Genomic DNA, 144,179 nt, shown 5'->3' with positions numbered 1-144,179 from the left:
CATCTCTTTCTTTAAATTGGGAAAATTTTCTTTTATGATTTTCTTTTTTATTTAACTTTTATTAATTGTGCTTTATTCATTTTGTATCCCCCATAAACCTCTCCCTCCTCCCCTCCCAATACCACCCTCCCTCCCCTTTCTGCATGCATGCCCTTCCCCAAGACCACTGAGAGGGGTGGTTCTCCTCTCCTTCTTTCTGATCTTAGTCTATCAGTTCTCATCAGAAGTGGCTGCATTGTCATCTTTTGTGGCCTGGTAAAGCTGCTCCCCCCTCAGAGGGAGGTGGTCAAAGAGCAGGCCAATCAGATTATGTCAGAGGCAGTCCCTCTTCCCATTAATATGAAACTCACTTGGACACTGAACTGCCAAGGGCTACATCTGTGCAGGAGTTCTAGGTTATCTCCATGAATAGTCCTCGGTTGGAATATGAGTCTCTGGGAAGTTCCCTGTGTTCAAATTTTCTTGTTCTGTTGTTCTCCTTGTGAAATTCCTGTCCTCTCCAGCTCTTACTATTTCCCACTTCTTACATAAATGATTTTCTTGAAAATATTTTCTGGACCTTGGAGCCTGGTGTCTTCTATTTCATCAATCCCTATTATTCTTAGAGTTTGTTTTTTCATGGTGTCCTTGATTTCTTGGATATTTTGTGTTTGGGACTTTTCTGATTTTACTTTTTCTTTGAGATAAATATCAATTTCTATGAGTGCATCTTCAGGTCCAGAGATTCTCTCTTCCATATCTTGTATTCTGTTGGTGATGCTTACGTAACTTTGTGGTTCCTGATCTTTTCTCCAAGTTCTCCAGCTGCAGGGTTTTCTCAGTTTGTGTTTTCTTTATTGAATCTAATTCTGTTTTCATGCCTTGCACCATTTCCTTCATCTGTTTGAATGTGGATTCCTGTCTCTCTATGATAGTCTCTATTTTTTTGTTCATTTCCTTTCTATATGCCACTCATTTTATCTCTACTTGTGCCTCTATTTGTTCGGCTATGTTTGCCTGTGTTTCTTTAAGAATTTTGTCTATTTCTTCTTTCTTTACCTCCAATTGACTGGCCAAGTCTTTGAAAGATTTGTTCATTTCATCTTTAGCTGACTGAATTTGCATGGTTATTGTTCTGAGAGATTTGTTTGTTTACTCTTTATGAGCCTCAAATAGTTGGGTAAGCATAGCTTTAAAGTCATTTTCCTGTGCTTCTGTTGGAGTGGAGTATCTGTCAATTTGGGGGGTTGCTGGTGAAGTCATGATGTCTTGATTTATGTTGGATGTGTTCTTTCACCTACCCCTGGCCATTGGCTTATCTGAAACCTTCCCTGTTTGTTTTTGGGTTCTGCAGTTCAGACTGATACTGTCTCTCTTTGGTGTCTTTAGAGTTCTTCAGGAAGGTAAAAGAGGTCCCGTGTCCTCAGTGTGTGCTGAAGACTAGCTATACAGTGTGGGAGAAAAGTATGCAGGCACAAACTGGGCAAATGCAGGCATGCACGTGTATGTGTGTTTCTCTACATTTGTGTGTGTGTGTGTGTGTGTGTGTGTGTGTATAAGTGTGCATGGAAGTGTGTCTCGGGGGACAGAGTGATAGATAATGTTGAACCCTTGAGTGTGTGGGATGGACTCTACACTGTATATGTAGCAGGCGCTAGTGATGGTCACGGCACAATTTCTGGTATTAACTGCCTTAACTCCTCAATTGGACCCACAGAGCAGGGGCTTCAATGTCCCAAGTGACCCTCTGTTTCCCAAAGTGTGTATGTGGGTGGGAGGGGTTCGATGCCTGACTTCTGTTTTAGAAGGCCCCGGATCTGGGGCTCTGCAGATTCTCAAGGGTGTACTCAGTCTTGGGCACGTCACTTGGCAGGGATCAGGGTATCCAAGCTCTCTGCTCTCTGGTTTGTCCCTGCTTGTTTGGTGTGCTCTGCCAGCTCAGTGCTGCTGCCACTGCCAGGTTAGGAGGTCCCGCTGCAGCTGGGGATCTCAAGGTGGTCACATCAGCAGAGATCAGGGTAACCAGGCTCTCTGTTCTCTGGTTTGGCCCTGATTGATCTTAAGCTGGAGGGTTGATGTGCCCCTCCAACTCAGTACTGCTCCGCTGCCAGGTTAGGAAGTCCCACTGTAGCCTCAGACTCGGTTGCCAGTCCAGATACTTTCTGGGAAGTCCTGGGGGCTCTCCACTGTGCTCTCCAAGCTTGGAAGGCCCAGCGCCTGTTGTGCCTAGTTTGTATGATGTTTATGCCTGGTTTTGGTGAGTATATAGTGTATTCTCTGTCACTGTGGGGTTGGAAGAGCCTTACCGTCAGTGATAGCTATCCTGTGGAGCCAGTATGGCGGCTAGCCAACCTGGGCCCTGGGAGGATAGTGCTGCCCTGCAAGTCTGGGACTTCAAGACTGGTACCGCTGGCAGTTGTCACTAAAGGGCTAGGAGCTCAGCCTCAGCCACTGCAGACCCCAGGCAGTTAGGTCTGTGCTGAGAATCGCGATGAGTCCACTGTGCAAAGGAAGAGGGAGGTCTGGGAAAGGGGAGTGCCAGGAGATCAAAGGATTGTTTCTCTCCTTCCCCAATCAAGTTCCTGGGTGACACGAGACCAAAGTATTCACTTCATATTATGTTCCCTGTTGTTTAGAAAGCCTCACCATTGTTTTCCTGGGTTCAGAGATCCTTCCACTCACCAACTCAGACGTTCAGCTCTTCCACAGTTCAGAAGCTGTGTGCTAGTCGCCATCTTGCTATTATTAATATTATTATTATTATTTTAATTTTAATTTCTCTAATTCCCTTAATAACTGAACTTGTTCCCTTTCTAATTAAACTTTCTCTAAGAGAACAGTAATATCTTCCTGCAGTAGTCCAGTTTCTCCTGCACAGGTGGGAGAGAAAGCCATGGGGCAAAGGACATAGGCAGCTAGTCTGAATTATGAGACTTGGCAGTTTCTTCCTCTGACTCTGTTTCATCCTCACTATCTAGCTCTTAAATTATTTTCTGCTCTCAAATTACACAAATCTGTTTGAACTCCTTTATGAACATTTAAAATAAACTTAGAAGTAATTTTATTTATTAATTACAGTTTATTCACATTGTATCCCCCCATAAGCCCCTCCCTCCTTGCCTTCCTGGTCCCACCCTCCCTCCACCTTCTTCACGCATGCCCCTCCCCAAGTCCACTGATAGGGGAGGTACTCCTCTCCTTCCTTCTGATCTTAATCTCTCAGATCACATCAGGAATGGGGGCATTGTCATCTTCTGTGGCCTGGTAAGGCTGCTCTCCCCTCAGGGGGAGGTGATCAAAGAACAGGCCTATCAGATTATGTCAGAGGCAGTCACTCTTCCCATTACTATGTAACCCACTTGGACACTACACTGCCATGGACTACATCAGTGCAGGGGTTCTAGGTTATCTCCATGCATGGTACTTGGTTGGAGTATGAGTTTCTGGGAAGACTGCTGTGTTCAAATTTTTCTGGTTCTGTTGCTCTCCTTGTGGGGATCCTGTCCTCTCCAGATCTTCCTATTTCCAACTTCTTACATAAGATTCCCTGCACTTTGCCCAACAGTTGACCATAAGTCACAGTGTCTACTTAGATAGTCTGCAGGGCAGAGCCTTTCAGAAGCCCTCTGTGGCAGGTTCCTAGCTTGTTTCCTGTTTTCTTCTTCTGATGTCTATCCTCTTTGCCTTTCTGGATGGCGATTGAGCGTTTTAGTCAGGGTCCTCCCTCTTGATTAGTTTCTTTACATGTGCAGGTTTTAGTAGGATTATCCTATGTTATATGTCTCTATGAGTGAGTATATACCCTGTGTGTCTTCCAGCTTCTGGGACAGCTCACTCAGGATGATCCTTTCCAGGTCCCACCATTTACCTGCAAATTTCATGATTTCCTTATTTTTCATTGCAGAGTAATACTCCATTGTATAGAGGTACCACAATTTCTGCATCAATTCTTCACTTGAGAGGCATCTGGGCTGTTTCCAGCTTCTGGCTATTACAAATAAAGCTGCTACAAACATGGTTGAGCAAATGTCTTTATTGTGTACTTGAGCCCCTTTTGGATATTTACATAGGAGTGCTATGGCTGGATCTTGAGGAAGCATTATTCCTAGTTGTCTGAGAAAGCACCAGATTGATTTCCAGAGTGGTTGTACAAGTTAACATTGCCACCAGCAGTGGAGGAGGGTTCCCCTTTCTCCACAACTCTCCAGAATGTGTTGTCACTTGAGATTTTTATCTTGGCCATTCTGATGGGTGTAAGGTGAAATCTCAGAGTAGTTTTGATTTGCATTTCCCTAATTGCTAATGGCGCTGAGTATTTCTTTAAGTGTTTCTCTGCATTCAATATTCCTCTACAGAGACTTCTCTGTTTAACTCTGTTCCCCATTTTTTCAATTGGATTACTTGGTTTGCTGTTTTTCAGCTTCTTTAGTTCTTTATATATAGTGGATATTAGCCCTCTGTCAGATAAAGGGTTGGTGAAGATTCTTTCCCAGTCTGTAGGCAGTGGTTTTGTTTTGATGATGGTGCTTTTTGCTTTACAAAAGATTTTCAATTTCATGAGGTCCCATTTATTGATTGTTGTTCTTAGAGCCTGTGATGTTGGTGTTCTGTTCAGGAAGTTGTCTCCTGTGCCAATGAGTTCAAGTTTATTCACCACTTTTTTTTTCTAACCAATTTAATGTGTCGGTTTTATGTTGAGGTCTTTGATCCACTTGGAATTCAGTTAAGTGCAGGGAGATATGTATGGATCTATTTTTATTTTTTTACATATAGACATTCAGTTAGACCAGCACCATTTGTTGAAGATGCTATCTTTCTTCCATTGCATGATTTTGGCATCTTTGTCAAAGATCAGTTGTCCATAAGTGTGTGGGTTTATTTCTAGGTACTCTGTTTGTTTCCATTAATTGACCATTTTGTTTCTATGCCAGTACCATGCAGTTTTTGTAACTGTTGTTCTATAGTACAGCTTAAGATCAGGGATGGAAATGCCTACAGAAGATCCTTTATTGTAGAGGATTTTTTAGCAATTCTGGGTTTCTTGTTATTTCATACAAAGTTGAGAATTTTTCTTTCTAGGTCTGTAAAGAATTGTGTTGGTAATTTGATGGGAATTGCATTGAATCTGTAGATTGCTTTTGGTAAGATGGCCATTGTTACTATATTAATCCTGCCAAGCCATGAGCATGGGAGATCTTTCCATCTTCTGATATCTTCTTCTATTTCTTTCTTCAGAGACTTAATTTTTTTTTTCATACAAGTCTTTGACTTGCTTGGTTAAGATTACTCCAAGGTAGTTTATGTCATTTGTGGCTATTGTGAAGGGTGTTGTTTCCCTGATTTCATTCGCAGCCCTTTTGTCTTTTGTATACAGGAGGGCTACTGATTTCTTTTATTTAATTTTATATCTGGCCACTTTGCTGAAGGTGTTTATCAGCTGTAGGTGTTCCCTGGTAGAGTTTTTGGGGTCACTCAGGTATACTATCATTTCTTCTGCAAATAGTGATACTTTGACTTATTCCTTTCCAATTTGTATCCCTTTGACCTCCTTCAACTGTCTTATTGCTCTAGCAAGGACTTCCTGAACTATCTTGAATAGATATAGAGTGAGTGGACAGCCTTGTTTTGTCCCTGATTTCAGTGTGATTGCTTTATGTTTCTCTCCGTTCATTTGATGTTGGCTATAGGTTTGCTATATATCACCTTTAGATATGTGCCTTGTATACCTGATCTCGCCAATATTTTAAACATGAATGGATATTGGATTTTGTCAAATGCTTTTTCAGCATCTAGGGAGATTATCATGTGTTTTTTTTTTTCTTTCAGGTTGTTAATATGGTGGATGACATTGATGGATTTCTCTATATTGAACCACAACCTGCATACCTGGGATGAAGCCTACTTGGTCATAGTGGATGATATCTTTGATGTGTTCTTGTATTTAGTTTGCAACTATTTTGTTGAGTATTTTTGCATCAATGTTCATAAGGGAGATTGGCCTGAAATTCTCTTTCTCTGTAGGGTCATTGTGAGGTTTAGGTACCAAGGTGACTGTGGCTCCATAAATTGAGTTTGGTAGTGTTCCTTCTGTTTCTATTTTGTGGAATATTTTGAAGAGAACTGGAGTAAGCCCTTCTTTGAAGGTCTGGTAGAATTCTGCGCTGAAACAATCTGGTCCTGGACTTTTATTGAATGGGAGACTTTAGATGACTGCTTCTCTTTCATTGGGGGATATAGGGCTATTTAATTGATTACCTGTTCCTGACTCAGCTTTGGTGGGTTAAGTCGATCAAGATAATTGTCCATTTCATTTAGATTTTCAAATTTTATGGCATATAGACTTTTGAATTCATTCCTAATGATTATTTGGATTTCCTCTGTATCTGTGGTTATGTCCCCTATTTCATTTCTGATTTTGTTGATTTGGATGGTGTCTCTCTGCCTTTTAGTTAGCTTGGCCAAGGGTTTGTCTATCTTGTTGATTTTCTCAAAGAACCAGCTCTTGGTTTCATTGATTTTTTGAATTGTTTTGTTTGTTTCTAATTTATTGATTTCAGCCCTGTGTTTGATTATTTCCAGCCATCTACTCCTTTTTGGTGTGTCTGCTTCTTCTTTTTCTAAGGTTTTTAAGTGAGCCATTAATTTGTTTGAATGAGCTGTCTCGATTTTCTTCTTGAAGGCACTTAGTGTTATGAACTTTCCTCTTAGCACTGCTTTCATTGTGTCCCACAAGTTTGGGTATGTTGTGTCTTCATTTTCATTGTGTTCTAGAAAGAATTTAATTTCTTTCTTTATTTCTTCCCTGACCCAGCTGTCATTTAGTAGCAAGTTGTTCAGTTTCCATGTGTGTGTATGCTTTTTGCTATTTCTGTTGTTGAGGTCCAGCTTTATTCCATGGTGATCAGACAGGATACAAGGGATTATTTCAATCTTGTTGTATCTCTTGAGGCTTGTTTTGTGACCAACTATGTGTTCTATTCTGGAGAAGGTTCCATGAGGTGCTGAGAAGAGGTTAAAATTTTTTGTGTTTGGGTGTAATGTTCTATAAATGTCTGTTAGGTCCATTTGATTCCTGACCTCTGTCAGACACATTGTTTCTTTGTTTAATTTCTGTTTTGTTGATCTGTCCTTTGTTGAGAGTGGGGTGTTGAAGTCTCCCACTATTAATGTGTGGGGATCTACATGTGGTTTAAGTTTTATTAATGTTTCTTTTACAAATGTGGGTGCCCTTGTATTTGGGGAATAGATGTTCAAGATTGTGATGTCTTCTTGGTGGAATTTTTCCTTGATGTGTATGAAGTGTCCTTCCCCATCTCTTTTTATTAATTTTGGTTGAAAGTCTATTTTATCAGATATTAGAATGGCTACTCCTGCTTGCTTCTTGGGTCCATTTTCTTCGAAAGTCGTCTTCCAACCCTTTATCCTGAGGTGAATGTCTCTCCTTGTGACTTAGGTATGTTTCTTCTATGCAACAGGATTGCTGGGTTTTGTTTATGCATCCATTCTGTTAGTCTGTGTCTTTTTATTGGAGAGTTGAGTCCATTGATATTGAGAGAGATTAATGACCAGTGGCTGTTAGATCCTTTGATTTTGATATTGGGTGCTGTCATAAGGTTGTATGCTTGGTTGCTTTTTGTTTTACTGTAGAGAAGTTAATTATTTCCTGTGTTTCCTTGAAAGTAGCTAGTTTTCTTGGGTTGTATTTTCCCTTCTAGTGTCTTCTGTAACGATGGATTTGTGTGCAGGTATTGTTGAAATTTGTTTTTGTTATTGAATATCTTATTTTCTCCGTCTATGAGGACTGAGAATTTTGCTGGGTATAGTAACCTGGGCTGACATCTGTGTTCTCTTAGGGTGTGCATGATATCAGTCCAGGCCCTTCTGGCTTTCATAGTCTCTGTTGAGAAGTCAGGTGTGATTCTAGTGGGTTTGCCATTATATGTTACTTGGCCTTTTTCCCTTGCAGCTTTTAGTATCTTTTGTTTGTTCTGTATATTTACTGTTTTGATTATTATGTGGAGGGAGGATTTTCCTTTCTGGTCTAATTTATTGAGTGTTCTGTAGACCTCTTGTATTCTTATTGGCCTCTCCATTAAGTTGGGGGAATTTTCTGCAATGATTTCGTCTTTTTTTTTTTTCCACAGCTGAGGACCGAACCCATGGCTTTGCGCTTGCTAGGCAAGCGCTCTACCACTGAGCTAAATCCCCAACCCCCAATGATTTTGTTGAAGATATTTTCTGGGCCTTGGAGCAGGGAATCTTCTTTTTCTTCTATTCCTATTATTATTATGTTTTGCCTTTTTATGATGTCTTGAATTTCTTGGACGGTCTGTGTCAGGAATTTTTTAGATTTAACATTTTCTTTGACAGATACATCTATTTCTTCCATTGTATCTTCCACACCTGTGATTCTTTCTTCCATCTCTTATAGTCTATTGGTTATGCTAACCTCTGCTGTTCCTGTTTTCTTCCCTAAATTCTTTCACCAAGCAATTTCCTCCATTTGTGTTTTCTTTAATTTTTCCAATTCTATTTTTAGATCTTGAGCCATTTTGTTGATTTCCTTCACCTGTCTGACTCTGTTGTCCTGTTTTTCCATCAAACCTTTCAGCTGTTTGTTTGAACAAACCTTTTTTTCTTTTATTTCATTCAGTGATTTAAGCATTTCCTTTCTAAATGCCATATACTGTTTGGCTGTAACTTCCTCTATTTCTTTACAGATGGCCATATTCTTTTTGAGTTTATCTTCCTCTAGGTCTTTACGTATTTTATTTGTTTCCTGTGTTAGCATCTTCATGAGGATAGTTGTTAGGTCATCTTCTTAGATTTCAGTTATGCTGGGGTGTCCAGGGCTACTTGCCCCTGGATAACTGGGTTCTGGAGATGCCATATTACTCTGTCTTTTGTTGGTTGAGTTTTTATGCTGGCCTCTACCCATTGGGCTATCTTATATGTTTGGGGTTAGTTTCTGGTGGTTCCTGGGGATCTTGTGGTGGAGAGAATCCCCTTGGCAGAAAGCTGATTTTTCTTGAAGGAAGTCTTCTCAGCTTTTTGGTGATAGTCACTGGATGGCTGGCATTTTTCAGGAGTTTCTGCTGTTCTCCTCAGGGATAGAGACCTGAGTGGTAACTGTGGTATTTGTTAGTCAAGAGGGTTCTCCTCTCACCCAGGGAAATTCTGAAGACAGCTGCCCTGCTTCTGGGTTTCTTGCTGTAAATTTAATGATGTGCTGCTGTGACCTGTGTGTCCTGTGGTTTGGTCAGTTTTGTTAGGGATAATTAGTTGTCCCTTGGAGCCATGTCTGGGATTTGATCTCAGGGATTCCGGGCTTTTGTAGGTCTGAGGTTGGGGCTCTGTGTCCCAGTTCCAAGTGGTAATCTGTAGTATGGGGGTACCACTTTCCTGGTAACAGCTGGCTATCTGGTGCACAGCAGGTCCCTGGGTTGGGCCAGTCTGTGGGACCTATTCCAGGGATATACTGGGTGGCCTAAGTTTGTCCTCTTTGCTTAGCTACCTGTGAGGATTTCTCCTGACATTGACTCCCAGTCTCTGTTGCCCTGGGGCACACAGTTGGAGAGCCGGCGCGTAGCAACTGTTTGTGCCTGCTGCTGGAGCCCAGTTCAGTGATGGCGGCTCAGACCAGCTGGTCTGTGAGACTTTTTCCAGGGCAGGACTGGATGATTTAAGTCAGTACAGTTTCCTTCTCTGTGGATTCTCTCGCGACAGGGGCTCTCAGTCTCTTTTTTGCCCTGGGGCACACAGCTCAGTCTGTGCCAGATAGCTGGAGCACAGAAACTGTGCCTGTGTCTGGAGCAAAGCTCAGTGATGGTGGCTCCCACCTGCTGGTCTTTGAGAGTTTTTCCAGGGATAGACTGGGTAACCTAAGTCAGAACCTTTTCCTCCCTTCCTTGTGGATTCTCTCGCTACAGGGACTCCCGGTCTGTGGTGTTTTTCTGTGCCCACCAATCAACCTGGGAAGGTGATCAGGACACGCAGGCATGTGGCTCTGGTCTGGGGACCTAGTGCCTATGCGACCCGGGATCTCTTCCGGGTTCTGGCTGGGTGACCTGAGAGTGGTCCCAACTGATTCCCACACCGTGGGGGTTTCCTCTCACTTGGGAAACACGATCACCATTGTTTTAGGGCCCAGAGTTCAGTCTCTTGGTCGGTGTACAGGAAATGTTGTCCTGCTCCTCAGACTCCCTGTTCTCCTGGCTCCACCATCTTGTTGTCCTCGAAGTACTTTTTTTTCTCCCTGTTTGGCTGTTCTAATTTTTCCAAGCAACAATTTAGCTTGTGAGATAAAATTTTTCATTTTATCACCCTCATGCCTAGGATCCAGCACATCTCTAATTAGAGTCCACAGAGAAAAAGTTATAACAGGTACTTTTTCAGGACCATTAGTAGCATATTATTCTTGCAATCTTTTCCCTACCCTCTCCCAAGTTTCTAGATTTAAGTAACTTCAACTGTGAAGACAAACTTCATTTAGAAACTAAAGGGGATAAGAATGTTTCTCCCAATTCCTCTTGTTTAGTAGCATTGACTTTAAAGTCCTCATAAATAACTCCCTGCTACTGCTCTGCCCCATGAATGCGCTGCCTGCCCACCTTGTCTTTCTCTGTGCAATGGGCGGTTGTCACAAAGCTCTTTTTTTTTACTTAGGCATCTGTAGCTCCAAAAACCAGTGTTTCTCACTTTTGCCCCTCGATTTCAAGGTCCCTGTTCGGGCGCCAACTGGCCCGTCCTGCGGGCTAGTTGAACAGGGTCCACCTGAAAGAGGGAGTGGAAATTGGGGGACAGAGACTCAAAGAATGGAGACAAGACAGATTCCTGATCAAGACTCTGTTTCCTGAATGTGCAAACAACACTTAAAAAGCAAAGGGTACAAGCAATTTTTTTTTTCACAGTAGCAAAACATCTATGCCACCTGGCAAGGCATGCAGGAATTCACTCAAGGTTACACAAAGCTTGCTGTTTGGTTCCCAAGGTTGCAGGGAGCTTGCTATCTACTTCTCAGGCTCAGAGCACCCTGCCAGGAGAGACCGCCAGGGACAGCCTCTGAAAAGTAGAACTATGGATAAGACCCTCATCTGCCAAGTCCAGGAGACAAAATTCCAATTACAAGACCCCTTCATTACCTCTGAGAAGAACCCATTATTCAGAAATGTTTGCTTTCTACGTGAACAAATTGCTACATTACCTTTTATTTCCAAGAGAAACTCAGTGAAACATCTCAAGAAAGCCTGTCTAGAAAACTACAAACTTACTTCACTAAGATATAAGGTATATCAGGAAATAATAGGAGTTAGCTAGTAAGTGAAGTAATGAGTCTGATGAAAACTTCAGTATGAGAGTGATTTCTGCATGTTTTCACAAAGGTTGTCAGGATATGAGTCTAGAGAGTAAGAAACTGACATGACAAATCCCACCATGACGAGAAAGGTTATTACTGTGTTTCTATTGTTTGCACCTAGAAAACAAAGGGATAAGTCTCGATTCTCTATACCTCAGACTCTGATTTTATTTAGAAATAGAGTCCCTACAGAGATAATAATGCTAAAACAGTCCTTAGAGTGAACCCCTGTATAAAGGGAAATTAAGGAACAGAGATAGACACATATGAAGGAATGCCATATAAAATGACAGACTTAAGTGGTATTTTATGAACCAAAGAACTTGCACATATGCCAACAAACTCCCAGGCTCTAGGAGGAACATGGCAGATTCATTTCAGAGTCCTGATCAGGAACCTGCCCCACTGGTAGTGTAATCTCAAACTTTGGTCCTCAAAACTGTGAGAAAAAATTTCTATTCAGTATGCCACTGAGTTGGTGGTACTTAAAGGGCTATACTAGAATACTCACTGGAAAAATTCCTCTGAGATCCTGAGGAAAATGGCACTTGCTATCACATAGAGGAGAATGGTCATAATATTTTTATATTCTGGCTGTAAGAAAGTAATAGCAATTTGGTAAAGTAAAACAACATGGATTTATTATGTCAGATTCACATAGTCTTGATGAAACATTTTAGCAGAGACCAAGTTCTAGTTTTATTTGTTGTGATTTGCACAGCCTGTTCAAATTCCTTCCATGTACCTCTTTGGAAACATTAAAAACCATACCGTTCATTAAATAAAAATGCATACATTAAGTACAACTTACTTGTAAAACCCAAACACAAATTCATATTGCAACTGGTGTTTAAAATCATAACTTTTACTCTTGCAAACATATAATTGAAATAATTTCCTAAAAACCAAGGAAAATTAACCATAATTTCATTCAATAATATGTCTGTTAAAGACACAATCAACTAAGGAGTGCTGGGAGTGGTAGAAATAGTCTTATTCAAAGAAGAGTATTATCAACTGGTTACCCAATACCAAATGGTCACCCTTGGATACATAAGTGCAATTTACTTTATACAGAGTAGATTATATTTATGTATTTAGGAATATATATGTATATATTTATATCATATATATATATATATATATATATATATATATATGTATAAACACACACACAATGCATTTTACCATAACTAATGAAAAAAAGGGCCATGAATTTGTAGGAGAACAAAAGTGGTATATGGGAGAATTTAGAGAGAAGAAATGGAAAGGGGGTGGTGTAATTATAATCTCAAACAACAAGAGAAATAATTAAAAGAAAACAATACCATTAAATAAAAGGAAATAAAAATCTCAAATGAAAAAATTACATGATATTAAAACATTAGATATTATTAGCCTGATGAGAAACCTGGGAGCATGTTTTGACACTATAGGAGATGCATCTTATGAGGTATTTGAAATAGATGCATCTAAGTTGATCCCATTTATAATGAGAAAAAGACAAAATTGGTTTTTATTAATATATTACAATCCTTTATAGTTAGAAAAACTATCAATATATAAAAACGTGTAAAGATTTATTTTCTGTGTAGACCGTGGTAAATATTTTAGAGGGTTTTGCCCTTAACATATATCCTGTAGTACAGTGTGTTCCGAATATAAACAATTTAAAAATTTTTTTTAAAGTACACCTGAAAATTGAAACACAATTAGCTAAAATCACATGAGTTTATTTTTGATAGATTGCTTCAGGAATATCCTTAAGAATTCTCTGTGGGATTGCACCCAAGTCCGCCAGAGCCCGTAAACTTTCCTCTGCTTAACTCCAGCTTCTCCAGAAGATTTGACCTCTGCTGGTCTGGTCTTGAACATTTATTGACACAGAGAAGGAAGGAAGGCAACAAACCCAGATGCATATGACATTTTTCATATGAATTTGACATGCCTCTCATTCTCATTCTTAGTCCTCACAGAGTAAGTTATAAAGATAATATTTATTTTAACTACAATTTCATAGCAATATATAGAGCATAGTGATTATTTTACTTCATATTTTACCTATTGAAATATTTACTTGTTATTTTGTTTTAAAGTATATATTTTTATTAATTACATTTTATTCACATTTTATCTCCCCTGGAGCTCTCTCCTTCTTTCCCTCCCAATTACATCCTCTCACACCCTTCTCCACCCATGCCCCTCCCCTAATCCACTGATAGGGGAAGTCTTCCTCTCCTTCCTTCTGATCTTAGGCTATCATATCTCATCAGGAGTGGCTGCAATGTCTTCCTCTATAGCCTGGTATAGCTGTTACCCTCTCACGGGGAGGTGATCAAAGAGCCGGCCAATCAGTTCATGTCAGCGAGAGTCTCTCTTCCCATTCCTATGGAACCCAGTTGAACACTGAGGTGCCATGGGCTACATCTGGGCAGGGGTTCTAGGTTATCTCCATGAATGTTTGATGGTTGGAGTATCAGTCTCAGAAAAGATCCCTGTGCCCAGAATGTTTGGTTCTGTTGCTCTTCTTGTGGAGCTCCTGTTCTCTTCAAGACTTATTATCTCCCCCTTCTTTCATAAGAATCCCTGTACTCTGTTAGTCTGTGTCTTTTTATTGGAGAGTTGAGTCCATTGATGCTGAGAGAAATTAATGACCAGCGGCTGTTAGATGCTTTCATTTTGCTGTTGGTTGTGTTTCTGTGATTGGTTACTTTTAGTTTTTCTGTATTGAGTTTAGTTATTTCCTGTGTTTTCCTGAATGTAGTTAGCTTTCTTGGGTTGTATTTTCCTTCTGATATTTTCTGTAATGCTAGATTTATGTGAAGGTACTGTTTAAGGTTTTTTGTTGTTGTTGTTGTTGTTTGTTTGTTTTTTACACTGAATGTCTTTTTTTCTCCATCTACGATGACTGAGAGTTTTGTCTGGGCTGACATCTGTGTTCTCTTAGGGTCTGCATGATATCTGTCCAGGTCCTTCTGGTTTTAATAGTCTCTGTTGAGAAGTCAGGTGTGATTCTGATGGGTTTGACATTATATGTTATTTGACCTTTTTCCCTTGCAGCTTTTAGTATTTTTTTCTTTCTTCTGTACACTTACTGTTTTGATTATTATGTGGCAGGATGGTTTTCTTTTCTGGCCTAATTTATTAGATGTTCTGTAGGTCTCTTGTATGCTTATTGGCCTCTCCTTTAAATTGGGGAATTTATTTTCTCTGATTTTGTTGAAAATATTTTCTAGGCATTGGAGAAAGAAATATTTTCTACTATTCCTATTATTCTTAGGTTTTGTCTTTTCATGTTTTCTTGGATCTCTTCAACATTCCACTCTCACCAAGGGACAAACCAGCTACACAGAAATTAAATAGGGAATAATAACCCTTGCAGAAGTTCTAAACCAAATGGGCCTAATAGATGGCTACAAAACTTTTCACCCAAACCCAAAAGAATATACCTTCTTCTGAGGACCTCATGGAACCTTCTCCAAAATAGACAATATAGTTGATTACAAAGCCAGCCTCAAAAGACACAAGATTGAAATAATCCCTTGTATCTTATCTGATTACCAGGGACTATAGCTGTATCACAACAACAGCAGAGTAATCAAAAGCCTACACACACATGGAAACTGAACAACTCACTACTCAATGGCAGCTGGGGTAGGGAAGAAATCAAAGACTACCTAGAATTCAATGAAAATGAAGGCACAACATACCCAAACATATGGTACACAATGGAAGCAGTGTTAATATGAAAGTTGATAGCACTAAGGGCCTTTAAGAGGAAATCCGAAATATCTCATTCAAGCAACTTAGTGGCTCACCAGAAAGCCCAAGGGGAAAAAAAGAATCAGAGCCTCCCAAGAGGAGTAGACGACTGGAAATAATCAAACTCAAGGCTGAAATCAATAAATTAGAAAGAAATGAAACAATTCAAAGAATCAATGAAACCAAGAGCTGGTTCTTTGAGAAACTTAACAAGATAGACAAACACTTAGCCAAACTAACTAAAAGGCAGAGACACTATCCAAATCAACAAAATCAGAAATGAAAAGGGGGACATAACAACAGACTGAGGAAATCCAAAAAAAATCATTATCTCTTACTTTAAAACCCTATATGCCACAAAATTTGAAAATCAAACTTAAATAGACAATTTTCTTGATCGAGAATATTTAACAAAGCTGAATCAAGACCAGGTAAGTAAATTAAATAACCCTCTATCTCCTAAGGAAATAGAAGCTGTCATCAAATCTCCCATTCATTAAACGTCCAGGGCCTGATGGTTTCAATGCAGAATTCTATGAGACCTTCAAAGAAGAGCTAACACCAATACTCTTCAAATTATTCCACAAAATAGAAACAGAAGGAACATTACCAAACTCATTCTATAAGGCCACAGTCACTTTGAAACCTAAACCTCACAAATGTCCAACAAAGAATGAGGATTTCAGTCCAACCTCCCTTATGAACATTGATGTAAGAATACTAAGCAAAATACTTGCAAACCGAGTCAAAGAATACATCAATGATATCATCCATTGTGACCAAGTTGGCTTCATCTCAGTTATGCAGGGGTGGTTAAGTATATGGAAAACCATCAATGTAATCCACCATATAAACAAACTGAAAAAAAAAAAACATATTATCATCTCCTTAGATGCTGAAAAAAGCATTTGATAAAATTCAACATTCATTTATGTTTAAAGTCCTGGAGAGATCAAGCATACAAGGCACTTACCTAAACATAGTAAACACAATATACAGCAAGCCTATAGCCAACATCAAACTAAATGGAGAGAAATTCATATCAATCTCACTGAAATCAGGGACAAGGCATGACTGTCCATTCTCTCCATATCTCTTCAAGATAGTTCTTGAAGTCCTTGCTAGGGCAATGAGACAATTAAAGGAGACCAAGGGGATTCAGTTTGGAAAGGAAAATTCTAGGTAATATTGACTTTAAAAATGATATTTTGTTACTAAAAATAAAATTACTTTGAATAGTGCTTTATGTTTTACTTAGTAATTGACAAGAATAAAATACCTTGGAAAGTTGGTTGAATTTTCTACTTGTTCTTAAAATGGCCTTTTATTTTTTTATATTTTATTTTTATTAATTACAGTTTATTCACTTTATATCCCACATGTGCCCCCCCTCTTTCCCGTCATAATTCTACCCTCCTTCTCTCTTTTCCATCCATGCTGATCCCCCAGTCCACCGATAGGGGAGGTCTGCTACCCTTCCATTTGACCCTAGTCTATTGGATCTCATCAGGAGTGGCTGCATCGTCTTCCTCTATGGACTGGTAAGGTTGCACCACCCAGAGGGGTTGGTGATCAAATAGCTAGCCACTGAGTTCATGTCAGAGACAGTGCCTGTTCCTGAAACTAGGAACACACTTGGACACTGAGCTGCCATAGGCTGCATTTGCACAGTGGTTCTAGGTTATCTCCATGAATGGTTCTTGGTTGGAGTATCAGTCTCAGAAAACACCCTTATGTCCAGATTTTTTGGTTCTGTTGCTCTTCTTGTAGAGTTCCTATCCCTTCCAGGATTTCTATCTCTGGCTTCTTTCATAAGATTCCCTACACTCTGCCCAAAGTTTGGCTATGAGTCTCAACATTTCCTTCAGTACCTGGCTGGGTAAAGTCTTTCAGTAGCCCTCTGTGGTGGGCTCCTGTCCTATTACCTGTTTTATCGCTCTTCCAATCTATATTACCTTTGCCTTCCTGCATGAGGATTGATCATCTTAGCCAGGGTCCTCCTCCTTAACTGGCTTCTTTGAGTGTATAGATTTTAGTATGTCAATCCTATATTACATGTCTAATATCCACTTATGAGTGAGTATATACATTGTGTGTCTTTCTCTTTCTGGAGTACCTCACTCAGGATGATCTTTTTAGATCCCACCATTTGTCTACAAATTTCGTGATTTCCTTGTTTATAATTGCTGAGTAGTATTCCATTGTGTAAATGTATCACAATTTCTGTACCCATTCCTTAGCTTATGGGCATAAAATGGTCTTTTAAATCCAGTGCAAAATTCAGCTGAAAAAATCCTCATTTAGGTCCTTTCAGAATCTATTTGGAATTGTGCATTCCCTAATTTGTGTTTTATATTTTAAAATGCTAGATCCACTGCAGTTAGAATAACAGTTTTGAATATTTTTCTTAAATTGGTAATGAGGACATCAAGTGAGTTCCAGCTACCAGGTGCTCAGTGATTGCATTCACAATATTTTTGTACTGTGAAATTAATTTTTCAGTATATAATAACCTTTTCAATAAGGGTCATACTCAAAACTATGCAACACAGAAAATTATTTGAGATTTTTTTTTAATTATTCTGGGATAATTCATAACCAATGCTGTCAAAACACAAAACAAATTAACTTTTTTTCATTAATGTCAAGACATTAGAGCCTAACTTTCTTTAGTAACTCCTGTTCAAATGCTACACTCCCGGGAAATACTCTTTTCCATAGGCCATTTTAACCCCAGCTGTGCTGATTTCCAGTTCATTTTTGCTTTACTAGCCTTTCGGCTTTATAAACTCACACTTGCAGTTTGCAGGACGATTTCTAGTGCCTCCTCAGAAAATCACTTCTCATTACTCATTTCACCTGCATTTACGTACTAAGTGTGTCTCCTTCAAGAACATGGACTGTTCTTTCTTGTTCCCCAATACTGTCTCCAACATCAAACATATTTTAAAAAAAGCATCTTGTTGAATTACATATTAGACAGAAGTTTTATTTTAGGGGAGTGGAGCCAAGATGGTGACTAGCACCCACAGTTCTGAGTTGCAGAAGAGCTGAGTGCCTAAGTTGGTGAGTGGAAGGATTTCTGAAGCCAGAAAAATGACGGTGAGGCTTTCTAAAAGACAGGGAACATCACACAAGGTGAGAACTTTGGTCTCTGGTCACTTGTGGACTTGTTTGGGGAAGGAGAGAAATGATCCTTTGATCTCCGACTCTCCCCTTTCTTAGACAATCCTCCTCCTTGGCACAGCCGGCTCAGTGAGATTCTCAGCTCAGAGCTCACTGCCTGGGGTCTGCAGCAGCTGAGGTGGGGTTCCTAGCACCGTAGCTGCAACTGCCAGCTGTACCTGTTTTGGAGTCCCATATCTGTGGCACCATCCTCCCAAGGTCCCAGATCTACTAGCCACCACACTGGCTCTGCAGGGTCTCTCAGCCACTGACTTTATGGACCTTTGTGACAGATAATATGCTATAGACCCACCAAAGCCCACAGACCTGCCATACGAGCTAGGCACACCCAGGTGCTCTGCCTCCCAGACCTGGAGAGCACAGTGGAGGGCCCCCAGGACCTCCCAGAAGGCCTCTGGACCAGTATCCCAGTCTCCACCTATAGCTGTACTTCTTAATCTGGAGGCAGAAACAGCAGCACTGAGCTGGCGGAGTGCCTCAGTCCTCCTGAATAAGACCAAGCAGGGCCAAACCAGAGAATATATAGTCCAGATACCCCGATCCTTGCCGATGTGACCTGCTTGAGAGTGAGTGCACCCTTGAGTGTCTGCAGAGCCCCAGATCCAGGGTCCTTCTAAACTAGAAGCCAGGCATCAGACCCTTCCCACCCACATACCCACTGTGGGAAACAGAGGGTCATTTGGGACATTGAAGCCCCTGCTCTGTGGGTCCAAATGAGGAGTTAAGGCAGATAACACCAGAAATTATGCCATGACCATCACCTGTGCCTGCTACATGTACAGTGCATGCACAAGTAACCCCATAGTAGCCTTCAAGGCAGAGGCCTTCCCACACAGTCAAAGGTTCAACATTCTCTATCACTATGTCCCTCAAGGCACAATTCCATGGACACACACACACACACACACACACACACACACACACCTGCATTTGCCCTTTTGTGCCCTCAGACTTTCCTCCCACAGGCACAGATAATGCACCAACAAACAGGCTGAGGCCATGAGACCTCTCTTACCTTCCTGAAGAACTCTCCAGAGAAAGACAGTACCAGTCTGAATTGCAGAATCCAAAAACAAACAGGGAAGATTTCAGGTAAGCCAATGGCCTGGGGTAGGCAAAAAAACACATCCAACATAAATCAGGACATCATGTCTTCACCAGCAATTCCCAAAATTGATGGATACTCCAATTCATCGGAAGCATAGGAAAATGACTTTAAAGATATGTTTACCCAATTATTTGAGGCTCATAAAGAGGAAACAAACAAATTTCTCAGAGCAATAGCCATGTAAATTCAGACAGTTAAAGAGGAAATGAACAAATCTATCAAATATTTGGCCAGTCAATTGGAGGCAAAGGAAAAGGAAATTCTTAAAGAAACACAGGCAAATATGTCAAACAAATAGAGGCACAAGCAGAGATACAATTAGTGGCATATAGAGAGGAAATAAACAAAACATAGAGAACATCGTACAGAGACAGGAATCCACATTTAAACAGATGAACGAAATGGTGCAAAGCATGAAAACAAAATGAGAGTCAATAAAAAAAAAAAAAACCACAAACTGAGAAAACCTGGAGCTGGAGAACTTAGAGAAAAGATTAAGAACCACAAAGGTAAGCATCACCAACAGAATACAAGAGAAGGAAGAAAGAATATCTGGTGCTGAAGATACACTCACAGAAATTGATATTTCTGGCAAAGGAAAAGTAAAATCAGAAAAGTCCCAAACACAAAATATCCAAGAAATAAAGGATGCCATGAAAAGATGAAATATAAGAATAATAGCAATCGATGAAAAAAAAATACTCTAGGCTCTATGGTCCAGAAAATATTTTCAAGAAAGTCATAGAAGAGCCAAACTAACTAAAATGCAGAGAGAAACTATCCAAATCAGCAAAATTAGAAATGAAAAGGAGGACATAACTACAGACAATGAGGAAATACAAGCAATCATTAGGTCATACTACAAAAGCCTATATGCCAAAAAGTTCAAAAATCTAAAACAAATGAACAATTTCCTTGACAGATTCCATCTACCAAAATTAAGTCAAAACCAGGTAGAAAGACTGAACAGCCCTATATCCAACAAGTAAATTGAAGCAGCCATCAACAGCCTCCCTTCCAAAAAAAGCCAAGGGCCAGATGGTTTGAGTGAAGAATTCTACCAGACCTTCAAAGAAGTGCTAACTCCAATCCTCTCCAAATTATTCCACAAAATAGAAACAGAAGGAACATTACCAAACTCATTCTGTGAAGCCACAGTCACCTTGATACCTAAACCACACAAAGACCCAACAGAAAAAGAGAACTTCAGACCTATCTCTCTTATGAACATTGATGCAAAAATACTCAATAAAATACTTGCAAACTGAGTGCAAGAACACATCAAAGATATCATCAACCATGACGAAATAGGTTTCATCCCAGCATGCAGGGGTGGTTCAATATATGGAAATCCATCAATGTAATCCATCATATAAAGAAACTGAAGGAGAAAAATCACATGGTCATTTCCCTAGATGTCAAAAAAGCATTTGACAAAGTCCAACACCCATTCATGTTTAAAGTCTTGGAGAGATCAGGGATACAAGGAACATACCTAAACAAAGTAAAGGCAATATACAACAAGCCTATAGCTAACATCAAACTCAATGGAGAGAAACTTAAATCAATCCCACTGAAATCAGGGACAAGGCAAGACTGCCCATTGTCTCCATATCTCTTCAACATAGTACTTGAAGTCGTAGCTAGAGCAATAAGACAAGTAAGGGAGATCAAGGGAATATAAATCGAAAAGGAAGTCAAAGTTTCACTATTTACATATGATATGATAGTATTCCTGAGTCACCCCAAATACTCAACCAAAGAATTCCTTCAGCTGATCAACACCCTGAACAAAGTGGCTGGATTCAAAATCAAGTACAAAAAATCAGAAGCCTTCCTGTCTAGCCAAGACAAAAGGGCTAAGAAAGAAACCAGGGAAACAACACCCTTCACAATAGTCACTAATAACATAAAATACTTTGGGGTGAGTCTAACCAAGCAGGTGAAAGATATGTTTGAAAAAAAAAAAAAACTTCAAGTCTCTGAAGAAAGAAATTGAAGAAGACATCAGAAAATGGAAAGATCCCCCATGCTCATGGATCAATAGGATTAACATAGTGAAAATGGCCATCCTGCCAAAGGCAATCTACAGATTTAATGGAATTCCCATCAAAATACCAACACAATTCTTTACAGACCTTGAAAGAAAGATTCTCAACTTCATATGGAGAAACAAAAACCCAGAATCTGCAAAGCGATTCTGTACAACAACAGGTCATTTGGAGGTGTCTCCATCCCCAAACTCAAGCTGTACTACAGAGCAATAGTAATAAAAACTGCATGGTACTGGCATAGAAACAGGAATGAAGATCAATGGACCCGAAAAGAAGACCCAGAAATAAATCCACACAGCTATGAATACTTGATTTTCGATGAAGAATCCAAAACCATTCAATGGAAAAAAAGACAGCATCTTCAACAAATGGTGCTGGTCCAACTGGATGTCTACATGCAGAAAAATGAAAATAAATCCTTGTCTATCACCCTGCACAAAACTAAAGTCCAAGTGAATCAAAGACCTCGACATAAAACCAGATACTCTAAATCGGTTATAAAAAAAATGGGGGACAGCCTAAAACTCATTGGTATAGGAGACAACTTCCTGAACAGACACCAACAGCACAGGCTCTAAGAGCAACAATCAATAAACGGGACCTCATGAATTTTAAAAGTTTCTGTAAAGCCAAAGACACTGTCGTCAGAACAAAACTACAGCCTACAGACTGGGAAAAAATCTTCACCAAACCTATATCTGACAAAGGGCTGATATCCAGCATATACAAAGAACTAAAGAAGTTAAAAACAATAAATCAAGGAATCCAATTAAAAATGGGGTACAGAGCTAAACAGAAAATTCTTTGTAGAGGAATATAGAATGGCAGAGAAACACTTAAAGATATGCTCAACATCCTTAGGCATCAGGGAGATGCAAACCGAAATGACCATATGATTTCAACCTTACACCCATCAAAATGGCTAAGATCAATACCTCTAGTGACAACACATGCTGGAGAGGGTGTAGAGAAAGGAGAACCCTCTTCCATTGCTGGTGGGAATATAAACTGGTACAACCACTTTGGAAGTCAATCTGGCGCTTTCTCAGACAATTAGGAATAGTGCTTCATCAAGACTCAGCTATACCACTTCTAGGCATATACACAAAATTTCCTCAAGTACACAACAATTTGCTCAACCATGTTTGTAGCAGATTTATTTGTAATAGCCAGAACCTGGAAACAACCCAGATGTCCATCAACAGAGGAATGGATACAGAAATTGTGGTGTTTTTGCACAATGGAATACTATCAGCAATCAAAAAAGAAGAAATCAAGAAATTTGCAGGCAAATGGTAGGATCCAGAAAGGATCATTCTGAGTGAGCTCTTCCAGAAGGAGCAAGATACACATGGTATATACTCACTCATATAGTCCTATAAAATATGATAAACATAATGAAATCTATACACCTAAATAAGATAAACAAGAAAGAGGACCCAGGGTAAGATGATCAATCCTCACTTAGAAAGACAAATGGGAGGTACATTGGACATAAGAGACAACAAGTAACAGGACAGGAGCCTACCGCAGAGGGTCCCTGAGAGACTCAACCTAGCAGTGTATCAAAGCAGATACTAAGACTCATAAACAAACCTTCGGCAGGGTACAGGGAATCATAGGAAAGAAGGGGGAGTTTGTATGACATGGAAAGGATTGGAGATCCACAAGGACTAAATATATCTGGGCACAGGGGTCTTTTCTGAAACTGACACTCCACCAAGGACCATGTATTGATATAACCTAGAACCTCTGTGCGGATGATACCTGTGGTAGCTCAGTAACCAACTGGTTTACCATGGGAAGGGGAACAGAGACTATTTCTGACAGGAACTCAATGGCAGGCTCTTTGACCTCCCCACCACCCAAGGGAGGAGCAGTCCTGCTAGGCCACAGAGAAGGACTATGTAGCCAGTTCTGAAGATACCTGATAAAACAGGATCAGATGAAAGGGGAGGAGGCCCTCCCCAATCAGTGGACTTGGAAAGGGCCAGGGAGGAGATGAGTCAGGGAGGGGGGGGTTGGGGAAAGAATGAGGAAGCAGATACAGCTGCGATACAGAGTTAAAAAAATGTAACTAATAATAAAAAAAATAAAATAAATAGCCTTGAAAAAAAAATAAAACTGCCATTTTTGTATTTTAAAGGTCTAGCTATCTTGTCACTATGGTAATGTGGAAAATCAAGTCACTCCTTTCCCTTATGTTGCTATTATAAGATTGGCTCAAGTGTTCTCTTTCTTGACACTTGAATAAAAAATAATCACTGCTGATTTCCTTATGGAGTCTTCCCCAGTCCATTCCCATACCAAATCAGTATGAAAAAGCATTTCATCTATCACTAGAGGAACATAAACAGTTGATTTAACCAAATTATATCCCTCAATAAATTCAACATGGTGCTTATAACATACACCTGCTGTGATAAGCTCAGACTAAAGGCTGACATCACATGACACAGAAATATCTAAAACAGATTTTTTTGAGAATCTTCTGCTTTCTGTGTTTCCTGAACGTTGGTTATTTCCAGGAGTCATTCAAATTGTAAATTGCTATGAATTCATGCACAGGGTGGAATAAGTAAGTAAATAACTAGATACATAAATTTTCTTTCCATTTTCTCTTAAATTACTACAATTTAAGCAAGGACAAATTTCAAATCTCCCTAGTAAACATTTGAAAAGTGTGAGTTGCCAGATAAGAACTGGTATGCAAAATAACATGAACACTTCATTTCTGACCCTTTCTGATGTACTGCTAGTGACAGAGATGACTTATTCAATAAAAAGGAGAATGCAGAATCTTTTTTATCAAAATCATTTTGGGCTTTTTACTGATATCGTTTTATCTCTCACTTTCCATCAGAAACCACCATGAATCTCTTCCAGGCTTTCTTCAGGGCATTTTTCATATCCTTATTTCTACAAGTGCAAATAATAAAATTAAACAAGGGTGTTAGAATGTTGTAAAATATCGCCACCATTTTATCAGAGGAGAAAGCAGAGGGCTAGGTGTGCATATACAAATAAGCATGGGACAAAGAACAAAATCACAACTGCAATGTGGAACCCACAGGTAGAGACAGTTTTCCATTGCCCTTCACAACTGTAGGCTTTCAGAGAGCACAGGATGACACCTTAGGATACAAGCAAAATAGAAAAGATTATTATGCAGATAGACCCACTCTCGGCAACCACCAAAAGGCTGAAGCTATGTGTATTAGTTCAGGCAAGTTTCAGTAATGGGAATAAATCACAAATGAAGTGATCAATGACATTGAGTCCATAGAAGTGTAACTTGCAAAGCAAAAATAATTTGCATGATAAAATGAAGAATCCTCCTGTCTATTCTATCTCCATCTGTGTGTCACAGACTTTCCCGTTCATGATGGAAAGATACTACAAGGGCTTACAAGTTGCTACATAGTGGCCATAGGCCATGGCTGTCAATACAATCATTTCTACTGCTGCAAGGGAGTGTTCAGCAAAGAGCTGCATCATGCATCCTTCAAAGGAGATAGGTTTCTTCTCATATAGGGAGTACACAAGCTTTGGTATGGTGACTGAAGAGAAGAATGCATCCACTAGGGACAAGAATGCCAAGAAGGAGTACATGGAACAATCTATAAGTCCTGGGCTACAGACAGTGGTCACCACAATTATCATGTTGCCCCCAACAGTTGCAATGTAGACAAACAAAAATACAATAAAAAGTATTTTCTAGACTTTAGAAAATATATTTCTAGACTGTGAAAGTCCAAGGAATATGAACTCTGTTAGAAAACTCTGGTTTTGCATAATTTTAAGGAGAATGTACAAGCAACTGTGCTTATGTATTCAGGATTATTAGAGAAAATGTTTTAAATAAGTAAATATTATCATCAAAAAGCTGGGGTAGTAAACAAAATTTTCTTGGGTGGAACTGAAAAAAACAAATGCATTTTTCTCAAGACATGTTTATACAATGAACACTAATTGAATTTTGTGTTTGTGTACATGTATATGTACAATTATAGAAAGACAAATATGTAGACAGATAGATGATAGGCATATACATAGGCAGATAGATAGATAGATAGATAGATAGATAGATAGATAGACAGATAAATAGTTTTACTAATAAGTAGAGTTCATAAATTATAAAGAGTATCACAGTATGAGTTGGAAGGGAGAGGGATGTAAGGAAGAGAATTAATGTAAACATAGTGTTCATGTAAAATTTTTTAACAAAAAAAATCGTTTTCTATCACCAGTATTCAAAAATCATGCATAATTAAAATGCTGGCTATTTTTACTCCACAAAGCATCCGCATGTGTTTTGACAGTGAATTGCTGACTTGTTTTCTCTAGTGGCGTCCTGAAGCAGAAAAACCCAAAAAGCATTGTGAAACCATTTACATACTACACATGCAGAGAAAACACTTTGTGTTAACCATTTTTCTAATCTTCTTGGAACAAAGTACAGATAAATAGTTTTCAATGTCTGATCAGAACACTTACCTACCAACAGAAAAAAGACAAAATGTACTGTAGAATGCAATTGAAAACGCTCTTCATATTTCAGATTTCAAATTGTCTTGACCATCGTGAAGTTAATTGGAATGTCAGATGAGTTAATTTATCATTAAAAATTATAAAGACCTACTGGAAAAATTCTAATATGTATGTTCCAGTTGTTGAGATTTCCTTTTAATTCATCAATTTAAATTCTGACCAGAACACAATATAAAGCCTGTTGTCATGGAAAGCGAAAGAATACAAGTTAAGCAGCTGCTTAGAACTTAGGTAACGAGGAGCTGTTTCTGTAGTATATTATATCTATTTTCTTGGTGAAAATCTTAGTAAGTGGCATTAAATTTAAACTAACAAAAGATGCTTAACCCGCTATTTTAACACAGACTCTCTGGTTCTAAAGTACAAGAGCTTTTCTTCGGGATGAGCAGAGAAGGAAAGTAATTCATCTTTTCAGACAAGAAGTGCAGAGTAGTGGTGGTCTTTCCACACCCTGCTTCCAGATATAAAAGTCAAATCATTTTATTACTTTGCTGATTTGTGACTGAGCTATGTTGAACAAGCTAACAGAAGAAATGGTTGAGAATTAGAAGTCAGTGCTCCAATCAGCCTCAGGTACAAATTAACCACCACAGTCACATAAAGAAGTGTAACTCTAAGTTGAAAAAGAAGTGTAACAGTAAGTTGAAAATGATTTAGTGTCTTGAAACATTATAAGTATCAAAGATTTATTCATTGTTTCCCATGTTGATACAAGCCAAATTCCTCAAGATATATGATTTGAAATTCATAAGACTTTCTTATAACAATGATGCTTATAAATAGCTTACCTGCTCAAAGGCAAGGTTTGTAAAAAACATCAAATGCGAATACTACCTACACTAAAATGTCCTTAACGATTCTAGTTATAATTCATCCCTTTAAAATAACAGATAGTTTTTCCATAAGAGCACCAGATAAGTATTTCAGCTCTTGAATTCATTTTCTACAAGCAGATACTACACTAACTGTTTCTGAGTCCTCTCTTGTGTGGACAACTGAAATACATTGGCAGCTGCCATCTCTTCTCTTGCCTTCTCCCAGAGCCTCTGTGCTTAAAGGCCCTGTACCCTGGGGTGACAGAGACATCTTCTATAGTGTGTGCATGCTTATTTTCTTTCACGCCTGCAGCTGCAGGGGTCGGTGGGGGAACTAGGTGGCAGAGATGTATGTGAACAGTCAGCCTCCTGGGTGGATTAGTACTTACTAGTTTCCACAGAGAATTGACTACTTGGTGAGAACTTTTTCTATGACACTGTGGTTGCCATGACAACGAGGACAAGCCATTCTTTCCTGGTTACAGATGCATTTGTGAAGGATACTCACAGACTGGAGAGGTGAGATCAGTAGACAACCACAGGAATCATGTAGGTAGGTGCCTTCAGCCAACCTGAGTGACTCTGTGAGCTGAACCTCTGGGTGTGCCTTGGGAGCCTGTGTGCTTGTTCATGGGACAGGAGTTGTTGTCACTACTACTGTTTGAAGTGAAGCCCAAAGGACCCTGCCTTGTCTCTTTGTCCTCAGGTGACAACCCTTTGGTGCCAGCTTTATCACTTCAGGCCTTGAAAGCAGAGTTCCCCAACACATGTAAATTGATACCTTTTCTCTCTTTGGCGATGATTGTCACTTGTGTGCTTGACAGAATGACTGCATCTGTGTGGCAGCACCTTAATGCCTAGATAGTTGTGGTGTTTGTTGTCTTAGAGAGAAGTTGGAAGGCATTTAAGGCAGAGGTGTATCTGGGCCTCCCTTTGGGGCTGGGGTGGAGGCTTATGAGTGGGAGGTGGGTGCTGACCTGCAGTTTCATTGGAAGATTGTTTATAGGAAGTGGTGAGAACCTGGGCCTGGATATCTGCCACTGGAAGTAAGAAGGGCCTACAAAAGATAGCTGCCTCTAATACTGGCTACTAATGGCATTTGGGCAGACTGAGGTAAAACATCAGGTGTCATGAATACCCGAGGAGAGGCCAGACTTTGTTCCCACAACAGGCATTAGTATGTGTCTGTGTCTGAGACTTTACAGTGCTCTGAGTTGGGTTAAAGGAAGGAGAAGAGGACCTCCCTATCAGTGGACTTGGGGAAGGGCATGCATGAGGAAGGGGGAGGGAGGGTGGGATCAGGAGGGGAGGAGGGAGGGGCTTATGGGGGAATACAAAATGAATAAAGTGTAATTAATAGTAAAAAAATAAAATAAAATAAAAAAGAACCAGCTGGGAATTACAGAGTGTTCAGTCATGGTTTCCCCATGACCCACCAGCACATCAGGATCCCTCTGTGTATCTCTGGTCCTGTGTGTGACCAATATACACAGTACCCTTCTTGCACCCTCTCATCAGACTTCCTTTAACCCATGTGTCTGTCTTGCCACAGGAAGGGAAGCCATTGTTCCCATTTGGAGAAAATGTGAATAGACTTCACATACAGCAATTATGTGCAAGTTCTTGATAAAAGGCCTTTGGTCCCAGGGCTGAAGCATGTGCTGAGACAGGGATTTCAGTATTCTACCTCTTCTCTTTGTGCCTCTGGAAAAGAGTAGCACTGTTTTTGCCAGAAAGGTAACTATCACAGAAATTTCAGCAAACCATTGGTTGAAAGTAGTGGTCTGGAGGCAGGTGATGCCTGAAACAGTGGAGGCAGGTGGCAATAGTGATAACATTTAAGCAGTCTGTAGGAAGGGCAAGGACTTTTATATGCCCTGGAGCAACAGACATACAAAGACAGATTACACATTGGGGGTGTGGGTGCGGGAGTGTGGACTGATATGAGTGCATGCACATCTCTCTATGTCTGGGTTACAGATGATGCCTGAATAGCATGGTTTGTGGGCTTGAACACACACTTTGTATTTCCAGATATGATTTCTAACTGAAGTATGTGAGTCTGAGAATGTACTGCCTGAGGGAAGCTGAACATTGTGCAGGCCTGTGCAGTGTAAAAAGGGTGCATTTTGTAAGTATAACTCACATATCTGAGGTTTCTAAGGGCACACTATGAGTCATGGTGCCTGGATGGTGGGGACGTGTTTGGACCTGATGGTGCTCAGTCAACCTGGCCAGAGGGCCAGTTCAAGGAAGATCCAGCAGAAGACAGCCTAAGGTACCTGAGGGAGTTATATTTTCCTCTGTGTTCTCAGGAGACATCTGTGTCCCAGGGTCTAGGATTCCAAAGGAGCTGAATCAGAGGAAGCCTGCTAACCATGTTAGATGACACAGCCTCATCAGAGGAAGGGTACCTGTTGGTGATCTCTAAATTGAACTCCATACTTCCACATTTATTATTGCATCATCCAGCAGGTGTGGCCTGAGAAACATCTAGCCTCTTTTATGTAGATAGCCACTTTATGCACTGTGAGATCTGATTTGAATTCAGTAAGGCTTGGAAGGGAATGCAAGAGGAGAGATACTACACATTTACATTGTGAAAGTGGGCTAGTGTGTACCACCGCATTTCATGGATACAGGGGTAGGAAGGAAAGGACTGAGGAATTGAGGAGAATGTCATTGCTCTCCACCCCCTACTTCTGTAAGCTAAGGAATTCCTAGTATAAGATCTGGGGTCCCTATGCTCTGTATGGCCACACTCACAGAGGGAACCTGTTGTAATGTGAGTTCCCAAGAACATCTGTGTCACAGGAGCCCTAAGTTCACAGTGTTCTGCCTCACTTTGTCTCATGGTGCCCTGGTAATGTCACGAATCAAATTTGCATCCTAGAATGAGCAGTGAACATGGTTGGCATGTGAGCCCTTCACAGTTCTTCCTCTGTGTTGTAGTTCTTCTGAGCAAGCACAGCCTCTTGAGGATCAGGCATGGGTGACATGCACACTGCTGATAGGAAACTGGCTGACTCAAGGAAGAAGCTGTCAAGAGCAGATTAGCTACCACCATGAACACACACACAGAGAGGCAGAGGGATCGACAAAAATGGACAGAGAGGAGAAAAAAGGATTGAGATTACACTGAGAAGCCTAAGGGGAAAGGGCTATTGAGAGGCTCAATATGGAGGAACATGAAGAGGAGAGCTACAATACAGATGAGATTGAATATCAGGAGACCTAGGGATGGACATGTGACCATCCATATCATCAAGTACCTACTTTAATTTCCTGTCTAAGACTTTATGGATTAACATTAGGGCACAGAGATTGGAGACAGGAGAGGTCATTGGTCGTACTCTCTTGGATGAATAGTGCTCATCACAGGCAGATATGGGTGTGCAGGGTCTACCATAGGCTTGACATTGCAGCAGGAGGGTGCACAGTTCCAACAGAGACACTTGTCTCCCTGTCATGTCATATAACCCTGTTGCTTGCCATCTGAAATCACTGAGTCTTCCAATTAATTAGTAAGCATGTCTGTTTAGTGAAGAAGTACCTTCTCTTTGGGGATCTCGCCAAGTGTGCCCTGTAGACACTTGATGCCATAGTGAGGTCCACAATGGAAACAGAACTAAGCTGAAAGATTGGTGGTGGGCTGGTGGGGTAGCCAGAAGCTATGAAAACAGCCATTTTCTCTTACCATGTTATGCGAATCACCATGAAGAGTTCCCCACCGACTTGCTGTTCAACTTAGAATCACACAAGAATGGAACACTCATGCACTAGGTTGTCCATAGCCATCCTGGGGTTGGCAGAGCAGGACTAGCTCCATAGCAAAGAGAACAATGAGGCTTCCTTGGCAAAAGAATCCCAGGGTGGGCAAGAAAATGCACAGCCCTTGTAATGACATCCACCTCTCTGGGACAAAGTTAAACACTCCAGATTTGGGGTGGGGAACAACATTATTACAACTGTTTCCCATCTGCTCTGGACCTTTTGCATATCTTCTCCCACATCTGTAGAACAGGCTTTGTGAGCTCCCTTGATTACCCTTGCCTCACCTGACCACGTTGATGTGTCCATGCTGGCTAAAGCCTATTTATTTCCTTCCTAATGCAACTCTGCTTCCTTCTCCCACCATGCAGGGGAAGCCCACATAACCCTGAGGGAAGTCAGCTCCAGCTCCTCCACCAGAATCTGGAAGGAGGCCAGTAGCACAGGCAAGAGAGCCTGGCCAGAGACAACTGCCAGGCAGTCACTGTGCCCACCATAACCAAGGTGCTCATCCTGTAGTGATCAGCACAGACCCACAGTACTGTCATCATGAACTCTGCAGAGTATGTGCTGTGTGGCTGGAAGGGTCAGCTGTGGCCTGCAAGGGTGTTGTCCAGACCCAGGACATCAGCCCATAGTAAGAGGAGAGGGGCACCTTTCCTGGAGGTGCAAATCTTGCCTATGGGGGAGAAGACAAGAGTGAGGAGCACCAAAGCAAGGCCACTAACCAAGTCTGAAATTGTGAACCTTGCCTCCATGGCAGGGCAGGAGTCACAGGGCAATGGCTCACCAAAGCAGACCAGAGCATACAGAAGAGCCCTCAAGGTGGCTCTCGATATCCTGGGGGAGGGAGGCTGTTTGCAAGGTGGAAGGAAAGGTGGCCAAAGAACCAGCACAAGAACAGCTCCTCAAAAGGTTCCAAAAGAGCAGGCCAACTCCAAACGACGTCCTCGCTTTCGGCTGCGTGTGCGCCTGTGCTTCCAAAAGCAAAACCAGAAAGGCCAAGAGCTCTCCCAGAGGAGTCCTGGAAAGCAGCGACAATCCCTGTGTCCTGCGTTGCCAATGGGCTCACAGAAAGTGCCCACAGTGAAAGGTGGAAAAGCCCAGGCACACACTGCTGTTGGGCCTCCACACTTTGAGATGAAACAGAATGTCCTAAGAGGCCTCAGAGTACGACTACGTCACCCAACGCCTGAAGGAAATTCTGGTGGTAATGCATGGAGGAAAAAGCTGAAGACCTCCAAGCCCACATCTTTGACTGCCCCGGCCTCCACACAGAGTGTCCAGGCTAAGAAAGAGCAGCAGGTTGCCTCTGGGTCACTGAGGTGCATCTGGTCCTCGCCCAAAGCCCTCAAGCAACAAGCACGTTTTGCTGACATACACACCCAGGCTACTGGAGTCCAAAGGAAGACTGCCATCCCTGAGAACAAGGAGGACCATGGCCCGGGCACCCTGAAACCAGCTGCAAACTGGGCATCGGCAGCTTGCATGCCTCCAGTCCAGAGGTTGCGAAGATCTTTCCGCATTGCTAGCAGGAAAAGGAAGATCCATGTGCTGAGTCCACATTGTAGGGTGCCAGAACAGGAACCTTGTGCTCACTCAAAGGTGACTAAGACCAGGTTCAAGAACCGGGGTTCCAATATTCAAGAAGCAGGCCAAGCTGCCAAGGTGGCTTCTGCCCAGCAACAGAATACCATTGAACGAGGAATGTTGGTCTGGTTCAAATTTCAAGACCTTCCTTTCTGGCCAGCAGTGGTAAAGAGTGTCAGCCAAAATGACAAGATGGCGAGGGTGCTGTTGATGGAAGCTAACATGCAGTTTGAGCACAAGGGTGTCTGTGTCCCTCTCCAGAAGTTGAAACATCTGGACTGTGGAGAAAAAATATCACTCATAAGAAGAGCCAGCAGAGTGTACAGCCAGGGCATCAGCTGGTGCCTCACAGTGATCGACCACTACAGAGAGGGCCTGGCCAGTGGCGCCTACCTGGGCTCCTTTATGGACTATTATACCGCCCAAGTCAGTTACCCGCTAAGGAGGGCCGTCCAGCAAGGAGACCTGCACATTGATTTCCCTAAGGTGAGCTATGTAGACCTGGAAGATTGGGAAGAGGAGACTGCCCCGGGTGGGAAAGGGCCCCTCAAGAAACTTCTGCCTGACCGTATGAGGGCTGCTTGGGACAGAGCCAACCAGAAGCTCGTGGACTTCATAGTGAAGAGAAAGGGGGCCGACCAGCACCTGCGGGAGATTGTGCAGGGCAGAAAACCGTCCAGGTGGGTGGACAATCTTTGGAAATCAAGGGGGGAAGTCGTCTGTATTGAGACCTACCTGGAGGATGATGACCAGTTGCATCTTGTGGCCAGGCATTTGCAAGAAATATGCAAGGAAGCAGATGAGGCTCTGCTCTCCCTGACTAGAGGAGATAAAGTGCGGTTTACCATGGAGGTTCTTCTTCCAGAAGCAATCATCTGCTCCATCGCTGCCCTGGATGAGCTCAGCTACAAAGAAGCAGAAGAGAAGTACCTGCATGGCCCACCAGTGCACTACCGTGAGAAAGAGCTCTTTGAAAAGAACCTCTTAAAGGCAGCCCGGAAGAGGTCAGCAGCCAGTACTTGGGCTGCCAGGGCCCCTCATGCACCCATTCCTTAGAAGGGTGCTCACTGCTATGAGCCATCACCCCTGCAACTCCCAAGAGAGGAGACCGGAAGCAACTCCAAAGAGGAACATCTGGGAGACTGTGGGGTGTACTTTGGGCACTGAGACAACAGCTCGCTGAGTGTTTCTTTCCCCACCTTGAAATAAATATTTTCTTTACTGCTTGACAGTGCAGATGTCTAGATGGGCTGTACAGACAGACAGATTCTGTTAGCTTCAGGCCAGGCCAGCCCTCTTTGGCCTGTGCCTAGGTGTGCCCATGTCCTGTGGTTGCACCTCCCTAGAACCTTTCCAGCGCTGAGTGGAGCATTGGCTAGCTAGACATAGCCTTGCCCTCTCTGCAGTTTCCCCACGTACCCAGCCAGCACATCATGTTCCTGACGACACCCTGTCTCTGACTTCCCCACAATTCCTGTCCTTGTTTCTCTAGGGTGCTATGGATGGGGCCACCTTAGCTTCCACTAATTTCTCCATTGCTCCCTTCTTCACTCACTCACAATGAAGAAAAGGAACAGACATGTGTACTGAGGCAGTTGGTTTAAGTCAGAGAAAGGAAGTGAATGTGATCCTGGAGATATTCTGATTTTGAAGAACATAGTGTATTGCACCTTACAGCTTCTCTCTCCCTCTTTCTCTCTCTCTCCCTCCCTCTCTCTATTCTTCCCTCTCTACTCTTTCTCTCTCTCATCTTTCTGCAACCTCCTTCTTCCCTTTCTCTCTCTTTCCCTCCCTGCCTTCCTCCCTCTCTTTCTGTATGTGTGCACAAGTGTGTAGATGTCATAGGTCAAAACCTGGTGTCTCTTCACTTATTCTCTCTGCTTTTTGAGACAGGATCTCTGATTGAACCTGTTGCTCACTGATTGTGCTAGAAGGGGTATCCAGGCAGCTCTTTCTATCCTCCTGTTTCTGTCACCCCAGTGCACAGATTAAACAGGCCTGTCCATATATTTTCTTTTAAATGAGTACTGGATGGTGAACTCATGTTTTCACCCCATGCAGGATACACTTTATATTCTCAGCCATTCTCCAGTCCCACAGAGACTACTTTCTCTTAATGAGAAAGGTCTGCCAATCTCATGGGCTGACTGTCTGCAGCAGCAGACACTACTATCTCTGCTTTTCTCACATTCCTGAGATCAAAGACTTCTGGTGTTGGCCAGAAAGGGGAGAGCGGCCTTTCATTCCTTGGAGTCACTGACAAGTTGGGTGCATTGATGAGAAGCAGGCTTGCCATACCTCCCAGACTGTCCTGTTTCCCCCTCTTGGATCATAGTCCTTGATGTGTATTCTAGGTACACATGAATCAGTCCCTCTTTAGACCACGAAGTACAACTGTATAAGTACCTGAGTGCACTGTCTCCTAGTTTTCTGCCAAATCCCTGTAAATGTCCATTTGTCCTCCAGCCTATGTCCCTGAATACATGATACCTGTTCCCTTCCTGTTGCACTGGAGAATGGTGAACATTAGGCCTTGATACTAATTAGTGCCATTCCTTTGTGCATCCAGTGGGCTGTTCCCTGTGCAAAAGTGCAAGAATGACACAGATGCTTGTATTCCCAGTAGTGGGGGGACAAAGACAAGAACACTGAGGCTTGCCAACCAGCCAGTATAGCTGCATTGGCAAGCTTCTTGTTCTGTGAGAGATCTTGTAGAAACAATAATAAAACAACATAAAAAAACCTTAACGTGGACAGAAAATGAGGAAGATTTCTAATGTATTCTGGCTTCACGTTCAGGTGCAAATAAAAATGACAATGTACACACACCAAAAATATCTTAAGTGAAGAAGACTTTTAAATGACATCACATTTTTTTCTTTGCTATGAGCCATCTCTCTATGAAATCCTCCAAGACTGTATAATTCAATCCTCCTTGCTTTTTAAAAGTATATAAATCATTGACACCTCCTTATTCCTGCTTCTGACTCCATCTAGGATAGGAATTAATAACTCCTATCTGTTAATCGCTTTTCCAGGAGAAGCCAATGTCTACGCTCTTTTTCTTCTATATACCCAAGCACCATGCCATTGCAGTTCTCAAAGGCTTCATGTCAGACATAGTCTCTCCTGCATTGTCAGCCTCTTCTAGGACTTTAAATGCCACTACCCCTTTTGTATTATGTTCTGACAACAAAACCCTCTGTCCTCACCTTCTACCATTTCTGTGCCCTAAAAGTACTATTTCCCCTGCCTGCAGCATCCTCTTTCAAAGCTAAAAGTCGTTTCTTCCTTCTCAACTTACAAGTTAATTTTGTGCCACTTCTAATGTTTATTTTGAGCACTGACATGGAACAAGAGAACACACAATTCTCCTAGCTGCTATAATCTGCTCACTTTCCTGTTATCTCCTTATCTCCTGTTTCTCATCTTTCCTACCAGTATTTCTGTCTTGGTTTCTTGAGACACTGGAGTCCTCATAATTCCTTATTCAATTGGGAGTATACCAGAATTTTTGATCTTTTCTTTGCTTAACTCCTGAAGGTTTTTTGTTTTGTTTTGTTTTTGTGTTTGTTTGTTATCAGCACTAAAACCTCTGCCACCCACTCTCATGGTCACATTTCCACTACCTATTATCCATAACTGATGTTAAGGATCATGATCTCTCTCTCAGTTTGTGTTTTATTGCTGTGAAGAGACACCTTGACCACAGCACTCTGATAAAGAGACACATTTAATTTGTTTTGGTTTACAGTTTCAGAGGTTTAGTCCATGCTTGTCTTATTGGGAAGCATGTCAGCATGCAGGTAGACATGGTGTTGGAAATGGAGATAAGAGGTCTACATCTTGATTCATAGGCAGCAGAACGAAAATGTCCCCATGAGGCCCATCCTGAGTGTTTGAGACCTCAGTGCCCACCCCCTCAATGACACAGTTTCTCCATCAAGATCACACCTACTCCAACAAGGCCACACCTCCCAATAATACCACTTTCTATGGGCCAACCATTCAAACACATGAGTCTATTAGGAGTTATTTTTAAAGCACCACTCTCTCTGACCAACTCTTCTCTCCTTTGTTCATATGCTTGATCTCTCAGTACCTTCTTAATTCCAGCAAATTTCCTCTTAGCCCTTTCCTATGTCCTGATACCATTATAATCACTCCTTATATCATATACTGAGAGATTCCAACAAAACCATGTGACTAGGTGTCTTTTCTATATGTTACCACTTATTTCAAATCACTTGTTTTTTGAAACAGATGATCAGTCCCACACCCTTATTCTGGTGCATTTATCCCTTCATAGTCTCCTCACTTCAAACCTTTCATACTCATCTCAGCTGATGATTCTACCTCCAGAGAGCAGGACTCTTTTTGACTCCCTTTTCCTACTCATCACTCACTCTATTGCTCTTGAATACAAAGGCTTCTTGGAAGATATTTTTAAACCCATTGTATTAAAAGTTCCATCTCTACTCACCACTTCATTGGTCGTTTCCCAAATCACCACTGTCTCATCTCTCATTAAATTCAATATTAGTTCCCATGTCTCATCCTTCATATTCTTTATCTAACAGTCCAATGAATCATTCTGGCATTTCTTAAACTGCCATCACCTGGACTCAGAAACAATCCCTCCTCTTGTTTTTCTAAGTCAAACCACTCATTTTCATGCTCCTAATGTTCAGATCTGAACCTAATCATCTTTCAGACCCAGCTGTTTGGAACCTGGAGCCTCAATATTTTCCAGAAACTCTGTGGAAAAATAAATCTTGACTTTTTGAAAAAAAAAAAGAATAAAGAAAAACTCTTAGAGAAGACCAGTGAACAGAATTTTCACAATCATTTTTGTCATTCATACAGACAATCAAATTTGAGAACTGCTGTGCTAGAGCATCTCAGTCAATCTCCTGTCTTGTGATGACCTTCTCTCTTATTGACCAGTATTTGCTGCTTTTCCTTCTGTGCCATCAGAAGTGCTGGGAGGATTTTGGTATTGTCCTTTCTATGACTCATAACAGGTTTTGTATTGTAAATGATTGTCCTTCTTCACCTACCTAAGGGCAACCCACAAGAGATGGATAAGGAATTGTCTTGTCCCTGATAGTTTAAGACTGGAAAGTGGCTTTTTGTATAATAAAGAGCTAAGAGCTAAGAGCTGGAGCTGAGGCTAAAAGAAAAGGAGTGGTTCTTCTGGGCAGGCAGGAGCACAGGAGATGTCAGATACAGTTTGATGGAGAAGGAACATAGAAAGGAGATGGAACAGAGCAGGGAGGTAAACAATGAAAACCAAATAGAGAGATAGATTCATGAGAAGTTGGGTTCAGTTAGTAGCTAGCTGAGAGACTGCCTTACAATAGCTTTAAACTATCTATATATCTCCATGTCTTAATTAAATCTCAAGTTAGGTCCTCAAAAACCTCCAATATTCTTGGCTTTAGATACTATCACTTGGAATTCTACTTGGCTGCCAGAAACAACAAACTCATCAAGAAGGCTTCTTAATCCCACGTAATGATACCCCCCCCGCCCAGCTCTTCAATGACTCATCAAATCATCCAATTCTGTTCTTGTCAGGGCATTTAACACAAATGCAATTAGAGTTTATATGGATTCCATGTTTATTTCTTGTGTACATTTCGTCATCAGAACAGAGGCTTTTATACTTACATCTTCATGTTGGAGACCTAGAAAATTCAAAGTCAATACAGTATGGCCTAATGGAATGTCTGAGTTAATACAAAGGAAATACAAGTATTATGCATCTCCATTGTCTTTTAAAAGTACCAACTTTCCCTTGCGTAATGGTAGACCAATCAAAAATATGGATATCTTTTCCTTATAGCAATTTGAGCCTTTTAGCATTCATCTCTCTCACAGTAGTTCAACATGCCAGGAATGTTCCTATACCAATCATCACATGGTTTTAACATCTCCCCCATGATACTGTGACCCTGTCTCTCTTCTGTCTGTCCTCGGTTTCTCTAAACCACACTCCTAAATGATGCCCCTGCATACCAGGAGGCAATATGGAAGCATGTTATACCTCAATGTAATTTTCAAGTGAGTTTGACCAGGTTAAAGGAAATCTTCACACTAGATCTAAACGTCAAGGCAATTGTCCCACATCTGATAGGAAGTTATTAGCCTTCACTTCACTGGCATCACTCAGCCAGTGAATTGTTCTTGGAGAGAAATATAGTAACCATATTCCAGCTTGGACCTTTGCTCAGTGGCACTGCTAGAATTAAATGTTACACTCGTGGCAAAAGATGCCAACTCTTCTTATTCTTTACAAATGCTAACAGATACTCACTAATTGGAAGGCCTATACTCTACTGGAGATGCATCTAATTAGCTACCTTAACTTGATGTTTGCTTCTTTGTTTCTCTACTTCTTTATCTATGAATCAGGAAGTGTTGCCTCCACATTTCACATATTTGAAATAAAGGGATCAATGTAAGGTAAAAAGAAAAAAAGAATACTATATGTAAATAATCCACAAGAGTGCAGAAAAAATAACCCTGTAGCTTGAGAAGGTAAAGAAAATGAACTAATGGCTCTTAGTCTTATCAGCTGTATCCAGAGGCTTCCCACAGGGCAGAGGGTAGAATTGTGACACAAAGAGAAGACAAATTAGTGGTACTTGGAAATTTTTTAATTGAGCCTAAGATTCCTTTAGATGTTCATTCCAGCTTAGTGAAAATTAGATTGCTGACCCGTAGGCTAAAGAAGGTGAGGATGTGGCCTGAGTACAGTGGCCTGGTACCCTTCACCTAACTGGAGACAAGAATGTTACACTGACATAATAAAACAAATAATACATAAGAAAAGCCAGGAAGTACAATGGATATTCTGACAACCAGCAGTTTCCAGTCAAGTGGTGGTCCCCAAACTACGGCCACACCACAAAGAATTGGAACCTGAATTTAAAAGGAAAGAATATGTTTGTCCTTGCCCAGGGGCAGCAAAATTAATGCAGAAACTAAAATAAAACACATTTGGAAACCTAAAGAATCAGTTGCTAGACACCACAAATCTGTTTTCTAATGAAAATGGATTAGAAAATCTGATTTCTGTGTGTTAATCTCCAGTGGCAAGCCTGGGAGCAGACAAGAGGAAGAACCCAAGGATCATAAGAAATAGAAGATGTCCATGGAACCCTCAAAGACTCAGACACACCTCCAAGACTCAGCTATGAACATCTCACAGTCTAAATAATTTAGGGGTTTTTCAACACACAGTAAATCTAATAGGGCTGGGAAGAACTTAGCTCAATGGATTATAAAACTTTCAGAAGGAATGCTGGTGATTTCACTGAGGAGAAATGCACGGGATAGATTAAAGCTGCAGAGAGTTGAGAATAGTTAGCATAACTGGCAAGTAACTGGATTGTGACTGCCTTCTAATCAGTGGCATGCCAGAGGCCATGCTTTGAACCACCAGGGCTTCCATTTTCCCCAGTACTCCAGCCTCTGCTTCCCCACCTTTGGAAGTCAGAATCTTCAGAAGGGTAGCTCCATCCTCTACCAGGATGAGCAATCCCCCAAATATCACACTGTTCTGACTGTATTACCTGTTCCCCAAACCTCATTCTCATTTCTAGATTAAAGGCCAGTCAGCCATAATCATGAGTCCATAGTGGCATGAGGACTTTCCCTCATCTCCTATGGGAATGGTATGGTCTGAATTCCAACCACTGAGAGCTAAGTCTCCACTTGTTCTGCCACAGCCACACTGACCTCTCCCATGATGCATCACTGATCACTGTGTCAGAAGGCTATGTAGGTCCTCCTGCTCCTGAGTGTCTTCTCATGATGGTTCATGAAGTACTCCTTCTCAGGATAAAATCCATTACCTTTTCCTACACTCTCCAAGCAGTGGCTGCTTAGCCCCCGACTCCAACCCCATGCTGACTCCTAACACATCACTAACATTGTCATTTCTCTGTTGTGGACATTTTTGTTTCAGATAGGTAAACATGCTTTTGTTATAATCCCAAGTGGCGGGTTTTGGTTTGTTCACAAATGTTAATTGTCTCATGTAGAGTGTGGTCTTGACAGATGGAATTAGCTGAATTCTGATGACTTTGAAGGATATAAATATGACAGCCTAGAGGGAAAAGGCATGGTGGCTTGGGGGAGATGGTGGAGGACAGCCTGCTGTATTTGCTGGTTTGCTGGTTACCTCGATATCTTGATTTCCTGACAACAGATATTGGTATTGCTTCCTAAAGTATCCAATGACCCCACCCAGCAGGAAGAAGTAAAGTGTAAAGTCCCCTTTTCCCTATAACCTTCTTTATCCCCTACCTGGTAATGGGGTGTTGGAACAGAGGTAAAAGCTTTGAAGAAATGCCAAATGAAGTAGCATTTGAAAAACTAGCAACCACACTGGTATGTCAGGGAAATGCCACAGCCCCCCTACAAGGTTAGGTTATCTTAGCTTTAACTTTTTAGGTGGTGGCACCTCATTTTAGAGGGAGGGACAAGGAGCTCATGTTTAATGGGTAGGGGTGGTAGAATCACCTTGTGAATTGTGAATTGTGAAGGGATTGGTTCTCCATAGCACCACTGAGTTGCACTGCCCCCCCCCCTTAGTCTTATTCTCTAGAAGGCCCGCTCTGCAGCCCAAGGTTTCAAAGGGAGCATAGTGCTCCTCCTATCAAGGGATATGCAAGGACCCTCAAACACACAGACACACACACACACACACACACACACACAAACACACACACACACACAGACAATCTGTGAAAGTGGGCCTGGGCTCTGACTACTAGGGTTTGCTAGGGTACTATGCATCCAGGTGCATTTGGGAATGGACTTTGGGCATATATGCCCAGAGTCCAACAGGTCAGCACAGCTCAGCCATTTTGAGCCAAGCCAGCCTGTGAGCACAGCATGAACAGGACCAGACTGAGAAACCATTGAGGGTCCTCATCTCCTTGCTTCTGCACCTCAAGAGCTGAGCTGACCTACTCTGTAAACCTTGTGGAGTTCCATCTTAGGGAAAATGGACATGGCAGACTTTTTCCCTCTCACCCTGAATCAAGCAGTAACAAACATTTATATTATTTTTCTTTTTTTTTTTTTTTTAGTATATTACAGTACAGTTTTTATAATTTTTAATTTATCTTTTTAATTCTTTACTAATTACACTTTATTCACTTTGTATTCCCCCTGTGGTTCCTTCCCTCCTCCAGTCCCAATCCCTCCCTTCCAGCACCCTCTGCATGCATGCCCCTCCCCAAGTCCACAGATAGGGGAAGTCTTCTTTTCCTTCCTTCTGATCCTAGTCAATTAGGTGTCATCAGGAGTGGCTGCATTGTCTTCTTCTGTGGCCTGATAATGCTGTTTCCCCATCAGGGGGAGGTAATTAAAGAGCAGGTCAATCATTACATGTCAGAGACTGTCCATGTTCCTACTACAATGGAACCTAATTGGATACTGAACTGCCATGGGCTACATCTGTGCAGGGGTTTTAGTCAGGAGCCTGACACAGAGGACCTTTGAAAGGCTCTGCGCTGCAGACTATCAATGCAGATGCTTAAACTTATGGGCAACCTTTGGACAGAGTGCAGGGACTCTTAAAAAAGAAGTGGGAAACAGTAAAATCTGGAGAGGACAGGAACTCCACAAGGAGAGCAACAGAACCAAAAAATCTGAGCACATGGGTCTTTCCTGAGACTGATACTCCAACCAGGGACTATGCATTGTGATAACCAAACATTTATTTTCTACCAAGAGATTTGATACAATAAAGGACCTCACCTCAAAATCAATGTACTCAATAAAAGATGCATTCATGGGTTTTATAAGAAGGACTTAGCAAAAGAAAAGTGATATATAATTGTGGAAAAGGTGTATGATTATAAAATTAGAGTAACATTAGGTCAAGTTTCAGAACAGGTTTTGTTTGTGTGTGAAGAATTAAAAGCAGAAAGTCTTTTGCACCAGATGTGAGAATCTTTGCCTTTGAATAGAGAAGCAAAGTGTTGCTTGAGTTTCTCAAGCCAATAATAAGTTAATCAAAAGTTTAACTACTTTATTGATGGATGGAAGATAAGCCTGAAACTTAGCAATACAATGTGCTTCATCCTCATCTCTTTCTAAATGAATTGGTTGAAAGGAAAATATGTTTGTGTGCATTGCTATTATATTGCTTGGTCCCATGAGCCAAAGCTATCTACGGAAGCCAAAGCCAAAGCTATCTAGTGAAGACAAATGTATCTATGGAAGCCAAAGTCAATTAGTGAGCCAAGGCTATCTATGGAAGCCAAAGTCAAAGCTATCTAGTGGAGACAAAAGGTGTTTGTTAGGCCAAAGCCAAATAGTGAGCAAAGGTCATTTAGTGGAGACCTAAAGCTATTTAGTGAAAGTTATCTAGGACCCTAACTCTTGGGTGAGAGACTGTGAGGACATCCCTTTGTTAGAGCATCCATGAGAAAACATCCCTATGGTATCTTGCAGGCACCCTTTTTAACACATGAAAGCACTCTTCCTGTCTCCTGCAACAGCTAATTACCTTCCCCCTTTCCTGCCTTCTCCCTATATAAGTTGGGTAAAAATTTCTAATAAATGAAGCCTTGATTAGACAAACAGACTTGGCTTTCTTTCTTGTGTTTCTTGTTCTCCTCCCCAATTCCTTCCACTCTCCTCCCTTAGGAATCCACGTTCAAGCCCCGCTGGTCAGGGCCATAGCTTGGGTTTTGTCTTTTTTATTTTTGGTCTAATTTGTTGAAAAGATTTCGGTTGCTTTACGTAAGCTATTCACTTTCATGAGGCCCCTTTTACTGATTGTTGCTCTTAGAGCCTGCACTGTTGGCGTTCTGTTCTGGAAGTTATCTACTATGCCAGTGAGTTCAAGGCTTTCCCCAATTTTTCTGCTAAGAGACTTAGTATGTCTGGTTTTATGTTGAGGTCTTTGATCCACTTGGAGTGTTGTTTTGTGCAGGGTGAGAAAAATTAATCTGTTTGCTTTTTTCTACATGGAGACATCCAGTTGGACCAGCACCATTTGTTGATGATGCTGTCTTTTTTTCCATTGTATGGTTTTGGATTCTTTGTCAAAAATCAAGCATCCTCAGATGTGTGGTTTATTTCTGTGTCTTCTATTTAATTCCATATATCAGCCATTCTGTTTGTATGCCAGTACCATGCAGTTTTTATTAATATTGCTCTGTAGTATAGCTTGAAATCAGGGATGGAGATACTTCCAGATGACCAGTTGTTATACAAGAAGATATTTTTTAAATAATTTTTTATTTTTTATATTACTCACAGGTTATTTATTTTGTATCCCAGCTGTAGCCCCCTTCCTCATTCCCTCCGAATCCCATTCTCCTTCCATCATCTCTTCCGGCCCCTTTCCAAGTTCATTGATAGGGGAGGACATGCTCCCCTTCCATATTGACTCTAGCTTATCAGGACTGGCTGCAATGTCCTATTCTGTGGCCTGGCAAGTCTGCTTCTTCCTCGGCGGGGGGAGGGGGGAAGTCAAAGAGTCAGCCATTCAGTTCATGTCAGAAATATGCCCTGTTCCCCTTACTAGCGAACCCTTGTAGACACTGAGAAGCCCTCCTGTATACCCAAGACAAAAGTACTGAGAAAGAAATGAGGGAAACAACACCCTTCACAATAGCCACTAATAACATCAAATACAGTATGGTGACTCTAACCAAACAGGTGAAAGCCCTGATTGAAAAAAATCTTCAAGTCTCTGAAGAAAGAAATATAAGGAGATATCAGAAAATGGAAAAATCTCTTGTGCTCATGAATCAGTAGGATTAACATAATGAAAATGGCCATTCTGCCAAAAGCAATCTACAGATTCAATGCAATTCCATCAAAATACCAACACAATTCTTTACAGACCGTGAAAGAAAAATTCTCAACTTCCTATGGAAAAACAACAACAACAACAACAACAACAACAACAAAAAAAAAACCAGAATTTCCAAAATGGTCTTGTACAACAACAGATTATCTGGAGGTATCTCCATGCCTGATCTCAAGCTATGTAACAGAGCAATAGTAATAAAAACTGCATGAGAATGGCATAGAAGCAGACAGGTGGATAAATGGAACCAAACAGAAGACCCAGAAATAAACCCACACACCTATGAATACTTGATTTTTGACAAAGAACCCGAAACCATTCAATGGAAAAAAGATAGCATCTTCAATAAATGGTGCTGGTCCAACTGGACGTCTACATGGAGAAAAAGGAAAACATAGATCCATATTTATCACCCTGGACAAAACTAAAGTCCAAGTAGATCAAAGACATCAACACTCAATATAAAACCAGATACACTAAATTAGTTAGAAGAAAACGTGGGGAAGACCCTAGAACTCACTGGCACAGGAGACAACTTCCTGAACAGAACACCATCAGTACAGGCTCTAAGAGCAACAATCAGTAAATGGGACCTCATGAAAAGAGGTCTGTAAAAGAAAGGACACTGTCATCAGAACAAAAGGACAGCATACAGGAAGTTTTAGCAATTCTGTGTATTTTTGTTTTTCCATATGGAATTGAGAACTGTTCTTTCATGTTCTGTATTATGTTGGTATTTTGAAGAAAATTGCATTGAATCTGTAGATTGCTCTTGGCAGGATGGCCTTTTTCACCATGTGAATCCTACCAATCCATGAGAATGGGAGATCTTTCCATCTTCTGGTATCTTCTTCAATTTATTTATTCAGAGACTTGAAGATTTTTTTCAAACAGGTCTTTCACTTGTTTGGTTATAGTCACACCAAAGTACTTTATTTTTTGAGTGGCTATTGTGAAGGATGTAGTTTCCCTAATTTTTTTCTCAGCCCTTTTGTCTTTCAATCAATAAATTGTACCTCATGAAACAGAAAAGCTTATGTAAATCAAAGAAAAAAACGACATTGTCATTGAACAAAACAAAAGCCTACTGACTGGAAAAAATGATCAAAACTTTAAAACGGACCAACAGCACAATGCTATTGTAGTCTCAGTAGGACCTTTTATTAATTACCTTGGGACAGGAACATAAAAGAGTATTCCATTGTTTCTCACCATGGTATTGTTTTAAACCTGAAGACAGGAAGGTTGTACAATTTCTTTTTTATTATGACCCTATTCAGGTTTGACCCTATTTGATTCAGTTACGGTTATATTTGTTTTGATTATGAGTAAATGTTGGAAAACAATTATTATTACTATTCTTTTTATAATGGCTAATATTTAATATAAAACAACACTGACAAAATATAAAAATAAAACCTCCATTCAAATTACAATTGGAGAATACATATTTATAAATTGACAACAAATCCAATCTGTATGAATAGTAGTAATACTGCCATTGTGAAGCCTGGAAATGATAATAACCTTGGCAGTTCTGTTGAAGCACAGAGGTTTAAAAAAAAATAACAGTCACGTAGGCATTACAATTTCACTTCTCAAATGTCAAAGTCCGTACTGATAGTTGGCTAAGGCTAAGTAAGATTCAGAATATCTCTATTTAAAGAACTTGGCAGAGTACAGGGAATCATAAGAAAGAAGGGGAGTTAGTCTGATGGGGAAAGGATAGGAGCTCCACAAGGACCAAATATATCTGGGCACAGGGTCTTTTCTGAGACTGACATTCAACCAAGGACCATGTATGGATATAACCTAGAACCTCCACTCAGATGTAGCCTGTGGTAGCTCAGTAACCAATTGGTTTCCCAAAGTGAGGGGAACAGGGACTATTTCTAACAGGAACTCGATGACTGGCTCTTTGGTCTCCCCACCCCCGAAGGGAGGAGCAGTCCTGTTAGGCCACAGAGGAGGGCTTTGCAGCCAGTCCTGAAGATACCTGATAAAACAGGATCAGATGAATGGGGAGGAGGTCCCCCCCATCAGTGGACTTGGAAAGGGGCACGGTGGAGATGAGGGAGGGAGGGAGGGAGGGACTGGGAGGGAATGAGGGATCGGGACACGGCTGGGATACAGAGTTAATAAAATGTAACTGATAAAAAAAATAAAATAAAAATAAAATAAAAAAAGGAAAAAAAAAGAACTTCAATAATAAATCAGCTTAAAAAAACAGTGTGTACAAATCACAGCATGTTCATAGATGCCTTGAATATAAATGTAAGAACTTCCTAGTAATACATAGATTTTGAATGAGGTGGAGATGTGGTACATTCTGAAAGATAGGAGGGGAAAAGAGTCATCTCAGGAAGCTGTAATTGCAAAAAAATAAAAACAATAGATTTGGCAATGATTTATGAACAGTAAGGAAAGAGGTAAAGTGAATTAATGACAGAACTTGACCAGACAGGAGAATGAAGACAAAAACACCATCAAAGACTGACAAAATAATGAGCTTAGAGAATATTTTATTATATTTAGGAAATTGAGCCCTGTTTGCAGGAGTCATTTTCAGTAGCCCAATTCTGAAGCTTCTAGTCAAAATCAATTGGCTACAAGAAGTCATCATTGGGGCGTTGATAAACATCAATGTCTGGTGGTATACAAATGGTTTTGGCAGCAATTGATCCAAACAAATAAAGCATTGCCTCAGCCTTGGAGACCAAGGGGCCATGTTGGAAGAAGATATTGGCCACAGTGTGCCATGCATTTCTGGGGGAGCTCCATACCTTTGCTGCTGCACACACGCAGAGAAGAAGCTCACACTCTAAGGTTTCCATGCTTAGGATTGATTTGAAGAATGCATCAAAATGAGCACTACCTGAATATAGTTTATAAGCTAGATAAATAATACCATTGAGAAATAACTGGCATATACCTCTTCATCTGTGATTGTCTGTAAATTACTGATTTTTAAATTATGATATACATTGAAAATAATTTCTATTAGGGACTCCTAATACAACCTTTAAAAACTTCTCTTCAAACTGAAGGCCTTTTCAGGCAGAGTCTGACATTAACAGGAGCAACTTTATTAAAGAGTGGTTAGGAAGACCCATCTGTTTAATGATCCCAGGGGACATCATAGGAAAAAAAATTATAATGCTTAAAAAGTTTCATTTTATGCCTCTAGTAGCCTTGGCAACTCATCTGTACTTAATGTATGTTTTTAAGAGTATATGAAAATTTTCTTTTTTCTTTTTCTTTTTTCAAATTAATGACCGGGACAAATTGACATTTAAAATTCTTATGGTTGTGCTCTTCATAGTAACCAAATGTTTTCTGGCAGGACAATAGAATTTCTTTGAAATAATCAAAATATAAATTAAAATATAAACTCAAGATTGTTATGGGCTCTTAATTCATCTGTTTACCTCTTTATAACAACAAAAATGCAATATGTCACTCATTTCCTCATGCTACACAAATTACCCAGTTGGTTTACAAATACCTCAGCCCTTTTTCTTTCTGACACACAGAGAAAATTTTCTTGACTACATGTAGCATGTATGATGTCACCTCAGGTAACTGCCTGTTGCCATGTATTGCTGTCTGTAAATTGTATTCATAAGAGACATATTTTAAAATGATTACGTTGTGTTTTTCATAGTAATCATAGTAACGTTTCATAGTAATGTTTTCTAACAGGATAATAGACTTGTTTTGAAATAATCAAAATATAATAAATAAATAATCAAAATATTATAAATAGTAAAAAGAATCTGAAATTGTTTCAGTTATTCAAACTGAAGTGATGTGCTGTTAAGTGTGAAGATTTAGACTCATTGAGACAGTTCTTATCACCAGTTCTTATCCTTAAATAGTCTTAACATAGGCAAAAGAGTGTGTAAACGCTATGTAGAAAATAAAACCGTCCTTTCCAGGTCATATTAACTCCTCCTTCCTTATTATGATTCCCTGCACTCTGCTGAAGGTTTGTTTATGAGTCTTAGTATCTGCTCTGATACACTGCTAGGTAGAGTGTTTCAGAGGCCCTCTGTGGTAATGTTCCTGTCCTGTTACTTTTTTTCTCCTACATCCACTGTCCATCCCATTTGTCTTTTTTAAGTGAGGATTGATTATCTTGCCCAGGGTCCTCTTTCTTGTTTATCGTCTTTAGGTGTATAGATTTCATTATGTTTCTCCTATGTTATAGGTCTATATAAGTGAGTATATACCATGTGTGTCTTTCTGCTTTTGGGATACCTCACTCAGGATGATGGTTTCTAGGTCCCACCATTTGCCTGTAAATTTCATGATTTCCTCATTTTTAATTGCTGAGTAGTTTTTCATTGTGTAAAAGTACTACAATTTCTGTATCCATTCCTCAACTGAGGGACACCTGGGTTGTTTCCAGGTTCTGGCTATTACAAATAAAGCTGCTACAAACATGATTGAGCAAATGTCCTTGTTGTGTACTTGAGCATCTTTTGGATATATGCCTAGGAGTGTTATAGCTGGATCTTGAGGAAGCACTATTCTTAATGGTCTGAGAAAGCGGCAGATTGAGTTCCAAAGTGTTTGTACAAGTTTGCATTCCCACCAGTAATGGAGGAGGGTTCCCTTTCTCCACAACCTCTCCAGCAAGTGTTGTCACTTGAGTTTTTGATCTTAGTCATTCTTATGGGTGTAAGGTGAAATCTCAGGGTCTTTTTGATTTGCATCTCTCTGATGGCTAAGGACATTGAACAGTTCTTTAAATTTTCTCTGCCATTCTGTCTTCCTCTACTGAGAATTCTCTGTTTAGCTCTGCACCCCATTTTTTAAATGGATTGCTAGATTTGTTGCTATATAACTTCTTTAGTTCTTTATATATTCTGGATATCAGCCCTCTGTCTGACATACGGTTGGTGAAGATCATTTCCCAGTCTGTAGACTGTTGTTTTGAGAGGACAGGAGCTCCACAAGGACCAAATATATCTGGGAACAGGGGTCTTTTATGAGGGTGTTTCTCCAACCAAGGACCATATATGGATATAACCTAGAATCTCTGCTGGGATGTAGCCCATAGTAGCTCCGTTTTCAAGTAGATACCCTATTAAGGGGAAGAGGGACTATTTCTGTCAAGAACTCAATGGCAGGCTCTTTGACCTCCCCAACCCCCAAGGGTGGAGCAGTCCTGTTCGAACACAGAGGAGGACTTTGCAGCCAGCCCTGAAGATACCTGATAAACAGGGTCAGATAAAAGGGTAGGAGGTCCTCCCCTATCAGTGGACTTGGAAAGGGGCAGGGAGGAGATGAGGGAGGGAAGGTGGCATTGGGAGGGAATGAGGGAAGGTGATACAGCAGGGATACAAAGTTAATAAACTGTAACTAATATTAAAACATAAATTGTAATAAAAAAATTAAAAAGAAAAGAAAACCGTACAAATTTCTCCAAAGTTCTAACTGAGTACATTTTCTTTATGGATACTGCAATCCACAGTACAACATGAGGAATTCACCATATACATTATCATATCCTTGTATGGATATGATAACGTAAACAGGGAACAGACTCTACTTTCATTGTATTACGTTGTTTTTCCTGATTTAGATTTTAAAGGAAGAAATACCGCTGTAATAGTGGCCCGTATATTATTGGAGTAATCTACCACATTTTTTTAAAAAATGACAAATTAGATTTATGTCACATTCCATGAAATGAGTCCATATTTGACACTGGTAAAATGATAAGAACCTGAAGTCATTGGCCATGGGGAAAACCTCATGTGTGACATGGACCCATTACTGGGCTTAGCATGTACTGACACTTCCTTAATTGGCCTCACTGTAGTTGCCAGTAATAGAGTACTTCACATGATTGTGTTTATCCTTCTCCTAGTCTCCTTTGGAATCATTCTAAACTCCCTTAAGACTTATAATAAGGAAGGGAGGCACAAAACCCTGTCCAGCTGCAGCTCCCACATCATAGTGGTTGTCCTCTCTTTCGTTCTCTGTATTTTCATGCACATTAGACCTGTCTCCAACTTACTATTGATAAGTTTTTGACTTTAGTTTATACAGTTTTTACTTCTATGTTGAATCCTTTAATATATACCCTGAAAAAATTCATAGATAAAAATTTGTATGAAAAAACTGATGTAAAACATTAACTATTGAAAAATTGAGAATGTTTTATTACTGAACACATACATACTAATTCCAAAGCTACAAATAGGCAATAAAGTAAGAAAGAATGATGCAATATCCCCAGGGAATTCTTTAGGTGGGCTTTACTTTATGCAAATCCACTGAAGAGCAGAATTAATTTTAGTCTGAGATTAGAATTAATCTAGTAGAAAATTGCTGAATATAAATAATCAAAGACAAAGATTTTTGCATATGAAATAGAATGAGACAACTAAGCTAATTTTGTAAAAATTTTAATTAATTTTACATAGGGTATAGAAAATCAGTTTATTCTTTCCTAAGTAGTCAACTAATTGGTATTTCAAAATTCATGATCATCTAAATCCATGAGAAATTAATGAGAACAATAGCTTGGTATATTTTTGGGGAATATGAGGTTTTCTAATATAATTATTTGTTATTTTATCTGCATGGCCGATTATTTTTTCTGTTCATCATCATTATTATTATTTACATTTTTTTTCACTTTGTATCCTGGAAGGAGCCACCACCCTCATCTCCTCCAGATCCCACCCTCCTCACACTTCCTTCCCTCTCCCTCTCCCCTAGTTCACTTATAGAGGAAGTCTTCTTTTCTTGCTGTCTGGTGTTAGCCTATCAGGTCCCATAAGGACTTCATGGATCCTCTTCCTTTATGGATGGGTAGGTCTTTGATCCACTTGGACTTTAGTTTTGTGCAGGGTGATAAATGTGGATCTCTTTACATTTTTCTGCATGTAGACGTCCAGTTGGAACAGCACCATTTGTTGAAGATGTTGTCTTTTTTCCATTGAGTGGTTTTGGCTTCTTTGTCAAAAATCAAGTATTCGGGGGCAAGATGGCGGCGCTGGGAGGACTCTCATTCTGACCATCAGCACAGCAGGATCAGCACAGTGACAGCAATCAGAACTCGAGGCCATAAAACACAGTAATTGTGTTTCCCAGGTGAGAGGATACCCCACCGAGGATTCAATCAGCTTTTAACTCACCCAGCTAAACCGTGGAAGAGATCCCGGTTCCACCAGACGCTTGGCTGCCGGCCACCAGCCCCAGCCCCAGCCCAGAGCCACAAGCCAGTGTCTCTGGTCACGGTCCCAGACTGAACCATGTGCACCACACTATCAGAGACTGGAATTTTCAGTCGAGAGATAACCCAGGCTGCAGGAAACGATTGGGACCGACCTTAGGTCACCCAGACATCCCCTGGAAAAGACTCGGGTTCCACAGGCGCCCCAGGAGCCAGCCCGGAGCCACAGCCGGGGACATAGGCTCTAGAACAGAGCTTGCCTGCGTGCCTGATTCGCCGCCTGAGATAGAATTGTGGGCACCAGGGCACCAGCGAATGAGTTTCACTGTAAGGTGCAAACACACAGTCTGAGCATTCATCGAAAAGTTTGGATGATAGTCCAATGGTGTTTTTTCTTCTCAAGCATATGTTCAGCTGCTCAGGTCTAAACGTGAATCATGGAGACTCCATCATTTTGTTTTCTGCCTTAAAACAGTGAACTTTGGTTCTGGGCTCTACTTGCTACTATTGGACTTTGGTACTTTAAGCCTGAGTTTCTGGAGGTCCCTTCAGGTGGGTTAAAATATTCTAGGATCTTAATTTCGGGTGGGGAATGTCTGAGGCCCCTGAATCAGAGGAAGACAATGTGAGTCCCTCCTTGGTCAAAAAGGCATATTGGAAGACCATTTCATCAAAATGAGGAGATCTGAGTCCCTTTGGAAAAGCAGAGGCAATAGATTGGTATCCCCTTGGTCACACCAGAAGGATCTGAGGCCCAATTACATAGATCTATTAATTCCACTCCCATGGAGGCATGTTTAGAAGGTTTGAAAAACTTAGGATATTGATGGAGTGTAGCTCTCTATTACCACAAGCAGGTGTGAAATCCCATTGCTCAGAAGAGGAATAGTTGAAATATATTTGGGGAGAGTGGATAGTCTAAAATCCACTTCATGAAAAGAGGATACTCTCAGACTTCTTTGGGTAGGTGAGGTAAATCCAATTGCCCTGTAGGCAGGAGAGGAATTCCTGCCTCCGGGGACAGGTAATAGATATAAGACCCTCTAAAGTAGGATGAGATGGGAGCTTCGCAGGAGTTGATGAAATAGCCTCAGCCTCTCTACATCATATACCTGCAGCCTTGCTGAACAAAGACTGAAGGTTGATTGATAGCTTGAAAGTATAGTAAGGTCTAGGCACTCACTGCTTCATCAGCTCGAAAACTGAAATCACAGTCTAGAACACACATCTTCTGAATGTCCATGACAGGCATGGCAGCAGTCTTAAAAGTCTTCTAAGAAGCCACAATGCAGTAGTCTCTGGATATGTCTCTTCCTGAAATATATGTCCACCCACAAATTCCTCTGCAGGTAGGACAGGAGGTATCTGTCTAAAGGATCAGAATAAAGACAGTAGTTACCCTCATCTTGATATTCTTGTGTTTGGGATCTCAGTCCAGAGTGTTCTGAGATAGCTTTGTTCAAAACACTGCTTTCCAGGACACTCAAATTAGAAGTTGCAGCTATCAAATAAAGTGGTCATGTGGTGAATAAGCAGGATTTCCTTGATAACACAGGCCAAGTCTGGAGCATTCTTTATTGTAAATGTCTAAGTCTCTCTATATAATATTGGAAAAGCACCTAGACACATTTGGACAAAAGCAAAAAGACTGTTATGCCCTTCATCAAAGATGTAATATAGCAGAATCCATGGGAATAAGGAGAAATGTTGAAGCAACCTGGTCATAAGCAGAATTTCTGAGACATTTTGTGAAAAGTTGAATATCTACATCTATCAGTGCAAGCGGTAAAATCTCTGGCTATGTTCAATAAAATAAGAAAGACCATTTTCATTTGGACAAAAATTAAACACCTTGTGAAGCAGAGGAAGTTATGGTACTGCCTGATCAGCTTCTAATTCTTTTCCATTTTAGAATATCCACATATTTTGTGAGCTGTGTGGAAAGCCTGGTAACAGTCGCTGCATTTTTCAAAAGGTTGGATGGTTATCTTTAGTCCAAAAAGCCTTTGGTCAGATGAAATGATCCCAAGGCCCATTTCTTCAGAGCGGTAATGACTTACACTGTATATATCAGGAAGAAGGTTGGAAGGAATCCTAGACCGCTGGGAACAAAGCAGACATACATAGTCATTAGAGCAAGATCTATAGACACCTTAAGGATAGATGGTAGGCCTGAGTTCCCCTTGGGAAAAACAGGACATTTTCAGGTCTCTTTGGCCATAAGGAGGTTTTCTTGCTCCCTAAACAGAGGGAGCAAAACTAAGTCTGTCTTTCTGAGTAGAAGTGGAGTGTCCAAGGCCCCCATAGGCAGAGGGAGAGGCACAGAAGAACCTCTATGAGAGAAGGCATTTTCAGACCTCTTGGCTGCCAGAGGGTGCAAATGTGAGGACAACTAGAAAAAAGGGAGTAGTTCTGTTGTCCCTGTCATATGAGGTGTTGGATGTCAGACACAGTTAAGTAGAAGTTTAAGGTTTGAGCCTCCTTAATGACAAAGAGAATGACTGGAATCCTTCTTGGTTAGAGAGGGTAATTTTTTGAGGGGCTTTTTGACTGGAATGGAGTTTGGGGCCTTGGGCAGTTAGAGATGATTTCAGTCTCCCTCAGTAATATGGCTGAGATATTGGACCCTACTGGTTACAGAGAGAAATTGATGGTCTAAAGCAATGGTGTTCAGGAGTAGAAGACTAAAAAAAAAAAAAAAAAAAAAAAAAAAAAAAAAAAAAAAAATCCTAGCATTATTCATGAGTCAGGACTATCAGTCTCTAAGTCATCTTGAAGCTTATCATCATCTACATGGGTGCATGTACCTCTTCACTTTGGTGGCCAGAACGAAAGACAGACAACTTTTGTTTCAGGCTCCTTTAACTCAGAGCAGAGTAAACTGAAATCCCTCTGTGTTACACATGTATTTTCCTAGGGGCTATGGGTAGAGGGAAAGGATCTAAGAAGGCTCACCATTAGAGGGATATATTTGAAGCCCACAGGCCTGTGGGGAATGGTCTGAGGATCCGTTGATACTGGTCCACTTTTCCTTGAGAAAAGTGGAAATTCTCAGATTCCTACAGTAAGAGCCAGTCGTTCTCATGACTCATCTTGGACACAGACAGAAGGTCAGGGGTACTACTTGTAAGAGCAGAAAGGCCTGAAGGCCACTTTAACCAAAGTGAAATTCTGATGTCCCTTCATTAGAGGGGTGTGTGTGAGAGAGATACCTTGAGAACAAGGGCAGTTTGAAGAGCCCATATTCAGAACTGAAATTTCTGTGGTCACCCTGAAGTACCTTGCTTAGAAAGGAAGTGCCTGGCCACGTTTAACACAAGAACAAGATCAAGACACCCCATTGTGCAAAGGAAAAAGACCTAGCTAATCAATGGGTAGTGGGAGGATGGTACAGCAATTGCATCATTTGCTTCCAACTCTTCTCACCAGTTCCCACTATTCATACATTACATGTATTCTTGTGATGAATACAAAAAACAATCAGAACACTCTTCTAACAGGATGAGTGGTTGTCTGAATTTTTATGCTTCTTCAAGGTTGGATTAATCTGTGCATATCTATAAATTAACGACAGGAGCATTGTTTTTCTGACAACCACTTGCTAGGCAGATGACATTAGTGTTAGAATTAGTTATCTATATTCTGTCCTCTGATCTAAACCCAGAACTCTATGAGGTCACATTGGTTGCAATTGTTTGTCTGGCAATCTTGGTCAGAGAGATTGGTACTAAGGTATATGAGTTTGAAGTTCATGTGTAAGGTGCCCTTGGGAACAAAAGGATGTTCTTGGGCCTCCCATGGCCAGAGGCTATATTTGAAGCTGCTATGAGAACAAATGGAATAAAGGAGAATCTCTTGGCTAAAGAAGCCAAATCAGAACCCTGGTCATCACTATTGCATGGGCCAGACATGCTTAGGCAGGGATAACATCTCTGTAGTTGTTGTGCTTGAAGGAGGTAATCATAGCTTCCTTTTGTACTACACTGGACTACATGTGAATGAAACTGATTCTTACTTCTACAGAGGGAGTGGCATATGGCTTACTTGATCTGAGGCCTCATTCATCAGAAGGGAAATGAGTTAATCCCCTGTTCAAAGAAACACAATGTTGTAGGGTCTTTCTCTAAAATTAGTACTTGAGACAAAGCAGTAAGTTTTGTCTAGGACTGAGGTCTGACATTCTCTTCAATGAAGTAAAAGGAGTGAGGTAACTTAGGAATAGAGGAAGAACTGGGCCCCTTGTGAGAAAGGGAAGAATTCTGAAACCTGGTTGGGCAAAGGTGTGGGTTTTCCAAAGGTATGGGATAGACTGGGGAAATGCCATCCAATATTCTGTTGAACATGAGTCTCCCTGCTACCTTATTCTGTGAAAAAAGGATCCCATCACTGTTCTTCAGCTTCCAACTTTTCTTTAAGGTGTATAATTTTCATATCTTGTGTTAAGTCTGAGAGAGTTCAGGCAACAACTTCAGCCTTCGTCAAACAGCCTGGGCAGCTGTCCCTAGCTAGCTTGCCTTCTTCAGTTTGTCTTCATGGGTCTGTATATGGGCAGCAACTATGGAGCCACTTGATTTCTGGTGATTAGATTGAAAAGCATTACCTAGGATCTTGTTTCTAATTCTACACATAGGACCTGGGGCCGGAAACAAAAGCATAGCAATGGGAAGCCACCAAGGTCAAAGGCTTGCATCTCTATTCTTTACAGTATATACGTTGGTTGTAGGTAATTCAGAGACACAAGGGGATGCCTGAGGGTTCATGAAATAATACTACAAGGAATGGCACAGCATTATTCAGAGGACATGTCTAATGTTACCTTGGGAATAAAAGGAAAAGTGAATTTCCTTTTGTCAATTGTAGGTAATATCTAAAGCCACATTGTTAATGGAGGGAAGGACTGAGGCCTACTCTGACCCAGGGTAGTTGTCACGACCACTTAAATAAAAAAGAGATGTGTTGAGGTACCTTAGGGACAGGGGAGTTCTGAGAACCCCTTCTCAGAATGAGAAGTTCTGAGACCACTTTTGGCAAAGGAGAAATCATGAGTGTCTTGGTTCACAGGGTGGAGGTCCCCATCCATATTTGGCAGAATAGGAATATGCAGTTCACGCATGGTCTGATGAGAAAGCCCATAGGACATCTTGGGTCTTGGAGGAAGGTTCTGGCTCTGACTCACTAGCTGCCTACTATATTTCCCAATACAAACATGCATACCTTGTGTGAAATCTTTGAGAGTCTAGGCAGCTATCATAACAAACTTCCAACAGGATTAGTGCTTCTACAAGCATTGATGGTTCCCCAAAGATGTGTTCGCTGCACATATCTGTGAATAAAAAATAAAAATAGAGAATTTTGATGACCAAATTTGATGCAGATGGCATGAGATCTGATTTCAGCTTTCTATCTTCTGTTCTATGATCTACAAGCAGAAAGCTGTGAGGTCTGATTGGTTGCATATGTGTTGTGTGGTAATCTTGGTCTGAGGGGTTAACTCTAAAGCAATCTTAGTTAATAGCGGCATGTATGAAGCATGAAGAGAAGGGACTCTCTAGTGGTTCTTTAGTCATAATATGGGCTCTGCAGCCCCCTAGTGCAGAGGATGGAGGACTGAGATACCCATTGGACACAGGGTCTAGTTTTGAGAGCCCTTTCAATAGAATTAGATTTCCCAGATCTTCTTCTGCAGAAACTGAATGTCTGAAGTATTATTGCTGGATTTTGGTAGGTAATTGGCCCACAAATCTATTTGGAAGTTGGAAAATGTGTAATAGTCTTAAGCGCAGAGTGAGTGGTGTAAGGGTCACTCGATCTGACACCCCTTTAATGAGAAGGAAAAAGACTCAGAGGGTAGCAATAAGGTTATATAAGGACCATGTAACACAAAATAAATGTTTTAGAGCCCATTGGACAAATAGGGTCTAGAGCAATCCTAGCCCTAGCAGAGTTCTGACATTCTGCTCAATATAATAAGAGGGGATAAGTTAACATTGGGGAAAGTGGAAACACTGAGTCCCAGTGTAAGGGAGGAAAACTATTGAAAAAGGAGAAGGATGCTCTCCTCTAGGCAGAGGCTGAAGGTCCCATACATACTTCTGGTGAAGATAATGTCCCTGATATCTTACATAGGAGGGAAAGTTCCCGGCACTGATCATGTGGTTCCAGTTATTACTCAGAGCTTTGTATTTTCACAGTTTGTGTTCATTCTGGGAGAGACAAGGCAACAACGTTTGTCTTTTTCCAAAGATGTGGGTGACTGCCACTGACTAGCTTGCTTCCTCTAGTTTGCGTTTCAGCTGTCATGATCTAGGCAGAAATGTTGGGGCCATTCCATTTTTAAGGAATGACCTGAAGGGAGATGGCACAGATTTTCTGCTTTGATTGCTAAACTTGGGCTATGAGACCTCAAACCAGAGTGGACTGGAGTCCCTGTGTGTTTACAGAGTCTCTCATGGAACTGTGCCTGATTAGTTAGGTGTGAGACTACTTTGGCCATACATGGGAAGGTCAAAGGCCCCATTCTTTAGAGGTTGAAGGTGTTGGGAGGGTATGGAAGCACAGGAAGGCACCAGAATCCCTCAGGCAGAAGATGAATCTCCTAGGGTACCTTGGGAATTGGAAGAAGGTGAAGCAATACCTTATCAGATCTAAACATCCTCACAGCCCAGAGTAATCATGTATTCTGGGACTCTGAGGTATGCTTGCCTCCAATCAGAGCACTTTTTCCTTACAGGTTGGTTGGTAATCCCTGGCTCTGTGTCCTTCACAAGCCTTTCATCAGCAGCACAGTCTTACACAACAAAGATGAGACTGCTCGTTTCTGGTGATAATCCTAAAGGTAGAAAGTTTTTGATCAAAGCTCAGATTTTTGCTGTCATATCCCAGGACTTCAGTTCAGTGTGGTCTTCCTTCCTTTTAGTCATTTGAGCATGCCTGGCCACCCAGGTCAGAAGAGAAATATTAAGACAACCTAGAGGAATAGACCTGAGGTTTCTATCTAGGGAGGTGGATTCTCTGAGGAGACCTTGCCAGTGGTGTTGATTTAAAGTTTCTTTGAGAAAAATATGAACATCTGGTTGAGTTTTCATGTCAGTGGCCTGGTCTGTAACTCCCTTAATCAGAAGAGCTTGTATCAATCCCCCTGAAGTGAAAGGGTGTGCATAAAGTTCACTTGTTTAAAAAAAATGTAGTGCAGCCATCTTCCTTGACAGAGTATATATGTCAGAGTTTCTTACCTGCATCATTGTTGAACTTACAGTTCACCTTGGGCTGAAGGACAAATATTGGAACATTTATTGAGAAAAATGTCCAAGTCTCACTTCCATAATATTGGGGGAAGTATTACGGACCTCCACACACAATGAAGGTTGAAGCCTCCTTTGGAAAAACTGGAATGATCTTTGCTTCAGTAAGAAGTCTGTATTCCTCCTTAACCAAAGGTAGAAGGAGTGAGTACCATGGGAAGTGAGGGGGGTTCTGAGGCTCATTTGACAACGGGGGATATGATCAGAGTGTGCAAAAGTCATACTATTTTGAGCATAATTAAATTGACTACCATACCTCATGAGGTCTTAGCATTTCCTTACCTTCTCAGTCTTCTTCACAGTCTAGGAAATCCATATCTTCAGCTGAATATGCAAAACACCAAGCATCAATATCAGAATTCATGAACTGTTTGGGTGGGTGTACCAGAATGATTGCCTCCTAGAAATGGTGTTCAGCCACCAGAATTGAGCTTGACTGATAATTTCACACCACGTTTGGTGATTTTATTCAAGAAAGTGGCATGGGATTCTAGAATTTTCTTGCTATTTTTGAATTCTGTGAACTCTATCCAGAGGGGCCCGTGCTCCTTGGTAGTCCCCGTGCCCTTACTCAGAGGGAAATGTACTGAGGGTCCATTGGTTTGAAGTTTTAAGGCCTCAGTCATCAGAGGAAGAAAAATACCAAGGTTTTGGAAAGGAGAGAGAACCATGACATGTTTGGGCAGAAGGGGAATATCCCTGTTTACCTTCGTAGAGGAGGAAGGTCCAAGTATTCCATGTCTCCATGTCTTCAGAGAACTTGAGAAAATCCTCATCTCTTGGTAGGCTTGACAGCAACCTTGGGATTCTTCTGACAGATTGGATCATAGTCCCAGGTTCTGTTCCCTACTTAAACTTATGATAAGTTGCACATGTGTGAACATGTGTGAACCTTTCTGGTGAGCAGCTTAAAGCTAGATGGCCTTGGACCCAGTGAGGTTTTTCTTCACTGGCCAGAGGACATGAATCCAGAGTTCTCTGAGGTTTCTTTACTTAGCAAAAAGTTCAATTCTTAGCCAATAGTGTCTGAGGGAGAAGCTCTGGTCTCTCTTACTTGAATGGTATACCTGAGTTGGCTATGAACAGAAAGAGAAAGTCATATGTTTTCCTTGGCCACAGGGAGTCAGTCTCCAGGACACTTCAGCAGAGCCTCAATGTCTTAGACACACCTCTCAGTCACAGGGTCAGTTCTTTTGCTTGTCTTATCATAGGGCCATGGCTCAGACACCTCCAGTACAGAGACAGGAAGAGTAAAGACATTTTGTTCAAACATGGTACATTAGAGCAACACCCCCCAGCTTGCACGTCCTCCATGGCGGTAGTCAAGGGCTACTGTTGCTAGAAAAAATAAGTCTAAGGCCTTCTTCAGAAGTTGTTACAGGAGGGTGTCAGTCCCCTTGAAGTCGTGGGTTAGTTTAGTTTTGAGGGGACATATCTAAAACTTGATGGAGTTATTAGCTGGGGTGTAAATTGTCCATGTTCTAAAAGGTAAGTCTCAAGCATTACTGTGACTTTGTAAAAATTCTACTGCTCATTAATTCTAAAATACTTATAGTTATGACCTTCTTGGGACATTCGTGAGGTCCAAGGCCCCTTGATCTTCAAATCATATGTGTCAGAACACCTTCAGTCACTAAAGTTGTGTGTGACACCCTCTTTCTGTAGTGGTAAGTTTGAGGCCCATTTGGGCAATGAGTAAATGTCTGAGGTTTCTTGGTTTTCAAAGGAAATATGTGTGTATGTCCTGTTGAACATTGGGGAATGTCTAAAGTTGGTGAAAGTTGTGAGGCACATTTGCTCTACACAGATAAGATTGAGGGTACTTGAGTTATTGGGGGAAACTCTGAGGGCTCCTGATTCTGAAGGGACAGACCAGAAGCCCCCTTGGTCCACAGATTATTTTGGATGATCTGTGGTTCTGAAGTAGTGAGTCTGAAACCTGCTTGTGAAGTACTGACATACATTTGGCTTCCTGGTTTAGAAGGCATATTCCTGAAGGCCCCTTGAGCCCTTTAGGTGTTTGAAAAAGCGAAAGTCCTCCTGGTTCTGAAGGAATAAGTATGAGTCCCTTTTGTCAGATACACAATTTGGAGTACTCATGGATAGAATGAGAATGTCTGAGGCATCCACAGACAAGGAGGGAAATTTAAGGACACCATTCCTCAGAGGCAGAAAGTCTCATACTCTGTTAGGGGAAGCAGAAAGGTGAAAAAGTCTCATGGGTAGCAGGGGAAGAACAAGAGGCAGTTTGGGGATTAGAGAAGGCCTGAATATGTCCTTATGCGATCTTCAATTGGGAATCTAGAACATCCATATCATGCAAGCCAGGCAGGTGAGATCAATCTCCAACATTCTATGAAGCAGTTCCCACCTATGTAGCCTGAAAAATTCAGCTCACTACTTCTAAACATGAAGGACATGGCTTCTTCGTTTCTGCTGCCCAAGTTTAAGGGATGCACCCTGGGATTCAGGGCCTGTTGACTACTCTTAAGCTACAGCAACTCAGTCACAGTGTCCTGTTCTTTGGACAGAGGTCATGAGGTCAGAGGGCCAGAATAAGAAGCATTCAGAGCACCTTAGGCACAGGGAGTTGTTTTGCTACCCATTAGGTCAGATGAAGTAGGTTTAGGGACACACCAGTCAAAAGAAGCTCATGTTATTCTTTATGAGGAACAAATTGTATATCATGTTCTTATATGTAGAAATTGTGGGCCTTTCTTAATCAGAAGGGAACACCTGCCTTGCTTTTAGTCAGAGGGCCTATTCAATGCTTCAGGGTGCATCTGAGGCATCTAGGCGTGGGAAGTGGTAGGTTTGGCAGACGGTTGATAAGAAGGAAAAGTTCTAAACTCCATTGTTCATATGAGCACAGTGTGGGAAAATATGAGGCCAGCTTATGGATTAGATCTATAGATGTCATGGTAAAAGTAAGGAGGGCTCAGGCTCTCCTCTTGGGATGGGTTGGTTTAGAGGTTGCATTTGACTGGCCCAGAAGCTCTGATGCTTCCTTGGGCATGAGGGGTGGGCTGGATGCTTCCTAGGGCAGAAGTTGAAGGTCTGACATGCTCTTGATGAGAGGAAAAAATTCTGAATACCCTTCAGTCACAAGGAGTGTATCTGAGGCCCAGGTTGTTAGATTGGGTATGTAGGAGGTCCTTTCTTTCAGAATGAAACATTCTGAATCTGCCTTGAGCAGTGGGGGCATTGCTGATGTCCCTTTGGTGAGAATGCAAAAGTGTGAGGCCATGTCGGTTAGACTGAGAAAGTCTGATACCTTCCTTAGGGGAGAGGTTAGAACTCCAACACCCTTTTTGCAGTGAGATTCTTTTGAGTCCACATGGGGCTAAATGTGAATATCTGTGGCCTCCAAGGACAGAAGGGTTACATATGGGCTCCCCATATTCATACTGGAAGGCTGTGTCTCTCCCTTGGTAGGAAAAAGAAGATCTCAGTTCTGCTAGAGATACAGTATGTCTGACTTTTCTTTGGATAGCAAGGAATGATGCGGCCTTCTCTTTCGGAATTGGTGCATATATGAGTCCCCATCGGATAGGAAGCAGAACCATGGGCTCCCCTTTGGCACATGGTTTCTCTCCCCCTTGGACAGAAAGTGCAGGTTTCAGGCCCTCTTCAGTAGAATCCAGGTGTCTGTCATTTCCTTGGGGTGATGAACAAGGTTTGACACCCCCATGGGGACTGTCTTCATCTGGAGAGGGCTTGATGCCTTCTTGGTCAGCAGGAGAAGTTTGGATGGTTTCTCGGGTATAAGGACCATGCCTTGATTTTCTCCTAGTAGAAGTAGTATGTCTGGGGGTCACATGAGGAGAGGTGGAATGTCTGAGGTTCTCCTCATGAATGGGAGTAGTTCCTACACCCTCTTCTGTAGAGATGGAAGGTGTTATGCTCTCTTGTTCTTTTGTTTTCTGGCCCCTTTTGGCATATGAAGAATGTCTGCAACCACTCCCTGATGAAGAGGAGAGTTTACAGCCCTTGCATTCTGAATGGGAATCTTGAAAGTCTGCTTGGTCAGAGGGAGCCTTTTTTAATTTTGTTTTGGTAGATTTGGACCATCTAGGGATGCCTTGTGGAGATGGAGGACTTCTGAGGCACTCCACATGGGATCGTGAAGATCTAGAAACTCCCTTGGCAGAAGCAAAAGTGGAGAGGCTCCCACTGGGTTCAGTTTTCAGCCTTGCACCCCTTTTGTCAGAAATGGAAGCTCTTTCCCCCCTTTTGGAAGAATGGCAAACTTTGGAGCCTCCATCTAATGGCACAGATTTGAGGCCTGTTTGGTCCAGAGAGGCATGTTTTGATCTTGTTTTCTTCTCCAAATTAGAATAACTGGAGCCACCTCGTGAAGATGGAAATGGTGAACGTCTGAGATCTTCCTTAGAAGGAGTACTAGATATGAAGATCAATTCTGATGATGTTGGGGGTGAGACACTCCTTTGAGGAGTAGAGGTAGAACTTGAGTCCTTTTTCACATCCTTGGAAGGTGTGAGCCTACTTTTGGCAAAACCAACAGATTTTAAGCCATTAAGTTCTGAAAGGGAATATCTGATATACCCTTCAGGAAATGGCACACATATCAACATCCTTTTGGTAGAATTAGAAATTCTAGGGCTTATTTTGGAATAAGGGGAATTTCCCAGGCAGTCTTCATGAGGAGTGATAGGAATAAAGTCTCCCTGTGGACAAATGGACAGTCCCGGAAACTCTGTTGAAAAGGAAGGTCCCACAGTTTCCTGGGTAGATGGCATGGGTTCGAGAGGCCCTGGGGTTGGTTTACAAAGTTCTAGAGTTTCTTGGAGAGGTGTTGATGTTCCCAGAATCCCTTGGTTGGATATGGAAAAGCCCAGGGCACCTTCATGAGATTTCAAAAGTCCTAGAGGTCCTGGCACAGATGGCAATGTTTCTAGAGTCGCTGACACAGATTTTGAAGCCTTACAGTTGGCTTGGGTAGACGCAAAAAGTTCTGATGCCTCAGGAGTAAGTGGTAAAGGTTGCAGAATCTGCACTGAAGGAGGTGGCAGTCTAAGAGAATCTTGGGCAGATGGTGAATATTCTGTCATCTCATGGGTAACAGATGATATTTCTAGAGTGCTTTGGGTACATGGCAATATTCTTAGTGTCCCCTGGGAAGATTCAGAAAGTTCAAGATCTCCTGAACCAGAGGATGAAATTCCTAAAGCCTCTTGGTTCAAACAAGGTTCCGGGACTACTTGGGATGAAATGGAGAGATTTGGAGTCCCTTCAGGAGATGGTGAGTGTTCAAGAGAGTCTTGTGCTGATATGTACAACCCCAGATCCCCTTGTGTAGACAATGAATTTCCTCCATAGATTTGCTGAGTTGGCGAATCTCGAAGAGACGACATTGCACTTGAAGACATTTTCTGAAAACCTTGATCTGTTAAGGAAGGTCTTAAAAGTCCCATTTGAGATAGAACAGATTTCACAGACTCTTGGTCAAATGTGTAAGGGTCCAGAGTTTCCTGGGGCAATGTTGGTGGTCCCAATATCACTTGGTCAGATATGATAGGGCCTAGAGCACATTCAGAAGATATCAGTGCCTCTTTAATAGACTCCAAAGTTTCTGGAATCCATGCGATAGAATCTGAAGTTTTGTAAACCTCTGGGGAATATTGTAAAGATTCTGGTGTCTTTAAGGTAAATTGGGGAGGACTCAGAGTCTGCTCCAATGGAGCATGAATTCCTAGAACACTTTTAGCAGATGATGAAGGTTCTATAGTCCCTTGGACAGATGATGCTGTTTCTCCAGTATCTTGGGAAGATGGTGATCTACCTAGAGCACCTGTTCCAGCAGGAGAAGTAGGTTTCCCTGGCCTTTTAGGAGGTGATAAATTTTCTACTCTCCCTTTTGTGGATGTGGAGAGTTCCACAGCCCCTTGTGTAGAAAGAAAATTCTCCACTGCTTCTTGGGAGGGTGGCAATGTTTCTAAAATCTCTCGTCCAGATAAGAAATTGTTTAAAGACTTTTGGGCAAAGGCCATCCATCCTAGAGTTCCTGTTGCTGAGGGAGAAGATTCCACATCCCCTTCAGCACACTGTGATTGCTCTGGTGTCTCATTTGCTAATGAAGAAATTCTCATATTCCCTAAAGCAGATGACAAATCTCCTAGAGACCCTGACATACTTGGAGCAGATTCCAGAACAATTTGTGAAGGTCTCAAAGTTCTGAGTCTCACCTTGGCAGATTGGCAAGTTTCCAGATTTCCTAATGAAGAAGGCACTAAATGTTTGGGGATTTTTTGGATAGTTAGTGAATGACCTAGAGAGCCTGATGCTGATATGGGAAGTTCTTTTGGCTCTGTGGCAGACAGTGTATGTTCAAGATCCATTGGAGCAGATAAAGGGGTTTGCAGACCATTTTTGTCATGAACAACTTTTACATCCTTAGAGTTAGATGACAACTTTTCAAGAGTCTCTTGGGCAGATGTCAAATATCCTTGAGTCCCCTGATTAATTGAGGGATGTTCAAGAGCTCCTACATTAGGTGGCAAATGTTCTAGAGCCTCCTCTTGGGTAGGTAGTGAAAGACCCAGAGAACCTGGTGCAGATATAGAAAGTTTTTCAGGCTCTTTGGCAGAAATTTCATGTTCAAGAGCCTTTGGAGAAGATAAGGAAGATTTCAGACCACCGGTGGCAGAATTCTCTACAGCCTTAGAGTTAGAAGGCAAATTTTCAAGAGCCGCTCGGGCAGATGTCAAACATTTATGAGTCCTCTGATTAGTTTGGGCATATTTAAGAGCTCCTACACTAGATGGAAAATGTCCTAAAGCATCTTGGTCACATGGAATATATCCTAATGTTCTTTGGAAAGAACCAGGGTTTATCAGAGCCATTTTAGCTGTTTCCAAAGGTTTTGTAGTCACTTTTTCTATGATGGACACTTTTTGATCTCTTTGGGCAGACAGGGAATGTCCCACAGCCTTTTGAGCAGGTGGCAAATGTCTGAGACTTTTTTGTACAGGTAAGGAAATTCTGACAGGATCCTGTTTAGACAGCATAGGTCCTTGCAACCCTAAGACACCTGTGAAATGTCCTGGAGATGCCAGAGCATGAAAATATGTCCCCATATCCACTCCTACAGATGACAATGGTCTTGAGATCCTCTGGGAAGACAGAGACTGTGCCGTATCACCTGGACCAGGCAGAGAATATCTTAGAGTTCCCTGTGTAGGAGTGGACAGTTCTAGAGAGTGCTGTGCAGATGAAGAATGTCCCACAGCTCCCTGGCAAGAGGGCAAAGGTGTTACACTCTGTTCTGAGAATGAGGGACTTTTGTGTTGCCATTGGGTAGATGGCATCAAACTTAGAGTCCCTGAGCCATATTGAAATTCTCCTAGATCTCCATGAACATGTGGCAAAAATAATGGAGTCTCCTGAGATGATGTAGAAAGGCCTGAATGCTCTGGAGCCACTGGCAAGTGTCCAAGAGCCATTGGGGTTGAAGGGGAAATTTCCAGAGCAGCTTGTTCAGGTGGAAAAGGTTTTAGCATCTTTTGTGCAGATTGGAAAGTTCCCACTTCACTTGGGAATGATAACAGAGGTCCTAGAGCCCCTTGGGTAGTTGGAAAAATACCAATAGTACTCTGGGCAGTTGGGGAAAGATTCATAGTCTTTTGCAAAGACACCAAAGATCCTTTAACACCAGTTGAGCATGAAGAAGTTTCCAGAGGCTCCTGATCAGGGAGGGCATGTCCTAAATTCCTGAGTGCTAATAAGGGATGTTTCAGATCTCCAGGGTGGTGGGATAAATGTTGTGTATATTTTAGTGAAGATGCAAACGTTTTCCGAACCCCTTGGGTAGATGGCAATGTTTCTATTGTTCCCTGAGCAGATTGGAAACAACACAGAATTTCTGGGGCAGATGTTGAATGTCTCAAAGACCTATAGATAGATGGTGTACTTCCAACACCCACCTGCTTAGATTCTGGTCGTACTGCAAACCCTAGGGAAGATGTTAAATGTTCTCCAACAAGAAGATGGGAGGAAGAAGGATCTTTAGATGCTCTGGAAGATATGGAAAATATCAGGTCTTCTTGTGGCACAAGTCCCACAGGGTTTTGTGCAGATGTGGACTTTCCCTCAGACCCTTGTGCAGATAAGGATGGTTTCTTAGCACCTAACTTAGATTTGGAAAGTGATGGAGTACTTTGAACACAGGAGAAATGTTCTGGAGCACTTGACAGAGGTGAAGAATGTCCCTGAAGCCCTGGGGCAGATGGTAAACATAGTAGACCCTTTGGGGCAGACAGAGCAGGACCTTGAGCTTCTTGGGATAATATGGAATGTCCAGGAGGTCCTTGGGTGGATGGGCATGCTTTCACAGTTTCTTGGCCAGATGTGGAACATTCCAGGCACTTTTGGACAGATATAGAAGGTGTGGAACTCACCTGAGGAGTAGCTGTAGCTATTGATGTTTCTTTTGGTTCAGGAGGAGCTGCGTGCAACCTTTTTGCAGAAGGGAGAATGTTGAAGCTGTCTTCCTCACATGGGAAAGTTATGAAGTCCCCTTGGTCAGAAGGATCATCTCTTAACCTCTTTTTCGTAGAAATGAGATGTCTGGGGTTTACTTTGGAAGAGGGATAATGCCTAATATCTCGCCCCTGAGAAGGGGTATTCACAAAAGCCTCTTGTGTAGATGGGGAAGATTGTAAAGCACCTTGTGTGGATATTGTAGATCTTAGAGTCTCTCCTTCAAATGGGGAAGGTGTTAAGGTGTCTTGTGTATATATGCAAGTCTTGACTGTGGCTTCAGAATGAGGGGAAGTTACTAAGGCTCCCTGTGTAGGCTTGGCCTTTTCTAGAGCATCACGTGCATATGTGGGAGGTCCAAGTGCCTTGTGGGAAGGTAAGCAATTTATTAGACCTCCTTGTTTACTTGTGGAACTTCCAAGAACACTTTCTTCAGATGAAGAAGGGGATAATGACTTTTGTATAAAGAGATCAGGTTCAAGAGCCAGCTGGAGGGGCAAAACAGGTTCTAATGATCCTTTGGCAGATAAGGTAGAATTCACAGACTTTGGGGTATTTTACAGATGTTCTGGAGATACTTGTGGGCATGTGGAAAAATTAACAGCCTTTTGGGCAAGTGGGGAAGAGTCTATAACATCTTGTATAGTTGTGACAGATTGCTGATACTCTTGCGGACATAGGGAAGTTCCCACAGCCAACTGTGAAGTTTGGGAAGGTCCTGTGTGGATTTGCGGGCCGGCAGAGTCGAAGGAATCCCCTTCCTTAGATGTGTAGGATGTACATGTGTCCCTTCCCATAGCCCATTGATCATGTAGGGGTACATCCAGAACTCTGTGTACAGATAGTATATGTCTTAGATCATCTTTTGTAGATATGCCACATCCAAAAGCCATTTCTAAATGTGTGGACATGGCTAGATCCCCTTTTGTAAATATATCCTGTCCCACAGTCCCTTTATTAGATAGGGTAGTACTCAGAGAGTCCTGAACAGGTTCTGGATGTCCTAGTGTATCTGGTATATATGTAGAAATTCCAAGAATCTCTCTGACATTTTCAGAAATTTCTAGAGACCCCTGGGGAGGTTGTATTGTCAGAGTACCCTGGACAGATGTGGTACCTGCATGGCTCACTTGGAGTGTCTTGGCATATATTTGGCTCTTTGGAGCCTGTTGACAAGTCAGGAGGGCCCTTTTGGTCACTGGGAAATAATTGAAACCCTCTTGGTCTGATAGGGACACTGTGAAGTCCCCTTGCTCAAAGGGACCATCTATCAATTTCCTGCTAGTATCGGAATGTTCATGGTTCCTTTTCATAGCAGATTTTTTGAATCTCCATTTAGGGGGAAGCATAGGTCTTTGACCTTTTTCTGTAGATGTTGACAATCCTAGACCCTCCTTCACAAAATAGGAAGGACTCAGAACCCCTGGGGAAGTCTGTGAAGGTGGTAGATCCTTTTGTAGGTTTAAAGAAGTCAGGAAAATACCTTGGGCAGACTTGCAAGTTCCTACCACCTCTTGTGTATGTGTGGAACTCTCAAGAGCCCGTTCTGAACATGGCAAAGGTCCTTGAGCCCCTGGTGTACATGTGGAAATTTTTATTTCTGCTTGGGTAGGTATGAGCGATGTGAGGCTCCTTTGGGGAGTTGTGCTGGGGTTTAGGCCCCTTTGGGCTGTAAGAGATGATCTGAGCCCATTCTTTAATGGTGGAGAACTTTTAAAGCTCTCTTGGTTTAATGGGGAAGTTCTGAAACCCCCTTGGTCAGCAGGGTCAGGACCCAAGCTCACTTTACTAGAAGTGGATTGCATAGGGCCCTTTGTGGGAGATGAGGAACATATTTGGATGTCTTCTTGAGAGGAAGCAGCTCTCTGGTCCCCCTTGACAGCTGTCAAAGGTGTTAAGCTCCATTGGGAAGAGCTGGTAAGACTTAATCCATTTAGGGAAAATGATAAATCACTAAGCTCCCCTTTCAGAGAAGGCTTAAAGCCATCTTTGTCTGATGGGGCCAATTGGAGGTCCACTTGATCAGAGCGGCCTTGTCTAAAATCCTTTTGGGGAAGATTAGAAAGACTGGAGACCTCTTTGATAGAGGATAAACTTTTAAAACCCCTTCTGGAAGAGGAGGCATGTATGATTTTTCCTCTAGCACAAGTGGGAGGTCTTTGGAACTTCTGGGCAGATAGGGAAGTCTTTAGGGACCCTTGAATATGTGGGGAGATTAACAGTCCACGTTGGTCAGCAGAAGAGTCAGCAGAAGATTGCACAGCTACTGTGTCCACAGGTTCTTCTAACACAGTAGACAAAGTTAGTCTTCTTTTCACCTTCTCAGGCATGGGCAAAAAAGATGACGCCAGTCTCTTTTTCGTGGCAGGCTTTAGGGCACATGGGCCGGTTTCCCTGCTCATTTGCTTACTCCTGCACTCTGGAACCATGAAAGGAATTGGAACTTCCTTTTTCTTGATCTCTTTCAGTTCCTTCATGGGGTCCAAGGTCTTTTTACTGCCTGAAGTCTTTATAAGAGCTCTGAGGCGCTGCAGGCTATCTGCGGTAAGAGAGTCAGGTCTTTTGAATCTCTGGTCTTCATAAGGCTTTGAGCACCTGAACTTGTGCCTAGTCGGTCGAAGGTTCCCCAGAGGTGCAAAGTCCAGGTCTCTGTTGCTGGTCAAGTACTTCCCCCACTGGAGTGAGGGGTCATACTCAGGTCGGGGGACACTGAAGGGAGTCCCAGGCCGTGAAGGTTGGGGGATACTAAAGGGGGTCCCAGGCCATGGAGGCTGTGTGTACTGCGGTCTAAGCTCAGAAGGTAACCTCCGGGCTGAGGCTCGCTGGACTGTCTCCACAAGTCTGGCCATTTAGTCAATAAGGTGATCAGTATTGCTGTGAATTGATATGCTGGGGCAGGTGAAAAGGAGGGGGGTTCTCCTTCCTGAAGAGTAAGAGGGGTGAGGGAAAAGAGGAGGAAGGGGAGAAAAGAGGGGGAAGGGAAGAAAAAAAATCAAAAAAAGTTAATTGAGAAAGAAATGGGGAAATGGGCTACTACCCCTCACAAGGGGCAGCAAATGTACTTGCCAAGGTGACTTGAAGCAAGTAGCAGTTAAGCAGTAGTCACTGAGAAGAGCAGCTCTACTCTCTGAGATCCGTGAACACGTCCAGAGGGAACAGCACACAGAACTCAAGTGACCGTTGGTCTCCCGGGGGAACAGTACACAGAACTCAAGTGATTGTTGGTCTCGCGAGCCAAGTAAAGGTCACAAGGCATTTGGAATGTCTGTCCTCGGGCCTGAACAGGCCAGTCCTGAGCTGCCTCACCTGGAGGTTCTGTATGCAGCAGCAGGGCAAACACGCAAACTTTCTGAATGAAGGGATGCTGAGGACCCACTTCCTTAGGGTCAAGAGAGCTAGCTAATCTGGTGCCAAATGTCACAGGCCATGACAAGGGATTGTTGAAGGAGCAACAGGGCTGGGAATGGCAAGGGGTGCTCTCAAGTCCCTTTTGCACCCCCACACGATCTGCTGTCAAGAGGCCATCAGTAGTGTTGCAGTGGTGCCTCCTAACTGAATGAAAAAGGCTGATCCAGATCTGAGCTTCTTAGAGACTGGTGGTTAGGCAACCAGTTCCTTTTTGTGCTGAGGAAAGAACAAGGAATACGGTTTCAATCTAGCATAGATTGCGTGGAATTGATACTAAAAATATTGTTCTGTCTGTTATGCATAGCCTAGAATTTTCTGGGTAAATTTGTGACAACTTCTGTAAATGGCTTATGCCTTCCTGTATGCTGAAGGACATCTTTAGATTTCTTAATAAGACTTATTGCAATGTTATCATTATGTAAATATTTATTATATGTATTATTCAGAGAATAAGGTCAAAACAATAATCACAATAATGCAAGTTGTTTTTTCAGTTACTTTTATCTGCAATTAGTTAAGTTCACAGATTCAGAACACAGACACAGTTGACTCCTGAATGTAACCCCTATGGCCTTAAACAATTGCTTTGTCTGTCATGGTTCATATGTTGGGTCCCTATAACATTTACATATCTGGATTGCTTTTGGAAGGTCATATAATTCTCCTGAAGGCACAATGTGGCTTTGGCTCATATTAGTGGCTCTGCATGGGCCACTTTCATTCCAATGATGCAGTTGTAGCATAGTTGCATGGAATGATTTTTGAAACCCTTAGTCAAGTTGATTCTTTGAAAGGCCATGTTTATAGGAACTCATACACTGAAATTGTAAAATTAAGGATACGGATGAAGATGTTATTTTACCGACAAACTTGGTTTCCTTGTTGCACAGTTTGCCAGGGTTCATTCAGCAGTTTTTCTTTGCTGAATGTCTCTTTGTTGAGAATGCAAAAGTTTGAGGCCATGTTGGTCAGACTGAGAAGGTCTGATACCTTTTTAGGGGAAAGGTAGAACTCCAGCTCCCTTTTTACAGTGAGATCCTTTTGAGTCCGCGTGGGCCAAATGTGAATATCTGTGGCCTCCAAGGACAGAAGGGTTACATACAACATACAAGGACCCCCATATTCATTTGGATATTCTCTCTGTGTTTTGGTTTTAAGAAATAAATAATTCTTATTTATTTGTTTACTTACTTGCTCACTTACTTACTTGGTTTTTTGAGACAGGATTTCTCTGTGTAGCCATGGCTATACTGGACACGATTTGTAGACTAGGCTGGCTTCCAGCTCACATAATCTACTTTCCTTTGCCTCCCTGAAAGTTGAGCTTGCAGTCATGTGCCACACAACAGGCTTCCTTCTGTATCTCTTAGTTACTTTGGCTAAGGGTTTCAGTACATTGTTGATTTTCTCCAAGAAATAACTCTTTGTTTCGTTGATTTTTGTATTGCTCTTTCTTTCTATTTTATTGATTACACTCTTCAGTTTGATTATTTCTTGCCATCTGTTCCTCGTGGGTGTGCTTATTTCTTTTTGCTCTAGAGCTTTCAGGTGCACTGTTAAATTGTTAATATGAGATCTTTACATTTGTTTTAAAAATTTTTATTTTTATTGATTACAGTTTATTCAATTTGTATTCCAGCTGTAGCCCCCTCCTCCGTCCTCTGCAATTCCACCCTCTGTCCCTCTTCTTCTCCTATGCCCATTCCCCAGGCCAATGATAGGGAAGGTCCTCCTCCCCTTCCATCTAACCCTAGTCTATCAGGGCTCATCAGGACTGGCTTCATTGTCTTCCTCTGTGGACTGGAAAGGCTGCTCCCCCCTAAGAGGGAGGTGAACAGAGAGCCAGCATCTGATTTCATGTCAGAGACCATCCCTGTTCTCCTTATTAAGGAACCCTCATGGACACTGAGCGGCCATGGGCTACGTCTGTGCAGGGATTCTAGGCTATCTCCATGAATGGTCCTTGTTTGGAGTATCAGTCTCAGAAAAGACCACTGTGCCCAGATTTTTTGGTTCTGTTTTTCTCCTTGTGAAGAGCCTGTTCCCTCCAGGTCTATCTATTCCCCCCTTCTTTCCTAAGATTCCCTGCACTCTGTCCAAAGTTTGGCTATGAGTCTCAGCATCTGTTTGGATACCCTGATGGGTAGTCTTTCAGAGGCCCTCTGTGGTAGACTGCTGTCTTGTTCCCTGTTTTCTGCCTCTTCCAATGTCTGTCCCATTTTCCTTTCTGAATGAGGATTAAGCATCTTACCCAGAGGCCTCCTTCTTGATTAGCTTCTTTAGGCATACACATTTTAGTATGATTATCCTATATTATAAGTCTAATATCCACTTATAAGTGAGTATATATCATGTGTGTCTTTCTGCTTCTGGGATACCTCACTCAGGATGATCTTTTCCAGTTCCCACCATTTGCCTACACAGTTCATGGTTTCCTTGTTTTTAATTGTTGAGTAGTATTCTATTTTGTAAATGTACCACAATTTCTGTATCCATTCCTCAACTGAGGGACATCTGGGTTGTTTTCAGCTTCTGGCTACTACAAATAAAGCTGCTATGAACATGGTCGAGCAGATGTCTTTGGTGTATACTTGAGCTTCTTTTGGATATATACCTAAAAGTGGTATAGCTGGATCTTGAGGTAGCACTATTCCTAACTGTCTGAGAAAGTGCCAGATTGATTTCCAAAGTGATTGTACAAGTTTACATTCCCACCAGCAATGGAGAAGGGTTCCCCTTTCTCCACATCCTCTCCAGCAAGTGTTGTCACTTGAGTTTTTGATCTTAGCCATTCTGATGGGTGTAAGGTGAAATATCAGGGTCATTCTGATTTGCATTTCCCTGATGACTAAGGATGTTGAGCATTTCTTTAAGTATTTCTCTGCCATTCGATATTCCTCACCAGAGAAATCTCTGTTTAGCTCTGTACTCCACTTTTTAATTGGGTTACTTGATTTGTTGCTGTTTAACTTCTTAAGTTCTTTATATATTCTGGATATTGTCCTTCTGTCAGATATAGGGTTGGTGAAGATCCTTTCCCAATCTGTAGGCTGTCGTTTTGTTCTGATGACAGTGTTCTTTGCTTTACAGAAACTTCAGTTTCATGAGGTCCCATTTATTCATTGTTGATCTTAGAGCCTGTCCTGTTGGTGTTCTGTTCAGGAAATTGTCTCCTGTGTCAATGAGTTCAAGGCTCTGCCCCACTTTCTCTTCTAACACATTACCTGGGTGACCTGAACAGGACTGCTTCTGACACTGTGGGGCTTCCTCTCACCTGGGAAACACAATTGCTGGTGTTTTAGAGTCCAGAGTTCTGTCTGGTGGTTGCTGTGCTGTCACTGCTCTCCTACTTCTCGACACAGTGTTCTCCCGGTGCTGCCATCTTGGATCTCCTTTACATTTGTTTAGGGTAAGTACTTAGTGCTATGAACTTTCCTAATAGTATTACCTTCATTGTGTATCTCAAGTTTGGCTATGTTGTGGATTCCTTTTCATTGAATTCTAGAAAAATCCTGTATTTATTTCTGCAGTCATTCAGTAGAGAGATGTTCAGTTTCCATGACTTTGTAGGCTTTCTGCTGTTTCTGTTGATGAAATCCAGCTTTAATCTATAGTGGTCTGATAGTATATAGAGGGTTATTTCAATTTTCTTGCGTCTATTAAGACTTGTTTTGTGACCGAGTATGTGGTCAGTTTTGAAAAACGTTCCATTAGGTGCTGAAGAGGTATTTTATTTTGTGTTTGGGTGAAACCGTCTATAGTTATATGTTAGGCCCATTTGGTTTATAATCCTGTTAGCTCCAGATTGATTTCCAATTTCCAATTTGATTGGCTGGAAGGGGTGTTCATTGGTGAGAGTGGGGTACCAAAGTCTCCCAATATCAATGTGGAAGGGTCAATGTATGATTCAAACTTTAATAATATTTCTTTTATGAAAGTGTTTCCCTTGAATTTAGGGTACAGATGTTATTAATTGAAACATCTTTATGCCTTTTTCCTTTTTGAGTATGGAGTGCCCATCTCTGTCTCTTGTGATTAATTTTGATTGAAGTCTATTTCATTAGATATTAGAATGGCTACACCAACTTGCTTGTTAGGTCTATTTGCTTGGAAAATATTTTCCAACCCTTTACTCTGAGATTAGGGTATCTTTGATGTTGAGGTTTGTTTCATGTATGCTGCAGAAGGATGGATCCTGTTTTCATATCTATTTTTGGTTTGTGTTTTTATTATTATTATTCTCTCACATATTAAATTTTGACTTCAGTTTCCCCTCCCTCCAGTCCCTCCCTGCCTCCTCTTCTTTCCCCCAGCTCCAATCCTCCAAAGTTTCCCTTCAGAAAGGGGCAGACCTGCCAGGGATTTCAACCAAAATATGGCATAACAAGTTACAGTGATGCTAGTCCAAATAACCTCGTATCAAGGCTGAACAAGGCCACCCAGTAGGTGGAAAGGGGCCCCAAAGCAGGTAAAAGAGTCAGAGATGCCCCCAAATCCCACTCAGGATTCTCACAAGAACACCAAGCTGCACACTGATAACATATATTTAGAGACGCTAGCTCAAAACCATATTGGCTCCATGATTGTTGCACCATTCTCTGAGAGCCTTATTGTTTTTTCTTACTGTTCAATATTCTATTGTTGATTATTACTCAATTATTCTATTATTATTTATTATTACAATTTATTTATTTACTTACATTACAACCTGATTGCAGCCTCCCTTCCACTCCTCTCATTCAACCCCTCATACACCTCTCTCCCCATTCTCTCCTCTCCTTCCCCTCACAGAAGAAGGAGGTCGCCCATAGGTACCAAGGTGCTCTGGCACATTAAGTCACAGCAGAACTAGGCTCATCTTCTCCCACTGAGGTCAGACGAGGCTGCCTAGTTAGGGGAACAGGACCCAAAGGGAGAGCATCACAGTCAGAGAGGGTCCCTGATCAGGTTGTTAGGGGATCCACATGAAAAACAAGCTACATATCTGCTACACTGTGCACAGGGCATAGGACCAGTCCACTCATGCTCTTTGGTTGGTGGTTCAGTCTCTGTGAGCCCCCATAGGCCCAGGCCAACTGAATGTAGGTCTTTTTGTGGAATCCTTGACCCTCTGGGTCTCTCCATCTATTTCCATAAACAGTTGGGTGAAGCCTCTCAGAAGACAGTTGTGCTAGGCTCCTGTTTAAGCATAGCACAGTATAATTAATAGCGTCAGGGTTGGCTCTCTCCCATGGGGTGGGTCTCAAGTTGGGCCACTCATTGGTTGGCCATTCCCACAATCTCTGCTCCATCTTTGTCCCTACATTTCTTATAGACAGGACAAATTTTGGGTTGAATGTTTTCTGGGTGGTTTGTTGTCTCCCTCCTTCTATTTGAAGTCCCACCTGGATATAGGAGGTAGCTACTTCAGGCTCCATATCCCCTGCTGCTAGGTATCTCAGGTTGGGTCACCCTCATAGACCCCTGGGAGCCTCCCTGTCCCAGAGTTGCATCCCCACTGAGTTTCATTCTCTCCCAGCCCCCTTCCCCTCCCAATACCTGATCACCATCCCCAACCATAGTCCCCTCCCTACCACCTCTCCCATATAGTTCCCTCCCTCCATCTATTTCAGATGCCTATTTTATTTAAAGATGAAGATCTTAAACTGTCAGCTAGGATCATATGTTGCAAGGAGGAACAGCTGAATTCCCCCAAGCTTGTAGGTACTGGAAGGTTTGGTCCCAGTAAGGACCATACCCTTATCAGGAACCCAGGTGTGCACATTAACAGAAAGGCAGCATCTGGTCCCAGGAGAATGTTGATGATACTTATGTCAAGGTGGCCCAGAAGAATTTGTTGGGAACACTATGGACGAAGAAAAGTTGGTTCAGTGTTGTGCCTGGCCAGGTGATGGTGATACTTTACAGCAGGACAGTTCCTGGGGAACTCAGCTGCCACTATTAAAGGAGTTATCCAGGATGGGGAGAGATGAAAGCAATCACAAGGTTGTTTCTGGGCCAAAGTGAGAAAGGTCATCCCCTTTTTTGGACAGTTCTTTTTTTTCTGAGTAGGTCTAAACAATGAGATAAGCTCATTGTTGACTCTAGGGGCCCAGTCAGTAAGGAGAGGAAGGCTTCCTGTTGGTAGTAAAAAAAAAAAAATCAAAAGCTCCTTGCTTTTGAGTATATATATATATATATATATATGTCTGTATTGCTTTTTTCTAAATATATGTATGTAATACTATATATTACATATATTAAATACAACTAGGTAAGTCCATATGTTACTGCATATATATATTTCCAGGGTTGTCCAATTGGTGTTGAGAATCAAGTGAATGTGGTCACCCCTGGGGAAGATTATTTCTCCCTTAGTTTCCTGTAGTTTTTTGTGTAGAGACTGAGGCCTTTTGTGCTTTCCCACTTCCATGTTGTCTTGTTTATTGGTTTTGTCCTTCTTCAGGCCATGTTAAGGCAGCCAGGCTGGTGAGGCTTCATGCATAATCTCACAAAGCAAACTTTCTGTTCTAGCCTTTACATTCTTTTTGCCCCCACTCACACAATGTGCGTTGTGTCTTATGGGCGGGAACAGTGTTGTACACGATGTGGGGTCATTTCTTGTACTTTTTTGCGATTGTAATACAACTACAAAATTTCTCTCTTCCATTTTCTCCCTCCAAACAATCCCATATACATCACCATTTTATTTCCAACTCTAATTGAAATTCCATGCATATATGTATATAAATACATTTCACTAAATATAATCTGCTCAGGTGTTGGTGTTTTGTTAGATGGTCTACGGTGCTTGAGGAGAGCATTGTCACCCTACAGGAAACTTTCATTTAAAAAAAATGAACACACACACACATACAGACTTAAACATATTTTAGAGTAGATATTAGTGTTATTTTTAATTTTTAAATTGATTCTCTGAAATCAATGCACATCGTGCACCCCAACTCCACTCATCTCCTCATCCCTCCATATTCACACTCTACCTTTGCAACCCACCCCCCCCCCCACACACACACCATACAAAAACAAACAAAACAAAACATCTCACTGTGGAAGTTGTACTGTGTCTCACTGGGTCACACAGCATTTCCTTTTGTCCAAAAACCTTTTCTTGCAAATGTTGATTGCAACAAATTATTGGTCTGTTTTGAGGCCCCTGCCTTCTGCCACACTTCCAATACTGTATCCTCACCAGGACTCCTCTCAGATATCTCGTGGTTGCCCAAGGCCATGGAGATCCTGTAGCTTTAACATCTGCAGGAATGGCCCCTTCACACACTCCTGCAGTTCACCGATGGGCTAACTCAAAGTCCTGGATCTGGGCCATTCTGGTAGATGATTTGGCCTGCTGCACCCAATAGGGCCAGCACATCTGCACTTACCCTGCTAGGGGAGGGGACAACTCACACAAGTGCTGCAGCCAGTGAGGGGGCATGAGTAGGTCTCCCACTCTTAGGGCCTCAGGGCCAATTCTCCCATTCAGCCCAGACAATGGACAAGGCCAGTTCTCCCTCACTTGAGTGGTATGACTCCTTATAACGTTTTCAGACAACCTTATTATTTTAAAGTTCTCCTCCTATTTATATCACTCTCCCTCCCAAATTAAAACTCCTATTTTCCTGGTATTCTTTTCAGATCACATGTGTCTTACTTGTTCCCCATTTATTTTCTTTTTTTTTTCATTTAATTTAAAACCTTGTAAATTCTTGGTTTCTGTAATTATTCCAGGTTATGTATTCACATAGAATGATTTGGAGCTAGGAACTTTACATTAGAACATGCATCATTTGCCTTTCTGGGTCATTAAACCACACTATATTTGATCTTTTCTAGTTCAATGTATTTACAAATTTCACGTAAGTAGTATTTCATAGTATATATGTACCACATTTCCCCTCATGAAACATTTACATTATTTTGATTCCTTATCCATTGTGAATAGAGCTGCAATGAACATGACTAAGCAACTATCTGTGGAGAAGGATGGCAAACACTTTAAATATATGCCAAGAAGTAGTATAGCTGGGTCGTCTGTTCTCTGCACTGATTTTCAGAGTGGCTCCACTAGTTTGCATTCTCAACAACAGTAAGCAAAGATTCCCTTTACCGAACATCTCCCCCTCCCTCCTCCCCCGGCCTCATCTCAGCACTTCCAAATTTTGAGGCCATGAAAATGCCCTATGGCATACCTATCCAAATGAACGAACCTTGTTGACACAAGTTTATCCACCTTTCTTAATTCTGTGGTCACTACTGCTAGTGCAATAAAAACAAACAAGTTAACTCTGTGTTGAGAACTTATACGCACAACATCCCACAATGTGACTGAAGCCCTCCTCTGAGGAACACCAGACTTACTCTCTAATGACTATATGACCCAGTACCAGGCCCACCTACTAGACCACCCTCAAGTGCACTTTCGGGAATCCACTGCCTTTAATCCTGCTACCATCTTGCCTGATGATGGTCTGCAGGTGCTCATCCATGACTGTCACTAGATGCCAGTAGGGCCTATTGATAGTCTGGTGATATACCCAACCTGATACTACCAAAGATGCCATGGTAAAAAAAAAAAAAAAAGAAAGAAAGAAAGAAAGAAAAAATGAAAAGAAAAGAAATGCATAGCTCAAGCATACAGGCAGATTGAGGACACCAGATGGGAAGGATCATTCTCCCAAAAACAGCTGGTAGGACTGTAGGAAAATAACCTTCACCAAGCATCTGGGTCCAGAAACCCACAGTCATCTTGACCTTTGCTCACTGATACCCACTTTAAATGTCTTGTACTGGAAAAAGGATATATGTGGGAGCTTATCTTTTGAGATAGGAAGATTAGAGTTTATAATTCTATGCGTGCCCTGTGGCTAGCCCTCCTAGTTGCCAGAAACAGAGTTTTTCCATTGCAAAACTTGAGGTTATAAACCAGAGGCTTCTGAAAAACACACAGATGAATATATGGAAATAAAGTTTTATCTCAAGAAATGCACTATAGAAAAATAAAACCCAATAAAATGAAAAAAAAATCAGTAAATTCCTTTAAAAAATGTTCTGGCCTTTGGAAAAAAGGGGATACCTGGGTAATCAGATTCTATTTCACAGTATGGGATCCTGGAGATAGATTTGATCATTACCAGCCAGAAATCAACCAGGATTACTGTCTGGGCTTAGACACAAAGACCCTGTACTAACTAACAAGACTCTGTACTAACTAACTATTTCAGTCTACAAATAGGGCAGCCTAAAACTAAAGGATTTATAAGGGGACAAAAACTAGAGGATTTATAAGGGGATAAAAAAGACTTATAAGGGAATGAAACTTGTCTAATATCCAAAACCTCTAACCCAGCTATTTTGCCTTAAGGATTAATTCATCAGGATAACAGCAATATTACCTTGCCCCTGAGATGATTTTGTGGGCATGTACTAATGGTTTAACTAAATGTGTCTCTTCTGATGCCTTCCAAACTGAGTAGACAGGTTGGTCAGGACACAGAACTATCCAAACATTGGTTATATTTTCCTGAGGAAGTGGTCCTGCAAAACTGGAGAGGCTTAGACTTACTCTTCATGAGATAAAGGAAACTATGCCTGGCTTTGGACAAAACTGTTGTTTCTATGCTAAGTGATCAGAAGTAAATAAAACATCTTGCCATGGTTGGAAACAAACAACAACAAAAAACAACAAAGGAAAAAGAGGAAGACATTATTAGATAATGATACCAGTGTCTGTTCTTTCAGTCCCCTGGCTAACTACTTTGCTATCAACACTGCTTGGGACTTTAATTCAAATTCTGATTGACTTACTGACTACACCCAGAATTCGAACTCTGTCCAATATTTGTATCAATTCAGTAAAAGTAGTGGTGGTAGAACCAACCACACCTCATTTATTTGTTTGTTTGTTCATTTGTTTGTTTGTGTGTTGATTTATTTATTCATTTATTCACTTTATATCTTTTTAATGAAATTTTTATTTTTATATTAATTACAGTTTATTCCCTTTGTATCCCACCTGTAGCCCACTCCCTCCACCTCTCCCAATCCCACCCTCCTTCCCTCATCTCCTCCCATGACCCTCTCTAAGTCCATGGATAGAGAAGGTCCTCTTCCCCTTCCATCTGAACCTAGCTTATCCTGTCTCATCAGAACTGGTTGCATTTTCCTCCTCTGTGGCCTGACAAGACTGCTGCCCATCTGGGGGAGGCACTCAAAGAGCTACCACTCTGAGTTCATGTCAGAGACTGTCCTTGTTCCACTTACTGGGGCACACACTTGGAGACTGAGTTGCCATAAGCTACATCTGAGCAAAAATTCTGAATCATATCCATGAATGACCCTTTGCTTGAGTATCAGTCAGTCTCAGAAAAGACCCCTGTGCCCAGATTTTTTGGTTCTGTTGCTCTCCTTGGGGAGCTCCTGTCCTCTCCAGGTCTTACTACCTCCCCCTTCTTTCCTAAGATTCCCTGCATTCTGCCCAAAGTTTCTTTATGAGTCTCAGTATCTGCTTTGATACAATGCTGGGTAGAGTCCATCAGAGGCCCTTTGTGGTAGGCTCCTGTCCTGTTCCCTGTGTTCTCCCTCTTCTGGTGTCCATCCTCTTCACCCTTTTGAATGGGGATTGAGCATCATAGCCAGAGCCCTCCTTCTTGATTACTTTCTTTAGGTGTACAGATTTTAGTATGTTAGTCCTATATTATATATCTAATATCCACTTATGAGTGAGTATATACCATGGGTGTCTTTCTGATTCTGGGATACCTCAATCAGGATGATCTTTTCCAGTTCCTAACATTTGCCTGCGAATTTGTGATTTCCTTGTTTTTTTATTGCTGAGTAATATTCCGTTGTGTAGATGTACCACGATTTCTGTATCCATTCCTCAACTGAAGGGCATCTGGGTTGTTTCTAACTTCTGACTATTACAAATAAAGCTGCTACATACATGGTTGAGCAAATGTCCTTGATGTATTCTTAAGCATCTTTTGGAACTTTTGGTATACTTGGATCTTGAGGAAGCACTATTTCTTTTTTTTTTTTTTTTACACAATGATAATTTAATAAGGATGATTTCAACATATGAAAGGTTAACAATGTGCAATAAAAAAGAAAAATACATATACATCAGTTAATTTAGATAGATCATTTAACAAAATACCATTCCCTTAGCAAGAACACTAAGAAATCTAGGAATGAAAAAGATTTGTTTCTTTTTCTTTCTCTCTCTCTCTCTCTCTCTCTCTCTCTCTCTCTCTCTCTCTCTCTCTCTCTGTCTCTCTCTCAAGGGTCTTACTATGTAGTTCTGGCTGTCCTGAATTCACTATGTAGAACAGACTGGCCTCAAACTCTTGAACTCACAGGGATCTGTCTGCATCTGCTTTTCATACTCATTGAAAAATTCCTTCCTTCCTTCCTTCCTTCCTTCCTTCCTTCCTTCCTTCCTTCCTTCTTTTCCTTCCTTCCTTCCTTCCTTCCTTCCTTTCCTTCCTTCCTTCCTTCCTTCCTTCCTTCCTTCCTTCCTTCCCTTCTTTTTTTGTTTTTAAAGGCAGGGTTTGTTTGTTTGTGTAGCTGTGGCTGTCCTGTACTCACTATGTAGAGCAGACTGGCCTCGAACTCATAGAAATCCACCTGCTTCTGCCTCCCATGTGAGGAGGCATGTGGTAACTGGAAGGAATGAACATACACAAGCACGTACTCATACAGATAGATGAGATTTAAAAGTTTCAGAAAAATTGCAAGACACAATGTCAAGGTATTTTATACACTATCAAGGAACACTCCGAAAATAAAATTAATTATACACTATCAAAGAATACTCTGAAAATGAAATTAATTACATAGTAGAAAAAGAGTAAAATATTTAGGCATAAATTTAGTCAAGAAATAATAAATTATAGTGAAGACTAATGATGCTACCAACATAAAAAGCAAATGCGAAGATTCTGTATTTATGGATTAAAAGACTTGTTTTGTTAAGTAAGCTTAGTAGTAAAAATGATCTACAGATTCAATTTTATCCTTAGCAAAACATTCTTGTTAGTTTTTGTCAACTTGGCACAAACTCCAGTCACTTGGGGTAGAGGGCCACAAGGAGAGCAACAGAACAGGAAAATTTGAACACAGGGAACTTCCAAGAGACTCATACTCCAACTAAGGACTATTCATGGAGATAACCCAGAACCCCTGCACAGATGTAGCCCAGGGCAGTTCAGAGTCCAATTGGGTTACATAGTAATGGGAAGAGGGACTGCCTCTGACATGATCTGATTGGCCTGCTCTTTGATCACCTCCCTCTGGGGGGGAGCAGCCTTACCAGGCCATAGTAGAGGACAATGCAGCCACTTTTGATGTGAACTGACAGACTAAGATCAGAAAGGAGAGGAGAACCTCCCCTATTAGTGGACTTGGGGAGTGGCATGCAAGCAGAGGGAGGAGGGAGGGTGGGATTGGGAGGGGAGGAGGGAGGGGCTTATGGGGGATGCAGAATGAATAAAGTGTAATTGATGAAAAATTAAAAAAAAAAACAAAAGAAGATTGATAAAAGCCAATACACAAAATTGTTGATACAAATAGTCTAAGAACTACAACAATATTTCATATGGCATAATAACTTCTGGCTATAAGCATCCTTACTTAGTCTCCTACTTCGCTTTTTATTGCCGTGATGAAATCCATGACCAAAAGCAACTCTTGGAGTAAAACATTTGTTTTGCTTTCATATCTCAGCCCATTATCTAGAGAAGTCAGGACAGAAATTCATACAGGAACCTGGAAGGAGGAAGTGTAGCAAAGACCATGGAACGACACCACTGACTTGTTCCTCGTGGCTTGCACATCCTGCTTTTTAATACAATACACTGCTCAAGGTTAGAACCACCTAGAGTGGGCTAGACCCTCCTACACCAACCATTCATTAAGAAATTGTCCTACAGACTTACTCACAGTTCAATCTATTCGGATCGGTTCCTCAGTTTAGTTTCCCTCTACCCCAAGTGAGGAAGCACTATTTCTAACTGTCGGAGAAAGTGCCAGTTTGATTTCCAAAGTGGGTGTACAAGTTTACATTCCCACCAGCAGTGGAGTAGGGTTCCCCTTTCTCCCATCCAGCATGTATTGTCACTTGAGTTTTTGATCTTAGCCATTCTGATGGGTGTAAGGTGAAATCGCATGGTCGTTTTGATTTGCATTTCCCTGATAACTAAGGATGTTGAACATTTCTTTAAGTGTTTCTCTGCCATTTGGAATTCCTGTATTGAGCATTCTCTGTTTAGCTCTATACCCCATTTTTTAATTGGATTTACTGATTTGTTGCTATTTAACTTTGAGTTCTTCATATATATTCTGGATATTAGCCCTCTCTCAAATATAGGGTTGGTGAAGATCCTTTAACAGATGAAGGATGTCATTTTATTCTGATGACAGTGTCCTTTGCTTTACAGAAGATTTTCAGTTTCATGAGGTCCCATTTATTGATTGTTGCTCTTAGAGCCTGTGCTGTTAGTTTTCTGTTCAGGAAATTGTCTCCTGTGCCAATGAGTTCTAGGCTCTTCCCCAATATTTCTTCTAACCGATTTACCATGTCTGGATTTATGCTGAGGTCTTTGATTCACTTTGACTTTAGTTTTGTGCAGGGTGATAAATACAAATCTAATTGTGTTTTTCTACTTGTAGACATCCAGTTAGACCAGCACCATTTGTTGAAGATGCTGTCTTTTTTCCATTGTATGGTATTGGCTTCTATGTCAAAAATCGAGTGTTAATAGGTGTGTGGGTTTACTTCTGGGTCTTCAATTTTATTCCATTGATTGATTCTCTTTTTATTCAAGTACCATGCAATTTTTATTACTATTTCTCTGTAGTACAGCTTGAGATCAGAAATGGAGACACCTCCAGATGATCTGTTGTTGTACATGATCATTTGGAAAAATTTGTTTGTTTGTTTTTCCATATAACGTTCAGAATTTTTCTTTCAAGTTCTGTGAAGAATTGTGTTGGTATTTTGATGGGAATTGCATTGAATCTGTAGATTGCTTTTGGCAGGATGAACATTTTTTTCTATGTTATTCCAACAGATCCATGAGCATGGGAGATCTTTCCATCTTCTAATATCTTCTTCAAATTCTTTCTTCAGAAACTTGAAGATGTTTTTTTTTTAAATTTTTATTAATTACACTTTATTCACTTTGTATCCCTCATAAGCCCCTCCATCCTCCCCTCCCAAATCCCACCTTCCCATCCCCTCCTTCACTCATGTTGCTCCTCATGTCCACTGATAAGGGAGGTCCTCCTCTCCTTCCTTCTGATCCTAGTCTGTTAGGTCTCATCAGGAGTGGCTGCATTGTCTTCCTCTGTGGGCTGGTAAGGCTTCTCCCCCCTCAGGGAGAGGTGATCAAAGAACAGGCCAATCAGATCATGTCAGAAGCAGTCCTCTTCCCATTACTATGGAACCCACTTGGACACTAAACTGCCTGGGACTACATCTGTGAAGGGGTTCTAGGTTATCTCCATGCATGGTACTTGGTTGGAGCATGAGTCTGGGAAGACACCTGTGTTCAATTTTCTGGTTCTGTTGTTCTCCTTCTGGAGTTCTTGTTTAGTCCAGATCTTACTATTTCCAACTTCTTTCATAAGATTCCATAAATATTGCCCAACAGTTGTCCATAAGTCTCAGCATCTGCTTTGATAGTCTGCAGGGCAGGGCCTTGCAGAGGCCCTCTGTGGCAGTGGCAGGTTTCTAGCTTGTTTCCTGTTTTCTTCTTCTTCTGATGTCGTTCCTCTTTGCCTTTCGGGATGGGGATTGATCGTTTTAGTCAGGGTCCTCTCTCTTGATTAGTTTCTTTAGATGTACAGATTTTAGTAGGTTAATACTGTAGGTCTATATGAGTGAATATATACCGTGTGTGTCTTTCTGCTTCTGGGACAGCTCACTCAGGATGATCCTTTCCAGTTCCCACCATTTACCTGCAAATTTCATGATTTCCTTATTTTTCATTGCAGAGTAATACTCCATTGTGTAGAGGTACCACAATTTCTATATCCATTCTTCAGTTGAGGGTCATCTGGGCTGTATCCAGCTTCTGGCTATTACAAATAAGGCTGCTACAAACATGGTTGAGTAAATGTCCTTACTATGTATTGACTCTTTTGGATATATGCCTAGTAGTGGTATGGCTGGATCTTGAGGAAGCACTATCCCTACTTGTCTGAGAAAGCACCAGATTGATTTCCAGAGTGGTTGTACAAGTTTACATTCACACCACAAGTGCAGGAGGGTTCCCCTTTCCCCACAACCTCTCAAGCATGTGTTGTCACTTGAGTTTTTTTTTTTTTTTTTTTTTCCTGGCCATTCTGATGGGTGTAAGGTGAAATCTCTGGGTCATGTTAATTTGCATTGCCTTGGTGGCTAATGACGTTAAGCATTTCTTTAAGTGTTTCTCAGCCATTCAGTATTCCTCTACAGAGAATTCTCTGTTTAACTCTGTTCCCCATTTTTTAATTGAATTACTTGGTTTTCTGCTTTTCAGCATCTTTAGTTCTTTGTATATACTGGATATTAGCCGTCTGTCAGATAAAGGGTTGGTGAAGATTCTTTCCCAATCTGTAGCCAGTGGCTTTGTTTTGATGACAGTGTGCTTTGCTTTACAGAAGCTTTTCAGTTTCTTGAGGTCTCATTTATTGATTGTTGCTCTTAGAGCCTGTGCTGTTGGTGTTCTGTTCAGGAAGTTGTCTCCTGTACCACTGAGTTCTAGGGTCTTCCCTACTTTTTCTCCTAACTTATTTACTATGTCTGGTTTTATTTTGAGGTTTTTGATCCACTTGGAATTTAGTTTTATGTAGGGTCAAAGTATGGAACTATTTGCATTTTTCTACATGTAGACATCCAGTTAGACCAGCACCATTTGTTGAAGATGCTATCTATTTCCCATTGTATGGTTTTGACATCTTTGTCACATATTACCTGTCCGTAAGTTTGTGACTTTATTTCTGGGTCTTTGTTCGGTTCCATTGATCCACCATTCTGTTTCTATGCCAGTACCATGCACTGTTTATTACTGTTGCTCTATATTACAGCTTAAGATCAGGGATGGTGATACCTCCAGATGATCTTTTATTGTAGAGGATTGTTTTAGCAATTCTGGGTTTCTTGTTATTCCATATGAAGCTGAGAATTTCTCTTTCAAGATTTTTAGAGAATTGTGTTGGTAATTTGATCGGAACTGCACTTAATCTGTAGATTACTTTTGGTAAGATGGTCATTTTTATTATGTTAATCCTGACAAACCATGAGCATGGGAGATCTTTCCATCTTCTGACATCTTCTTCTAATTCTTTCTTCAGAGACTTGAATTTTTTTTTCATACAAACCTTTCACTTGCTTGGTTAGGGTTACATCAAGGTACTTTACATAACTTGTGAAGAGTGTTGTTTCCCTAATTTCTTTCTCAGCGCATTTGTCTTTTGTATACAGGGAGGCTACTGATTTGTTGAAGTTAATTTTGTATCTGGTGACAGTGGTTTCATAGAATGAGTTTGGTGATGTTCCTTCTCTTTCTATTTTGTGGAATAGTTTGAAGAGAATTGGAGTTAGCTCTTCTTTGAAGGTCTGGTAGAATTCTGTGCTGTAACCAGGTGATCCTGGGCTTTTTTTGATGGGAGACTTTTGATGACCGCTTCTATTTCTTTGGGGGATATAGGACTATTTAGTTGATTTACCTGGTCCTGATTCAGCTTTGGAAGTCAAATCGATCAAGAAAATTGTCCATTTCATTTAGATTTTCAAATTTTGTGGCATATAGACTTTTGAAGTAAGTCCTAATGAGTGTTTGGATTTCCTCAGTGTCTGTAGTTATGTTCCCCTTTTTCATTTCTGATTTTGCTGATTTGGATAGTTTCTCTTCCTTTTAGTTAACTTTGCTAAGGGTTTGTCAATCTTGTTGATTTTTCTCAAAGAACTAGCTCTTGGTTTCATTGATTCTTTGAATTGTTTTATTTGTCAGCCTGGGCTGACATCTGTTTTCTCTTAGGGTCTGCATGATATCTGTCCACGCCTTTCAGGCTTTCATAGTCTCTGTTGAAAAGTCAGGTGTAATTCTAATGGGTTTTCCATTATATGTTACTTGACTTTTTTCCCTTTTTTAGTATTTTTTCTTTGTTCTGTATACTTACTCTTTTGATTATTATGTGGCAGGGGGATTTTCTTTTCTGGTCAAATTTGTTGGGTGTTCTGTAGATCTCTTGTATTCTTATTGGCCTCTCCTTTAAGTTGGGGATATTTTCTTCAATGATTTTGTTGAAAATATTTTCTGGGCCTTGGAAGAGGGAATCTTCTTTTTCCTCTATTCCTATTATTCTTATTTTTTGTGTTTTCATATTGTCTTGGATTTCTTAGACTGTCTGTGTCAGGAATTTTTTTGGAATTAACATTTTCTTTGATAGATACATCAATTTCTTCGATTGTATCTTCTTCACCTGAGATTCTTTCTTCCATCTCTTGTAGTCTGTTGGTTATGCTTACCTCTGTAGTTTCTGTTTTCTTCCCTAGATTCTTCTTTTCATTATTTCCTCCATTTGTGTTTTCTTTAATTTTTCCAGTTCTATCTTCAGATCTTGAGTTGTTTTGTTTACTTCCTTCACCTGTCTGATTGTATTTTCCTCTTTTTCTTTTAGTTCCTTCAACTCTGTTTCTTTTACATCTTTCACTGATTTAATTATTTCTTCTCTGAAGGCCGCAAACTGTTTGGCTGCATCTTCCCGTATTTCTTCACGGATGGCCATAATCTGCTAGTCTTTAACTTCCTCCATTTCTTTATGGATAGCTATGATCTGTTTGGTTTTATCTTCCTCTAATTCTTTACGTATTTCATTTGTTTTCTCTATTATCCTCTTTATCAGTATATATGTCAGGTCATCTTCATGATTTTCTGTTTTGCTGGGTTATCCAGGGCTGCTTGCCCCTGGATGGCTGGGTTCTGGAAATGCCATATTGCTCTGTCTTTTGTTGGTTGAGCTTTTACCCCGACCTCTATCCATTGGGCTGTTTTAGGTGTTGGCTGTTAGTTTCCGTGCTTGCTGGAATCCTGAGGTAGGGAGAATCCCCATGGCCGGAAGATCATTTTTCCTGAAGGAGGCCTCCTCTGCTTTTTGGGTATGTTCACTGTATGGCCAGTGTTTCTCAGGAATTGCCACTGCTCTCCTCAGGTGTATAGACCTGAGTAGTAGCTGTGGTCTTTGTTAGTCAACAGGGCTCTCCTCTCACCCGTCGAAGTTCTCAAGACAGGTACCCCGCTGCTGGGTTTCTCATTCTGAATTTAGTGAGCTGCTGCTGTTGTTACAGTTTTCCAGGTACAGCCTTCTTGAAGAACCTACTGATTCCCTAGCTGTGGGGTTTTCTCCCAACAGGGAAACTCAGTCTGTTATCCCAGGGTACACAGTTCTGTCCTGGAAGGTGAGAGGAGCACCCAGCAAGTCTCTGGGCCAGAGGCTGAGTGCTCTGGTCTGGGTGTGGAGAATGTGTGCCTAGGTTGAGATGGCGCCTGGGGATGCCGCTCTGGTCTGAAGGCTGGGCGCCTCACTCTGGAACAGAAGCTATGTGTTCCTGTTTGGGATGGTGGCTGGGGGTGCCGCTTTGGATCAGAAACTGTGCACTCCTCTCTAGGCTGGCAACTGAGGGCTCCACTCTGGTCTGGAGGCTGGGTGCCTCACTCTGGGCTGGAAACTGTGTGTCCCTGTCTGGAATGGCAGCTGCAGGAGCCGATCTGGTCTGGACGCTGTGCACCAGGGTCTGGGATGATGGCTGAGGGTGCTGCTCTGGCCCAGAGGCTCTACACTCTGATCTGGGCTGGCAGTGTGTGTCCCCTTCTGGGCCAGAGGCTGTGCACGCCTTTCTGGGCTGGTAGTTAAGGGCTCTTCTCTGATTCGGAGGCTTTTCGCCTCACTCTGGGCCAGAGGCTGTGTGTCCCAGTCCTGGATGATGGCTGGGTATGCCACAGGAAGCTGTGTGCTCCGATCTCAGGCAGCGGGTGAGTCCGTGGTCCCAGGGAATTTTACCAGTTATTGACTGGGTGATCTGAGGTCGGTCCCAATTAATTTCCACACCATAGGCTTTCCTCTCACCTGGCAATCAAAAACGCTGGTGTTTTAGGTACCTGGGTTCAGTTTTCTGGTTACTGTGTCAACACTGCTGTCCTGTTCCTCAGCCACAGTGTCCTCCCAGTGCGCCTCCATCTTCATAGAGCTCCTTTTTTTTTTAAGAGTTATCATTAAACTTTTAAGTGACACTTTTTATCTTCCATCATGTGAAAGGACTTTATCAAGTCAGACAAAGGCTGAGGAAATTCACTTTCTTGACCCCAACACTTAAACTCTTCCTCAGTTTACATCATTACAGTTTGCCTGCTGCTTTAGATTAAAATGACAACATCAATTCTTACGTGAATATAATATCCAGCGATGGCCCCTGCCTGCTGGCATTTGCACTTGCAGGAACCACAGTCTAGTGGAGCCAGTTCCTTCAATTAATGAATCTAGCACTAGATAGACAGAGATATGCATAAATGCATAGACACATCATAGATTTCTTACTGGTTTGGTCTCTCTGGAGAGTCTTTTCAGATAAAAGCTACAAACACCCCACTTTCCTACAGTCCAGTCAGAGAGTATCTGCTTAGCTATTGTTCTGCCATATTCCAAGATATAGACTATAAGAAATGCAACAAAGAAGAGGTTCTATCCATGTAGAGCCTCCCACAGAACACAAAATATGTGCAAGATGTTTCACCTTCTTCACTTCACTAGATTCTCCCCAAAAGAGCCCCAAGTAGGCAGAATGATTGTCCTTTCACAAGCAAGGAACTTGAAATATAAGAGGGGCAGCCAGGGACTGGCCTGAGTTTGGACAGAGAAGCTGGGCCACAGTTACCAATTGAATGATAGATCCGAACAAATCATGCCCTCTGTTTTCTATCCTGAGACATCCACCAAACCAAGTAGTAGCCCCACATGATCCAAGGACAGTACTAAAACTTAATTAGAACTATGCAGTACGTGATACAAGACGTATGTGTGGGGTGACTAGATGAGGATTTCACGGTGGAGCAGCCAGCATTCTGATGAAGGATTATCCAAAAACGGTTGAGTGAAGTCAGATAAAGTAAGGCTCTTGGGTCCATCTGAGAAGTCTAGAATAAATTCTGGGTTCTTTATTGAAGGCCTGAAGTTTCCACCTCCCAATCATCCCAAAGCAGCATCAGTGTAAGTAATGACAGGAACTATGCCCATTCCTTTCTATATTCTTCCCTCCTCATATTACCCATTGGCTAAAAGAACCCCCTGACATGGCTAATGTACTTCTGCTCCTCCCCCTTTCTTAAGGTTTTTGAGATATGGTTTCAAAACCTATCTGTAGCACAGATTATTTTCAAACTCAAGTCAATTCTCCTACCTTATCTTTGTGAGTTTTTGGATTACAGATGTGAACCACCATATCTACTAATGCTGTGCTTCTTAAGAGCAAGCTAAGTTCACAGGTGAAAGCAGTACTTTTCTCAGGATGATTTGAAAGCATATGGCAGATCTGCACTATGAGGAAATTTGTCTAGAATCAGAGCTAGCAAACTGAACTACCATAGGTATTCCCTCTCAAAAAGGTATATATACACACTATGCTTAAAATATAAGAAAGTCTGCTTATGGCCATGAGTAAAAGAGAAACCTTCCTCACTTTTAAGACTATTGAGAACAGCAATTTTTCATTTCACCACTCAGTCAGGAGGAAGGCAGGGTTTTGGGGGCAGGTCAGGTGTAATCTCGGATCAACGGATGCCATCAAGGAACACTAGTGTTATTCTGCCATCCACAAATGGCACCAGAAGTCCTAGAGGCAGCTGCCCCCACTGGGTTTCTTGCTCTGAATTTAGTGAGCTGCTGCTGCTGCTTTCACACTGAGTTTGCTGGGCACAGCCCACTTGAAGAACCTGGCAGCCCTGCGGCTTGGTCAGTTTAGCTAGGGAGACAAGTTGATCCTTGGAACAGTGTCTGGGGGCTGATCCTGTAGGTTCCAGGCTTCTGTAGGTCTGAGGTTGGAGCTCTTTGCGCCAGTACCCAAGTTGTAATCACTGGCAGGTGAGCACAGCACACAGGTATGTGGTAAGAAGTTAGAGCCAGGAGCCTGAAGGAACCCAGGATCTTTTCTGGGGATTAGCTGGGTGTCCTAAGGTCAGACCTGATGTTCCTCCACTGTGGGGTTTGCTGCCAAAAGGGAGACCAAGTCGGTGTTGTTTTTAGGTCCACAGTTCAGTCTGGGATAATGAGTAGTGCAGTCAGGAACAGGCAACAGGCAGGTGCAGGCCGGTGGCTCAATGTAGGTGACTGGGTGCCTGCAGGAAACCTGGAACTTTTCCAGAGAACTTTTCAGGGTGGAGGATGTTCAGCTGGGTGTCTTGAGGTTGAGCCTGATGTTTCCTTCACTGTGGGGTTTCTGCCTGACACCCAGTCTCCAGTGTTTTGGGGACCACAGTTCTGTTTGGGAAGGTGAGTCAGGTGCTCAGGCAACTGCTAGAGGTTGAATGCCTACAGTAGCCCAGGACCTGGAGCCCAGGACCTTTTTCAGGTTTCTGGGTGACCTGAAGTTGGTTGGTCCTGATTGCTTCCTTCACCATGGGGTTGTCACTCAACTGGAAACCCCAGTCTCTGGTGTTGTGGGACCCACAGTTCAGTCTGGGTTGGTGATCAGAGCACACAGGAATGTGGCTCTGGGCTGGCAACAGAGCGCCAACTGGGGCCCAGGAACTCTTCTGGGGTTTAGCTGGGGGATCTGACTGCTTCCCAAACTGTGGGGTTTCCTCTCACCTGAGAAACACAATCGCTGGTGTTTTAGGCCCTACAATTCAGCCTGTGGGATACTGTGCAGTTACTGCTGTCCTGCTCATCAGACACACTGTCCTCTTGGTGCTGCCATCTTGAAGCAGTGAGACCTCTCTTTAGGTTGGGAAAGTTTTATTCTATGATTTTATTGAAAATATTTTCTGCACTTTGGAGCAGGAAGTCTTCTCCTTCTTCAATTCCTAGTTTGCTTAGATTTGTTCTTTTCATACTGTCCCAAATTTCTTGGATGTTCTCTGTCATGAGCTTTTTAGTTTTAAATTCTTCTTTGACTGACGTATCAGTTTCTTCAATCATTTCTTCTAGCCCTGAGATTCTCTCTTCCATCTCTTCTATTATATTCATGATGCTTGTGTCTGTAGTTCCTATCCTCTTCCCTAGGCTTTCCATCTCAAAGATTGCCTCAGATTCCATTTTCTTTATTGTTTCTAATTCAAATTTTAGGCCTGGAACAGTTTTACACATTTCCTCCTCCTGTATGGTTATAGTTTCCTGTATTTCTTTAATTTCTTTAAGGGATTTGTTCAATTATTTCCTCCGACTGAATGTATTTTCCTGTGCTACCTTAAGATCTTTTTCTTTTAGTGTCTCTATCATTCTCATAACATCAGCTTTAAAATATTTTCTTGTGCTTGCATGTGATAGTATCTCAAGGGCTTGCTGTGGTAGGACTGCTGGTTTCCAGTGGTACCGTATAGCCCTGAGTGTTCTTACCCTGGCGTCTAACCATCTGGGTAGCTCTGGTGTTTGCTGACCTGGTGATCTCTCCACTGGGTTCATTGGGTTTGTCCCAGGCAGGCCATGCAGCTTAGAGCAAGCAGAAAGATCACTAAGCCTATGAAATAGTTTGGGGCCACACAGTCCTCCTCACGATGGAGAAAATGGGGCTTGGGTCCTGTGCACAGCTCACCTTCACTTGATTCACTATCTCTGCTGGGTTTGGTGTCTGTGACCCAGGTGGGCCAGGTAGATGGGGAGAGCAGGCTGAAAGGTCTCCATGCTAAGGTTGCACCAATACCACAGAGGCCTCCTCCGGATGGGGGACAATGGGTGACTTTTCACCTCTTATCCACCTCCACAACTCAGCTGAGACAGTACTCTTTCCACAAGGCCATCTATTGTGTCCCTCACACTGTCTATATCGGGGAGATTATAAGATTCTCACAGTATCTTGTATTTCCCCTACCCCAGCCCCAAACACATTCAGCTGTCAAGCTATAGGTCTAATTCACCAGCCTGGGATTCAAGTGAGTGGCTAGTGAGTCTCTGGTTCACCATTTACAAACTTACATAAAAAGTATGAAGACCAGGGTGTCCAAGATGGTGGCGACCAGCATGCACCATGTCTGAGGGGCAGAGGATGCAAAACTCCGAAATCCAGAATGTCCACATTGAGGCTTCCTGGGCGAGAGGGAACAACCTGTGAACTGGGATATTTTGGGTACAGGTCACCAGTGGACAACACCAGGGACTGAGAATATTCAACCCCCTGCCCTTCCCCTTGCCCCAAGCATGGGTTTCCTGCTTGGCATGGGCAGCTGGCAGTGGCCTCTGCCCAAAACAGGGACCTCCCTGCATGGCTGAGGCTTCAGTGGTTGCCCCAAACAAGAGCTTCTGCACTCGGTAACTGAAATGGCACAGGCGGGCCTACCAGAGCTGTAGTTCCAGCCCGGCAGCAGGTAGCCCAAGCAGGAAACTCTGTGCTCTGTGACGGAGACTGCAGAGGCAGCTACCCCAAGTACAAGCCTCTGTGCCCAACAGCCAAACAGTAGACACCACTGATCGCCTACAATCTCATTTGCCCCTATAGTCCCAAATCAGAGAGTAGAGAATGGGGAAACCCTGTGCTTTCCAAATAAGCCTGTGAGCAAGTGAGTGTGCCTTTAAGTGAGTGCTTGAAGTGTCCCTCTATACTAACAGGCAAACATCCAATCCCTCCCACCTACATCCTCACGTTGGGCAACATAGGGATCCTTGTGGGAGCATTCTCAACATTGTAGCCCCTGTTCTGTGGGTCTACCATTGGAATCCAAGCAAGCAATTCCTGGAGCCCAAACAGACCTAAATACCAGGAAGACAGTATTACAGGCCTATAGGCCACTGAGGTATTCAAGGCATCTGTGTATGAGCATTGCTCTTGGGAACAGCTTTAGCATCTTCCAAGCATCTACACACTCTAGCTCTATTCTCCCAGGCATCTATACACTCTAGCACCCTCTCCCTCAAGGCACCCTGCGATGCACAGCCTGTGCTTGCACACATACACTTGCAACCTTCCTCCCTTATCTACAGCTGAAACACCAACATCTACCCTTAAACCAGTGGACCTCTCTCAGCTTCCTGAAGAATACTGCAAACACAAGAGACAGACAGACCCAGTCTGAAGTACAGACTCCAGAAACAAACAGTGAAGGTTACAGATAAGCAGATAGCTAGAAGTCTGCATAAGAACACTTCCAACCAAAAGCAAGATATCATGACTTCATGAGCAAACCCCAAAAATCAATGGAAATTTTAATCATCAGAAACACAGGAAAATTATTTTAAAGCTATTCTTATACAGTTGTTAGAGACACATAAAGAGGAAATGAACAAAGCTCTCAAAGAAGTAGAGGCAAATACAACCAAACAAATAGAGGCACAGGTAGAGGCATATAGAGAGGAAACAAACAAAACAAGAGGCCATCATGGAAAGACAAGAAACCACATTCAACAGATGAAGGAAATGGTGCAAGACATGAAAACAGAATTAGAATCAATAAAGAAAACACAAACAGAAAAAACCTTGGAGCTGGAGAACTTAGAGAAAAGATCAGGAACTACAAAAGTAAGCATCACCAACCGAATACAAGAGATGGAAGAGAGAATCTCAGGTGCTGAAAATACACTTGCAGAAATTGATACATCTCTCAAAGAAAAAGTTAAATTTGAAAAATTAAATCAAGGATGCCATGAAAAGACAAAATCAAAGAATAATAGGAATACAAGAAAAACAAGATTCCAAGCTCCAAGGTCCAAAAATATTTTCAAGAAAATCATAGAAGAAAAATTTTCCCAACTTAAAGAGATGTCTATAAACATACAAAAGGTCTACAGAACATCAAATAGACTAGACCAGAAAAGAAACTCCTCGCATCACATCATAGTCAAAACACTAAATATACAGAACAAAAAAAAAAAAAAAATATTAAAAGCAGCAAGGGATAAAGGCCAAGTAACATATGAAGGTAGACCTATCAGAATCACACCAGACTTCTCAACAGAAACTGTGAAAGCCAGAAGGGCCTGGACAGATTTCATGCAGACTCTAAGGGACCACAGTTGCCAACCAAGAATACCATACACAGCAAAGGTTTCAATCAACATAGATGGAGAAAACAAAATATTCCATGACAAAACTAAACTTACACAATATCTACACAGCAACCCAGACCTACAGAAGATACTAGAAGGAAAACTGCAATCCAACAAAATTAACTACACCCAAAAACACACAGGCTATAGATAACTTCACAACAAAGAATTAAAAGAAAACAAGCATTGAAACACAGTAACACTACCAAATCCACAATAAAAGGAACTAACATTTATTAGTCACTTTCATCTCTCAGAATCAATGGATTCAACTCTCCAATACAAAGACACAGACTAAGAGAATGGTTGCAGAAACAGGATCCAACACTCTGTTGCATTCAAGAAACACTCCTCTGCAAAAAAAGATAAACACTACCTCAGAGTAAAGGGATGGAAAAATTTTTTCAAGCAAATGGACCCAGAAAACAAGCTGGGGTAGCTATCCTCATAACTAATAAATCAGACTTTCAACCAAAATTAATCTAAAAAGATGAGTAAGGGCACTTCATTCTCATCAAAGGAAAAATCCACCAGTAGGACATCACAGTTCTCAACATCTATACTCCAAATACAAGACCACCTACATTTGTTGTTTTTTTTTAATTTTTTATTTTTATTGAATACAGTTTGTTCACTTTGTATCCCAGATGCGGCCCCCTCTCTCATTCCCTTCCAGTTCTACCCTCCATCTCTCTTCTTCTCCTATGCCCATCCTCCAGTCCAATGATAGGGGAGATTCTCATCCCCTTCCATCTGATCCTAGTCAATCAGGTCTCATCAGGACTGGCTTCTTTGTCTTCCTCTATAGACTGGTAACGCTGCTCCCCCATCAGTTGGAAGTGATCAAAGAGCAAGCCCATAAGTTCATATCAGACACAATCCCTGTTCTTCTTGGATACTGAATGAGCACCTATATTTGTAAATGAAATATTATTAAAGCTTAAATCACACATTGATCCCAAAATCTTAATAGTGGGGACTTCAATGTTCCACTCTCACCAAAGGACAGATCATTTAGACAGAGCTAAATAGGGAAATAATGACATTTACAAAGGTCTTAAATCAAATGGATCTAACAGATGTCTACAGAACTTTTCACCCAAACACGAAAGAGTATACATTCTATTCTTTTCAGCACCTCATGAAGTCCTCTCAAAAATTGACCATATACTTGGTTATAAAGCAAGCCTCAACAGATACAAGAAGATTGAAATAAGCCCTTTTATCCTATCAGACCACCATGGCCTAAAACTAGACCTCAACAACAACAGAAATAACAAAAAGCCTACATACACATGGAAACAGAAAAACTCTCTACTGAATGACAGCTTGGTCAGGGAAGAAATGAAAAGAGAAATTACAGACTTCCTAAAATTCAATGAAAATGAAGACACAACTCACCCAAACGTGTGGGACACAATGAAAGCAGTGTTAACAGAAAAGTTCATAGCACCAAGTGCCTCCAGAAAGAAGTTGGAGACATCTCATACAAGCAACTTAACATCACCCCTAAAATTTCAAAAAAGAAGCAGAAGAAGAAGAAGCAGACACATTCCAAAAGGAGTAGATGATTAGAAATAATCAAACTCACAGCAGTAATCAACGATTTAGAAACAAAGAAAACAATACAAAGAATCAATCAGACCAAGAGATGGTTCTTTGAGAAAAGCAACAAGATAAATAAAACCTTAGTCAAAACTAACTAAAAGGCAGAGAGAAACTATCCAAATCAGCAAAATCAGAAATGAAAAGGAGGGCATAACAAAAGACTCTGAGGAATTCCAAACAATCATTAGGTCTTACTACAAAAGCTTATATGCCACAAAAACTGAAAATCTAAAAGAGCTGTAGGAGTTCCCTCCTAAGAGTTTTGCTGTCACTTGTGTATACTGTCATATCATCTGCAAATAGTGATACTTTGACTTATTCCTTTCCAAATTGTATCCCCTTGATCTCCTTCAACTGTCTTATTGCTCTTGCAAGGACATCAAGAACTATGTTGAAGAGATATGAAGAGAGTAGGCAACCTTGCCTTGTCCCTGATATCAGTGGGATTGACTTAAGTTTCTCTATTTTGTTTGGTGTTAGCTATCAGCTTAATGTATATTGCCTTCACAATGTTTAGGTATGTGTCTTGTATCCCTGATCTCTCCAAAACTTTAAACATGAATGGGTGTTGGATTTTATCAAATGATTTTTCAGCATCTAAGGAGATCATCATGTTCATTTTTTTCTTTCAGTTTGCTTGATGGATTTCCATATATTGAACCACCCCTGCATACCTTCGATGAAGCCTACTTGATCATAGTGGATGATATCATTGGTATGTTCTTGTATTCGGTTGGCAAGTATTTTGTTGAGTATTTTTGCTTAAATGTTCATAAGGGAGATTGGCCTGAAGTTCTCCTTCTTTGTTGGGTCTTTGTGAAGTTTAGAAACCAAGGTGACTGTGTCTTTGAAGAATGAGTTTGGTAATGTTACTTCTGTTTCTATTTTGTGGAATAATAAGAAGAGTATGGGTTTTAGCTCATCTTTGAAGGTCTGGTAGAATTCTACTCTGAAACCATGCTGGAGAGGATGTGGAGAAAGGGGAACCCTCCTCCACTGCTGGAGGAAATGTTAACTTGTACAACAAATTTGGAAATCAATCTGGTGTTTACTCAGACAATTAGGAACAGTGTGACCTCAAAATCCAGCTATACCACTCCTAGGCATATACCCAAAATATGTTCAAGTATACAACAAGGACATTTGTTCAACCATGTTTGTAGCAGCTTTATTTGTAATAGCCAGAAGGTGGAAAAAACCCAAATGCCTCTTGGTTGAAGAATGGATACAGAAATTGTGGCACATTTACAAAATGGAATACTACTCAGCAATTAAAAACAAGGAAATCATGAAATTTTAGGCAAATGGTGGGATCTAGAAAAGATCATCTTTAGTGAGGTATCCCAGAAACAGAAAGACACACTGGGTATATACTCACTCATAAGTGGATATTAGATATATAATATAGGATAAACCTACTAAAATCTGTACACCTACAGAAACTAATCAAAAAAGAAGACTCTGTGTAAGATTCATTCAGAAAAGCAAAGAGTATGGACATCAGAAGAGGGCAAAAACAGGGAACAGTACAGGAGCCTACCACAGAGGCCTCTGAAAGTCTTTGCCCTGCAGATTATCAAAGCAGACGCTAAGACCTAGAGCCAAACTTTGGGCAGAGTGCAGGGAATCATATGAAAGAATTGGGTAATAGTAATGCCTGGAAAGGACAAGAGCTCCACAAAGAGAGCAACAGAACCAATAAATCTGGGCAGAGGAGCCTTTTCTGAGACTGATACCCCAACTAAGGACCATTATGGAAATAACCTAGAACCCCTCCACAGATATAGCACATGGCAGTTCGGTGTCTAAGTGAGTTCCATATTAATGGGAACAGGGACTGACTCTGACATGAACTGATTGGCCTGCTCTTTGATCACCTCCCCTCAGGGCTGAGTAGCCTTACCAGGCCACAGAGGAAGACAATTCAGCCATTCCTGGTGAGACATGATAGAATGGGATCAGAAGAAAGGAGAAGAAGTCCTCTCCTATCAGTGGACTAGGGGAAGGACATGGGTGTGTCAGAGGAAGGAAGGTGGGTTTGAGAGGGGAGGAAGGAAGGAACCAAAGGTGGGATATGAAGTAAATAAACTGTGATTAATTGAAAAAGGTGAATAAAAAATGAAAAGAAGATGATCCTTTCTCTATCCATTTTCCTGAAAAAAAAAAAAAAAAAAACAGAAAATTAAAATGAAATGGAAAATTTTCCTAATAGATTCCATTTACCAAAATTAAATCAAGATCAGGTAAATGGATTGAATAGTCCTATATCCCCCAAGGAAACAGAAGCAGTCATCAAAAGTCTACCTTCAAGGAAAAATACAAAACAAAACAAAACAACAAAATACAGGGCCAGAATGTTTCAGCTCAGAATTCTACCACACCATCAAAGAAAAGCTAACTCCAGTTCTCTTCAAACTATTCTACAAAATAGGAACAGAAGAAACATTACCAAACTCATTCTATGAAGCCCCAATCACCTTGATACCTAAACCACACAAAGACCCAACAAAAAGAGAGAAAAAAAGAGAACTTCAGACCTATCTTATCTACATTGATGCAAAACTCCTCAATAAAATACTTGCAAACTGAATCCAAGAACACATAAGAGCTATCATCCACCATGACAAATTAGGCTTCATCCCAGGTATGCAGGGGTAGTTCAATATATGGAAATCCATCCATGTAACCCACCGTATAAACAAACTAAAGGCAGAATACTACATGATCATCTCCTTAGATGCTGAAAAAGCATTTGACAAAATCCAACACCTGTTCATGTTTAAAGTCTTGGAGAGGTCAGGAATACAAGACACATACCTAAACATTGTAAAGACAATGACAAAGACTTCTTCATGTGTCTATCAAGCCTATAGACAACATCAATCTAAACGAGAAAAATTTAAATCAATCCTACTGAAATCAGGGAAAAGGCAAAGCTGCCCACTCTCTCCACATCTCAACATAGTACTTGAAGTCCTAGCTGGAACAATAAGACAAATGAAGGAGTTCAAGGGGATACAATTTGGAAAGGAAGAAGTCAAAGTATCACTATTGGCAGATGATATGATAGTTTACATGAGTGACACCAAAAATTCAACCAGATAACTACTTCAGCTGATAAACACAATCAGCAAAGTGGCTGGATATAAAATTAACTCAAAAAACAAAATAGTAGCTCTCTTGTATACGAAAGACAAAAGGACTGAGAAAGAAATTAGAAAAACGACACCCTTCACAATAGCCCCTAATAACATAAAGTACATTGGTGTGACTCTAACCAAGCAAGGGAAAGACCTGTTCAAAAAAAAATGTTGAAGTCTCTGAAAAAAAGAAATTGAATAAGATAGAAGATGGAAAGGTCTCCCATTCTCACAGATCACATTTTTATTTTTATTTTACTTTTTTTATATTATTTCCAGTTTATTCACTTTCTATCCCAGCTGTGGCCCCCTCCCTCATTCCCTCTCAATCCCACCCTCCCTCTCTCATCTCATCCCATGCCCCTTTCCAAGTCCACTGATAGGGGATGCCCTCCTCCCCTTCCATCTGAACCTGGCCTATCAGGTTTCATCAGGACTGGCTGCATTGTCTTCCTCTGTGGCTTCATAAGGCTGCTCCTGCCTCAGGGGGAGGTGATCAAAGAGCCAGCCACTGAGTTCATGTCAGAGGCAAAACCCACGTGGACACTGAGCTGCCATGGGCTACATCTGTGCAGGGGTTCTAGGTTATCTCTAAGTATGGCACTTGTTTGGAGTATCAGTCTCAGAAAAGACCCCTGAGCTCCTTGTGGAGCTCCTATCCTCTCCACATCATACTAACTTCCCCTTCTTTCATATGATTCCCTGCACTCTGCTGAAGATTTGGCTATCAGTTTCAACATTTGCTTTGATACACTGCTTGGTAGTCTTTCAGAGGCCCTCTGTGGTAGGCTTGCATTTTACCTGTTCTGCCATTTCCCCAGCATTGCTTCAAGAATTTCTGAGAAAATGGATTTATTACATTCATGGATCTTATTTCCTGGAAGTTATAACTACTGTTATTTGGTAATAAGAAAATAGACATATCTTGAAGTTGAGACAAGGATTATATATAGCCTTTAGTCAAAATATCTCATTTTCAAGTACGTATCTGTAGTGAAAGTTTTGGTTTCTTTAAAAATGGGGAACAGGGCAGAGAAAGATGGCAATGCTGGGAGGACTGTCATTCTGACCAGCAGCACAGCAGGACCGGCACAGTGACCAGCAATCAGAACTCGTGGCCATAAAACGCAAGTGATTGTGTTTCCCAGGTGAGAGGATACCCGACAGTGGGGGATTCAATCAGCTTTTAACTCACCCAGCTAAACCGTGGAAGAGATCCCGGTTCCGCCAGACGCTTAGTCGCCAGCCCAGAGCCACACGCCAGTGTGCTCTGGTCATGGTCCCAGACTGAACTGTGCGCACCCAGACCATCAGAGACTGGAATCCCAATTGAGAGATAACCCCACAGTGCAGGAAACGATTGGGACCGACCTTAGGTCACCCAGACAACCCCTGGAAAAGACTCGGGTTCCGTGGGTGCCCCAGGAGCCAGCCCAGAGCCAGAGCCAGGAACGCAGGCACAGAGCCCTGCCTGTGCACCTGATTCGCTGCTTCAGATAGAACTGTGAGCCCCTGGACACCAGAGACTGAGTTTCACTGCCGGGTGCAAACACACAGGGAGGGAATCAGCTGGTCTGATCTCAGAGCACTCAGCTGACACCTCCACCCTGAAAAGGTCTCCGGAAAATTTCCCAGTTTAGGCAGACGCCCAGGCTCCCAAAGCCAGAAAGGCAGAGCCAAATGCATCTGTGCCTGCGGGTTCTACTCACCATTCCTGACAGAACGGCAGTCCCCAATATGGCACACACTGCCAGCCCAGATTAGAGCATAGACCCTCTGGAACAAAGCGGCAACTTCAGCTGCCATCCCAGACCTGGGTGCACAGGGTCCAGACTAGAGCGGCGCCCTTAGCTGCCATCCCAGACAAGGACACACAGCTTCCGGCTCAGAGTGAGGTGCCCATCCTCCTGACCAGAGAGGAGCCCTGAGTTGCCAGCCTAGAGAGGAGTGCACAGCATGCAGACCAGAGGGGGGCCCCCAGGCACCAACTCAACCTAGGCACACATTCTCCACGCCCAGACCGGAGCACTCAGCCTCTGGCCCAGAGACTTGCTGGGTGCTCCTCTCACCTTCCCAAACAAAAATGTGTACCCCAGGATGCCAGACTGAGTTTCCCTGTTGGGAGAAAACCCCACAGCTAGGGAATCAGCAGGATCTTCAAGAGGGCTGTACCTGGAAAACAGTGTAACAATAACAGCTCACTAAATTCAGAACGAAAAACCCTGCAGCTGGGCAACTCTCTTGAGAACTTCTATGGGTGAGAGGAGAGCCCCCCTAACTAACAAGACCACAGTTACTATTCAGGTCTATACACCTGAGGTGAGCAGTGGCAATTCCTGAGAAACAGTGGGTTCCCTAGTAAGACAGAGGGGGGCCTCTCCCTGACATGAACTCAGTGGCTGGCTCTTTGATCACCTCCCCCTGTGGGGTGCAGCCTTGCCAGGCCACAGAGGAAGATGATGACACCAGCCTTGATTAAACCTGATAAGCTAGGGTGAGATAGAAGGGGAGAATGTCCTTCCCTATCAGAGGACTAGGGACAGGGCATAGATGAAGTAGAGGAAAGGTGGATGGGACTAGGCGGAGACAAGGGAAGGGGCTGCAACAGGGATACAAAGTGAATAAATTGTAATAAATAAATATATAAATAAAATTAAATTAAAAAATAATAAAAACAAAGAAACAAACAAAGAGTTCAAAGTGGTGCAACTACTTTGTGAAAGAGTTTAGTAATTTCTAAAATAATGGAATAAACATGGTGTGACCTTACCCCAATTCAACTCTTTGCCATCTACCCAAGAGAACTGAGATAATATATATTCACAAAAGCATAGCTTTTACATGTTTTGTAAAGCTTAGACCTAATCCAGATATCTAAACTTTATTAGTAAGCAGACTAACTCTAGAGATCCACGCACTGAAACACTAGTTAGAATGAAAGAGAAAATTTTTTTCACACAAGCTGTAATACTTTCAGACTCCAAAACTTTAATTTTAGTAGTGGGAAGTAGCAGATCATGCTTCTAATCCTAGAATTTGGCAGGGAGAGGCAGGAGGATTGTTACAAGTAGATATAGTGATACCCTGCCTCAAAGAGCAAAACAAAACAAAACTTGATGCTAGCTGTAAAGTTGTAAGCCCAAATTATCACACTTTGTAAATACGACTCTTTGTATAATTAATGTTGACATACCATACAGCTCCATGGTATAGAATTAGCATGAATCACTTATCTACTTGTCAGATATTAAGTAGGTTTTTTTTCCCTTTTTCAATACAGCAAATGATGCTGTGATAGTCTTCTTTATGACATGGTATTTGTGGCCAAATGTTATTGAATGGGTGTGCATGTTATCAAGCTATCAATAAATACTGCCAAAGGGCCCTTCCTTCCAGTTTGCTCAGACAAAACTCCCAGGAACCGAGATCTTTGGGACAAAGGCTAACTTTCTCAAGCATACCAATTCTTCTTTCCTAATACTGCTGCCCCCAAAAGTATTCTCCCAGGCCCTGAAATGTAGGGATGGTTCAATACATTTGTATTGATAAATGTAATAAACAACAATAATGGATTTAAAAGTCACATGGTCATATCAATAGATGAATAAAAAGTCTTTGACAAAATCCAACATGCCTTCATGCTAAAAGTCTAAGAGAATGTATGATGAGTGGGAATATACCTCAACATAATAAAAGCTATATATGAGAAACCCATTGCCTATATTATCCAAAGTGAAGAAAAGATTGAAGCAATTCTACTAAAGTAATAATGCCACAGAGATATCCACTATCCCCACTCTTTTCAATATTGTGCTCAAAACACTATCTGGGGCAATAAGGCCAAAAAAAAAAAAAAAAAGGAAATTAAAGTGATATAAATAGGAGAAAAAGAAATCAAATTAATCTTATTTTCAGTTGCCATGATATACATTAGAGACCCCCAAAACTTCTAGAAATGATTAAAAATAGCAACGTGTCAAGATACAGAATCAACTTGCACAAATCAATAGACTTTCTATATACCAACAACTTATAAAGAGAAAATATATTCATAATATCTTCAAAGAAAATAAAATATCTAGGAATAAATCTAACCAATTGCTGTAATCACTGTTATATTGCTGTGAAGAGGCACTATGGCCAAGGCAACTCTTATAAAAGAAAACATTTAATTAGGGGCTTACCTTTGTTTTACTAGTTTGCAAGACCCCAAAAAACCACTGACCACACCAGGAGTCAGAAATCATCTGCAAAAGCAAAGAGCCTTTACTGAGGACTTAAGCTTGGTCTCCCAGCATGAACTGACACAGCAATCAGAGGCCAGCAGCCCCTAGCCTAGAAAGAAGCTAAATTTTATAGGGGCAAGGGGCTTCTATACTTGGTGGTTACATGACTGAGTAAGGTTTAGCAAGAGCAGACTTGTTACATAGTGATTGGCTAAAGGCAAGTTGGAGTAACAAGGACATATAATTGTTTTAGCAACTACAAGGACAGCAGTCATTTCTGTTTCCTGACTGAATGGTGTCAGAGTGGGCACACTGTGTCTTCTGGAATGTTATGGTTTCCCACAAGTAGAAACACATTTTTCAGGTTCTGGAGGTGAGAGATAGGTCAATTACAAGATGGAGGCTAGTACCAAAACGGAGTCTGCTGTGCTCATATTCTTCACCTTCAGTTTTGGTTTAATCCATTATCATCATAGCGAGGACCATGGTGGCATGCATGCAGGCACTGGAGCACTAGCTTAGAGTTATATCCTGATCTGTAGGCAGAGGGGGAGGGACACGGGTTTTTAAAACCTCAAATCCCACCACTGGTGACACACTTTCTCTAACAAGGACACACCTGCTCATCCATTAAAGGGTTCCACTCCCTGTGAATAAGCGTTCAAATACGTGAGCATATGGGAGCTATTCTCACTCAAGACACCACACCAAGGAAGTGAAGGACTTCTACAATAAAAATTTTAACTTCTGAAGAAAGAGAAAAAGACACTAGAAAAACAAGACATGTCATGGTCATAGATTGGTAGAATTAATATTATCAAAGGATCGTTTTACAAAAAGCAATTTATAGATTCAGTGCAATCCCAAATAAAATTCCTAATTAATTCTACATGACTAAAAAAAAAGGCTACCTTAAAACTCACATGGAACCACAAAAAAAAAAAAAAAAAAAAAAAAAAAACACTCAGGTAACCAAAACAATTCTAAGCAAGAGAACAATTCTGAAGGATTTACAATTCCAGATCTTAAGACATATTACAGAGTCATACTAATAAAGACACTGTGGTACTGGCACAAAAATGGGCATTTAGACCAATGAAACAAAATTAAAAACACCCAACCAACCATTTACAATTTGGCAAAGATGCTCACAAAAAAGAAAGCATCTTCAACAAATGGTTCCAGAAAAAACTGGATGTCCACATGAAGAATAATGAAATTAGAGCCATATCTATCACCTTGAACATAAACTAAGTCCAAATAAATCAAAGACACAAACTTGAAACCTAAAACCTGAAACCCTGGAACTGCTAGAAGAAAATATAGGCATCAGCCTCCATAATATCTATGCAGGAAAGGACTTTCTGAATAGGACTGCATTTGCACAATAATTAAGGATGACAGTTGACAAGTGGGGCTTAATAAAACTAAAAGGCTTCTGTATAACTAATGAAAAAACTCAGCTGAGGGATAAGAAATCCTACAGAATGGGAGAGAATCTTTTCTAGCTATAGATCTGACTGAAGATTCATATCCAAATATTTAAAGGCCTCAAAAACAAGAGCCAAGAAAACAAACGACATAATTAAAAGATGGGCTACAGACCTGAACAGTTTTCTCAAATGAAGAAATGATTTTTTAAAAAAGTGTACACCATCCGATAGCAATTAAAGATATATAAATTAAAAACTATTTTGAGATTTTATCTTTACCCAGTCAAAGTGATTAAGATCAAAAAAGCAACTGAAAAACAAATGCTGGAGGGAATATGAGGGAAAAGGAAACATTTGTTCACTGTTGGTGAGATTGAAAACTGGTACAGCCACTGTTGAAATCAGTGTGGAGAATTCAAAAATCTACAAGTGAATCTACCATGTGATACAACAGTACCACTTCTTGGAATATGTACAAAGGGCTTGACATCCTACTCCACAGATACTTGCTCTGCCATGTTCATTGCTCTAGTCACAATAAGTAGAAAACTGAAACAACCTCAATGCCCTGCAACTGATGAGTGCATAATGAAATATACTACATAACTCTAATTAATTAGCCAATCTCATTTCAAGAGTGTTGATGCCACCTCTGCTAGCACCTGTATACATGGCAGTGACTTTTCTAACAGGTCCCCATCTCTGGTGACAGGTGTTAGAAACAATGCCTCAGAGTGTAAGAATTAAGAAAAAGATGGTAGACAAGTCTGAACCAGTCAAGTGGGTCTTGCCAATGAGCAGGACAGTCTGTTAGCAAAAACACCTCACCCTGAAAAGGCTATATAAGAAAACATGTGACATAAAAACCCAAGGACCTGGCATGGTTAGCCCCCGAGGATGTCACAGCACTCATAATATATTGGCTGAAAATGGGAACCTAAGATCAGTAAGAACTGGAATTTGATGACAAAATAGAATTCTCACAACCATGAAGCAGGTCAAGAGCTTTCAGTTCACTGTGAAGGCCGCAATGAGCCTCAAAGGACATTTCAAGAGGGCTGGGGTCCTCATTGGCCCTCCTGACCCTGCTAGAGGCCTATTCTGCCACATTACCGGTCACTGGTTCTTGAGAAGACAACATCACTGGTTAGTAGATTCATCTATGTTGTACATTCTGATTAATGTGACTAAATATACATATCACATTTTACCCTTGACCTAAGTGTACAGTTCCATTACTAGGATTACACTCACAGTGGTGTGGAACTGTTACCACTTCCTATCTTCTCTAATTGAAATACCATTCTCATTGAATGCCATCTCCTGCTTCTACGTGACCTGGTTGCTAGTACCCACCATTCTTCTTTCAGCCTTGGCAGAGTTGACTTGATCAGGAATCTCCTTAGTGGAATTAAATGGTATTTGGCCTTTTCTAACCAGTGTATTTCACTTGTCTTCAAGCTTCATCCATGTGCTACCTACGTGAGAAATTCTCTCCTAACTAAGTCTAGAAATGGGAATAATATTCTATCGCCTGTACAGTTAGCTCTTAATTTACTGTGGTGGTATAGTTTGGAAGTGCCCTGTCCCTGAGAAGGGCTCTTGTATTGAAGCATTGGTCCCTAGCTGATGGTGCTACTTTGAGAGATTTTATACACTTGAAGTTATAGTATGTTTGAAGAGGAAGTAAACCCCAGGGCATATGTCTTTGAAGATATTACCCCTCATTCATCTTCATTTCTCTGTCTCTGGATTCTGATCACTATAACTTGAGTTGTCCTTGCAACTTGATCCCACCGTAGTCATGGTCTATCCTACTGCATATCCTGAATCCAAACAGCCAATGACTATAGTTCCAAATCTCTGAAACTGAACCAAAGTAAATAATTCTGGACCCATTAAGTCCTTCTCTGGGATATTTTGGCAACAGCCATAGAAACTAACCAATAAATAAGCTTTAAGTTGTAGAGTTTAAACTTTGTTGTTTTGTTGAAAAACACATTATGTGAAATAGTTAATATGTTCAATAGAAACCATACTTGAATTTTTATTTTAGATCTTTAACTGTTCTATTATTGTCCAAAAAAAGTGATGTTCTGTTCTGGACTACCTGCCCAGGCTGCTGTTTCAGGTTTCAAAGCTCTTAGCTCAGACATCTTTCCAGAAAGAATATATATAACTGCATTAAAATTTCACCCAAGATTACACTGTTTGCTTTTGTGCCTCTCCCTTCATGGTACCGTATTTGAGGATCTCTGCAGGTTCTTCCAGTCCCCTTCACATGTAGTAGAGGCCTTTCTTCTTCTCCCTTGTGATTTACCTGACCCCCATCACTCCTCCTTTCTACCTGACTGGCCATTTGATCCTTGGAACTTTTGATTCTGTTAGAGGTTTTAGCAGCAGGACCAAGTCTGGGACAAAGTGTTAGTTTGTTGAATCTACTGATGCCAGTTCAGCACAAAATGAGCTCTCTGAAAGGAGCTATTGCCCTGAGAAAGTCTGCACTTCCTCCTCTCACTGGCCTTAACTGACAGAGGCAGCCTGCATATCTAATTCAAGCATTTGTGTTCATTTCCTCCTAAATACTGTTACTATAAATGCACCATAGTCGCCAGGTACAGAAAAACAAAAGAAAGGAGAATGGGACTTGAAATCCAGTCTGGGCTCCAGTATGAGGCCAGTCTGATTTACATATTGAAGCCCGGAGCAGATCAAACAAACAAAGCACAGCAAAGAGAACTTCTTCCAGGCCACTTAGTGTGTCGGAGCTAGCCTAGGCACCTTTCAAGATCTGGTCTCAAAACGTAAATTGAATGAGTTCAGGTATAAAGTCAGTGGTACAGTGCTTGCTTAATATGCATGGTGCCCTAGCTTCAGTCTGCACTTCCAGAAAAAAAAAAAATCACTGATTGAGAATCATCCAGTTAAAGAGAATGTTGCCAGAGTTGCTCTGGTCATTAGCAGAAACTTCCTTTATCAAACATCAAAATTCTCTCCTATTTCCTTCTATACAGTATTTCTAACAAAAACAAACCTCTAGACCCGTCAGTGTTCTGCACAGATAGAATTTGAGGTCTTCTCCTGCTCATCATTCACCTGGACTTTCACCTGCTATTCACCAGCAGTTATACCCTACATTCTGTCCTAGAAATTCAGGGCATGTCTCAGGAACATGGTGATATGTTATCCTCAACTTCAGCCATTTAGACCCTTCCTTCTTGTTGAGATCAGAGAAATTTCCTTAAAGAACTTCTTCTGTACCCCTGTGGCTTCATCACTCCAGTTTCTGATTAAGCATATTTTATCATATCTTCTGCTGTTAGCTCTGGCAACCTTCTTTACATTACCTATTATAAGACATGCAGCAAGAGCAATTTATGGGACGAACAGTTATTAAGAGTAAAACTGTGGGAAGGCGGGGCAAGATGGCAGTGCCAGGAGGACTCTTATTCTGAACAGCAGCACAGCGGGAAGGGCACAGTGACCAGCAAGCAGAACTCACGGCCATAAAACACAAGTGATTGTGTTTCTCAGGGGAGAGGATACCCCACAGTGGGGAATTCAATCAGCTTTAACTCACCTGGCTAAACCGCGGAAGAGACCCTGGTTCCGCCAGGCACTTCTTCGCCAGCACAGAGCTACACAACAGTGTGATCTGGTCACTGTCCCAGACTGAACTGTGGTCCCACAACATCACAGACTGGATTTTCCAGTAGAGAGATAACCCCACAGTGCAGGAAACAATTGGGACCGACCTTAGATCACCCAGACATCCCCTGGAAAAGACTCGGGTTCCGTGGGCGCCCCAGGAGCCAGCCTGGAGCCAGAGCTGGGGACCCAGGTGCCTGCACAGAGCCCAGCCTGCCTGCATGCCTGATTCACCTCCTCAGAAAGAACTGTGGGCCCCAGGGCACCAGATACTCAGTTTCAACATTGGCTGCAAAACCACAGGGAGGGAAACAGCTGGTCTGATCTCAGAGTACTCAGCTGATACCACCACTCTGAAAAGGTCTTGGGAAAATTACCCAGTTTAGGGAGATGCCCAGGATCCCAACAGCCAGAAAGGCAGAGCCACAGGCCGGTGTCTGTGCCTGTGGGTTCTACTCGCAGCCACCCCAGACAGAATGGCGGTCCCCAAAGAAAGACTGGTGTCCCTGGCAGGAGAAAACCCCCAGCGGGAGTGATCATCGGGTCTAATGCTCAGGACACCCAGCACCAACAGACTTTTTGGATTCACGCAGACTCTAGACTCTAGCCTTCTACTGCAGGCAGGAGAGCTGTGCTCATCCACCATTATTGAGTAACGCTAGGGCACTGGGGCACACAGCTGCATCCTCAGATCTACAAAAGCCAGAGAGCCATTACAGCAGCCCTCAGATACTGTGCCAAGGATCAACCAGTTATGCCTAGCTAGACTGACAAAACTCTGAGAATCCCTGGTCCTTCAAGAGAGCTAGACCCACAGCATCTGGACCAGAGCAGTGCCTGCAGCCGACATCCCAGACAGGGACACACAGCTTCAGGTCCAGACTGAGACACCCAACCTCCAGACCAGAGGGCCCCCCCCCAGGCGCCAACTCAACCTAGGTGAACATTCTCCAGGCCGAGAGCAGAGCACTCAGCCTCTGGCCCAGAGATTTGCTGGGTGCCTCTCTCACTTTCCCAGACAGAACTCTGTGCCCCAGTATACCAGACTGAGTTTCCCTTTTGGGAGAAAACCCCACAGCTAGGGAATCAGCAGGTTCTTTAAGAGGACTATACCTGGAAAACTGTAACAACAGCAGCAGCTCACTAAATTTATAACGAGAAACCCAGCAATGGGGCAGCTGTCTTGAGAACTTCTATGGGTAGAAGGAGAGCCCCCCCTGCCTAACAAAGACCACAGCTACTACTCAGGGCTATACACCTGAGGTGAGCAGTGGCAATTCCTGAGAAACACTGGCCAAACAGTGACCATAACCAAAAAGCAGAGGAGGACTCCTTCAGGAAAAATGATCTTCCAGCCAAAGGGATTCTCCCTACCTCAGGACTCCAGAAAGCACAGAAACTAACAGCCAACACCTAAAACAGCCCAATGGGTAGAGGTCAGCATAAAAGGTCAACCAACAAAAGACAGAGCAATATGGCGTCTCCAGAACCCAGCCATCCAGGGGCGAAAAGCCCTGGACAACGCAGCATAATAGAAAATCAAGAAGATAACCTGACATCTATGCTGATGAAGAGGATAATAGAGGAAACAAATAAAATACGTAAAGAATTAGAGGAAGATAAAAACAAACAGATCATGGCTATCCATAAAGAAATGGAGGAAATTAAAGACAAGCAGATTATGGCCATCCGTGAAGTAATACGGGAAGATGCAGCCAAACAGTTTGTGGCCGTCAGAGAAGAAATAATTAAATGACTGAAAGAAGTAAAAGAAACAGAGTTGAAGGAACTAAAAGAAAAAGAGGAAAATACAATCAGACAGGTGAAGGAAGTAAACAAAACAAATCAAGACCTGAAGATAGAACTGGAAAAATTAAAGAAAACACAAATGGAGGAACTAATAGAGAGGAAGACTTTAGGGAAGAAAACAGGAACTACAGAGGTAAGCATAACCAACAGAGTACAAGAGATGGAAGAAAGAATCTCAGGTGTGGAAGTTACAATGGAAGAAATCGATGTATCTGTCAAAGAAAATGTTAAATCCAAAAAATTCCTGACACAGACCGTCGAAGAAATCCAAGACAGAATGTAAAGACAAAACCTAAGAATAATAGGTATAGAGGAAAAAGAAGACTCCCTTCTCCAAGGCCCAGAAAATATTCTCAACAAAATCATTGAAGAAAATTTCCCCAAGTTAAAGGAGAAGCCAATAAGAAAAAATGAGGCCTACAGAGCACCCAACAAATTTGACCAGAAAAGAAAATCCTCCTGCCACATATTAATCAAAAGAGTAAGTATACAGAACAAAGAAAAAAATACTAAAACCTGCAAGGGAAAAAGGCCAAGTAACATATAATGGCAAAACCACTAGAATCACACCTGACTTCTCAAGAGAGACTATGAAAGCCAGAAGGGCCTGGATGGATATCATGCAGACCCTAAGAGAACACAGATGTCCGCCCAGGCTACTATAACCTGCAAAACTCTCAGTCCTCATAGACAGAGAAAACAAGATACTCAATGACAAAAACAAATTTCAACAATACCTACATACAAATCCAGCATTGCAGAAGACACTGGAAGGGAAAATACAACCCAAGAAAATTAGCTTCTGTCAAGAAAACACAGGAAATAATTAACCTTACTACAGTAAAACAAAAAGCAACCAAGCACACAACCTTATGACCACAGCCAACATCAAAATCAATGGATCTAACAGCCACTGGTCATTAATCTCTCTCAACATCAATGGACTCAACTCTCCAGTAAAAAGACACAGATTAACAGAATGGATACATAAGCAAAACCCAGCAATATGTTGCATACAAGAAACACACCTAAGGCACAAAGATAGACATTACCTGAGGGTAAAGGGATGGAAGACGACTTTCCAAGCAAACGGACCCAAGAAACAAGCAGGATTAGCCATTCTAATATGTGATAAAATAGACTTTCAACCAAAATTAATAAAAAGAGATGGGGAAGGACACTTCATACACATCAAGGGAAAATTCCACCAGGAAGAAGTCACAATCCTGAACATCTATGCCGCAAATACAAGAGCACCCACATTTGTAAAAGAAACATTGATAAAATTTAAACCACATATAGATTCCCACACATTAATAGTGGGAGACTTCAACACCCCACTCTCCACAAAGGACAGGTCAACAAAACAGAAATTAAACAAAGAAACAATATCTCTTACAGAGGTCATGAATCAAATGGACCTCACAGACATTTACAGAACCTTACACCCAAACACAAAAGAATTTACCTTCTTCTCAGCACATCATAGAACTTTCTCCAAAATAGACCATATAGTTGGCCACAAAGCAAGCCTCAACAGATACAAGAAGATTGATATAGTGCCTTGTATCTTGTCTGATCACCATGGAATAAAGTTGAACTTCAACAACAACAGAAATATCAAAAAGCCTACACACACATGGAAACTGAACAACTTGTTACTAAATGACAGCTGGGTCAGGGAAGAAATAAAGAAAGCAATTAAAGTCTTCCTAGAACGCAATGAAAATGAAGACACAAAATACCCAAACTTGTGGGACACAATGAAAGCAGTGCTAAGAGGAAAGTTCATAGCACTAACTGCCTTAAAGAAGAAATTCGAGACAGCGCATTCAAGCAACTTAATGGCCCACTTGAAAACCCTAGAAAAAGAAGAAGCAGACAAACCAAAAAGGAGTAGACGGCTGGAAATACTCCAACTCAGGGCTAAAATAAATCAATTAGAAACAAATAAAACAATTCAAAGAATCAATGAAACCAAGAGCTGGTTCTTTGAGAAAATCAACAAGATCGACAAACCCTTAGCCAAGCTAACTAAAAGGCAGAGAGACACCACCCAAATCAACAAAATCAGAAATGAAAAGGGGGACATAACTACAGACACTGAGGAAATCCAAACAATCATTAGGACTTACTTCAAAAGTCTATATGCCACAAAATTTGAAAATCTAAATGAAATGGACAATTTTTTTGATCAATTTCACTTACCAAAGATGAATCAGGACCTGGTAAATCAATTAAATAGTCCTATATCCCCCAAAGAAATAGAAGCCGTCATCAAAAGTCTCCCATCCAAAAAAAGCCCATGACCAGATGGCTTCAGCCCAGAATTCTACTAGACATTCAAAGAAGAGCTAACTCCAATTCTTTTCAAACTATTCCACAAAATAGAAACAGAAGGAACATTACCAAACTCATTCTTCAAAGACACAGTCACCTTGGTACCTAAACCTCACAAAGACTCAACAAAGAAAAAGAATTTCAGGCCAATCTCCCTTATGAACATTGATGCAAAAATACTTAACAAAATACTCGCAAACCAAGTAAAGAACATATCAGAGATATTATCCACTATGACCAAGTAGGCTTCGTCCCAGGTATGCAGGGTTGGTTCAGTATACGGAAATCCATCAATGTGAAACACCACATGAAAAAACTGAAAGAAAAAAAACCACATGATAATCTCCCTAGATGCTGAAAAAGCATTTGACAAAATCTAATATCCATTCAGGTTTAAAGTCTTGGAGAGATCAGGGATAAAATGCACCTATCTAAATATAGTAAAAGCGATATACAGCAAGCCTATAGCCAACATCAAACTGAACAGAGAGAAACTTAAAGCAATCCCTCTGAAATCAGGGACAAGACAAGGCTGCCCGCTCTCCCCATATCTCTTCAAAATAGTTCTGGAAGTCCTTGCTAGAGGAATAAGACAGTTGAAGAAGATCAAGGGGACACAGATTGGAAAGGAAGAAGTCAAATTATCACTATTTGCAGATAATATGATAGTATACATAAGTGACCCTAAAAACTCTACCAGGGAACTCCTACAGCTGATAAACACCTTCAGCAAAGTGGCCGGATACAAAATTAACTCAAAAAAAAATCAGTAGCATTCCTGTATACAAAAGACAAAAGGGCTGCGAATGAAATTAGGGAAACAACACCCTTCACAATAGCCACAAATGACATAAAGTACCTTAGTGTAACCCTAAACAAGCAAGTCAAAGACTTGTATGAAAAAAATTTCAAGTCTCTGAAGAAAGAATTAGAAGAAGATATGAGGAGATGGAAAGATCTCCCATGCTCATGGCTTGTCAGGATTAACATAATAAAAATGGCCATCTTACCAAAATCAATCTACAGATTTAATGCAATTTCCATCAAATTGCCAACACAATTCTTTACAGACCTGGAAAGAAAAATTCTCAACTTCGTATGGATTAACAAGAAAACAAAAATTGCTAAAATAATCTTCTACAATAAAAAATCTTCTGGAGGTATCTTCATCCCTGATCTCAAGCTGTACTATAGAGCAACAGTTATAAAAACTGCATGGTACTGGTATAGAAACAGAATGGTGGATCAATGGACCCGAACAGAGGACCCACAAATAAACCCACACACTTATGGACACCTGATTTTTGACAAAGATGCCAAAACCATACAATGGAAAAAAGATAGCATCTTCAACAAATGGTGCTGGTCCAACTGGATGTCTACATGTAGAAAAATGAAAATAGATACATACTTATCACCCTGCACAAAACTGAAGTCCAAGTGGATCAAAGACCTCAACATAAAACCATACACATTAAATCGGCTAGAAAAAAAAGTGGGGAAGACCCTAGAACTCATTGGTACAGGAGAAATCTTCCTGAACAGAACACCAACAGCACAGTCTCTAAGAGCAACAATCAATAAATGGGAACTCATGAAATTGAAAAGCTTCTGTAAAGCAAAGGACACAGTCATCAAAACAAAGCGACTGCCTAAAGATTGGGAAAGAATCATCCTCAACCCTTTATCTGACAAAGGACACATATCCAGTATATATAAAGAACTAAAGAATCTGAAAAGCAGCAAACCAAGTAATCCACTTTAAAAATGCGGAACATAGCTAAACAGAGAATTCTCTGTAGAGGAATATCGAATGGCAGAGAAGCACTTAAAGAAATGCTCAACCTCACTAGCCATTAGGGAAATGCAAATGAAATCAACCCTGAGATTTCACCTTACATCCATCAGAATGGCCAAGATCAAAAACTCAAGTGACAACACATGCTGGAGAGGTGTTGGAGAAAGGGGAACCCTTCTCCACTGCTGGTGGGAGTGCAAACTTGTACAACCACTCTGGAAATCAATCTGGTGCTTTCTCAGACAACTAGGAATAGTGCTTCCTCAAGATCCAGCTATACCACTCCTAGGCATATATCCAAAAGAGGCTCAAGTACACAATAAGGGCATTTGCTCAACCATGTTTGTAGCACCTTTGTTTGTAATAGCCAGAGGTTGGAAACAGCCCAGATGCCCCTCAACTGAAGAATGGATGCAGAAATTGTGGTACATCTACACAATGGAGTATTACTCAGCAATGAAAAATAAGGAAATCACGACATTTGCAGGTAAATGGTGGGACCTGGAAAGGATCATCCTGAGTGAGTTGTCAAAGAAGCAAAAAGACACACACGGTGTATATTCACTCATATAAACATACAACATATAACAAACCCACTAAAATCTGTACATCTGAACATACTAAGCAAAAGAGAGGACCCTAACTAAAATGTTCAATACCCATCTGAAAGGCAAAGAGGATGGACATCCGAATAAGAAGAAAACAGGAAACAACCTAGGAACCTGCTACAGAGGGCCTCTGAAAGCCTCTACCATGAAGACTGTGAAAGCAGATACTGAGCCTGATGGCCAACTGACAGGCAGAGTGAATGGAATTTTATGTAAGAAGTGGGAAATAGTAAGAGCTGGAGAGGACAGGAACTCTACAAGGAGAGCAACAGAACAAGAATATTTGAACACAGGGAACTTCCCAGAGACTCATACTCCAACCTAGGACTATTCATGGAGATAACCTAGAACCCTGACAATGCAGCCACTTCTGATGAGAACTGATAGACTAAGATCGTAAAGAAGGAGAGGAGGACCTCCCCTATCAGTGGACTTGGGAAGGGGCATTCATGCAGAAAGGGGGGGGGGGAGGGTGGGACTGGGACGGGAGGAGGGAGGGGAGTATGGGGGGATACAAAATGAATAAAGGGTAATTAATAAAAAAATTAAAAAAATAATCTAGAGCAGGAAAAGGAAAAAAAAGTAAATAAGAAACAGGGAAAGTGATGTGGAAGGATTATCTTTCCATTGATCAGATATATCTAAAATATCATCTTAAAGTATTAAAAATTAAAACTTTAGTAATGGGATATTTCACGGTTTGTGTGAACTTGTATGCATGTCTGTCTATCTGTCTGCCTCATAAGATCTCTTGTGCTTCTGGCTGCCTTTTGAATTTACTATATAGTTGAGGATGCCTTGACTTTTGGCTCCTCTTCCTTCTACCTCCTGAATTAAATGTTTTCCTGTATAAGATCTGCCATCATCATCGTGTTTCTTCATAGCAATAAAACCCTATCTAAGACATCAAAAAAAAAAAAGAAGAAAAAAACAAAGCTCTCAAAAAAGTACAGGGAAATATAACCACAAATAGAGAGGCACATTAACAGGAAATTAATAAAAAAATACAGGCCATCAAGGAGAGATAAGAATCTACATTCAAACATATGAAGGAAATGGTGCAAGACATGTAAACAGAATTAGAATAAAAAAAAAAAAAAGAGAAAACCCTGAACCTGGAGAATTTAGACCAAAGTTCAGGAACTACAAAGGTAAGCATCACCAACAGATTACAAGAGATGGAAGAGAGAATCTCAGGAGCTGAAAATACCATTGGAAAAACATGATACATCTCTCAAAGAAAAAATGAATCCCAAAAAGTTCCAAACACAAAACACCCAAGAAATCAAGGACTCCATGGAAAGAAGAAATCTAAGAATAATAGATATAGACAAAAAGAAGATTCCAGGCTCCAAAGTCCAGAAAATATTTTCAAGAAAATTTTCCCAACTTAAAGAATGCGATGTCCATTAACAAACAAGAGGCTTACAGAACAACAAATAGACTAGACTGGAAAAGAAACACAACACATCACATGGAAGTCAAAACACTAAATCTACAAAACAAAGAAAAAAATATTAAAAGCAGCAAGGGAAAAAGGTGAAGCAACATATATAAGTAGATTTATCAGAATTACACCAGACTTCTCAATAGAAACTATGAAAGCCAGAAGAGCCTGGGAAGATGGCATGCAAACTCTAAAATACCACAGATTCCAACTGAGAATACAATGCCCAGCAAAACTTTCAATCAATATAGATGGAGAAAACAAAATATTCGATGACAAAACAAAACTTAAACAATATCTACACAGCAAAAAAGCCCTACTAAAGATACTAGAAGAAAAATTTCAATCCAATGAAATCAACTACACCCAAAAAAACACAGGATATTGATAACTTCACAACAAAAAAATTAAAAGAAAACAAGAGTAAAAACACAGTATCAGCACCAACTCCAAAATAATAATCAGTATTGATGGAATCAAATCTCTAATAAAAAGACACAGACTGAGAGAATGTTCATGGAAACAGGATCCAACATTCTGGTGCATCCAAGAAATACAGCTCTTAAACAAAAGTAAACACTATCTCAGGGTAAAGGGATGAAAATATGTTTTTCAAGCAAACAGACACAGAAGACAAGCCGGGGTAGCTATATTAATATCTAGTAAAACTAACTTTCAATCAAAAGTAATCAAAGAAAAGATGAGAAGTTATACTTCAGTCTCATGAAAGGACAAATCCACCAGGAGGACATCACAATCCTGAATGTTTATGCCCCCAAACAAGAGCATTTGCATCTGTAAATGAAACGTTATTAAAACTGAAATCACACGTTGATCCTAACACTTTACAAGTAGGAGAATTCATAACTCCACTCTCTCCAAGGGACAGATCATATAGACAAAACCTAAATAGAGAATAATGACCTTTACAAAGGTCATAAATCAAATGTATCTAATAGATGTCTACAGAACTTTCACCCAAATCCAAAAGAGTATACTTTCTGTACAGAACCTCAGGGAAGCTTCTCAAAAATTGGCCATTTCGTCAGGCACAAAGCAATCCTCGAACAGATACAAGAAGGTATAATTTTGAGTATCCTATCAGACCACCATGGCCTAAAACTTGAACTCAACAACAACACAAATAACAAAATCTTACATAGACATGAAAATTATACAACTCTCTAATCAATGACAGCTTGTTCGGGGAAGAAATTAAAACAAAAAAAAGAGACTTCCTAAAATTAAGTGAAAATGAAGGCACAGCTTACCCTAACTTAGGAGACTCAATGAAAGTAGTGCTAAGAGGAAAGTTGATAGGATTAAGTGCTTCCAGAAAGATGTTTGATCCATCACATACGGTCCACTTAATAGCACACAGAAATGTCCCCGAAAAGAATCAGACACACCCAAGAGTAGTAGATGGTTGGAAATAAACAAACTCGGAGCTGAAATGAATGAATTAGGGAAGATGGGATTGGGAGGTGATGAGGGAGAGGGCTAGAGCAAGGATATAATGTGAATAAACTTTAATTAATAAAAATAAATAAATTTATTAAAAATAAATATAAAAGGGAGATTAAACTTAACTTCTTTATTTAAAGGCTTGATGATAAAATTTGTCCTGATTTTGAATGGCACAACTGAAAGACAAATCCTTATCAGTGAAACTGGAGTTTAAATAGTTGTGAAATAACTCTTTCACTCAGGAGCCTAATAATTCAAAGGAGTGTATCCTCTCTCATTCCATGAAGACTTTAGTCTGGACAAGTTTTCTGATCAGTGAAGACTAAGGTCTACAGGTTAGCTGAGAAGCAGATGTAGCGTTACTTGATGCCCTGCTTGACTCTTGAGTTACTTTGTTTGGTAGAGACCAAAGTACACGACCTTCCTGAGGAGCAAGTGTAGCAAGTACTCTCTGAGTCTGCAGTTTCCCTAGTCATAGTCAACAAGGGTTCAAGATTCATCTTTTTCTTTCATCTTTCTATCTTTCTTTTTTCTTACTCTTGCATTCTTTGTCTTTCTTTAAACTTGTCTTTTGGATGTAGAAAAATACAATTTTCTCTCTGAAATATAGTATAAATTTTCTTTTTGGTAGAATATGAAGAAATTGGGATGAAGGCCAAAAAAAAAAAATTCATCTTGGCTACAATGTCTCAGAAGCTAATATTCACAGAAGGATTTCCAAATTTCTTACTAGACCCAGTCAATAAATTATCCAAATTAAGTACTACATTCATAGTAGAGTTTATCAATTGAGGTCTATTATTATATTTTCAGTATAAAGAAAAGTCATTACCTTAATCACATGTACTACAGGCTCATGAATATAGCCACTGCTCTTTTGAAAACACTCTTGTGTTAGGTTAAGAAGGCAGTGTCAAGAGACAGAAGTATAAGCATAAAGAGTGCCTTATCTGAGGCATACATTCCCAAAATTAGGAAAGGAAAAGAGATCCCTTCGGTACGTTTTGGATTTGTCTTCAAGAGGAACATTGAGGAGGATTATCTTCTTCAGTAACAAATGTATTATATGAGTTATTAAAACAATGAAAAGGTAGACAGGTAGATGTACAGCATCATGGTGAGGGCTCTGAAGAGAATTAAGATCTTTGAGGCAGATTGTAGGCCTCTTTTGAGGGATCTCAGAGGAAGGAAAATGGCTTAACAACATGACACTTGAAATACTATCACTGATATTCTAGCAGGCCAAAAGCCAAAATAATTCTGAGGAAGTAAATTCTTCCTCTTTGATGTGAGGAAGTCAGGGAGGAGGAGCACACTTAGTTGATGTGTTGAGTTGTGTCAATTAAATGTGTAAGTGGGGGAATATGTAGACCCTAGCAGCCCTTTGATATTACTGATGTTCTGGATTCTGGCAGCCTCACATGGGGAAATGAAGAAGTGTAAGGGGATCATGAGTTTGTAAGGTAATAACATATGTTCCCGCAAGTTTTCAGTAGGAGTTTTGCCAATTGCTATGACACTAGGGATATAATAAAATGCTAATCCAGGTACTGGGAAGTGAACAGCAGTTACATATGGATTCTACAAGAAGAGAAAAGAAAACTCTATAATCTGAACCCAAGGGACAAGAGTCCATATTTTACCATTATGAAAATGGAGGAAACCTGATCACAACTAGACTGAAACATCACACATTTTTATTACAGTCTCTCTTGCCTCCACTTGTATCTCTGATTCTCAAGATCTCCCCTAAAAGAACTTAGAGGGGACACGCATAATGAAATAGATAAAATAGACAGACTTTGTTGCAAAGTAAAGTTTTATATTCTTAAGGATCAAGAGTGGGCATTGGCAAAAAGCAAAGAGATGTTTGAAGGTCTTAAAGGGAGAAACTCTAGATGATGGGAGTAGGCAATGACCAGAAAAAAAAAAAAAAAACCAGAAACAAAACAGTGTGAAGTCCAGTCCTACATGCTTTGGACATTTTTTTTATACTGTTTCTAAAGTCTTTGAAATAGACAGCTTTCCTGAGGTTCATATTTTTGTTTTTCTTATGAGTCTAACCAGGAACAGAGTTAGATTCATAGATTCAGAGCCCATTCATTTGACCTGTAACAATATCCCTTACTTTCATTTTCTAGTTTTGTAACTGATTAACTGGTCAGCAAGGAAAAGTCAACATTCAAGGAAAAATGTGGAGGAGGAAAGGATTAATAACTTATAAGATATTTGAAAACATCCTATGGAAATAAACTGTTCTATAAGCACTATTCCACAAGATTCACTTAACCTTATAAGGGGATACACTAAAACCAAAAGTTAATACGATACCAAACTGAAAGCCTGGTGTCAGCTGTGGAAACTATTGAGTTATTGGTCAGGGATACCCCAATCTGACCGCAAACAATACAGGATATTGAATTGTTCTCTATTACCTTTCCCCCCATAACTTAGTGGTAAGTCCCTGTTGCTGAAGATACAACATTCTGTTCATTCTAGGACTTTGAAAAAAATTCTGGTGCTGTCCATTTAACTTCCTCCTTACTGGATAGTTTTTGTACTACTAGAATATTCTGTGTAGGCTTCGGTGTGTGTAGGGGAGATGTGAGGATCACCAATAGATTTACCTAAAAATGTAAAGCTGAATTAAAGAAAAATATAACAAGTTATGGCCATGAATGAAATAGTGGCACAATCTTTATGGGAATATATAGTTACTTAATAATGAATTAAAGGCCTAATCCACAGAAAGCAACACATACCTGCTGCTGTAACTTTAGCTGAGAACACATGGTTATAGAGCTCACAGCTCCCAGAACTGAACCAAATAGTATTATTTTGATAAATATTTGAGGTATCAAATTATACTCAATATCTATCTCTTTACTTTCTAAAGATTAGCCCACTTCTCACACACCATCAGAGAACTTTATGTAGTAGATTGTGATTAACAAAGATATTCAAAACTGCTAATCCTGGAAAGAATAGGTTTCTGTGGATTTCTCAAGCACAAATGGGACATCCTCTCTTCAAGTCTCAGGGAACACTGAAGAAAGCATTTTAAAAGATTTTAAGAGTCAAAGGCCTGGAAAGACTAGAATGAAATAGAGTCTTCTAGATAATGACAGTGCCATCATGAATTCACAGGAGTTGTGGTTGCATGCACAAAGCTGTCATAAGATTAAGCCAGTTAATATTCCAGCATGCACTGGAGAGAGGCTTAGGAGTCTGCCCCTCTAACTGACAAACTACTGACAGTTGATGGCTTCTAGAGAAGTGTGGTGGTTATAATCAGAAAAAAAAACATACTTTCATATATTTTAATGAGTAGTCACCCCTACTTATTGCAACTGTTTCCAAAGATCAATTGGTATGGACTTGTTAGGGTGGGTATGGTCTTATAGGATGAGGTATGTTACTGAGGATGGTTTTTGAGGTTTAAAATACCACACCATGCCCAGTCTCTCTCTGTCTGCTCCCTTTGAATCAATATGAAAAGCTCTCAACTACTGGGCCAGTGTCATGTTTGCCTGAATCCTATCACCAGGATCATGGATTAATCCTCTAAAACTATAATCAAGTACCCAAATAAGTGCTTTCAATTATGAGAATTTCCTTGGTTTCTCTTCACAACAATGGAATAGTAACTAAATAGGGAGTAAGAGTCACTTTACTTTAAATATATTGTCTCTGGAAAGTCATTCCATGCTCAAATAAATTTCAAACATGCAAGAGTATATGATTAGCACAAATTACGCTGGGTAGGTTATTACAAGAAAAAAGACAAGTGGGTAGAGAACTTGGGATTGCATCTGGGATGAGTTAGGGGGAAGAGTGGGGTGTGAATATGGTCAAAATATGTTGTATGCCTGTATGAAATTCTCAAAATTTTAAGAAACACCATACTGAATATATATATATATATATATATATATATATATATATATATATCACTAGCAATCAAACATTAAGAAGCAAAAAATGGTAAAATGAAATGTGGGTGTGTGGGTGTGCATAATTTCCAGCCCATAATGACTGTGGAAATCATATAATTTATAGAAAGCAGAGAGACAAAGTTTAAAATATGTGGGTGGGGCATATCGGCTGGCCCTTTCATGGATAACTTGGGCTCATATTGCATGTTTTCAGATGTGGTATCAATTCTGGCCAAGGGAAAAATGTCGACTTAATGATCTCCTATTTTGAAATGATAAAAATGGTGTTTAGTGAGATAAAGAGTTTCCACTTATTAGACAAGAGTCCTTTGTCCTTAAGTTCAATATTTTTCTTTGAAATTGAACTTCGACGTCCCACACCTGCATTCCTGTTAATATATTTCTACCTTATGAAAAAGAGTCCCTTTGGTATAACTAAAGTGAAGGAGCATAACTGTACCTATTTAGAATATCTTGTTCCTTACCATAGCTTTAGAATAGGAACAAAGTTATACTAATATATATGTTATGCATTTTTCTTTCCTACAATATAGTGATCTGATAATATAGGTATACTATAGTTAATATAAAACCCACTGCTCTTGATTCTTGTTACATCTATTTCTTGTTTTTCAGGAAATCTCTTCTGAAAAAGTAGGTATCTTTGGTTGTATTGTGTGTGCTGGCAAATTTTATGTCAACTTGATAAAAGTCAGAGTCATTTGGAAAAAGGAACTTTAGCTAAGGAAATGGCCTCACCAAATTAGTCTGTGGGCACACTTGTGTGCTGTTTTCCTGATTGATGATTGCTGTGTCAGGGTTCACCTCAGTTAGGTGGTAGTACCATTGGCCTAGTTGTCTTGAAAGAGAACAGAAAACAGGCTGAGCTAGTCATGAGGAGCATTCCTCCATGTCCTCTGTATCAAACTCCTGCTTTCTTTGAGTTTCTACACTAACTTTTCCCCATGATGGCTTGTGATATGGAAGTGTAAGCAAAATAAACCATTTTCCCTTTAAGTTATGTTTGGTCCAGGTATTTTATCACAGTACTAGAATCTGCAACAAAGACATTGAATTTTAACAAAGTTTTATGCTTGCTATATAAATATAGTTACGTTTAAAACAAAGTAATAGGTTATATTTTCAGAGACTATTGACAATATTTATAGGGTTAACAAATTTTGTTTCATATCTGAGACCCTATTAAGTTGAGTTCATTCTGGTGGGTGTAAGGTGAAATCTCAGGGTCGTTTTCATTTGCATTTCCTAATGACTAATGACCTTGAGCATTTCTTTAAGTGTTTCTCTGCCATTCAATATTCCTCTACAGAGAATTCTCTGTTTAGCACTGTTCCCATTTTTTAATTGGAATACTTGGTATGCTACTTTTCAGGTTCTTTAGTTCTTTATATATACTGGATATTAGCCCTCTGTCAGATAAAGGGTTGGTGAAGATTCTTTCCCAATCTGTAGGAAGTCATTTTGTTTTTATGATGGTGTCCTTTGCTTTACAGCAGCTTTTCAGTTTCATGAGGTCCCTTTTATTGATTGTTGCTCTTAGGGCTTATGCTGTTGGTGTTCTGTTCAGGAAGTTGTCTCCTGTACCAATGCATTCTAGGGTCTTCCCCACTTTTTCTTCTAACTAATTTAATGTGTCTGGTTTTATGTTAAGGTCTTTGATCCACTTGGACTTTAGTTTTGTGCAGGGTCATAAGTATTGTTATACCCAGTTCGCGAGCCCCCAAAACATCTCCAGGAATCAACTCTGTTGCAAAACACATGAGGGTCTTTTTATTGAAAATTACAAGCTGCAGCTTGGGCTACACAGCCCAACCGCCGAAGCGTTGGGAGCTGAGTGCCCCGTGCCCAGGTTACTGGGGTGATTTGTAGATTTTGGTCCATCCCAGCATGCCCAAGGCAGGGGCAATTCCTGCCTGGCAAGCATCTATTGGTCAAGGTGCTACATTTTGAATCGATTGGCTATAGGAAGGTTCCCAGACCATGACCAGGTGTCCCTCCCTAGGGGGAGGGTCCAGTTTCCTAGCAACTGTATCTCTAGTGGGTGGGGAAAGAACGCAGCGAGGTAGCTCTCCCCTCAGGGAACTTACTAACTGCTGTACCACGCCTACTCTACATAGACTTAATGATCGCTGCTTACCTTTTGGTCTCTCATTTCCCCCTTTCCCATGATCATTTGAAGACCCAATCTTGGGTATTCCAGATATGACCCCTTGTATCTTATAGATTTATCTTTTTATACTGGGATCTGTGGTCCCTTCAGGATGGATATAGGGGTAGTAAGCCAAGGAGAACTAATATAGGGTCTCTCTAGGCTTTTAGCCCAGTTGCTGCAATATTAGTGTCCATTTCAGCTAAGCAGATGCTCAAGATAATAGCTAATGCCAGGGAACCCCTCTTGACTTAGCATTTCAGCCTGCTAGGGGGGATTTGGGTGTAGATCCGTCTTCTGGAGCTTCTTCGATGCTGACTGTTGTACCATAGGCATCAGGGGCTAGGGAGGCTGAAATGCCAGTCAAAGTCTGGGCAATGGGGAAGTCCGAAGCATCTGGTTCGTTGATCCACCTGAAGAGGCAGGGAGCAATCATGTCAGTTTCCAGGAAGTCCAGATTTCAGCTTGCAGTCCACAGCTGATCCCGGAACAGAGTTAAACAGGTGGAAATCTGCTGAGACAAATTTAGACTGGAGACAGAAGTTAAAATTTGTCTATTAAATGGGAAAGACCAGGGAAAATCTCATCTGCAATCTTTTTGAGCTATGCCAGATCCAGGTCACATCCTGAAACTCATATGAAATTTTTTAGTACACAAAAGGAAATATATAATTTTAAATACTCAGAAAAGTAACATACTAGCAAATCAAACATTTTGAGAGTAACAGGTAAAACTGCATCTCACTGAATGAGTATCAGTTAGCTGTTTTTTTTTTTTTTTTATAACCTTTATACACAACTTAAGTGTGTCCACAGTAACATTTTTTCTGTGAGCATAGCTGTTGGTAATTAGTCACGAATGGAGCTTGGCCATTTTTATACACTCAGCATCTACTTTTAGCTCTCACTTTCATGTTTACACTGGAAAGTTAGGCAGAAATACATTACTGGCTTTAGTGCTAAACCCTGGATGTTTGGACCTTTTTAACAAAGCAACTAGAAGGAATAGGTTTAAGATATTCCTGTGTTAAAATCTACCCCAGAAATGGCAGATATTAAGAATACCATAGTAAAAGCTATGACTTTTGGGTCAGATACACACATTAAACAGATGTTTTTAAAATAACGAGAAGCACTTTTAGTCTATCTGTAGAAGCCAACAAAGGATATTAAAATCTTAACCTGATGACTGAATAATAAGCAGTTATTGCTCCATCAACTTATCAGAACTCTATTGATCAATGCCAAAACTCTGAACTTCTGAAATCTTATAACATAAACACAACAGTAGTAAAGAGGGGGGAGATCTAAAGTATCTCCCATTTTTAATCTGCTTTAAAATTATATACCTTAAAAAAAACTACTTAGACTCTCTAATCTTTTGCATTTATCAACCTTGAAACATTTTTTTCAGACCAAATAACAACACTCTCTAGATTTTTACAACCTAAACTCCTGTATCCTCAGACCCTACATAGGCTCCATTTATTTATTTTAAGACACAGGCAACTAACATGAGTCCTGTGAGTAAGGCAAACCTGTCTTTTTTTTTTTAAATAAGAGATCTAGTACCTAGTAGTTCTAGCTAATGAACTGATCAATGAGCTAACAGTCGATCTAATTATCTTCTCTCTAGCTGCAAAGCTACCATAAGCTTAGCATAGCCATCAAGGTGTTCAGAGACCTGAGAAGGATAAATTATAAGATAAATAAATATTCCAATCCATGTGCCAATCAAAATGACAGGGATGACTAGTTAGTCCATTACCTATTCAGTGTCCCTGGCTCCTGTGTCTCACGGCATCTTGAACAGAGGCATTTCTCCCAGGCACATAAGATGAGAGACTGTTTCTGTGGAGAAAGAAACGAGAGAATGGCCTCACCTCGCCCTTAGCAACGTGAAACATTGACTCCAGGTGTCCACAGTTTTGGCTGGGCCTTAGCAGTGAGCCAGTTGTGGCAGTATTGCCCAGTGGTTAGCATACCACAATCCAGAGTAGCAGTCATCTGTCGTTGTGCCCAAATCTTCTCGGAGACCTTGGTGGAGCTACTGCCAGGATTTTGGGACTTCCTGTCACAATAAGCTTACACATGTTAAAATGCCATATTCAGATTTCTGACAAGCTTGAGGGCCAGCATATCTGAGTTATTCTGTTTTTATTATCTGCTCTAAACTGTGTCCTATAAAACAGAATGCTATGATCTCTAATTCTAGCATATTTCTGAGATGCATGTTAAGTAGATTTACAAAGGCAACTTTATAGTTATATATCCCAGGCTTAACCTTAAAAAAAAAAACCTGAACAAAGAGACTAGGTAAGACTCAACTGCAGTATTTAGCATGACTTTAAATCTGCTCTTTCTGAACTAAAATCAAAGCAAACCTTTTAATCAGTTACAGTTCATAGAGAGGCTAGCTAATCTTGCTGCTCCTACCACTTGCATTAAAATTGAACAGTAAAAAGCTTTGCATTTAGCACTAATATGACTGAACATAACTGAGATACCTGAACAAAATGGTGGCAAACTCATAGCTCCACCCTCTTTATCTCTGGACCAGCATGGCGGCTGGCCACGAGCAACCGAACTCAGCTGGAAGCCCTAAACAAACATGGCAGCCAAACTACAGCTTTACGTGCTCTCTCTATTGCTGAACCATCATGGCGGCTGGCCATGCGCTAGCACAGCCTGCGACTGACAACACCAAGCATAGCCACTAGGTGCTGCTGATGATACAGCAAACATTGTGGAGCATCCATAATCCCCCACAACCAAAAGTTCCCAGTGATCAAACAAGCTTTAGAACCAACTGCATAACAGAACACTTTTAAACTGTAAGAATTATTTTAGCCATACCAAACCTATCAGCTAGAATTTTTTTTCCTTAAAAGAGCATAAAAAACATTTTGTAATGAATAATCACCAGCCCTTTAAATGAATTATAACATATTTAAATACAGTTTTTTTTTTAAATCATATTAACTCTCTGGCTTTTTATAACACATCCACTAACCTTCTGCAACATTATATACCTTTATGTTTCTAGCTTTTCTTTTCTGGCTTAACCAGACATGCTTACTTTCTTGCTTTTCAGACAACATAAAAACTCTTATCAAAATCCTTTCCATTTTGACATGATCCTGTTGAAGCCCAGCGTTTACGATTTGCTTTTTATAGGCAAAGCAAAAACAAGTTACATTACTATAAAGAGGAGTTCTGAAACTGCCTAATTCTTTTTTAAAATAACTTCCCTGTAGCAGATAAGATGGTCACAAAGCATCTTAACAAACAAACAGCTCTCCATAAGATACATTTTAAAAACTGCAATTCTCTTAATTAGCACAGACAACACAGCAGGGTTTTATTTAGTAAAATTAATAAAATACCCAAGATTATTGTCCTACCCAAATGCCTGATAAACTTTAAACATTTATAGCCTTAAACATTTAAACATTTTTTTAAAACCCATTTTTGCAATATCAAAATAAAGTACCCCTTTTGTAGGAGAGAAGTCACAAGGCATAAACATAATCTTTAAAATCAAAACCAGATTTTAAAACCAGAATTTACCAGTGTAAGCAATTTAATTTCTAAAACCAATACCAATTTAAAATAAGTCATTCTTTTAACCTAGAAGGAAATGAGAATTATTTGATCAAGGTTTCCCTTTTTTTTTTTATATCCATGCCAAGATGGCGGTCACATTATAAAATCACATGGTGAAGTCAAGATGGCGGCGAGACACTGAGACACTTTATACCACGTGGCAACATATAAATATGCGTTTACGGATTTAATAAACACTTAGGCACACATTTTAAACGAGTTTTGTGAGGCCTTTCAGAACAGAAGACAGAAGGTAGACACAGATACTGCACAGAGACATTGAGACAGCTGGCCAAATTTCCCGTGACTAAAACTGACTGACTCTTACAGAAATTTCTCCAGGGTGGGCCCAAGTCCCTTCCTGGGTAAGGTACTGTGAAAACAGACCTTCAGATTTCCACTCTGGGTCCTCTGCCACAAAAGCCTCAGAGTGGTGGGTGGCTCTAGACCACCTCCAGATACTGATGAAGTTGGGGGACGTCTCTCCCAACTTTAGTGACTATGATTGTCTGACACGTCTGTCCAAATCACATTAGTCACTCATACAGATGCCTCGAGGCAAAACAGAATTCAGAAAATAGGCGCTAATGGAACACTGCACACCGCACAAAGCGACAATGACGGAGACTGAGACACAGACACCACACACTTACCAGCTGGTTATGAGACCCTCCGGATCAGTCCTGAGGTCTTCGGGGGCCCTGCAATCTCGGTGGGAACTCCAAATATTATACACAGAATTACAAGCTGCAGCTGGGGCTACACAGCCCCACCACCAAAGCGGTGGGAGCTGAGCGCCCCGTGCCCAGGTTAGTAGGGTGATTTATATATTTTGGTCCATCCCAGCATGCCCAAGGCAGGGGCAATTCCTGCCTGGCAAGCATCTATTGGTCAAGGTGCTACATTTTGAATCGATTGGCTATAGGAAGTTTCCCAGACCATGACCAGGTGTCCCTCCCTAGGGGGAGGGTCCAGTTTCCTAGGAACTGTATCTCTAGTGGGTGGGGAAAGAATGCAGTGAGGTAGCTCTCCCCTCAGGGAACTTACTAACTGCTATACCACACCTACTCTAAATAGTCTTAACAATCGCTGCTTATCTTTTGGTCTCTCAGTATGGATCTATTTGCATTTTTCTACATGTAGACATCCAGTTGGACCAGCACCATTTGTTGAAGATGCTATGTTTTTTCATTTATATGGTTTTGGCATTTGCCCATCAACTGAAGAATGGATGCAAAAACTGTGGTACATCTTTACAAAGGAATATTACTCAGCAATGAAAAATAAGGAAATCATGAAATTTGCAGGTAAATTGTGGGACCTGGAAAGGATCATCCTGAGTGAGCTGTCCCAGAAGCAGAAAGACACACACTGAATAAACTCACTCATATAGATATGTAATATAAGATAAACCTACCAAAATCTGTCCATCTAAATAAACTAATCGAGAGAGGAGCCTGAGTAAAATGCTCAATCCCTATCCTGAAAGGCAAAGAAGAAGGACATCAGAAGAAGAAGAAAACAGGAAACAACCTAGGAACCTGCCACAGAGGGCCTCTGAAAGGCTCTGCACTGCAGGCTATCAAAGCAGACGCTGAGACTTATGGCCAACTGTTGGGCAGTACTTATTGAATCTTATGTAGGAAGTGGGAAATAGTAAGATCTGGAGAGGACAGGAGCTCCACAAGGAGAGCAAGAGAACCAGAAAATTTGAACACAGTCTTCCCAGAGACTCATACTCCAACCAAGTACCATGCATGGAGATAACCTAGAACCCCTGCACAGATGTAGCCCATGGCAGTTTAGTGTCCACGTGGGTTCCATAGTAATGGGAAGAGGGACTGCCTCTAACACAAACTGATTGGCTTGCTCTTTCACCTGCCCCTAAAGGGGAAGCAGCCTTACCAGGCCACAGAAGATAACAGTGCAGCCACTTCTGATGAGATCTGATAGACTAAGATTGGAAGGAAGGAGAGAAGGAGCTCCACTATCAGTGGACTTGGGGAAGGGCATGCATGAAGAAGGGGAGGGAAAGTGGGATCGAGATGGGAGGAGGGAGGGGCTTATGGGGGGATACAAAGTGAATAAAGTGTAATTAATAAAAAGGAAGAAAAGAAAAAATTAACAACAACAACAAAAGAAATAGGACTGAAGTTCTCTTTTTTTGTTGGGTCTTTGTGTGGTTTAGGTATGAAGGTGACTATGGCTTCATAGAATGAGTTTGATAATATTCCTTTTGTTTCTATATTGTAGAATAATTTGAGCAGTATTGGTGTTAGCACTTCCTTGAAAGTCTGGTAGAATTCTGAGCTGAGACCATCCGGCCCATTTTTTTTTTTTTTTTTTTTTTTTTTTTGGAGGGGAGACTGTTAATGGCTGCTTCAATTTCAGTTTCCTTTGGGGATATAGGGCTACTCAATCTTTCTACATGATCTTGACTCAATGTTGGTAGATGGATTCTATCAAGAAAATTGTCCATTTCATTTAGATTTTCAAATTTTGTGCCATATATCCTTTTATAGTATGACCTAATGATTGTTTGGATTTCATCAGTGTCTGTAGTTATGTCACCCTTTTCATTTCTGATTTTGCTGATTTGGATAGATTCTCTCTGCCTTTTAGTTAGAGTGGCTAAGATGCCAAAGATACACTTGCAGAAATGAAATCAGGTATGTGCATTTGCAGAGAAAAATGTGAATGTGTAGGTCAGAATTCCAGCTCATTGTTGGACAGTTATTCCCCCAAGACAAAGTAGCACTAGTTGGATTATACATTTGCCCCTTCTTTTTAAAATATTATGTCTAAATTAGGTGTAAATATGTATGCCTGTGTGAGTATGTGAATTTGTGTGTGCAGGTGCCCACAGAGCTCAGAAGAGGGCATCTGGTATCCTGGAGCTAGAATTGCAGGTGCCTGTGAGCTGCCAATGTGTGTGCTAGAAATGGAACACAGGTTCTCTTCTAAGAGCACTCTTTTTTTTAATTAAATTTAAATTTTTTTACATTAATAACATTTTATTAGCTTTGTATCCAACTTGTAGCCCAATCCTACCCTACTTCCCTTACTTCCTTCCATGCCCCTCTCTAAGTCCACTGATAGGGGAGGTCTTCCTCCCCTTCCATCTGACACTAGCTTATCAGGTCTCATCAGGACTGGGTACAATATCCTCCTCTGTGGTCTAGCAGTGCTGCTTCTTCCTGGGGGTGTCAAAGATCAAGCCACTGAGTTCATGTCAGAGACAGTCCCTGTTCTCCTTACTAGGGAACCCACTTGGATATTGAGATGCCACGGGCTACATGAGATCAAGGGTTCCAGGTTATATCCATAAATGGACCTTTGTTGGAGTACGAGTCTCAGAAAAGTCCCCTGTGCCCAGATATTTTGGTTCCGTTACTCTCCTTTTGCATCTCCTATCCTATCCAGGTCTTAAAAACTCCCCCTTCATTCATATGATTCCCTACACTCTGCCCAAACATTGTAATGAGTCTCATCATCTGCTTTGATACACTGATAGGTAGAGTCTTTAAGAGGTCCTCTGTGGTAGGCATCTTCAACAAATGGTGCTGTTCTAACTGGACTTCTACACGCAGAAAAATGAAAATAGATCCATATTCATCATCCTGCACGAAACTAAAGTCCAAGTGGATCAAAGACCTCCACAGAAAACCAGATACACTAGATCGGTTAGAAGAAAAATTGGGGAAGAGCCTAGAACTTATTGGCACATGAGACAGCTTCCTGAACACAACACCAACAGTACAGGCTCTAAAAGCAACAATCAATAAATGGGACTTCATGAAACTGAAAAACTGTAAAGCAAAAGACACTGTCGTCAGAACGAAACGACAGACTACAGACTGGGAAAGGATCTTCACCGACCCTATATCTGACAGAGGGCTGATATCCAGCATATATAAAGAACTAAAGAAGTTAGAAAGCAATAAATCAAGTAACCCAATTAAAAACCGGGGAATGGAGCTAAATAGAGAATTCTCTGTAGAGGAATATAGAATGGCAGAGAAACACTTAAAGAGATGCTCAACATCCTTAGCCATCAGGGAGACCCAAATCAAAATGACCCTGAGATTTCACCGTATACCCATCAGAATGGCTGAGATGAATAACTCAAGTGACAACACACTCTGGAGAGGTTGTGGAGAAAGGGGAACCCTCCTCCATTGCTGGTGGGAATGTAAACTGGTACAACCACTTTGGAAGTTAATCTGGTGCTTTCCTATAGCACTGCTAGGCATATACCCAAAATTTGCTCAAGTACACAACAAGGACATTTGCTCAACCATGTTTGTAACCTTTATTTGTAATAGCCAGAACCTGGAAACAACCCAGATGTCCCTCAGCAAAGGAATGGGTACAGAAATTGTGGTATTTTTACACAATGGAATACTAATCAGCAATCAAAAATGAGAAAATCTTGAAATTGCAGGAAAATGCGAACTAGAAAAGCTCATTCTGAGTGAGGTACCCCAGAAGAAGACACACATGGTATATACTCACTCATATATCATAAGATATGATAAGCATAATGAAATCTATATACCTAAAGAAGATAAACAAGAAAGAATACCCGGGGGAAGATGATTAATCCTCACTTAGAAAGACAAATAGAATGTGTATTGGACTTTAGAGAAAACAAGTAACAGGACAGGAGCCTACTGCAGAGGGTCTCTGAAAGACTCTACCTAGCAGTGCATCAAAGCAGATACTAAGATTCATAACCAAACCTTAGGCAAAGTGCAGGGAATCATAGGAAAGAAGGTGGAGTTAGTATGACATGGAAAGGATAAGAGATCAAGGACCAAATATATCTGGGCACAGGGGTCTTTCCTGAGACTGACACTCCACCAAGGACCATGTATGGATATAACCTAGAACCTCTGCTCAGATGAAACCCATGGTAGCTCAGTAACCAACTGGTTTCCCATAGGAACAGGAACAGGGACTATTTCTGACAGGAACTCAATGGCAGGCTCTTTGACCTCTCCACCCCACAAGGGAGGAGCAGTCCTGCTATGCCACAGAGGAGGACTTTGCAGCCAGTCTGGAAGATACCTGATAAAACAGGGTCAGATGAAAGGGGAGGAGGTCCTCCCCATCAGTGGACTTGGAAAGGGGCAGGGAGGAGATGAGTGACGGAGGGCTTGGGAGGGAATGAGGGATAGGGATACAGCTGGGATACAGAGTTAATGAAATGTAACTAATAATAAAAAATTAAATTAAATTAAAAATAAAAAAAGAACTGAACTCAGAAAAGGAGTGGCTTTGGGCTAAGCAGCTATGCAGACTGGGACCGACTCTTAGGTTTACATAGTACAGTAAGAACTACAGAAAACCTTTCCTGTTTCTTGGCTTATCTAACACTTTATCCCAAATCCCACTTAACAGCAGTACCCATGGTAAGCTGTTTTGTGATTGGAGGGGAGCCCACATAGCCTATGCACCTGCTTATCACAAGTGACCTGTGGTCAGAGGAATCTCTGGTACCGTCTGTTTGGATTAACACACAGGGTGAAATTTTTCCAATGGAGGCCCTATTTTCCTTCTCAAAAACTGTCTTTCCTATGGTAGACTCTTAGAATTTCCTTTGATTGTTGCCAGCTGCGTGATCGTCTTGCCAGCAAGAACGCACAAGGTCAACAGGATCCTTCTGCAACAGGCTTTATTACAGTCAAGTGATGAAAGGAGGAGAGAGCCGTGGGACCGGCCCCACGACGCTCGGGGCGGCAGCGCGGCCATGGCACTGGCCTGGCCACCTCGCGGGCGCGGGCGGAGCTCGCATCGGCCAATGGACTCCACAGCATCCTGCGGGCCGCGCAACCCCTGGGCGGGGAGAGACGAAGGAGAGACTTAGCCCCGAAGTGGCGCTGTTTATATAAGTCCGGGTCGCACCTAAGTGACTTGTCATACCCTGATTGGCTGCTCACTCTTCACCCCTGGGCAGTGGCTTGGTGCCCTTTTGCAACCCGCACATGCGTCCTGGAGGTTCTTTACAGTTCTGAGGGCGGATGTCAGCGCCACTAGATGGCCTCTGAGTCTCAGCTCTCCACATCTCCCCCTTTTGTTTTAAATATAGCAAGTCCCCTTCCGCCGACGAGGTGCTGTGCCAATTTATTTGAGAGCATAACCAACATCTGAGCCTGGTGGAAGGCAATGCTCAGCCCTTACCCGTCATTGGAGCAACCTCCTCACAGCGAGGCTGTCCTGTCTTAGGTGGGCGGAGACTTATTTGCACTTTTCCGTCACTGACTTTCCAGACTGTTTGATTTTTATACTCATAAGGAGACAACATGGAATCGCACCCATCCCCGTGCAATGGGAACACGTCCCCGGGAGTGCAAGGGCTGCTAATCCAGTCTCATCCAATTTTGTGGCACTACAACTACAAAGGCAGAGGTAACCTTGCTGTTTATCATACTTTTAACATGGAAAGCCAAACCTCGGGAGACGAGCCTTGCTCTAGGTCTGCTAGTGCTTGTGTGATCACCACCTTGTCACGTTTTTGTTGGGTTTTGAGTTTGCAGAACAACCAAAGTAAAAACACTAAGCCACAACATAATGCTGCACCAAACATTCCAACCCCCACCCAATCTTTAAAATAAGAAAAGGCGGAAGAAACCCAGGATAATAAGCCATCTGTGAGCGATGAATCCACTCGAGTAGAATTAGTGGTCACCACCGCCGCCCTTAATTCTTCAAGTAGTAGCAGGTGTATTTGTTGAAAGATCATCTTCAGCTGCCACGACCTTTTGCGTGAGGCACTCAGGTACCCAGAATGGATTGTTTTCTTCCTGTGGGAAAACACAGACAGCTCCCCTGGATCTTATTAAGATAGGATCCGAGCCTTTCCATTGACCAGTCAAGACATCCTTCCATTTGACCATTTCCTTAGCCTATCAGGCTCTAAGCAGTGGCGATAAGCCGCCAAGTGGCCCTGACTGTCCAAATTTAAAAAATTGAGAGTAAAGAGTGCCAAGAAAACACTCACTCGTGGCACTGAGGGAAGAGCCTCCTCGACTCCCCCTTTTTGTTTTATTAAGTAGGATTTTAGAGTGTGATGAGCACGTTTAATAATACCCTGTCCTTGAGGGTTATATGGGAGACCCATTAGGTGGGTCACTCCCATTTGATGACAAAACTGTCCAAATTTTTGAGAAGTATAGGCTGGCCCATTGTCAGTTTTTAGAATTTTGGGCTTTCCCCAGACACTCCATGCCTCCAGGCAATGTTGAATAACATGGGCTGCCTTTTCTCCAGTCAGGGGACAAGCAAACATAACTCCAGAGCAAGTATCAACGGAAACATGCAAATATTGAAGTTTATCAAAAAATGAAATGTGGGTAACATCCATCTGCCACACTTGTAGTGGACGGATTCCTCTGGGATTAATCCCAACATGAGGCATAGGTAAGAACTGACAACAATTTTGACATTGGGTAACAATATCTCTAGCTTCTTTTCTAGTTATGTCAAATCGATGACGCAATGTCTAAGCTGTAACATGAAATTTTTTATGAAACTCCTTAGCCAATTCTAAATTTGAAAGGAGGGCAAATGCAATCATCTTTGTGGCTCGATCTGCCAGGTCATTTCCATGGGACATGGGCCCCGGTAGACTGGAATGAGCCCTAATATGTGTAATAAAAACAGGGGATCTTCTGGTAATTAAGGCAAACTGAATCCTTTGAAAAATTTTTGCAAGCTTGCTAGATGCTTTAATCAATCCAGCAGCCTCTAAGATTTTGGTTGCATTTACCACATAACTAGAAACAGAAACAATATTTAAAGGACCTGGAAATTTTTCCAAAACTTTTAGCACTACTAAACATTCCACAGTTTGAGGTGAGGTCTCATGATATTGCTTAGAAACAACTTTATTATTAACCACATAAGCTCCCACTCCTGTTTTTGACCCATCTGTATAAACCACCAGTCCATCCCGAAGTGGTTCCTGGGACGTTACATGCGGGAAGACTACCTCTTGAGTTAAAGCAAATTGCAAAATAAGGTGTCGAGGGTAATGATTATCAATTAAACCACTAAAGGAGGTAACTAACACCACCCAAGTATCAGAGGTAGCAGTCAATACCTGAACTTGGTGAGCTGTATAAGGCACTATTAAGAACTTTAGCTCCTTCCCAAAGTATGTAATGGCTGTTTTTAACCCACGAAGTGCAAGTTGAACAACTGCATCCAGATACCATTCAATAATTTTTGCAGGAGAAGCATTGGGATGAACCCACACTAAGAGTCCATCTTGCCATAATACAGCAGTTGGTAAATGTTTAGTTTTAATGACACACAGGTCAAAGGTCTTAGTTTCATCTACACGTTTTAATTGGGCATCTTCTAAAGTGTTTTCTACCACTTGCAGGGCACGGCTTGCAGCCGGTGTTAAGACTCTGGGTGAAGAAATATGAGCATCCCCTTCCAAAATATCAAATAGGGGTTTTAATTTAGCAGAAGGAATCTTTAAAAACGGCCTAAGCCAATTTATATCACCTAATAATATTTGAAAATCATTTAAGGTATGTAAATGATCCCCGTGAATTTCTATTTTCTGAGGAACTATTCGTTCCGGATAAATAACAGTCCCTAGAAAGGAACCTACTTCTGAAATTTGGACCTTTTTAGTGGTAATATGCAATCCCCATTGTTGCAGGGTTTTTTGCAACAAAGGATATGGCATTAAAATTGAACAGTACCTGAACAAAATGGTGGCAAACTCATAGCTCCACCCTCTTTATGTCTGGACCAGTATGGCGGCTGGCCACGTGTAACTGAACTCAGCTGGAAACCCTAAACAAACATGGCAGCCAAACTACAGCTTCACGTGCTTTCCATTGCTGAACCATCATGGCGGCAGGCCATGTGCTAGCATTAGCACAGGCTGCGACTGACAACACCAAGTACAGCCACTAGGTGGTGCTGATACAGTAAACACTGTGGAGCATCTATAATCCCCCACAACCAAAAGTTCTTAGTGATTAAACAAGCTTTAGAATCAACTGCTTAACAGAACAATTTTAAACTGTAAGAATTATTTTAGCCATACCAAACCTATCAGCTAGAATTTTTTCCTTAAAAGAGCATAAAAAAGATTTTGTAATGAACAATCACCAGCCCTTTAACTGAATTATGTGGAGAGCACACGGGAGGCAGGGCCTCCTTGCCCGAATCAAAGATGGTGCCGGCCACATGGGGCGGGCCCCCTTGCCCGAATTAAAGATGGAGCCGGCCACATGGAAACCTCTGATATACCCCAAGGTCCCGCTCATTTTTCCCAAAGCAAAGATGGCTGCGCCCAGTTACTGGCCACGTGGAAGCCTCTGATGAAAGCCAGGATGCCTGCGCCCAGGCATTTAGCGGGAATTTTAATTTTATTGGATAAAGAGGCTTTTCTTTTGGGTTTTTTCTTCTACTTTTACCTTTCTCTCCCAGGGCGTTCTTTCCCTTACCTCTCGCTTCTGTGGCTTTAACATCCACAGAAGGGCCTTTTTTCTTAGAGACGTCTCTATTTCTATCCATTGGGGCCCCTAATTTTTTGTCACGTTCTGTTTCTGACATGCCGTCTTGTATCTCCTCTAACACTCCCTTAGTGCCTACTCTTAGCCTTTTGTTAATCTCTTCCCTTCCGAGGCCGCACTCAAGCTTGTACGAAATCAAAAGAAAGAGGGCTAGGGCAACGATGACAACAGGGAAGGCAATAAGGGCTTCTGCTAGCTGAAATGAAAAATGAGATAAATCAATATCGAACATGCCTCTCAGGACTAACCTCGATGTTGCAGTTCTGAATCCTCCCTGCAAACGGGGGCTCTCCTTGGTGGCACCGGCAGTGGCAGGGTCCCTGCTTCTTGGGTGGTTCTATCCTGGGTTTCGGCACCAGATGTTACGAGCCACGTGATTGTCTCGCCAGCAAGAACGCATAGGGACAACAGGATCCTTTTGCAACAGGCTTTATTACAGTCAAGCGATGAAAGGAGGAGAGAGCCGTGGGACCGGCCCCATGACGCTCGGGGCGGCAGTGTGGCCACGGCACGGGCCTGGCCACCTTGCAGGAGCAGGCGGCACTCGCATCGGCCGACGGGCCTTGGCCGGGGCGGGCAATCCCCGGGCAGGGAGAGACGAAGGAGAGACTTAGCCCCGAAATGGCGCTGTTTATATAAGCCCTGGTCGCACCTAAGTGACTTGTCATACCCTGATTGGCTGCTCACTCTTCACCCCTGGGCAGTGGCTTGGTGCCCTTTTGCAATCCGCACATGCGTCCTGGAGGTTCTTTACAGTTCTGAGGGCAGATGTCAGCGCCACTAGATGGCCTCTGAGTCTCAGCTCTCCACATTTGATTTATGAAGGAACTGCTTTAGGAGAGTCTCTCATATCATCCCTGCTTCTAAGGGTGAACATGAATTACAGAGCAGTACAATCTCATGATGCTAGTGATGTTAGTGAAGTTAATGATATTGGGAAAGATCTTTCCTCACATCAGAAGCACTGTAAAAGAGTGGAGCTGTGAGAGGTATAAGGTCCAGGGCCTGGAATCAGCCCTCTGATTCTCTTCTACAACCAATTCCCTTCCAGAGCCCAAAATTGTTCCAAGAGTAAGGAAGATAATTTGTGCTATTACGTATACACATTCCTGAAAATTTGTCCACTCTTATTTGCAAGTCACACGAGTGACACAATGGACTTTCTGATAGTTGTTCTGTCAGGGATTCCTGTAAGCTGTTTGGCATTTCCTTCCTTCATTGTATCCAGTAAAACTGGCAGCATGTCTTTGTGCTTGTAAGCCCTGAGCATCAGTGCACTTATTTCATATTTCGGGGCATAACTCCTAAACTAAGGCTTTTCCTCCTACCCTTGAAAGGAGAAAACAGAGGTCCTAGCAGCTCTCTTACCTCAAAATGTAAGGTGAACATTGAACTGAGTCAAAGACTGAGATCTATACCTACTACTGCAAGCTTAAAGAAGCTATTTTTAGCAAAGTAATGACATTGGGTGGGGAATTCCTAAACATTCTTGGACATTAGATACTTTGTGATTCTGGGAACTGGGTCAGAAGATAAACTACAGTCTGGTTCCTGTCTCATGGGTGTGTGCTTAATGATTTAGATTTGTTTCTGTAAGGCTCCCTGGGAGCTCAGATGAGGGAGGAATTATCAGGTCACCCATGCGGTTTTCTCTCAACTTGAAGGAAGTCTGTGGGATCCAAATATCACTGCTTGTAAGAAGAATGAGAAGATGGTTGAAGTGAATTTTGCAACCAATCAAGTTGGAAATACATACACGGTTCTCATTCAAAGGAACCTGTTGTTGGGTTTTTCTAGAGTGTTGGAGGTACTCTCCCCTTCATTCCCTTCATCACTGCTACATCCCCAATCTCTAGCTATGATATCTTGAAGGAAAATACACTTTTGGATACTTTAAATACGTTTTCTTTCAAGATATCCCAAAACTACCTGCTATCTCAACATGCTAGGCTATCTTGATCACTGTAGCAGAAACAAGGCCCAGTACACATCCTGGGTACAATAAGTCTAGGATCAAATAAAGGCAGAAACTCTAGGCTTCTGAAGGGAGTCCTATTTCACACAGTCTGATGCATCCGAAGTCAGTCAAGAAGACTGACAGGTTTCCTCACTGATGGTCTGTCTACTCACTTGGACCTTATAGCTCTTGACTTTGTTTCACTTATTCACACCAGAATAAACTGACATGGATATCTGTAGCCATTTTGGTGGATGAGGAAAGTGAAGGTTCTGTCATTCAGGTGATTTACAGTGATCTGGGAAGGGAAGGACACTAGAAAATTAGTTGTTCCAGCATGGATGCTTTCTGAATGTGAATGTATGGTGGAATGCTAGGGACTGAACCTAGGACTTCTTGAGTTCTAAGTAAGTATTCAACAACTGATACATACTAACCCTCTGATTCATCTTTTAAACGATGGCAAGTCTTTTACCAATAGTCCTCCTCAAGCGTGCTATCAGGGACACCTTATTAGTCTTTACAGTGGTAAGATCAGGAGGCTGATTCTGCCGCTCTGGTGTCTTTTCTTGCACTAGTGACTGCTGTCTTGTCAAAGTGCTTTTGCTTCTATTTTCTACCACGGATCCTCAGAGTAATTCTGAGATAGGACAGCCATTTTATTTCTCCAAAGCCTCAGTTTTAATTTAAAAGAGAATCTTCAAAGGTTTGCTGCTGGAAGGCTGGAGTGCAGGTCAATGCCTGAACTCTGGAGAGCAATTGTTTGCCTTCTGGGGGCCTCAGGTGGCCCATGTAGAAACAGGAAGTGAGGCCCTTGTAGGATTCAGAGGGTCACAGAGCAACACAGCCACACACAATTCATTCTCCATGCCCTCTAACATGAAGAGCTCAGGGTGGCCAAGAAAGCCGACACTGGCAAAACTGTAACTGCACGTTTTAGGATGTCATAGACCTTTCTAGTGCCAGGGAACTCACCTACTATTGTCTAGGGAGAATATTTCTATATTTATTAGGATGTAGCCTCCTTTTTAGATAAGGAAAATACCATGTCATTACCATGCAAAAAGTTCAAGGGCATTGTAGATATTTTCGTCTTGGGTCACCAGGTTGGATTTGTGGACTAAAGAACTTTAACCAAGTGAAAAATTGTTGACCATGCCAAGAGGTGAAAACAGACAAACAGAAAAGAGGGGGGAATTTGTGATAGAAATGTGGACAATGCAGAATGTCTCCTGGGCACTTTCTGACCTTGCCTTTTCCTTAGTTGACTCTGTATTTACGCACCTGTGGCAATGACTGCATGCAACATGAAGGAACATTTGTGTTATGCTCAGAGACAAGTGCTCCCTTCCCTCCCAATAACAGTAAGTACCTGTCATTACCACAGGATGGTCAGAGTGTCAAGACATACAAATCCCCTTTGATAATAACAGGTTATGCCGTGTCTGTGAGGAGCATTAGGAGGTCCCTGCCAGTGTACTCTGATCTGATGTAACAAACCAATGTCTATGCTACCCCAGAGATCTCATAACTAAGTAAAAAGAAAGGCTTTTCAAACAGAAAATACAGAAGGGGAAAAAAGAACAAAATGGTTGTTGAAAGTATCACAATGCTATGGAATGGGAGTCAAAGGCTGGTATGAGAACAGGGACTCGGTCCATGAGGGAGTATACATTTCAAGGCATTCCAATTCTCTCTGAATCCTATTTGATTAACAAATCAGGAATATTGGCAAGAAAAGATACCTCACTGATACCAGCATGTTCTGAAAAATGTCTCTGGATTTAGAGATATGTCAGTTCTTTTGACTAACAATGGACTGACACTATGTTCTGAAACTAGTCCCGGGGGTGGGACCAAACGATGAGCTTTAGATGACTTTAGATCCCTTACAAGCTTTAGATAACTATCCCTATACCTTGACTTTTATGTGGGCACACAGCTATGTGTGCATTATGTATCTATGGTCATCCCAAGGAACAAAAATTATTCAATCAACAAAAGAAGCAGCATTCATATTCTAGTTGCCACGGTGAAAATGCTTTTATGCTTAAGGAATAGAAACCTGAGTTTAGAGAATGGCCCCTAATTCAGTGCCTAAAATCACTTGCTATCTGGATCTTGCAAACTAGTTCCCATGGTGATAGAAGAGAACAAATGCCCTAAAGTTGTCCTCTGACCTCCACACATACACTATGGCACATGTGTGCCTGAATTTATATACATTTTTTGTTATTGTTGTTGTGAGCCTACCTATAATGGATGAACCATCACTCCAGCCCACAGTAATAAATTTTAAGTAACTTGGATATTGGGAACCCTTAACAGGAGACCCTGAAAGGCCTTTAAGCACTTGGTTTGAAAAGGTTTAAATTTCTGAGAAGCGGAGTAAAAAAATCAATTTACAAAGAGAGGGCAAAAGTAGCTTAGTTTGTTAGGGTGACTGAGCTGTTTCCTGAAGAGAGAAGCATGCTGGGAGGCTGGCTGCCTCTCCTATTGGCACTGCTGGTGGCTACATGGGTGCTGGCAGTTTGGATCTACCTAACTTGTAGGCAAGGTAAGGATGGTGACTCTGAAAACACATAATGAGATCCTCCCCACCTGCATGTGTGGGAAAAAGACATTGTTGGATGTGGCAGCAGAAACCTGTACTTTAAACCCTTGAGAAAAAGAGGTTCAAGAACATCATCAATTACCATTGAAGGCTAGCATGAGCTACACAATGACTTCTTTCAACAAAACTAAAAAGGAGCTCTTAGTGTACCTTCTGAGTTACTCCTATGTCACAGCAAAAGATTAACTTCACAGTTTAAGCTAAGCCACCTGAACTTTCACCTCAAGAATACTTGTGGGGAAAGGAAGATGGCACCTACCAGCATGTACCATACAGTCTGAGTGGCACAGTATTCCAAACTCCGAAATTAGTGAGTGAAGGGGCAGGTGAAGCAAGAACATAAACATTGAGGCTTCCTGGGTGAGAGGCGACAACCTGGGAGCTGTGACAGTTAGGCTCCAAGTCACCCTTGGACATCTCCAGGGACTGAGAATGGTAAATATTCAATCAACCTTCACCTCTCCTTGCCCCAAGCATAGACCTCCCTGCTCAGCTGAAGCAGCAGTGATTGCCCCAAGCACAATCCTCTGTTCTCAGTGAATGAGACAGCAGAGGCAGGCATCCCAGGTCTGGATCCTCCTTACTGAGACTGCAGAGGTGGTTACCACAAGTATGGGTCTCCCTACGCTGCCTGGCAGCCAAACAGGGGACACCACTGAGCTGACAGATCTCCTACAGTCTCCTTTGCGCCCTCGGGCCCAAATATGAGAGTAGAGAACAGGGGGAACCCCTGTGACTTCTGATTAGTCCTAGGAACAAGTGAGTGTTCCTTCAAGTGAGTGCATGCAGATTCAAGGTCCCTCTACACTAACAGCCAGCTATCAGATGCCTCCTACCCACATCCTCACAGTTGGCAAAATAGGGTTCCTTGAGACAGTGTTCCCAACATTGAAGTCCCTGTTCTGTGAGTCTACCAGTGGAGTCCAGGCAAACAATTCCTGGAGCCCAGAAAATCAGAATACCAGGTGGACAGTACTAGAGGCCTGTAGGCCATTGATGTATTCATGGCACCTACACAACTACACTGTGCCTGCAAAAAGCACTAGGACTTGTACCCACTCCTACACTTAAGCTCCACATTGCAGGCTCTAGCACCCTCTCGTTAAAGGAACTCTTCCATGCACACTACCATGCTTGTGCACGTGTGCCAGCAACCTTCTACGTTTAGCTACAGTTGAAACACA

At 41.3% G+C, this 144,179-nt stretch overlaps 1 protein-coding gene across 1 annotated transcript; it reads left to right on the top strand.

Annotated features, from left to right (window-relative positions):
- Positions 1-31,131: 31,131 nt before the first annotated feature.
- On the top strand, positions 31,132-33,228 carry LOC110544922 (PWWP domain-containing DNA repair factor 4-like). The gene has a single exon (XM_021630699.2). It carries the CDS (start codon positions 31,132-31,134, stop codon positions 33,226-33,228), a length of 2,097 nt encoding a protein of 698 aa, XP_021486374.2.
- Positions 33,229-144,179: the final 110,951 nt, after the last annotated feature.

This window comes from Meriones unguiculatus, chromosome X (genome assembly GCF_030254825.1).
Source record: "Meriones unguiculatus strain TT.TT164.6M chromosome X, Bangor_MerUng_6.1, whole genome shotgun sequence".
Taxonomy (NCBI): domain Eukaryota; kingdom Metazoa; phylum Chordata; class Mammalia; order Rodentia; family Muridae; genus Meriones; species Meriones unguiculatus.
This window is presented reverse-complemented; position numbering and strand designations above follow the sequence as displayed.

Coding starts and splice junctions, on each gene's coding strand:
- LOC110544922 (XM_021630699.2), top strand. CDS start 31,132: ATGAACTCTGCAGAGTATGTGCTGTGTGGCTGGAAGGGTCAGCTGTGG.